General features: G+C 35.4%; 1 protein-coding gene across 2 annotated transcripts; it reads left to right on the top strand.

Moving 5' to 3' along the window:
- The first annotated feature begins 41,475 nt into the window (after positions 1–41,475).
- On the top strand, positions 41,476–121,187 carry LOC149540625 (AAA-type ATPase family protein). 2 transcript variants are annotated; one of them, XM_089801716.1, is made up of 15 exons: positions 41,476–42,009; positions 46,589–46,680; positions 71,637–71,656; positions 71,753–71,794; positions 71,892–71,933; positions 72,159–72,384; positions 72,488–72,583; positions 72,683–72,798; positions 72,891–72,971; positions 87,938–88,061; positions 88,175–88,224; positions 105,284–105,374; positions 112,089–112,124; positions 112,224–112,321; positions 120,608–121,187. In XM_089801716.1, the coding sequence occupies exons 1-15, from the start codon at positions 41,972–41,974 to the stop codon at positions 120,722–120,724; spliced, it is 1,269 nt and encodes a 422-aa protein (XP_089657842.1). In that variant the 5' UTR covers positions 41,476–41,971; the 3' UTR covers positions 120,725–121,187. The 2 variants fall into 2 exon arrangements, with proteins under 2 accessions (XP_089657842.1, XP_089657841.1); XM_089801715.1 differs by having other exon boundaries at positions 41,476–42,029.
- Positions 121,188–144,179: the final 22,992 nt, after the last annotated feature.

Here is a 144,179-nt window from a genome sequence, read left to right as displayed (position 1 = left end):
AGGAAAAGGAAGGATCAGAAAGTATATAATGATAAGTTCGTCTTTTACAATTTATCTTAAGTAGTTTAAAATCTAATCTTTTGATATTTATATTTATATTTTTCAACTATCTAATCCCAAACTACAATTCTTGTTGCAGGATTGTCGACCAATTTATAAGGAGATAGTATTGAATTGCTTTAGGACAAGCAATTTTGAGATGGGCAGACTGTAATGTCCCCATTTCCAAGATCAATTTTAATAATAGAGTTACTATAAGGAATAAAAAAATATAATTTGATTTAATTCTAATTGCATTCAATGAAGTTAAATAAATAATAATATCTATTTCTAAGACTAAATTTAATAAATAACAATTAAAAAAAAGTATTATAATCAAATTTAAATATCAAATAAAAGACAGTTTCAATTCCAACTCACTACACACAAAGTCTATAGTGAAAGAGTTTGCAAGAATCAACAAGTGAAGGTTAAATCTCAACACAAATGAAACATCTACAAGGAAGATATTAGGAGAGTTGAAAACAATAAAAAGAAGAGCATAGAGTATTAAAGAGATATCAGAATTTATTGGTAAGAGAAAATAGGGAAAAGACTCTCAAGGATTGTCATGCACAGCCATTGGAATTTTATATATAGTGAAGATGATTTTTAAAGCCAATCTAATACAAAGAGAATATAGTCACCAAATAATGAATTCATATTAATAAAACTATATCTACTCAGCCAATGAGTGAGGATATACAAACATTGGTGAACAAAAGAAATCAAAAGACTATTGAATAAAAATAGATATTATTAATTACAATAAATTATAATCAAAATCACACATGATTCATGAATAATCATATATGCATAATAATGAAATTAGAAATAATCCCCTCAAACATCGAAGAATATCCTATTAATCTCTTTCATATATATCTTTTTCAAAGCGATCAATCTAAGAATTTGGTTTATTATCAAGATTAGTTACATGTCAAATGAAGTATTGCAGAAGGTGTAAGCTCAACTACCTAACTATGTCCAAGGCATCTGCACAGTGGAAGCATACTCCGCCTACTAGGCTACCTACATACCCATAGCCACAGGATCAAGACCCTTGAACTACTCACTCTAACGAATATGTAGTTCTAGTTTCTAATTTTTTTATGTAGTTGTATTCCTATAACCACTGGTGAGCTTTACTCACCTAAGACAACTCTTCGCCATCATACACCCACTCGAGCAAATCAGGCAATTTTCTATAATTACAATACTGTAATACCCTAGTGCAAAACCTTTGTATTGTAGGTTATAGTTAATGTAAGGTTAACCTATATATGTCCTAACTCACTCCTTATACAGTTATGTTTAAAAGCTTGTGACAATAATCAATGGGTCTAAATAGACTAGTCAAGTTAATGTTGAAACATAGAGTTTGTGGTCTCTATATTTTGTTGTCGTGCCCTTGGTACAAATCAGTGGAGATCTAGGATTTCATTGTTGTGCCCTTGTGATCTTTGCATTTTGTTATTGTGCCCTTCTGATCTCCTTGCCCTTGCTCTGCGATTTCATTGTCATGTCGCGCCTTTGTGATTTTTGTGCCCTTTCTAGCTCACTACAACATTTGGGGTCAAATTACGATGGCGATGTAATTTGTAGTGTTCGGCCCAAACGTAGTAGTTCTTGCTCTATGATTTTCTTCAAGGGGAGAAGAGGTACCTATGTAAATGTTCTTTTCTTTTCCTTCTAAACATGTATCTCTTTATATTTCCCCTAGTAGCTGATCACAAGGGCACGACAATGAGATGTAGAGATAGATAGAATGATACATGCATACATCTACATATGCAATTTTATCACCTTGGAAAATTGTAATGCCTACCCCTAGTTGACTTTTCTAATGGTATTGTCATTTTCTTTTAGGCTAGTTTTCTAATTGTGTTTTATGATTAGCGGTACCTAGTTACCGGATTAGATTAAATGTATTTCATACTCAGTTTATTTATGTGATGAGCTACTTGACTTATGTATTTATTTCATATGTTCATTATTATTTCAATGATGATATATATTTTCATATAGTGATTTCAATTATTTCATGATGTTAGATAGAGGAATGATTTATATACAATTCTATGGTTGGTTACCCCATACTTGCATGTGTATAGTGTATGTGTATGTTTTCTTTATGTTTGACATTCCTAATGTGGTTGAGGGAGGCAATCATAGTCACCTGCTAGTCAGGATCTACACGATGTACCACTCCCTGCCATTGCCTATTTAGTTTAGAATATATGAGTATGTACATGCATGGATTTTATGCAGATTGCAGGTTCCAGGTATTGACTTCCCTGAATTGCTAGGATGAGTGTACCCTATCATAATATTTCAATGGTATAAGTGGGGGGATAATTCTTGAGTCTAAATCCTAAACCCTAAGCCAATTTTCATAGAAAGTTGGATAAGTATATGAGTTTTTTACCTATCTGAATTTGTCAAGTGATGTCAATTCATGACTTTGACCTTGGAGTTTGATTTTTTTTGTTTTTAGTTGAGTTGTCGTATTTAGTTTTATGGGCCTATTGTGATTTGTTATTATAATTAAATCAAATTAAAAGATGTTTTAATGATTTAATTTAATAGAAATTTTATAAAGAAAATTCAATATTTAATCATATTTAATTAATTGAGAAATTAATTAAATAAATGAATTAAATTTAAAGATTTTATTAAAGTTATAATTTTGGCGTATTTATATTTAATTTAATTTAATAATAATTATTAGGAGTTTTGTTTAAATAAAAAACTCTAAATAATATTATTAGTTAAATTAATAAATATATTATTTAAAGCATATCATGATTTAATGTGTGTGTGTGTGTGTGAGAGAGAGAGAGAGAGTGAGTGAGTGAGTGAGAGAGAGAGAGAGAGAGAGAGAGAGAGAGAGAGAGAGAGAGAGAGAGAGAGAGAGAGAGAGAGAGAGAACGTAAATTTAATAAAGTTTATTTTGATTAAATTGCATAAAGCATATGCATGAAATTAAAATATAATAAATTAATTAAAGGAAGAAAAAAAAATTATTTAATAAAGATATTTTAATTAAATTGCAAAAAGTTTGCATGAAGATGTAAAAGATAATAAAATATTAAAAGAACTGATCAGTGAGTTCCCTCGCGTGATTGCACAATCAGAGCCCCAAATTAGGGGAAAACTCTTTATCAGAGATCTAGAGCTCATTTTCTGATTACATAGGTTTTGGAGGAGCTGATTTCTGAGAGGAGGGATTTTTGAAAGGAAAGGGAATTGTTTGCGAGTTTTTTGAGTCCATTGTTTTAACATCAGATCCAAGTAGGATCTTTTGGATTTGTGCAGTAGATGCTCGTTCTTGTTTTCCTCTATCTTCTTCATGTTTGTGAATTTGTTTCCGGAATTGAATTGAATCCAAAACCTTTGTTCATGATATATTTGTTCTCCGTTTCAAGATTATCAGTATATGAGTTTAGAATCTGAAACCCTTGTTTGATAGAATCAGTTTCTGTTATTGAAATTGTCTGTGATTTTAATTTTGAAACCTTTATATTGGACGTATTGTGCTTTGTTTCTTGAGAGTATCTATGGATGAATTTTACTTTTGAAACCTTTGTTTGATTGATTGACATCAAAAATTTTATGAACTATAATTTTTGGAAATAAAACTGAAAATGTGAACCCTATTTGGAATTCAAAACTCTATAAACAATAATACTTGGAAAAGAAAACTAAAACCCTGGTTTTTATTGAATCTTTGGGTTTCACAAACAAAAATGAAAATTGAAACCTTGATTGCATATCGAACCTTTGTGTTTGGAAAACCAAGTGATCTATGAAAAAAATTGTTAAACTTCTGATGAAATGTATGATGTATCTTGAGTTGGATTTCTAGTTTAGCTTAATATCTATGACACTTGGAAATGGGAATGAAAACTTGTAAACGTATAAGTGAAAATTGAACATCTATGTTTCAAACCTAATGAATAATGATAATGACTTTTGTATGTACTGTCTATGATGTATGATTTATTGATGTTGGGTTTTAGAGTTGACTTAGCTTTGGCCAATCAAGATGTTTACTAGAGGCTTGGGGGTTTGTGTTGTGATGTCATAATGATGTTTTGATTACAATCTTTTACACCCAACCATGGTGATGTGTCATGTGTGTGCTATGATGAGTTTGATCAAATGTTTTGATAAGCTTTCCAGTTTCTTCGGTAGAACTAAGGTGAATAGTTTGACTTTCCTGATATAACGTTTGAGTCTTCAATTAGTTATCCTTGGATTGATTCCCAGTTGCTTGTATAGAAATTAGGTGATCATGTGATTTATTTTTCATGGTGTCATGTAATGACATGAATTTGATTTATGTATACTAGATTCTGGATCAATCCTATTAAGATGATTGTATTGGTGGAATTTGTGATTGTGATCAATAGTATTTAAGTGCTTTCTAGTTTCTTGTTTAAGAATTGATGTATGGTTTATAGACATTTGAGATGTTTTGCTTTTCTTAAGCTTAAGGTAGGTTTCATGTATGTCATGTTGGGAAGTGGCTTGCAATGGAGGCTGAGGCCCTAAAGAGGTTGGCGAGTAACCCATTGTAGGTTATTTTAATAAGTGATAACATTTCATTAAATGGGTTTAAAATGAATTAATAAGATATTGGTACCATAGAAAGTCATTTTTAGGTCTAGAGTATTAAAAGGCTACCATGGTAACCTTAGAGTTGACTTGTTAGTATGCCTTGTATGTACAAAAAGATATTGATGCCGCATAGAGGCACTAGGGGGTCTGAAGTATTAAAAGACTACCATGGTAACCTTAGAGTTGGCTCATGCGATGTCACTTGCCCACTTGCATAGTTTCTATGTGTCTCTGTTGCCTCTAGGATTAGTTGATACTTGTGTCTTGGTACTCTTTGAGATAGTTTTCTTTCAGGTGATTGCTTGAACCTAGGTGTTGGTTTTAACTTTTGAGTTTGTTTTCTTGTTTGGGACTTGAGTCTATCTCCTCAACACGGTGGGAGTGGACCTTTTGGGGTTTCATGAGGTTGGGTGGCAGTGCATTTTCTTATACCATTAAGATCCGACTGTTGGATGTCGTTGTTGGATGTGTTTGTGCAGATGTTCCTTTTTATTTGATCTTGTATTTATATGATGGATGGTTATACCTATTGTATTGCATTTTATTTCATAGATCTTACAAGATGATGTAATCTATTTCATGATGCATATTATTTCAGCCTTTAATACCTTGTGACCTGTACAGTGGATGATTGTGTATTCTGTTTATTGCCAAGTGGCATTCAGTATAATTGTATATTATTTAAATGGATCCATACTTGTAGTAATTCTTTAATGGGGGTGTGTTATATTTTGGTTTTAGTATTTATTAAACTTAAATGTGATTCAACGTCATGGGACCCTTAAGAATTTTAATTTACTTTATGATGGTTGTTTTGTATGTGAGTTAATGCTTCTACTATATTGTATCTGATATTGTTAAGTTATTATCTTCTTCTTTTTTTTAATGTTTGACAAACCTAGTGAAACTTTAGGTTAATTTTTTCCAAGTTCCCTAGTGGGGCATTATAAAAACTATATTTGATCTTTATTCAATCACCAAGAGATAATATAATTTGGATGTATAGATTTATGCATGCTTAGTTTGGTATGAATAGTTTCGATTGAATTCGTCTAGGAGAGTGAGTGTACTCATGATGATAATGACTCCATATATTGGGTCTTTAGAGGAGAGAGGCTTATAGAAGATTAGATGGTGGGTAGGAGGAAGATGGTTGTGTGAATGGCTAAAGTTGCAGAAAATCAGGGTGTCAGTTGCAAGTAGTTTCATTAATTTGATAAGGGAATAAGCTTTGAAAGAAGGATCATCAGAATTGGCATGTCCATCCTTATGATAGATGTCTCAATCTCATAATAGAAAATTACCTCAAATGACAAGCAAAAAATTATTAAATATATGGAAAATCAGAAGAACATTCACCTATAATATTTTTGAGGGACAAAAATAGAATAAAAATATAATTTGGTGGAAAATGCCATGAGCTATGTGGCTCCTCATTGTGGCTATTCTGCTATCTAGTAGTAGAAACTCTTCATGTTAAATATGAAGATCTTGAAATTAAAAAAGATAACTATTAGAGATCTATATTTGTGTTTTACTGATAACAAAAATACAATCTAATTTTAAGACAAATAATAGTCTTAAATGTATATGATTAAATAAAATAAAGAAGAGTACTGGCAGTAGCTATATAATTCTAGTATTACTGAGTATGTTAAACAAAATGTTCAATAAAACAAGTATGAAGTAACATAAATAGATCATTTTCTCAATACTATTATGACTTAATGTGGATGTGTCTGATCATTACCTAGACGAAATTATGCACAAGATCTTTACTCAATCACCAAGAGATAATATAATTTGTTAAGTACAGATTTCAACATACTTAATTTGGTATGAATAAATTCGATTGAATGCAAGGATAATTGCTTGTATGTATTGATTCAATTGAAGACATGAATGATTAATTTAATTTAGCACTAGTACTATGCATGTGTGTGTGTGCGCGCGTGCATGTAAAGAAGCTCACATAGTGAACTAATTTACATACATACATGCACATATGAATACAGTCATCATAATCAGTTATCCTTGAATCTGACCAAAGCTATTATATGTCAATGAGAGATACATGTTTAGAAGGAAAAGAAAAGAACATTTACATAAGTAACTCTTCTCCCCTTGAAGAAAATCACAAAGCAAGGGTAGAAAGATCACAAGGGAACTGCAACAAAATCCTAGATCTCCACTAATCTCCACCAATGTTTAGAACTCTCCACCCTCGTTTAGAGCTTTCCACCCTCTTTCACATGCAACTCTCCACAATCAATCAAGACAAAATGGGGAATGATTAATGTTGTGTTTTCTTTTCTTTTTTATTTATAATTCATAATCCACAAGCCACAAGATCTCTTTGTATACATACATACATACATACATATATATACATACACACATGCATACATACATACATACATGCATATACACATACATACACGAAAACAATAATGCACTTTCTAAGAGTTTACAATTGTTTAACAAAATTAATGTTCTAAGAGAAAATGCATCTGAAGGTATTGTGACATTGGAAACAACAATTAAATTGTTGTAGTTGTTGATTAACTAGGTTGATTAGTTCATTATTATATTATCCAATGGTAATGTTAGTTATTATTTTGACATACATGAAGACATTATTATATATACATACATACATGAAAACAATAATGCACTTTCTAAGAGTTTACAACTGTCCAACAAAATTAATGTTTTACAAGATAATGCACCTGAAGAATGGTTAGCTTAGAAGGTTAGCATGAGTGTGAAGGAGAAGGAAAAACTTTAGAAAGAGATTGCATGACAAAAACAACAGGTAGACAACATAGAGGACATTATTGGAGCCACTGAATAAATTCCAGGAAGTGTTGCAGTAGGTACTATGACATTAGAATCACTTGCAAGTATCTTTGAGAATTTACAATCCAAACATCAAATGCTTATAAGAGTGTTTCAAGGTTGGGAACCACTTCAACATCCTTTGCATGGTTTAGAGGTAACGTCATTGTGCCAGAGGCTTCTACAAGGGGATGAGCCTCATGATTATGGCATTTATACAGATGCAGAACTTGCTTCTTCAACTCCTTATAGTCAACTCTTCACTGAAGTTATTCTTCAATTCCTTGCATATGCAATTTTATCACCTTGGAAAACTGTATTTGATCTCGCTAGCTGGGAACAACTAATTGTTCATTTTATTGTACCTAATCTGATGACAACTCTACAGGAATTTGTAATCAACCCAGTGAATCAACAACTAGATCCATTTAACTGGTTATGGCTAGTTTCTTTCTAAAAATATCTGCTATGATATGTTTTTGTAAAATTTCTTGCGAACTTTGCCCATTTTTCCTAGTCTGCATTATTTTGTGGAGGATCTTGAGGTAAGTCACTTAGCACAGGTTGACTGAGGTTTATTATTTTATTATTTGGATTCTAGAATATGCATGTAGCTAGATCAATTTTTCTATTGTGCTAAGATGTAACAAGCACCTTTAAAAATATCTCTAAATATACATGTCCAAAACGAGATATAAAGAGATACATATTTCAAAGGAAAATAAATCAACATTTACATAGCCCTTGAAGAAAATCCTAGAGCTAGGGCATGTCAAAAAATCACATAGCAAGGGCACAACATGATAATGAAATCATAGAGCAAGGGCACGACATGGAAACAAAATTGCAAAGCAAGGGCATGACACCAAAATCATAGAGCAAGGGCATGGCATCAAAATCGCAAAGCAAGGGCATGGTATTGAAATTGCAGAGATGACAAGTGCATAACAACCAATTCACAAAGCAAGGGCACAAAAATTAAACATATAGAAAAGGCACAACAATGAAATCTAGGGATATCACAAGAACAAAATGTACCAAGCATAGGGGCGCAATGACATTCAGAGCTCTCCACCTTCTTTTGTTCAGAGCCCTCCACCTTCTTTCATGTGCAGTTCTCCACAATCAAAACAAATGGGGAATGATTTATGTCATGTTTTTTTTTGTTTATACTTACGTGGACGTCACCATTACAACTCTAACATCGGTATTGTGACGATGTCAGGGAAAATTGCAAAAAAAAAACATGAAAATCACCACAAACTAGACCACTGTCTCAATTTTACCCCAAATGTTGTAGTGTGGCCTTAACAAATGGCTCTTTGTTCAGTGGTGGGCCTAGTCTATGAACTTCATCCTCTATATCTACTACCCGTTATCCTCATTTCCATTACTCTTCTCACTAACTTCTTTAGTTTTCACTTCAACTTCCCCTAGCTTACTCTCAATAAGCTCCCAACTTCCCTTTCAAAAGTTGATTTTCCAACTCTCACTCTTGGGCCACTCTAGCCTACTCTAGGACTATCTTGGTTAGCTCCACATTGGTCACCATACTTGTTTCTCAAATTGAACCTAACATGTATTATACCCTTTGCCCAAATATTTTATAGGCTCTACTACTAATTTGATAGGGAAGTCTTCTCGCTGAAACCTTTTTCCACTTAGACTCCCACTTAGGCCTTCTTTCCAACCTTCCTAGGGTTCATAATTCAACCCCCAACCATTAGGAGTAAACTCTCTAACTCCTCTATTCCTCAAGATCTCTACCAAGTCAAAACTTCACTATACCTCCTTGAACTCACAATTGTAAGTTCACTCCAAAACTCTCCATGACCATGGCCAACTTCAATATGGATGGATGAGCTACTCAACCATCTAGGGCAACCAATTTTGGCATCATTTTTCTCATCTTGAAATAGTGTTTCTACCAATCTCATGAATCCCTATATTTTATAGCTAGTAGTCTTTTAGGTCTAATTAGGCCTCAAAACCAGGTTTTTCCTTAATAATTCTGAAACTTGCCAGAGGAGCTAAAAAAATAACTCTTTATCCAAATACCCTTTTGGAAGGACTCATAGATTTTTAGGGTTTTGGTCCCCTAAAGTATCTGTATACTACTATTGACAAATATCTCTATTTGATTAAGGATTGGAACTAGTTCTTATTTCTCGGCTTATATCTAGTCCAAGTGAATTCAACTAAAATTTTTGAGGCTTCTATAGGCTTCTATACACTCAAACAATACTTTGATAATCTTTGATCGCACTAGCCAATCCATCCATTCTCTCATTCTTCATCTATGACTGTGCTTGCTCCTAGTTAGGTACCTTTTGTCTCGCCTAGGGAAAGCCACTAAAAATTAAAAACTTTTCCATTTGGTGCACTACAAATTGAGTATGTACATTTTACAATGAGTGTGCTTTCATATCCCCAAGATCCATGATGGTCCCACATTGGGATTTTGAGGTAGTGCCATTATCTGGCTCCAAACCCTCACAAGGCCAGTAAATTGGCAATAGAGGGATGATTTTTATTTAATTGATCAAAAATATTTATCTAATACTAAAAGTACACAAAAAAGAAATAAAATAATACAATCTAACTATTTACAATAGAAAAGAAGTTTATTCAATCCATTAAGCGGTAGACACTCAAGTTGCAAACAATATTGTGACAAAATTGCAGGGAATTTGATATTGTTCACTATTTACAATTTTATCAATACATCAACCAACCTCCTTCTAGGGTTGGGAATAGTCATATATCCCCTCACATGACATGCCCCAATTGGTGGGTTGAACCCATAACTAATTCTTGGAGTTTTGCAATTTCTTGGTCAAATGTTGTTAATGACAACATTGCAACTTTTTACATTTTGACACTCCTCAATACTCTAATACTCTTAAATATTGAAGAATGACTATTTAGTCACTTTTAGACTTATCTAACTTCATTCCTATTCATTCAAAGCCATTTAGGGTTATTTTACATGTCATGCCCAAATTTGCAAACTTGGCAATTTCTTATCAATATTGATAACTTTTTGCCACTTCTTAGCAACTTATGTCCAAACATTGAAAAAAAACATATAATCAACACTATTATATCCAATAGACCCTCTTTAAGTCCTTATTAATCAATAATGTGGTTAGGGTCATTTATAAGCCAAAATAAGTTAGGATTTAAGCCTAAACCCTAATTGCTCCTGCATGATTCTCCCCAAAATACAAAAGAGTTTAAGTCATACTAGGTGATAGTAATTAAATGTCCATGAAAAGATATTTGAACTCATTTTATCAAACAAAAGTGGCTCTTGACTTTGGAAGGTTCTTCTGTTTAAGGAGATTCTCCATATATGTACCATGTCTAGTTTTCATCTTAATTTTGGAGTCGTGAATCTTCTCACCAGAAGCTTGCTTCTTGGATTGCATACACACCTAAATTACATCTTTATCAATTTTTGTGACATATTCTTCCTTTGCTGCAAAGTACATTTTATACTTTATCAAGTCTTGTACATTAAAAACTAGTAAAATGGCCAAATCTGTAGGTAAGTCTATTTTATAGGAATTTTGTCCATACTTAGCTAGGATTTTGAAAGGTCTTATTCTCCTCATCTGCAACTTTCTTGGGATGCCCTTTTGTAGTATAACTTTTTAAAGGTAAATTGTAACTAGATCCCCTACTACAAACTTTAGTTCTTTCTTCCTTTCATCAAATTTGGATTTGAGTTTTTTATTAGTTTCCACCAGGGTCTTCTTGACTTGGTCATGTACCTCTTTCATAGATTGAGAAAAATCCTTAACATGGCCACGCCTAACTTCCATTCTCCCAATTTCTCTAAGTTCACACACTCTTCTTGGGTGAATACAATAAACTACCATAAAAAAACTCTTTCTAGTAGACCTATTCACATTGTTACTGTAAGCAAACTCAACAACCCCTGCAAGGATGTTGCCTCTCGACATGACCTTGTACTGCGACAAGGAGTACATCTGGGGCTCTTCCTTAAGACTTTGGAAGGGACACTTCCCATTGACCCCCATAGAAATAATATAGGGGGAAATCATGCCAAATAAAGTGGGAGAAGTTAACCTCCAAGGTTGGTTGGGCTCCACATCACAACACAATACATTGTTCAACATATCATTTTACATCCCTTTACATTTTAGGCCAGTAGTAGAACCTCTACACTAACTCAAGAGTCTTATTAAGGAGAAAATGACCATAAAGGTTTCCATTTTTTATCTCTTGTATGAACGTTTTCTCTTATAGATCCTCAAGGTACACATAATTGATCACATTTGAACAACAATCCATTTTGAAATGTATAGTCTGCAAATTGACTATGGAAATGGTTATTAAACTCAACACATAACTTATAGGCCTCTAAAAAGTCTTTGTTAGCCTTATAAAGGTCCTTGAATCTTTAAACTCCAATACTCTATAGTTGTATCACTTGGATAGTGTATAGGGGGGAAATGTGAATCACAGAAACAAAACCCTAAGTTCATCACAAATTCTGCTTACACAACTCAAAGGGGGATTCAAGGAGATTGATCCTTTTGATCCCTACTCTAAGGCAACTAGCTCTAGGAATATTAGTACCAATTGAGTGATAAAGTAGCACTGATGCAAACAAAGATCTAATAGTTACAAAGTTGCAGAAAGGATAACAAAGTCCTTAGAACCCTAATTAGCAATATCTATGAAGAGAAATTAAGTAGATGTGAATCTAGAACTAAGAAATGAAAGAAGTGAAATGATATACCTTGTGAAAATCATAAAAAATTGGTTGTTAAATGACCTCTAAAAGGGTTAGTTCTTGCAATTTGGATTGAAAACTACATTACAGACAAAACCCAAAATTTGTTCGGTGAGATGTTAGGGGTGACCTCCCTAATTAGGGTCAAAATAGAGCAATTAGGGTCGACCTAGAAATAATTAGGGTTGAACTACACAAATTAGGGGAAAACTGGATCCTTAGAAGTGGGATGGGATCTTCAAGGGAAAAATATAATCTTTAGGGGTGTAGTGTGCCCCTAATGCTAGTGTATAATGTTGATTTTGAATTCACAGTTCCATCAAAAGTTGAAAAGGGTACTCGGATCTATAACCTATTTGTGAATATGAGATATACAACCTACAATAAAATGATTTGTGTTTATTTATGGGTAGTTTTCCATGGTCAAACCTAGTTTAAGAATTGGCCTTGAATTGAAATAATTGAATTCTAGAAATGTAAAGTAAACTTCTGAATTCATCTTACAATAGTAGGATCTCTCAAATTGCATGTAGTGTACTCACTTCACCAATTGATTTGGATCAAGAAGATGAAGATGAATGTATGTAGAAGATGCAACAAATTATCTTGAATGGATTGAAGGAGATCTTAAAGATGGATCCTACAATTGCTTGAATCGTTGATCTTCAATAAAGGAATTGCTTGAATGATGCTTGAAGGCTTGAGTGCTTGAACACAAGTGCTTGATATTGTGACTATATGATCATGGAATTTTTGGATGTCTTGATGTGAAAATGAAATGAGAAGGCTCATTTTAATAGAGATCTCAAAGTGGCCAATGCCTAAACTTTAAAATGAGGTGAAACCCATCTTAAAGTGCAACAATAAATGAGATTTCCTAAGGGAGTAAATTAAGGATTATTAATTTGATTTAATAAAGGTCTGCCCTAATTTAAAATAAGAGGAGACACATAATATTAATTTACATAGGAGATAAAATATTATCTAAGATATGACCAATTTTAAATATTAATTTAAATAAATGAGGACATAATATTTAAGAGAAATAAAGGTCTAACACATTTATATTAATTCTAAATTAATAAAAGGTCAATTGAGATGAAATGAATTATTCCAATGGAGGAAAATAAAAGATAAATGCAAATAAATGATGTAATTATATTAAATGGGTGCTAAACCTTCATTAAATTGGGATGCTTCCAATTTAAGATGGTACTGACAATAAGAAATATTTTGCTAAGTGCTTCAACTACCTTGTTACTCTAACCTTTTTTTATGGTTGATTGTGAATGTATAGGCTTGTAGGAATCCAATCAATTTATATGTTTGTGGCTCAACTTGTCTTGAGTGTTTACGAATCTTAAGGTCTAGTTATCAATAAAAACTACAAATTCCTTAGTCAATAAATAGTGTCTCCACTTCTTGAGAGATTGATCCAAAGCATATAACTCTAGGTAATAGGAGGAATACTTTCTCTAAGCTTCATTTAGTTTCTCACTATAAAATGCCATGTGCCTTCCTTCTTGACTAAGTACTACTCCCACTACCACGCTACTTGCATCACATTCCATAGTAAACAATCTATCAAAACTAGGTAGAAACATAATAGTTTGGGTAGCTACCTTTTGTTTCAACATTTTAAATCCTTTTTCTCCTTCCTTAGTCAACTTAATTTTTTCTTTCAGGCCACATTTTATTGTGTCTAAAATAGGAGCACAAATTTCACTAAAACCTCTTATGAATTTTCAATAGAATTGGGTTAATCAATGAAAACTCCTTACATTTGTTCATATTTTTAGAGTGGGCCAATTAAGAATTTCCTCCACCTTTCTAGGATCCATATTTAGGTTACCGTGATAGATCACAAATCCAAGGTAGATAAGCTCTTACTTTAAGAATTTACTTTTCTCCAAGTTAATAGTTATTTTCTTAGGTTCTCTTATTTTTTCCTACTAAAGATGTGACTATTGTCTAAATAAACAACAAAAAACATTCCTATATATTCCTTAAGAAATTCATCCATTAGTCTCATGAAAGTGCTAGGGGCATTTGTAAGCCCAAATGGTATAACTAGCCACTCATATAGAACTTATGTGGTTTTTAAATATGTCTTCCATTTATCCCCCTCCTTCATCCTAATTTTATGGTACCCACTCTTTAAGTCGATTTTTGAAAAGTACCTAACCCCTCCAAGACAATTCATTAGATCCTCCATTCTAGGAATAGGAAACCTATATCTCATTTTTATCCTATCAAATGCCCTACAATTAGTACACAATCTCCACTTACCTCCCTTCTCAAGTGCCAAAACAATTGGGACTACACATGGACTTATGCTTTTCCTTATCAAGCCTTGATCAAGTAGCTCTTGGACCTACCTTGCTACTTCCTTGTTTTGATAAGGAGTCATCTTGTAAGTTCCCTTGTTAGACAATGATGCCCCTAGTATGAAGTCAATCTAATGGCTTATTCCTCCTTGAGGGGGTAATGTTTCTAGTGATCCATCCCTTACTATATCTTTTAATTGGTCCAATAGTTGTTGTACTTTTGTAGACAATGGTGTTTGTTTTGACTTGTCTTCCTCATTGGATTTCACTACAATAGAAAATCCCATTTCCTTTTCCTTTTTGAGGTCATGCAAGCTCTCCTTCCCACTCATCAACAACATATTAGACTCTACTATCTTAGACTCCCCTTTATCCACAAGGGACTAGATTTTATAAGTCACTCTATCCTTTTGGAAGGTATAAGAATTCTCGTTACCATGGTGTATAACATCTCTATCAAAGTGTCATGGTTTTCCTAACAATATATTATAAACATCCATTGGTAGCATATCACTCAAAATCTTGTCATCATACCAACTAAGGAGATTCATTTACCTTTCTAAGATTGAATTCCACCTTCAACTTTATCAAATAGATTGTCCTAGCAACAAGATTGTCTCTTTCCTGCCTTTGATTGAATACCTAAATATTTACATGGGAGTGTACCTATTTGGATATTTAGGATCATCTTACAAGTATAATTTCCTATTTTCTTTCCTTTATATTAAAAAAAGAATATTGTTGACTTGGCTAGACTGATTACCTACCCAAAGATTGGCCTATAGATGGATAAGATGTTTTGAATGGTATTTTCTTCATAAATACTGGCCTCACCATAAAACATAGTATCATCTACAAATTATTGGTGAGTGGATGGATCATCATTCTTAGATAACTAAATACCCTTGAATAATTTTTTAGAACACTGAACACCAAAGCCTCTATCAAGGGCCTCTGAAATTAGAATGAAAAGAGAGTGAGGTAATGGATGGCCTTGCCTTAAGCCTCTAAAGGGGGAGAAGAAACCCTCAGGAGAGCCATTAATCATGACTAAAAATTTGGTGTAGAAATGCCTTTACATATTAAATTAATTTAATATTGGAAAAATTGAAGGCTTGCAAGCATTTGTAGATAAAACTCCAATTAACCTTATCATAAGCTTTACTTATATCTAATTTAATTAACATTCAAAATTGTCTTCTCTCTTGAAGAGAGTGTATTCCTTGTTGTGCAATGATGATTCCATCATAAATAGATATCCTTAAACAAAGCATGTTTTTTCCTCACTTATTAAAAGTGGTCAAATATTGTGTAGGTTGTTGGCTAGAGTTTTAGTTAATAGCTTAGTGTGTTATGAAGAGAATTTGTTTGATAATACTTGAAGCTTTCAATATAATTGTCCTTGCGGATCAAAACCAGAAAGGTGTGGTTAACCTCTTTAAGGAGACCCCCATCATTCCTTACACCCTCCAAGGCTTCTGAGATTTCATACCCTAAAAAGTGCCAACATTTTTTAAAGAAGCATGCTGGAAAACCATCTGATCAAGGAGATTTATCAGGATTCATTTGGAGTAAAACAATAGTAATCTCTTCTTTAGAGAATTTGCACAACATTTTATTCTGCTCTTTAGAAATCAATCTAGGGATGTTTTTGAGGAACTCAGTCCAATTAAAAAGTGTTGATTTTTCATTAAGAGTATTTTTAGAAGAAAGAGACTCCCATTGTGGCAATATCAAGTAGGCTGTCTACTAGGTTTCCTTCACCAATTTTGATTTTAGACACCTTATTTATTGATTTTTTCATTTCTGAGTTGTAAATTTTTTTTGGTATTTTTGTTCCCTTCCTTAACATAAATTTCCCTTGATTTTTGGTGCTAGAAGATTCCCTCTTTTGCCAGGATTCCAAATTCATTTTATATATTTTTTCTATAGATAAATTAATCCATCCATCCCTCTTTGTATTACCTCCAAATTCACCTTAGCTAATTCTTCCCATGTTTCCAATTTATGATAGAAAAATGTTTCCAAAATTATTTTTATTTTAATGAATTAGATGAATTTTAATAATACATTTTAGATCTTGATACATCAGTAGTAGCCCACCAATGGTCTAGTAAAGAAAGTAATGACACTTCTTTCAGCTACATATTCTCAAATTTAAAGGGTTTGTAGCAAGTGTCCCATCTAGTTCCATTCTAAGAAGGATGGGGTAATGATTAGAGCCTAAGAAGGGGAGAGTTTCAACATCCATATGGGACATTAGATTAGGAATGTTCCCAAAGGACAAGAATCTGTCAAGTGTTTTTGCAATTTGAGTAAAGCCATGCCTTCTATTGTTCAACGTAAAATAATTTTCCTTGGAGACCACTTCTAACAAGGCATAACATGTGATCCAATTCTTATTAAAGTCCAAAGATGCCTGGGATAGTTTAGATAGACCACCTCTTTTTGCATTAAAGTCTCCTCCTATAATGAAGAAAGAATGCCAATTATGAAGATGGTAGTCAATATCCATTCAAAGATATCTTTTCTTTGAACTAGGCGTAGGCCCATATAAATTGATGAGAGAAAATTCTAGGCAATGATTCAAATTACTTACATGGACTCCCATCCAATTATTTTCCATGTATAAGAGTGTAATTTTAATAGTCTAGGGATTCTGAATAATAGCTAAACCTCTAGAAGCTTCCATAGTTGGGCTTCCCATGATTTCTTTGAATCTTGACTTAGTTTAGTTTCTTGAATCATGATAATATTTGGCATGTACATATTAAGAAAACACTTTAATAAGCTCTTCTTGTTAGGGACATGCATGCCCCTAACACTGTAGGTTAGAAGGTTCATTTCTCCTTGGGAAGGAACTTCCCCTTCCCTACATCAAAAATATTAGTTAGTTTGGTTTACCCCTCTACCTCAACATCTTGAGATCTTAGCTCATTCAAGGACTTCCTTCCTCTTTTTAAATTTTTTTTGTTCAAGTTAGGGAAAGATAAAGGCTCCTCTAATTTTTCAATACCTCTAAAACTATCTTCTTCAACCACCTAGGTTAAATCATTACTAATCTTATTAATAGTATAGGTAGGATGTGGCCAATATTTGCAGACATGAAAGAGACCAGAGGTTTCACTTCAACCTCCTTATGGGCTGAGATGAGATATCCTTGCTTCCTACTGGAAATTAAAGGAGTAGTTCAAGTATTATCAGTTTGAGGAAACTCTCCACTAAAAATGATAAAACCTCCCTCTTGGGGATTGAAGGAGATTTTGATATTTAGACTAGGATAGAGAGCTCGAGGAGGCATATTACCTAAGGAAGGGCCATTCCACAATTTCCCCTTCTTCAATAAGGGATTCCTCAGGAGGATCTAGGATATTGGGGGAGTTAAGCCTGAGAGAAGGAATGCTATCTACCCTAGACATAAAAACCCCCAAATAGATCATTAAGAATAAAATTTTCTACCTTATTGCAAGAGCTACGAATGGGAGAGTGCCAAAGAAAATTAACCTCTAATTTTCCTGTATAGATTTCCAAGTGCAAATAATAAATAGATTGATTTGTGATAGCTCTTAAACATTTTAAATTGACATCTGAAAGGTTTGTTTCTATCAACATTTTAACAACTGTTGAAGACATAAAATTTTCTTTGATACCCTTGAAATCCCCCATAGAGTCTTCGATCTACCATAAAATTTTGGTTTGTAGGAGTTCAATAGGAAATTTCTTTAAAAGAATCCATTTTAATACTTTGATATTATAAGACAAATTTATAATCTTATAAACAATAAATGCTAGAATTTTTTCAATAATCATTTAAAAAATAGTTTTTTAAATAAATGATTAAAACAATATTCACTTTTTTATAATTACATAATACCTTACTTTCACATGCATGCAAGCTTACAAGTTAATCATATCAAGAAAGGGCAAAAAATAAGAGACGAATTCAAAAATTTACAAAATAATTAGAAAGATGATATAGATTTTGTTTATGAATTATAAATAAATTTTGAGTGTGATTATAAATCATATTCCCACAGGCAAAAGCCTACAACACGACGGTAACTTGTGAGCCTCTCATGTGGGAGGTCTTGGGTTCGAATCTACCTTCACTTAACATATTATAATAATTAATCTAGGCTTCGGCTGTTTATTGATAAAACGAATAAAAATAAATCATATTCCCACATTTATTTTGTGTGCATCTTTTAGGACATGCACATATAAAGAAACGAAGGAGAGTAATATTTGATTTTAAAAATAATCATCTAAAATGGTCATGATATAAAAATGATAAATAAGAATGAATGATAATATTAGGGATCATGAACATGAAAAAGCTAAAATAATTTTGTAAATTGATAGAGATAAATATTTTTGTGTAAAAGATAATAGATGGAAGATGCCTCATTTTATCTCTAAATTAGGATAATCACATGTGCATGAAAACATCAACAAGAAATTACAATTTGTGCACAAAGTGGAAACGTCAAGTTAAAACCATATAGAAACATAAAAGAAAAAGTATAAATCAACAATTTAAAGATATTAAAGTAATAATTAAATAAATTAAAATAGTGCTCCTAATGAGACATTTTTAGGATTATGGCATTTCAAATGAAATGTGACCACCAATTTTTATGAAAGCAAAAAACATATCAAGCTTAGCCCACAAAAGTGGTCTACATTTTTTGGTACGAAGAAAATTTGACAATAAACTAAATATATTTATTTTCACTATCTTCAAACAAACAATTCATTCAAAGGTCCCATAGGGGTTAGTTCAACTATGTTGCACAAGTATGTTCGAATGAACATCCCTTTCCTTGATTATTTTTAAATTTTCGCAACAAACATTCATAATCTTCATTCTTGTTTTGTGAACTTGTGGACCCCTGGGTGTTAGACTGAACCCTCTGACATCCCAGCTTGATATCAACATCTTGTGACCATTTTTTTTAATCTCTTCCAACCATATGTGATACTAGTTACACATCATTCTTGTTTTGTTTTTATTTTTATTTTGTAAATTATGGGTTTTTCTATTAAGAAGTAAAGTCCACACACAACTAGGGGGAGGGGGGTGAATCAATTGCCTCTAAATATAGTTAAAATCAAACTTACAAATTCTGAAATCCAACAATTGAAATAATGATGCATAACAATAAGAAACCATACACCATAACACAATGATTTTGTTGACTAGGGATTCCCTTGATTTGAACAAAAATCCCAATGGGGATGGAACCCACAAGATAGTCTATTAATATATACATTCCTTTTGAAAGGATGTGACCCCTTTAGGAGTCAAATATAGTGCATTTAGTACAATAATCATTGTTAGAGGACAAATCCTTGTTAGGAGACCTTAAACCCTTGTTAGAAGATTCCAACCATGTTAAAGGATAGTAGAAAATAAATAGACCCATTGCCCAAATGCTCCAAGAAGGGTGAAGAGTAAACCTTTAGGATAACATATCCAAAAGAATGAATTGATTGATCTCTAGAACTTACTTGCCAAAATAGTTCCTTTGAATCTCACCTCAATCATCCTGCAACTCAATCAATGCTTTGCTCCAATCATCCAAGATTACGTCATATTTTTGTGCATATTTTTTCCATTCTGTTGCATGCGGATTTTAAGTGCTTTTTTTTCGGATCTATTATGGGTTGTGTGGAAACAACAATAGTTTTCGTTGCAAGTTTCCTTACATTTTGTAGCATGTTATTTATGTTTTATGGAAAATCATGCATGGGTGAATACAATTGGGAGGTAATTTATTGATGTTGGGGATGCCACCTTCAAATGATGTTTAATGTGTACCTTAATCAACAAATAATATCCTTTCTATTTATAAAATCTCTAATGATCAAGTGGACAAGACTATGAGCTCATTTCTCATTTAGTTATCATAGAATAATTAGAGAGTAGAGTAACTTAATTTGTACTAGGGTGGTGTATCATGCATCTCAATTATATACCATTTCAATATATATTCTTGTTGATGAGTTTGATTCTTCAAATGATGATCACACTTTGTATTGTGGATTTTGATCTTGAGGAAAACTATGGTTGATTGAACTTGAATATTCTCTCTTTTGATATAGTTGTTGAGCCTCACATTCCATCTTCTCCTATTAAAATCCATATATTATTGCTTCTAGAATGATATATATTTTGCTATAGTTTTAGATGCTTATAATTAAGTACAACAAGATAGATATTATCTTTTAGATACTAAACCTTGAGATACTCAAGAGACATTTCATGTTTGTTCATGATGTCTCATCTCATATATGTGGGAAATACCACTGATGACATTCATTTTTGTGTTGAGGAGGACAATACTTCTTCATTTTGTTGTAAGGGAACACTCTAAGTCACTTGTTCATTTTGTACATAATCATTCTTCATTATGTTACATGAGAGTGGATAATTTGGAATGACATTTATAGAAGGTATCCTAATATTTAGAGGAGATACTTGAGTATGTGGATCTCATTCCACATTCATCTTCAATACATTTTTTATTGTTTTTTTTTTGTAGTGTGGCCTAACACGCCTGATTTAGGAGGGGAAACTTTCAACACCAACATGGAAACACAAAATCAAATTTTGGAGACTTAATACATATTGAATTTTCTCTCTTCAAATACCCTACAAGACTGGGGAGTTTACATACATACACCTTTGGTTTTGCTTCTCCTAAGGGGACCAATGTTGTTTTCCACCATCTTCTACATGCAATTTCATGAATCTTCCATTCATACATATTCTATATTGAGGGTGGTGGGGGGGGGGGACCATATTGCCTATCTTTCTCTCTTTATAGAGGGGACTTTTTCCTCACTACAAGGTTATTTTTTCCTTTTCATTCTTATCTGAGATTATATTGTATTTTTATCTCTATAGAAATGAAGGTTTTTACCATAGTTTTTCTTCTTTTCTTCATTTGTGAGAGAGTTCATTGCATTTGTAAAGATGTACTTAAGATGGCCTAATAGCTTGGACCCATCTTGATTTTTCCTTGGTTACATTTGTGTATATTCTCTCTAAGTTGCACTCGAGTTAGGATGCTAGTGTGATTGAAGTGGTGTACCTAGTAAGTTCACCATGTAGGTCCTAATCGCACACATTACTTTTCTTAAGTACTACATATGCCACTTTCTAATTTAAGTAGGTAGTTATCACTTTTCACCTTAAGTGGATGCTAAGTTATCACTGTATGTTTCATATCATAAGATTAAGGCACTTCTCATAATTTTATGCTATCCTATGCCTCACCTCAACTTATATAATCAAGGGTCCCTTATACATTATAAATTGATTCTATTTACATTCTTGATGGGAATGCAACTCATTATTGTGATATTATTTTTCTAATGTTCATGTAGTTTTCTTTAAGCCTCTAGATATTGGGTAACTATCTCCATAACCAACTTGAATGAATGAAGGAAAAACAAAATAAGAGAAAAAGAGAGACACATTAGAAAAGTGTAATTAAGATAAAAAAAGAAAAAGAAAATACGTTTAAATATACGCTTCCATATGAAAATTAACATGCATTATCATGTTGATAAAAAATCATATGCATACATACATACATAAGCTACAACACACACACATACGTGTACATACACATGTATATGTATATGTATACATGCATATGTATATACATATACATGCATACATATTATATATATATATATATCTGTATATGTATATATATGTATATACATACATATATATACATGTATACATACATAAATATGTATATACATATATACATATGTGTATACATATATACATATATACATACATGTATGTATATGTATGTATATATACATATATAGACATGTATATATACATACATATGTATATACATATACACACATATATATATATATATATACACGTGTATATATACATACATATATATATATATATATGTATATACATGTGCATACATATGTATATATGTACATATATATATATATGTATATGTATATGTATATACATATACATGTATATACATACATACATACATATATACATATACACATATATACACATGCACATATGCATATATATGTGATGTGTATATATATCCATATATGTATATGTGTGTGTGTCTGTATATATGTGTATATAGAGACATATCTATTTAAACATGATATATACATATATATGTATATATTATGTATACACACACACACACACACACACACACACACACACACACACACACACATATATATGACATAACTAGACATATTTTAACAAATATATAAACATCTATATTAACACATATTTTAACAAAATAGTATCAATAAATTAAAAGAATAATTTTATTTTTTACTTTAATAAATTTGACATCAGGAAGGCATATCCCATATAGTCATTGCAAATAATAGAAATTTAAAGATATTCATTGGGTTGGGAACTCTAAGTAAGTGCCAATTTTTATATATAAAGCAACCATACTTTTATTTATTCACATTAATAGGGTGCATTGTCCATAACATAGAAATTGATAGGGAATGCAACTCATTGTTTCATATTATTTTTCTAGTGTTCATGTAATTTTTTTAAACCTCTAGATATTGGGTGGCTATCTCCATAACCAACTTAAATGAATGAAGGAAAAAGAAAAAAGGAAAAAAGAAAGACAAATTCTAGAGAAGTGTAATTAAGATAAATAAAAACAAGAAAATATGTTTAAATACACATTTCCATATGAAATTTAACATGCATGATCATGCTGATAAAAGATTATATGCATACACACTTACATAAGCTACCATAGACACAAATATGTATATACATATACATACATATGTATATGTATATGTATACATACATATGTATATGTGTGTATATACACATACATGTAAATACATACATATACATATCTATATATCTATATATATATCCACACACACACACACACACACACACACATATATATATACATATATATACACATATACATATATATGCATATATGTATGTATATTTGTGTATATATGTGTATACACATTTACATGTATATATGTACATATATATACAATGTATATATATATACATGTACATGTACATATATGTATATGTTTATATACATATAAATAGATGTGTATACATGTATACATATATATATACATGTGTGTATATATATGTATGTATATATATAAACAAATTGACATAACTACACACATTTTAACAAATATATGAACATATATATTAACACACATTTTAACAAAATAATATCAATAAATTAAATAAAAATAAATAAAATTTCCTAATAAATTTGACATCAAGAACATGTGTGTGTGTATATAGGTATATACATACATATGTACATGTACATACACATATATTATATATATATAAATATATATGTATGTGTAATGCCCCGCCAAGGGATCCAAAGAATTAACCTAGAATTTCACTAAGTTTGGTAGCATTTTTTTTTCTTTCTAACATGAAAGTAAATACCACATATAACTTATCCACAATAACGGAAGCAATAGCAAAATCCATCTGAAAGTGAACATAACATACATAATAGATTACATTCTTTAAAGATCCCTTAACGTTGAATTTCATCCAAGTCAACTAACATACATGAATCCATCTAGTACAACATCCACATGAAATAATAATGATAAGTCCAATGTTTACACATTACATTTCAAATGCTCAATCATCCACTGTACATGCCACAGGGTATGAAAAGCTCAAAAGAATATACATATGTAGAATAATGGTACATCATCCTATTCTAATCCATGATACATCACATGATATACATGATACATCCTCATAGAAGATCAAACATAATAAACTAAGTGCACGGTTCCTCCCAACCATTAATAACATCATTAGACCATTGTGGATCCTAGCCATCCCTCCGTGCGTAACATTCCAAATCACTGAAGAGATCATCGGTATTAACATAGTAGGAATGTCACTCCTAACATATACTATATCATATGCAGAAAGTAATCTAACATGCAAATAAAAGCATAAGATAACATCATCTAACATATGCTAATCATCAATGAAAGGATACATGTCCACCATCATGAAGGGCGCATCAGACACAATGTCTCAATGAATCTCAAATGATAAGAGTGGAAAATACACTACCACCCGACTGCGTGGTACCTAAGTGGTCCACTCCCACCGTGCTGAGGAGATAATCTCAAGTCCCAAATAGTCTATCCAAAACACATAGCATAAATCTCTATAAGTCCAGGAATCCTAAAAGTATACTAACTCAAAGGTTCCAAACACAAAATTGACATCTAATCCCAGAGTCACACAATGACATGTAGGAACCTACTATGCAAGCGGAAAAGTGTCATCGCATTTATCACGTACAAGTTACCCTGGCAGTTAGCTAAACTTCGTGGGTCCATAATGATCTAATGCGGCCACTAGTATCCTCTCATACTGACAAGGCATACTATGGAATGCAAGTTCGCAACCATGCATTCTCACTACTCCCATCCTAGCCTATACAAGCACTCAAGGCATGGGCGAGAACCAAAACTCTTATCTTTTTAGGTTCATTCAGTTAGTATTAGGTGTGAATGTTATCACTTATTAATCCAACTTACAATGAGTTACCCTGGCAGCCTCTTAGGGCCCCGACCCCCATAGCAAGCCACTTCCCGACACTACATGTAGATATCCTACCCTAATGCTCATGGAATCATAAATCTCAAAATCACAAAAGATAATCCATAATAAAATCATCAAATATGCACAAAAGCATCAAATCTCCATGAGCAAGCATCCATAGAAAATTATGACCACAATAGCTCCCTATTGGCAAATTAAGTATCACTGATAATCAAAAGTATCCAATGGTTCTCAATAACCAAAATATATCTGATTCATATTGATCGAAGACTCCAAAAATGGTTGAGTCAAACATGTCACAACATGACATCATCAAGAATAAATCCACATTACAGTCTCATCGTGGTGACTAGAAAATAACCCAAGATAACTGATCGATGACAAAAAATGGTTAAGTCAAGTGTCTCATACATAAGAACCTCAACTATAACAATCAGTAATTACAACCAATACATAGAGCATTCCATCAGATAACCATGGTTGGGTTTATAAAGATCGAGATTAAAATATCATCATGACATCACAATCACATAACCCCAAGCCTCTGGTAGACGTCCTATAACTAGTCAACACTAGTCAACCCAAAACTCAAAACAATAGCATAAAGAATACACAATGCAAACACATGTTTTGGTTTTGCTAAGTTCACAAACTTGAATTTAAATGTAAAAGTCTCAGTTTACGTTTTCCAATTTAAATATCAAGTGGAGAAATTTCACATTTTACCTAACCCATGTAATGTATTGATAGATAAAAGTTTCTCCCATTAGACTCAATTTTCTAAATGTTCTAAATGTCTTTTATATACACATTTTGATGATAATGACCCCCATCATTTTCCAAATAATAATTGAAAATTCTTTTCATATTCATCTTTCAAAATTAAGAGCTTATATTGAACCTATATTGCTAAATAATATAAAATAACTTGTTATTAAAGAATTACTCTTTAAAATTCCAATCATATATTAATATATTAATTATTTATTATTAATAATGTATATATACTTATACATACATACATATATATATATATATATATATATATATATACATGTACATATATAATTATTAACTTACAAAACGATTTACATAAAAATCGAATCAATAAAACATTTTATTTGACAACACACGGCGAGTTTAATAACCGCCGATACAACATTGTTTATATATATAACCTGCGGATTGCAGGGTACACTGCGGTCGCAGGTACACTGCAGATCACAAGTACTCTGTGGTACCGCAGTCCGCATTAACATGGCCATCGGCGGGGGTGAGGAAATATGTTCCCCCCCGCCCATTCAAATTTGTCATATTTTTTTTTAAATACTACGTTTTATTAAAACGCATCCCTCCAATGTAAACTGTGATGCGACATTCGCTCGCTGCGAAATATATATGTCATTCGACTTAAATATATATATATATATATATGTATATATATACATATGTATGTATATATATATATGTATATATATATATATATGTATATGTATACATATGTATGTATATATCTATGTATATATATACATATGTATGTATATATATATGTATATATATACATATGTATGTATCTATATATATATATACATATGTATATATATACATAGATATATACATACATATGTATACATATACATATATATAAATATATATATATGTATGTGTGTGTGTGTGTGTGTGTGTGTGTGTGTGTGTGTGTGTGTAGAGAATAATCAAATATTACAACATATAGACATATATATATATATATATATATATATATATATATATATATATATATATATATATATATATATATATATATATATATATATATATATATATGTATTCAGATTTAAAAATATATACACAATATAAAAATTCCAACTCTCAGAATTTTTCTATAAGTCTTCATCTCAAAATTTTTCCAATAATTACTCTAATGGGTTTGATTATGAATCTAAACCCTAGCCCTGTGTTTTTTTCAGATCTATGCATATAAGATTTTCAAATAAATTAATTACCCATATTGAGAATGCATACAATAAAAATATGAAATTCCTCAGAAAACATATGGAAGACACAAAGAAGACAAAGAATGCAAGATGCAGAAAAAGCATAAGTAAAATCACAAGAATCTACCCGAATTCTGATGCTATTTCGCTCTTCCTTAGAAAACCCGCAGAGCAAGCTCCCTTCTTCAGAGTTTTTGAATCCTCCAATGCTCCAATTGCACTCCAAATGTTGTCCCTAAGCTTCTAGGAATGCCTGAATATAAAGAGCTCTCGGGAAACATCTAGAATGCTTCTAGAAACAGCTAAAAGGTGTCACCAACTAAGCATAGGTCTTTTCCAACCTTCTAGATGAGTCATAGGGTTATAGACACCATGTGTTTAATTGATGCACTAACCCCCGTGTTGTTGACATATGAGAAATGAAAAGGTGCGTTAACTCCCATGCAAGCTTATAACTCCAATTTACTTTTTATATAATTTCTATTTAAATATTTATAACTTTCATTTTAATTTTTATAACTTTTATTATTATTATTATTTATTACTTTATTATTAATTTTAATTTCTAATTTTCTTTTATTTAAACCTTTTTCCTCAATTAATTCTCATTTAATTAATTATAATCAAAATATCAAAGATTATGATATTTTTATATTAATTTCCTCAAATAATTAATTAATTAATTAAATCTATTTATTAAGACTTAATTAATAGAAAATTCACCATAGACCTCCGAGATAAAATATGAAAACCCATCATAGAGCAATTCACACAAAATCAGTCTAAAGGATTAAAAATCACGAATTGTGTCATCCAACACATTCGAAAGGTAAAGTATCCAGATACTTGTCCTACCTCACTAGGACAAATGGTTTAAGGGTTTGGGATTTGGACTTGAGAATTTATCTCCCTTCTCTTATCATTGAGATAGTGTAATAGGGTACGCTCATCCTGGCAATTCAAGGAAGTCGATACTTGGTACCTGCAACCTGTAGAAAAACCATGCATGTACATACAATATATATAATGCTAAGCTAAACAAGCAATGGGAGGAAGTGGTGCATCATGTAGATCTCAACTAGCAGGTGACTACGACTCCCTTCCTTAACCACATCAGAAACACCATACAATAAGAAAACACGCACACCATACACATGCAAGTATGGGGTAAGTATCCATAATAAAACACATGAGATAATAAACCATCTAACTAATCATCAACAACAACTGAAAGCAAAGAAAAGTAATGATCATCATGCATACATGAAATGTAAAGTCTAAATGATCTCATCATATACCACTGAATTCATAACATAATGTCTGATAGTCTCAAAACAATACCACTAATCCATCAACCTAAAACTAGTCTAACATAGTCTGATAATAGCAACATTATGTCCAGAAAAAGATGTGAACGAGGGTAGGCACTACATCCACCCCCCCTTGGGTTAGGCTTACTCCTGGAAGCCTACAAACAGGTAGGGATATAACTCTCGTAACCTAGCTGCATCCTCCCATGTAGCTGAAGAATCATCAGTAAGGTCCCATCTGCATCCTCCCATGTAGCTGAAGAATCATCAGTAGGGTCCCATTGGACCCTTACCTGCTCGATGGTTCGACCCCTAAGGGTGAACTCCCGCTGCTCTAGAATACGAACCGACTCCAAAACCAGCTGCCCTTCCTCTACCTGCAATGCATTCCAATCAAGAACATGTACAATATTAGGAATATACTGTCAAAGCATTGAAACGTGAAAAACATCATGAATGCGAGCTAGGCTGGGCAGTAGAGCAAGGCGGTAAGCAACTGAGTCAATCCTCTCTAGAATCTCGAATGGTCCCACAAAGTGAGGTGCTAGCTTAGAACCCTTTCCGTATCGGATCGGACTCTTTCGCGGACGCACTCTCAAGAAAACCTTATCACCCATAGCAAAATGCTTATCAGTCCTATGAGCATTAGCATACTTCTTCTACCTATCCTATGCTGTAGTCAAATGCTCACGGATACACACTACCTATTGCTCCATATCACGAAGCATCTCAGGACCCAACAGGATGCGATCCTCAAGGCTATCCCAACTCAAGGGTGTACGACAAGGACGCCCATATAATGCCTGAAATGGTGCCTTGCCAATAGAACTATGATACTCGTTGTTGTAAGTAAACTCCACTAGGTAGAGATAGTCCTCCCAATGTGTCTGCCTATCCATCACATACATTCGTAACATCTCCTCCAAAACCTGATTCACCCTCTCTGTCTGACCATCAGTCTCTGGATGATATACCGAACTGAAGTTTAACTGCGCTCCAAGCTCATGGTGCAGCGATGTCCAGAATGCAGATGTGAATACAAGATCCCTGTCAGAAATGATCTTTCTAGGAATACCATGTAATCTCACAATATCACGCATGAAGACATTAGCTACAAAAGCTGTTGTGTAGGAAGACCTGATCGGTGAAAAATGTGCCACCTTGGTCAACCGATCAACAGTGACCATGATAGCATCATGACATCGAACAGTCATAGGTAATCCTACTATGAAGTCCATGGAGATGATATCCCATTTCCAAGAAGGAATGAGATTAGGCTGCAAAAGTCCAGCCGAGTGCTGATGTTCTGCCTTAACTCTCTGACACTCAAGGCACCTAGCCACAAAATCAACAATGTCTCACTTCATCCCAGACCAAAAGAACAAACGTCTCAAATCAACGTGCATCTTCTTGACACTTGGATGTGCTGAGTAAGGTGTACGATGGGCTTCTACTAGAATCAAGATGCGAAGCTCATCCAAAAATGGCACATAAATCCTCCCCAAATGTCTTAAAAGACCATCTGATTCTCGAATGTAACCTGCAAACCTACCTTCCAAAGGTCTTCCTGAATTAATCTCTCTGCACACTTCCTGATACCAAGAATTCGTAGGAAGTGCCTGAAGAATCCGACTCCTCAAATCCACACTAAGAGTCATAGATGATACCACATGTCTCCTGCAACTCAAAGCATCCACCACCACATTCTCCTTACCCTGAATGTACTTAACCTCAAAATCATACTCGCATAGAAATTCCATCCATCGCCTCTAGCAAGCATTCAGATTAGGCTGGGTAAAAATGTACTGAAGACTATGATGATCACTATGTAGCTCAAATCTGTGCCCCAACAAGAAATGTCTCCATCTTGTCAAAGCATGAACTACTGCTGCTAACTCAAGATCATGTGTAGGATAATTTAGCTCATGATCCTTGAGCTTGCGTGATTCATACACAATCACTCGTCCATTCTGCATCAACACTGCCCCAATCCCTTCAAGAGAAGCATATGTACACACCATGAAATCACCTTCCGGATCAGGTACAGCTAAAATCGATGCACTGGTCAAAAGCTCCTTGAGCTTCTGGAAAGCTTCCTCACATTTCTCCGTCCACACGAACTTCTTTCCTTTCCTCCGAAGAGAAGTGATAGGATGTGCTATCCTAGAGAAGTTTTGGACAAATCTACGATAATAACCAGCTAAACCCATGAAACTATGGATCTTTGACACATTAGTCAGTGTAGCCCAATCTATTATCACCTGAATCTTTGCAGGATCCACTGAAATACCATCACCCGAAATAACATGCCCTAAATATTAAATCTCCGATTTGAAGAATTCACACTTAGCTGCATTAGCATAAAGCTGATTGTCTCTCAAACACTGCAATACCAACCACAGGTGTTCCTCATGCTCCTTCTGAGTCTTAGAATATATCAATATGTCACCAAGAAACACAAGTACAAACCTGTCCAGATAAGATCAGAACACACTATTCATCAAACTCATGAAAATTGACGGAGCATTAGTCAACCCAAAAGGTACCACTGTGAACTCATAATGCCCATAGCGAGTTCGAAAAGCGGTCTTGTGAATGTCAGCTTCCTTAATGCGAAGTTGGTGGTATCCTGACTTAAGGTCAATCTTGGAGAATACTGTAGCTCCCTTGATCTGATCAAATAAGTCATCAATCCTAGGCAAAGGATACCTATTCTTAATAGTCACCTTATTCAATTGTCTGTAGTCAATACAAAGGCGCAAAGAACCGTCTTTCTTCTTCACAAAGAGCACTAGAGCTCCCCATGGTGATACGCTAGGTCGAATGCTCCCTTTGGCAAGGAGTTCCTCAAGCTGAAGACATAGCTCACCCAATTCCTAAGTAGTCATGCGATAAGGAGCTTTAGAGATAGGCTCTGATCCAAGAATCAGATCAATACTAAAGTCAATGTCCCTCTTTGGAGGCATGCCTGGAACCTCACTTAGAAAGACATCTGCGTACTCCTGTAAAATCGGGTGATCTAAAGTCTTCTTCGCAGGATCTTCCTCATCAAGATCATTTACCATAATAGCAAATATCTGACATCCCTTACGGAAACATCGCTTCATTTGCATAGCAGAAATCATCCACAGAGATATAGGCCTTGGTATCCCAACTATCTTCACATCATTCCCTTGGTCATCTTGGCACATAATAATCTTCTTCCTGCAATATATACTGGCTCTATGAGATCCAAGCCAGTCCATGCCTAAAACCACATCATAGGAACCAAGGGGTATGACTCGAAGATCCACTGCAGTATCAAAGCTTCCTAAGCTAAGCCCACACTTATGAACTACAGAGTCTGTGGAGACCTTAATACCTGAGGCTAGTTCCACTTGCCAACCATGATCTTGCTTCATTGCATCCAGCTTACACTTAGAAACTATAGATGGTGAAATAAATGAATCTGTAGCTCCTGATCAAACAATACTGAAAGAGATATACCTCTAATAGCACCTGTGGTCTCAACCACTGTTCCCTGATGATCTGCCTGACGGTGATCAACTATTGCAAAAACTCTATGAGCTCTACCTGCATCACCAACTGTAGGCTCTGAAACTGTAGGCCTAGGTCCAAAAAATTGAGGTGCTCGCTGTGGACACTGAGCTGCATAATGTCCAATCTGACCACATGAAAAACATTCTGTATTTCTGCCAGATCCTCTACCCATAAGTGGTACATTTGATTGCTGACGACTGTTTCTGCTAACAAAAGACTGGCTACTTTGAGCTGGTTGATTGGGCTTATTTTGTTTATTACGTTGAGCATTGCGGTTGTTCTTGGTGTTAGAACCTTTGCCACCACCTTGAGCCTGAGAATTCGATCCCTTCTGTTGCTGCGTCTGTTGAGACTGCTGCTGATACTATTTCCCCTTAGAGAAAGGAAACCTCTTGTTACCACCTGAATTATAGTTGCCTTTAGATCCTGATGCTGCTGGCGCTCCTACAAAACCTCCTTGACCAAGGTTGACACTTTTCTCAACAAGGATAGCTCGATGTATCGCATCCTTGAGGGTTTTTGGCTCAAATACCTTGACACCCCCAATTATACGATTGTTCAAACCCCTAATAAAGTGTTGTGTCAACTGAGCTGAATTTTCATTTAACCCTGAAAAATACATGAGCTCATAAAACTTACGCTCATACTCGGTCACTGACATAGTGTACTGTTTGAGATTATGAAATTCATCAGCCCTTTGCTGTTTCCATTCCTCTAGTAGGAATCGTTCACGAAAACTCTTTAAGAATAGTTCCCACATGACACTGCTCATATCGATTCCCAGCTTCTTCTCCTCAATCGTCCACCAAGTGGCCCCAAAATTCTCTAAATTAGTGATTGCAAATCTTGCCTTAACATTGTTTTCGAACTCTTGCATGGCAAAAATCCTGTCGAGAGAAATAAGTCACTACTCGACCACATAACCAGAACCTTGCCCATTGAAAGGCTTAACCTTGGATCTTGAAAGATCCTTCATCTGAGTGGACACAATGGACCTCTGACGATCCTTTCGAGGACTTCTAGATCTGGGTCTATGCTCTTGTTCTGTCTGGTGCACTTTGGGCTACTCTTGAACAAGAGGTAGACGATCTAGAATAGTTTGCATCATCTATCTCAAACCAACCTCTTCAGACTCAGCTTGGTCCTCTCTACGGCTCTCTTCCTGTTGCCTACTAGAGTGCTCTTCCCTGCTCTCTACATGAGCCGATCCCTCATGGGCAGACTCATGGACACTGATAGCTCTACCACGATCACGGCCTCTACCACAACCTCTACCATAGCCTGTAACAGAAGACCTAGTCCCAGATACCATCCTACAACAGTACAAGGTACTAAGTTTAGTTCTATGTTGATGTTTAAGTAGAATTTCCAATTTTGAAACTAAGTGTTGAAGTATGAAAAATATACAAGTAATAGCTCAGGTTCTGTTTCAATTTACCTAGTTTCAAGTTTGAAAAGATACAGTTATTAGATCAAAGTTTCTAATTGTTCTAAAATACCCAGAGCTCCCAATGTAGAAACTCGGGCTCTGATACCAAATGTAATGCCCTGCCAAGGGATCCAAAGAATTAACCTAGAATTTTACTAAGTTTGGTAGCATTTTTTTTTTTAACATGAAAGTAAATACCACATATAACTTATTCACAATAACGGAAGCAATAGAAAAATCCATCTGAAAGTGAACATAACATACATAACAGATTACATTCTTTAAAGATTCCTTAACGCTGAATTACATCCAAGTCAACTAACATACATGAATCCATCTAGTACAACATCCACATGAAATAATAATGATAAGTCCAATGTTTATACATTACATTTCAAATGCTCAATCATCCACTGTACATGCCATAGGGTATGAAAAGCTCAAAAGAATATACATATGTAGAATAATGGTACATCATCCTATTCTAATCCACGATACATCACATGATATACATGATACATCCTCATAGAAGATCGAACATAATAAACTAAGTGCACGATTCCTCCCAACCATTAATAGCATCATTAGACCATCGTGGATCCTAGCCATCCCTCCGTGCGTAACATTCCAAATCACCGAAGAGATCATCGGTATTAACATAGTAGGAATGTCACTCCTAACATATACTATATCATATGCAGAAAGTAATCTAACATGCAAATAAAAGCATAAGATAACATCATCTAACATATGCTAATCATCAATGAAAGGATACATGTCCACCATCATGAAGGGCGCATCAGCCGCGATGTCTCAATGAATCTCAAATGATAAGAGTGAAAAATACACTACCACCCGACTGCGTGGTACCTAAGTGGTCCACTCCCACCGTGCTAAGGAGATAATCTCAAGTCCCAAATAGGCTATCCAAAACACATAGCATAAATCTTTATAAGTCCAGGAATCCTAAAAGTATACTAACTCAAAAGTTCCAAACACAAAATCGACATCTAATCCCAGAGGCACACAATGACATGTAGGAACCTACTATGCAAGCGGGAAAGTGTCATCGCATTTATCACGTACAAGTTACCCTGGCAGTTAGCTAAACTCCACATGTCCATACTGATCTCATGCGGCCACTAGTATCCTCTCATACTGACAAGGCATACTATGGAATGCAAGGTCGCAACCATGCGTTCTCACTACTCCCATCCTAGCCTACACAAGCACTCAAGGCATGGATGAGAACCAAAACTCTTATCTTTTTAGGTTCATTCAGTTAGTATTAGGTGTGAATGTTATCACTTATTAATCCAACTTACAATGAGTTACCCTGGCAGCCTCTTAGGGCCCCGACCCCCATTGTAAGCGACTTCCCGACACTACATGCAAATATCCTACCTTAAGCTCATGGAATCATAAATCTCAAAATCACAAAAGATAATCCATAATAAAATCATCAAATATGCACAAAAGCATCAAATCTCCATGAGCAAGCATCCATAGAAAATTATGACCACAACAACTCTCTATTGGCAACTGAAGTATCACTGATAATCAAAAGTATCCAATGGTTCTCAATAACAAAAATATATCTCATTCATACTGATCGAAGACTCCAAAAATGGTTGAGTCAAACATGTCACAACATGACATCATCAAGAATAAATCCACATTACAGTCCCATCATGGCGACTAGAAAATAACCCAAGATAACTGATCGATGACCAAAAATTGTTAAGTCAAGTGTCTCATACATAAGAACCTCAACTATAACAATTAGTAATTACAACCAATACATAGAGCATTCCATCACATAACCACATGTTGGGTTTATAAAGATCGATATTAAAACATCATCATGACATCATAATCACATAACCCCCAAGCCTCTGGTAGACATCCTATAATTGGTCAACACTAGTCAACCTAAAACCAAAAACAATAGCATAAAGAATACACAATGCAAACACATGTTTTGGTTTTGCTAAGTTCACAAACTTGAATTTAAATGTAAAAGTCTCAGTTTACGTTTTCCAATTTAAATATCAAGTGGAGAAATTTCACGTTTTACCTAACCCATGTAATGTATTGATAGATAAAAGTTTCTCCCATTAGACTCAATTTTCTAAATGTTCTAAATGTCTTTTATATACACATTTTGATGATAATGACCCCCATCATTTTCCAAATAATAATTGAAAATTCTTTTCATATTCATCTTTCCAAATTAAGAGCTTATATTGAACCTATATTGCTCAATAATATAAAATAACTTGTTATTAAAGAAAATCTCTTTAAAATTCCAATCATATATTAATATATTAATTATTTATTATTAATAATGTATATATACTTATATATATATATAAATACATATACATATATAATTATTAACTTACAAAATGATTTACATAAAAATCGAATCAATAAAACATTTTATTTGACAACACATGGCGAGTTTAATAACCGCCGATACAACATTGTTTATATATATAACCTGTGGATCGCAGGGGACACTGTGGTCACAAGTACACTGTGGTCGCAGGTACACTGCTGACCGCAGGTACTCTACGATACTGCAGTTCGCATTAACGTGGCCGTCAACGAGGGTGAGGAAATATGTTCCCCCCTGCCCATTCAAATTTATCATTTTTTTTTTAAATACTGCGTTTTATTAAAATGCATCCCTCCAATGTAAACTGCAATGCGACATTCGCTCGCTGCAAAATATATGTATGTATGTATACATACATATGTATGTATGTATACATACATACACATATACATATATATATATATATATATATATATATATATATATATATATATATATATATATATATATATATATATATATATATATATGTATTCAGATTTAAAAATATATACACAATATATAAATTCCAACTCTTAGAATTTTCCTATTAGTCTTGATCTCAATTTTTTTTCCAATAATTACTCTAATGGGTTTGACTATGAATCTAAACCCTAGCCCCGTGTTTTTTTCAAATCTATGCATATAAAATTCTCAAATAAATTAATTACCCATATTGAGAATGCATACAATAAAAATATGAAATTCCTCAGAAGACATGTGGAAGACACGAAGAAGACAGGGAATGCAAGATGCGAAAAAAGCATAAGCAAAATCACAAGAATCTACCCGGATTCTGATGATAATTCGCTCTTCCTCAGAAAACCCACAGAGCAAGCTCCCTTCTTCAGAGTTCTCGAATCCTCCAATACTCCAATTGCACTCCAAACGCTGTCCCTAAGCTTCTAGGAATGCCTGAATATAAAGAGCTCTTAGGAAACATCTATAATGCTTCTAGAAACAGCTAGAAGGTGTCACCAACTAAGCATGGGTCTTTTTCAACCTTCTAGATGAGTCATAGGGTTGTAGACACCATGTGTTTAATTGATGCACTAACCCCCGTGTTGTTGACATATGAGAAATGAAAAGGTGTGTTAACTCCCATGCAAGCTTATAACTCCAATTTACTTTTTATATAATTTCTATTTAAATATTTATAACTTTCATTTTAATTTTTATAAATTTTATTATTATTATTTATTTATTACTTTATTATTATTTTATTATTATTATTAATTTTAATTTCTAATTTTCTTTTATTTAAACCTTTTTCCTCAATTAATTCTTATTTAATTAATTATAATCAAAATATCAAAGATTATGATATTTTTATATTACTTTTCTCAAATAATTAATTAATTAATTAAATCTATTTATTAAGACTTAATTAATAGAAAATTCACCATAGACCTCCAAGATAAAATATGAAAACCCATCATAGAGCAATTCACACAAAATCAGTCTAAAGGGTTAAAAATCACGAATTATGTCATCCGACACATTCGGAAGGTAAAGTATTCAGATACTTGTCCTACCTCACTAGGACAAATGGTTTAAGGGTTTGGGATTTGGACTTGAGAATTTATCTCCCTTTTCTTATCATTGAGATAGTGTAATAGGGTACGCTCATCTTGGCAATTCAGGGAAGTCGATACCCAATACTTGTAACCTGCAGAAAAACCATGCATGTACATACAATATATATAATGCTAAGCTAAACAGGCAATGAGAGGAAGTGGTGCATCGTGTAGATCCCGACTAGCGGGTGACTACGACTCCCTTTCTTAACCACATCAGAAACGCCATACAATAAGAAAACAGACACACCATACACATGCAAGTATGGGGTAAGTATCCATAATAAAACACATGAGATAATAAACCATCTAACTAATCATCAACAACAACTGAAAGCAAAGCAAAGTAATGATCATCATGCATACATGAAATGTAAAGTCTAAATGATCTCATCATATACCACTGAATTCACAACATAATGTCTGATAGTCTCAAAACAATACCACTAATCCATCAACCTAAAACTAGTCTAACATAGTCTGATAATAGCAACATTATGTCTAGAAAAAGATGTGAACGAGGGTAGGCACTACAATATATATATATATATATATATATATATATATATATATATATATATATATATATATATATATATACATACATACATACATACATACATACATACATACATACATACATACATACATACATACATTATGTATATGTATGTGTGTGATATATATGTATGTATGTATGTATGTATGTATACATACATACATACATACATACATACATACATACATACATTATGTATATGTATGTATGTATGTATACATACATACATACATACATACATACATACATACATACATTATGTATATGTATGTGTGTGATATGTATGTATGTATGTACGTATGTATGTATGTATGTATGTATGTATGTATACACACACACACACACACACATTTTAACATATATATAAACATCTATATTAACACGCACATTTTAACAAAATAGTATCAATAAATTAAACAAATAATATTACTTTTTGTTAATAATTTTGGCAATAATTGAGTTGGGAACTCTAAGTGAGTGCCAAAGTTAAAAAATAAATAAAAATACTATTATTTATTCCCCCATTAATAGGGTGCATTGTCCATAACATAGAAATTGATGAGGATACACTAAACTCTTCTTACAAGATTCTATGACCCTATGCCACTTTTTATTGTGAAAGAAAATAAGTATGTATTGGACACAACCATCTCTTTCTTTCCTTTCCTTTTGTTTATTCTTTGTAGAATTATTCAACTTTCATTAACATCCCCTCTTTCATAGCCATATCTACAACTCCTAGGATAATGGTTTTTTCATCCTTAGGTGATAACACATTTGAAGCTTTTTTCTTAGCTATTAGCTCTATTTGGACCTTAGATGTTAACCCTTTCAATAATTATAATAATGTATATCATAGGCTAAAACATTTTGGCTGCCATTCTTAGTAGATAATATCCTATAACAAGATTCATTTCAAAATATTGCTTGAGAATTTTCCTCCATATTAGAAGCATAATCTTCTTTTTCTAACAAAGTAAGGTGGTGAGAAGTATCTTTCGACCACATGACCTAGGTGTCTATTTTATGTTGCCCACAATATACTGTGACATGACCCATGCTAAAACACCCATGACATCAAAAGGATCCATCATAATTCAAAATTTGTTTAAATGATTTATAGCTACAAGAGAAATATTTACCAAAAGGCTTTTACAAGTGTCATGATCAACCAAGATGTGAACATATGAGGTGTAAGTATACTTGAACGATCCCTCATCAACACCCAACATTTTTTCCAACAATTTTCTAGTTGCCTCAAAAGAAGTGTCAAACCAAAATTGGGAAGGGAGGGGGGAGGGAGTTTAAGCATGAGCATGTGTTCTTCATAATTGTAGAGAAAATCACAAAGAATTATGTTGAATCTATGACATTATCATAAATCACAACAAAATAGCAATGAGTACAAGGATGAATTTGTAGATCACTTTTCAAGATGAGGTGCAAAGGTATTAGTGATCCACTTGTGGAGTTCAAAAAGACTCAACTACAACTCTTTGAATATACTAACAAACACTTTTTAATGAAAATAGAATAATTGTTTGCTACTTCTTCATTAATTTGAACTTTGAATTCCACAACGAGAGAAAGATTTGCACACTGTAAAGGGTGAATCACTTAGAGAAGACACAAGTAAACTCTAAATCACTTTTTCCCTCGAAAGACTAAATTGTGACTACTTTTAAATGAGAGTTTCTCTAAGAGCACACTTGAGCTCCTAGTACAAACGTAAGATCTAAATCACTCATCATTGCAAAAAAAGGAAGAACCACAAAAATCCAATTCACAAGAAGTATAAACCTTATTATCTGCAAAATTCGTATAAATAACATTACAATACATTTTTTATTAATTTTTTATTCACTACATAAATACAAATAAATATATAAATATTTTTAGCACTTGCCGTAGGCATTATACTATTGTAATCAATTTCCTATAACTAGTGATTAAAAATTACGATTTCCACCAATCAAAATTAAGTATTTTTAAATATTAGTATATTATTAATATTTTTAATAAGATGCACATTTCTTACATTTATAAATTAAGAAAACTAATTTTGAGCTATCTCATTGACTTAAACAATGGGGTCTTATACACGGATTTCCAGCAATCACCATTTCTCTTCAATTGTTCAACCATCTTTTAAGGACACGTTGTCCAATATTTATACAAAGTAAAACATATAATAATGAAATTACATAAAATATAGATTTTATTTTTTTCATTTTATTTTCATAGCTAAATTCTTAAATGTAGAAAAATTATAAATCTATATGAAAATTATATAAATTTGTTCTAACAAATATTTGTTTATTTTTTTCTTCAAAGTTTCTGTAGAAGAAATTAATATCTAGAAATTATTTTCATATCTTTAAAATTTTATAAAAATCTAATTACATTTTCTAATTAATATAAATATTCTAAAATCACTTTAATATTCTATGTGATCTTTTAATTTTTTGATCTAATTCTTAATATTAATATAAAATGTATATTAGTAATATAAACTCTCTTCTATTACAAATATTTTAACCCTTTCCTCAACTACATTATTATTAATAATAATTATGTTCCTTCACTTTTTGTTGTGTCTTTTTATTAGTTTTCATAGGAGTTTTTGTATTGTAAATTAAAATGACATTCTTAAAATTTAATTCTACCTTTTATTTTTTATCACATCTACACTAATAAAATAAATTATTAAAAACTAGAGGAAAGTTGTAACATTATTATTAGAAACCATCGATATATATTTAAAAAATAAAATAAAAAATCAACACACACACATAGTTTTATGACTTTGTATCAGGCTTGGAATTTGATGGTCGTATTGGCTGTTTTTGCACATTTGAATCGTATATGATAGGTTAAAAAATTGTAAGACCGTATGAATTGATATTGATAGGCTAATTTTTTAGAGAATTTATATGACAAGTAAATTTATTACTAAACCGTCAATATTTTTTATGGATAACTTAATTATTTATTTAATATACATAATTGTGATTTCATAATATGTATAATAAAGATGTATCATAAATATATATTATTTTATATTTAAATGTAAATATCTTTTTCTTTCTATTTAAATATATTTCTATTTTGATGATTGCATATTTATATTAATTTAGAAACTTGTTGAAATAAAACATAATGAATTCTAAAAACTTGTTTATAATAATTTACCATAATATGAATTTTTATATCATTTCTTAAATCTGTTAAAATAAATACATAACTTAGAAACTTCTTTTTTTATTTGATACTTTTGATTATATTAGTAATTTATATTTATTATTTTCTAATTTATAAAATATTTAAACTTAAGATGATCTATTAAGTTATTAAAAATTTTCCAAAAAATAAATAAATAAAAAATTAGCCGTGATGAAAAAATCATATGGCCTGCTTTTTATGGATCACAACATGAAAATGATACCAGATATGTGAGATAGAATGCTTGACAACTTTTTTCTGTACGGAAAAGGCAAAACATCTTCCGGCCAATTCCCATCGTCTTCTGCCCACAAATTGACTTGCACAGGATACTGGGAGATATATGCCTGGGAAGGAATTGAAGCCTAGAATCATCGAAATTCCAGCACAAATTTCAGAAGAATCGCGGGAATGCTCACCTAAAAAAAAATGTCCGCATGGGACTCCTTGAAAGTTTATCTGCCTTGATTTCTTCCTTGTATGATGAACCCCCCGCCCCTTCACCTTCAGTGGAGACGGCCCCTCCTCTTCCCCCCCCTCCTCCAGTGAATTCAATTGAAACCTCTTCAACGAGGGTTTCTTGTAATGACGATAAAATGACAGCGAAAAAGTTGGCCCAAAAATTGAAGGGTTATTTCGATCTTGGGAAAGAGGAGATTGATAAGGCAATCTCCTGTGAAGAATGGGGTTTGCCAGATGATGCCGTCTCTCATTATTTGAATGCGCAGAGAATTTTCACAGAGGCCATGTCACAACAGGTTACATTGAACTCATCCAGGTTTTGATTATCTTAATGCCCTAATTATGTTGTTCCGAGCTAAGCTGAGAGAAAGCCATTTATTTGTCAGCTAAAGCGAAAAAACAAATTAAAATTGAAAAATTTAGAAACCAATCCACTGGAAAGCATACAGAAGATTAAATTATATAAATATTAGAACAAATGACAATTTGAAATGTGCTGGCAAAATTGGACGAAGATGTTATTTTATTGTAAAAATACAGAGATTCTTCTAACTACTATACAAATATATGATATCATCTGCTAAGTTGTGTCCGCTTAAAATAATTTAGATTTAGGTTAAACATTTAGAAATCACACGCACATATAGAAAATTCCATTGCTATTTTTTCTCCATAGTTTTAAATGCCAAATTATAGTCAATCGTGGTGGCATTGGCTGGTCCCCGGCTCCTCCTCGTGGTCCTCCGCGAGTGGTTTCTGGAAAGCGGCCTTTTCGCCTGGAATTGGTCATCTCTCCTCTGCGGCCTGATACGAAGGATGCTGATCAGGCCCCTGATGTTGTTGCTGACGGATGGACTGTTCCCAGCCAGCCTGCCAATCCCAGGGATGACTGGAGATTTCATGATCAGGATGAACCACCCCCCTCAGCTGGCACTGCTTTAGCTGCATGAGGGGTTGCTTCTTTTATGGTTTTTTTGATGAATAGTTGTTGATTCTGGCTTCGGTTGTGTGAACTCTCGTGGGGTGATCTTGTATCCCGGCCCCTTTTTTGTGAATTATAATTTTAGTATGTTATTATATGTTGTATAAAAATAGCGTAACTTAGTATATTATTATATGTTGTATAAAAATAGCGTAACTTGCTGAACGCGCAGCATTTTTTTGGTTTGATTAATTGTGGTTTCTGTTGGAATCTACCCAGAGAAAAGGTTACAGGAAAACCTCTGAGGGTATAGCAAATCAAGGAAAAAGTAAATGCCTACGCAGCTGAACATAGAGATCTAAATATGCAGAAACAACTTGCAACTCCGTTAAATTGGAGAAATAAGCAAAGCAAACTTCTCTAACTAGATTATGCACCCTGTTCAGACACATTGTTGGGGATAAAAAGGCACTCAAATCTGTAGCTGCTGTTTTAAAGCTTTTGAAAACAAAGCGGAATCTGATTTTATTGGAGAGCATCAAGAAATTACATAAAGAGAACTTTATTGAGAGGATGTGCCAAACACACGCTTAATTAATGACTCTGGATGGCTAAACAGAATCTTCAGATTCTTTCCAAACTTCTCTCCATTCAGCTGATTTATAAATAATGCGCCATGCTACCTTCATTCCACTTCAACGAAGGTGGAATTGGACGTTTTAAGTTATTATCATTCTCATCAACTTGGACTCCTCTTCCTCAGCCTTTTGTTTTTTATGTAGTCCCTCATGGACACTCCTATCTTTCCCATAGAACATCTATAATCTTCTTGAACTGGTCAAGCTGCACAGTGAATTGAAATATGCTGGACACATCTTTTTCCAACTTGATGAATAACGCTTCTTCATGTTGAAGCATCAATTCCTTTCCATTGAATATGTTTCTTACTTCTGTATTTCAGTTCTTGGTGGACATGAGATCTTGTGTTGCAAAGGAGCTAAATCACCTTTTTCTCTTGCACATCACATTAGAAGAAAGCCATAATTTACAAAGAATACAACTGTTCAGATATCAGTTGGATCTATAAGTAGCACATATATTCTATAGCTCATAGCCTAATACAATCACATGAATAAACACACTTATTTGCTGTCCCTTTAGGATTTACTTAAGAAAACAGTCCTTATTTGCTCAAAGTTCAGTTTTTTAGTGCTGCAATTATTGTAGATGATTGTATACATGAATTCAATGACAAGAACTGAACATCAAGAAATAGAGGAATAACACAAGATAATACTGCAGACAAGCGCAATGGGCTGAAAACTCTTGCACAGAAGACTATACCTTCTCTTGACACTGTCTCCATGTGAAATTACAAGCTTATGCCCTTCCCAGCCATTCACGGACACCAATCAACAGCAGCAACATAGTAACACTTATAAAACAACTCTTCAACTTGCGGAGTTAACACTCTTTATTGCACTCAACTCACCGACAGTCCTTGCCATTACCAAACCTGTTACATATACAAGAAGTACACAAAAGTCAGCAAAGACAACATGCATCAAACTAAAATGCTAAGAACCTTCGCAAACACTGAATTCCAAATGCTTCAGTGCTCTAGAACTCTGTGGTGTTTGCTGTTTGGCCCTTTACTGGACTTTTTTGAGCCTGGTCAAACCATTAAAGTCTCTTGTTCTGTTGAGGGTGTTTTGAACATCGACAAAGTCTGATAAGTTTACAACTCAAGACTAATCAAATTCCTCAGCTACATCCATTCTTATAGCTGGCTTTAAACCCTGTGTGTCTGCATTACCTCCAAAACCTTTTGTACTGGACTTGTACCTGTAATTTTTGCAACATTATTTTCTTTCCTGGATTTACCTTGTAAGGGATTCTCGGAGCTTTGACAATACTGGCATGCTCTGATGGTGAAGTTGTTGTGTTGTTCTTGCCATCAAAGTTCAAATCCCATTGGGTATGAGTTCCGCCATTTGTGGCCTCTACCATTCATAGCTCTGGGTCAAAGCATTTACCCCTTTAAAAATGGGGTACTTGGAGTTATGTTGCTGCTATTTTATCTGGATCACTGCCTAAGACATAGAGTATGTTGGTGGTTTCTCCTTAGGCTCTTGTCACTTTCTTCCCATTAATGTTGCACCATCTGTAGTTTTACTCCAAGAGCACTATATGTCTTTGATAACATTTAATGGACTATTCAGTGTACACCAAATTTTCCACAAGAAGAGTTTGCTTCACATGATAGAGCCACCTAGCGTCTATTCATCCTTCTTGTAACCCTTTTGCTTTTTGCTGGGAAAGCCACTTAAAAGTTGTGGTTGCGTTCATTGCCATTAATTTTTCAACATGATAAAAAGATGCTTTCCATTCTCATTGAAAATTTTGTGAAACCTGACAAAACTTTACTCATCAAGTGCTGTTTGAAACTTTTCTGAGATTTGACAAAAAATGAAAAACCTGCAAAGAATTTGAATGTTTTTTATAATAAATCTGCCATACATTTCATTAATTAATACCAGCTATAAAGATGTCCTGCATGTCAGGTTTGAAGAGAATTCCAAAGTTGCATTTAAAGACAAACCGAAAGTTGGATCTAGAGTCAGAGAAGATTTTTGGGGAACCATGGCACAGTCTTGGCTGACAAGTAGAAATGTAGCAGAAATATTCCAGTGAAGATTTATGAAAAATCAGTTTTTTCCCACATGTGAATGAAGATCATGCCAGGTTGCATGAATGTTTGTAATATATTTTTTAAAATCAATTTATTATAGTTTGTTGCATTAAATTAACTTTCTAAAATATGAGCCACAAGATTATGTTTTTACAGTTAACCCACTTTCTGTTTGGTGATTTTTATAGAATTAAAACTAGAAAAAAAGAGGTTCCTATTGGGCAACTTAGAATATCCTTCTTAGAGCAGTGTGTTAAGCCTTATGGATGCCCTATACACAATAAAATCAAAGCAAAATGTCATAGTGATGGTTTACTTGGTTAAAACTCGATGTTGACATAAAGTCACAAGGATGGATGCCTCGAATGACAGGTATTCAATAGTAATGGTGTGTACAATGGAAAGCCCATTTCTGTAATTCAGCAGTTACAATTTTTTTTAATATTATTAATGAGAAAAATAACTGTTAACAATATTATCTGTTGACAAGTAGTAAATATTTTCCATAGCAAGCCAACTTATGATATTGGTATTAGGATTCAATTGTGTAGTTTTCCAGTCAGACTCATTGACCCATGTTTCATGATCAGTGATTCATAAGAACTCAATGCTTTGAGAGATGAGTTTTTTTGTGAATCACTGCTGAAAAATGAACTACACAGTTGAATTTTGATGAGAGATGATTTTTTTTGAATATCTGTCCCAGTCACATGCAGTGTTTGATGACTCTTCAGGTGCTCTTTTAATGTCTGATGAAGTTTGTGCTTTACTTGTTAGATGTTGTGGGATGCATTCTTCTTGCAATCTCTTAGGATTGGGCTTACATATTTATTGTTAGCATGCCATATTTGTATTTTATTTCTCTTGGTTGTGGGCATTCTTTTGGCATTCCTTATATTGCTAAATTTTGCTGGTTGTACTTTCTAGATACAGAACTATTTTCTGCACACTAGTTGAAATCCATAAAATATCATTCTGTTGATTTTGTTAAACTCTTTATGATTGTAATGCTCAATTAGTACTACTGTTTATAACTTATAAGTAAAGTATTGATGATCTTTCATTTAATATAGGATTTTTTTAGACTACTTCATTGGTACCCTGACCTTACCCAAATTTGGAGCCTTAACATGATGTTGTTGAACAATAAAATTTTCTAATGATGACTTGTTAACATTTTTGAGGCCATCAAGATTAATCCATTAATTTATTGATACAATCTCTAAAGTAGCAAGTTCTGTTGTCATTGTTATGTTTCTAGTGGCTCTGAGGAGATCAAGAATTATCAAGAAAAGATATCGAAGTGGCAAGGAAAAGTTTCTGAGAGGTTACAAATATTGAGTCGTCGATCAGGTATACTCTTTTTGAAGTAATCACCACAGAAATGATTAAGTTTTCCCAAATTCTTAAAATAAGTCATAATTATTCAGTATCATATTCTTAGCTGAAAGTTGCAGGTCTTTATACCATAAATTTTAGAGTTAAACTTTTACATGGTCGAAGTTGTAGGTTTTATTGAACTGTTTGTTATCTTTTTGGACACTTGGTGAGAAATATTAAATTCATATCCTAGTTGTCATTGTGTTTTGGACATAAAGCTTTATTTAACTAAATTAACTCTTTTAATATTGAGATTAAAAATCTACAAATAAAGCCCAGATTGGGGACTGTATAGAAAACCATCATATGAAGAACTACTGAATGGCGGTATCAAAGTTCCTTACAAGCAATCCAAGTATCAAATCTAGTTATAGAATTGAAAAGGATGACTAGATAAAAAAGTTAATATGCTCAAACTAGACACCTATCAAAATATGAACCGTCAATTTATAAGATGCATACAAGTTATCCCAAGGAACAACAAGTAGTGAAAACTAGATAGATAGAAAAAAGAACATAAAATTTAAGGAGTTGGATAATCACCCTTGAGACCAACAATTGTCTCCAAACACTAAAGATATAGGTTCCTTTACTAGATTGTCAAGTCTCAAAACGCCTATCACATCCAAAGAGAGGAAGCTGTGATTGTATGTTATTCAACCCGGAGAGAGATTGATTCAAGAAAGCATATACATGCTTGTATTGATTGAATAAATTAGGACTTCTTCTATTGGTCACAATGAATATAAATAATGCTTATAAAAGCATAAAGATAAATGTTAAGTCTAAACGCTAGGCGAGGATTAAGTTAGATCATGCCAGGTGTCCTCATTTGATGAAGTGTGACAACATTTTGGAAACAGCAGCAAGCATCTAAGAGGAAAGAGGGGTTAATCAGTTGCTCCCAAAACACAAAACCTAGAACCCCTTAAAACCCTTAAAATAGTAAACCCTTACTCACTTCTGCTTTGTTACTGATATTCATAAATTAAAACATGTAAACATAAATCAGCAAGCAGTAAGCACCACATGACACAAAGATTTTTATTGTGGAAAGTGAAATAGGATGAAAACCACAGTGGGGCTGATACCCTTAATAAGTCTACTATCTTGTTAGAAGTATAGCTTATTACACTAGGGGGATGGCATTTGCAAATAGTTACACTGCCTAGAGCACACTAGTCAATCACCTTAGGTGCCCACCCAAGGAAGTCTCACTGACTTACAAACACAATACAAACTACATTCTGTTACATGAAATGAATTTAAATTAGCATTTCATTATGTCTGGTTCAATATACTTGAAATATATCAACCTTTAGTAGATCTAAAAAACAAACTTAAAAAAAAGGGCAATTCAATTAGCTACATGCAGACAAGCAATTCAACCTTTACTAGATCTGAAAAAAACTTCGAAAAAACCTGACATTTGTAACAAAAATGTCTCTTGTGCAACACATGAATTCAAACCCTTCATCATATTTAACAAGAACTAGGTCTAATTTCCAAACATCCATCTCCTACCACCAAAATCAACCATCAGGATTGCTACGTGCTTTCATAACATATGCCTGATCCATCTCAAACACCTCGAGATAGTATCCTTAACCCTAAAACGTTTTACTGATCTCTCATAACTCGTTTTTATGTTCTTTTAGCATGTCTGGCTGGAACAAAATCTGTCTTCAAATTCTTTGAACTTGGAGATTAATGTAAACAATGCAGACTGCTAGCACATCAGGCACAAAATCCCAGATCATCTCTCATAACTCATTTTACGTTCTTTTAGCATGTCTGCCTGGAACAAAAACATTCTTCAAATTCTTTGAACTTGGCGATTAATGTAAGCAATGTAGACAACAAGCACATCAGGCACATGATCATCCTAAGATAACATTAAAGTTCAAACAAATAAACAAATTCATCATCCTTTACGAATTTGCTAGTAATTCTTGCCATCTCAAGAGCATTGTTAACCCCTTTACCAAAATAGTTGTAACCGCCCCTTTACCAAAATACTTGTAATTGCCTTACGAATTATTAGACTCATAGATCTACTACTGGCAGAGTACTCTCCAAGTTGCAAAAACTGGTTGACCTTTTACAACTTTTATTGGCACCATAAAAATTGCCTAATTTTTGGCAAAAACTCATCAGGTTTTTGATGAAGGGTACTCCCCTTATCAACACAAGCACACACAACAAATAGAGAAATGACAACAATTTGTAAGTACAAAAAATGGGCTTCTTATTATCTCCAAAAGTATGGAATTACAAATTTTAGAAATACATTATGAAAAGCCACATGGGTGTTTTCCTTACAATATTCTGTAAGCTAGAGCCACCACCAACAACCTTGAACTGCCCGAGATTTCCCTACAGACCTTTATATATCCAATTTTCCATCGGTTGAGAAGGTTCTAGAATTTTAGCCCAAGACCTTGAGGCGAACCAATCATAAATTATTATTATTTTTCATATTTTATTACTTTAGAGTTGGCCCAAACAATTTCATTTTTGTAATTTCAGGTAGCACAACTTTTGGAGATCATAACTCGTCGACTGTTGCTTCGATTGACTATGATTACCCCTTTTTGGAAACACCTCCTATCCTATATGGCATGATGGCGTAGGTGTTATCAGCTAGGGTTTGACCCCATTTCGGAGCCTTTAAGGCCTTCAAAACTGAGTTCAAAGTTTTATATACCATTGCCAATATTGAAAATTCTCAGTAACTCCACAAATACACTTGGTATTGCAAAGAAACTTTATTGGAAGGCTGAAATATCTAAAATGAACCTCTGTGTATAAAATCAGAACATTCTGAGCTAAAATGACCAACTTACTACAAATAGTAAGCCCCCTGAAATAACAAATCTTAACTGAAATAACCTTTATTGAAAAGACAAACATAAATATTTTTTTTGGGTGATGCAAGATTGCCCTTACACCTATGATGCTCCTACATCAGACTCTTGGAGTAATTTGAGAACCGACCTTGTCACGTCGCAGGTGTTCAGAGGAAAATAAGACAATTAACCTCTTCCTTTGGTAGCCATGTTGAATCTTCAATAGGCCGTCTTTGCCATTTGACAAGAGATTCTTCATATATCATGTTTCTTGTGCTTCTACCAACACGACTATTCAGTATATCTTCAATCTCCTTTGTAGCTGAAGTAGTTGCTAGAATACTCCATTGTGCTTCTGTGACCTCATCTTCAACGCTTCCTTCATGACACTCTGTCAAATCTGAAATGTTGAATAGTACTAAAATATTCAATTCACTTGATAGTTGTACTTCATAAGCATTTTTTGAGTCATGTTTCATTAGTATTTTGCATGGACCAAATTTCTTCATCTTCAACTTACTATATGTTCCTACTGAAATTCGTTCCTTACTCAAATGAACCATGATTTCATCTCCAACCTAAAACTCCGTATGCCTCCTTTTCTTTGCATTTGCCTTAGCCTTGTACTATGTATTCATTTTAGTGATATGCCTCCTCACCTCCTCATGAATGTTTTTCTAGTACTCTGCAAAATCTTTAGCTTTAACACTATTTGTCTCATCCATGTCCAACTTCCTTAATTCATAAGCATTTTTGGGACTACTTCCACTTACTATTTGGAATGGTGATTTACCGGTGCTCCTATTGACTGAATTATTGTATGCAAATTCTGCCTATGGTAGTATGAAACTCCAACCCTTTTGCTTATCTCCAACCAAACATCACAACAAAATTCCCAAACTCTTATTCACCACTTCTATCTATACATCAGTCTGTGGATGTTGTGATGAGCTAAACTTCAAATCTAGCTTTAACTTCTTCCATAGTGTCCACCAAAAGTACCCTCCAAACTTGGTGCCTTGATCTAAAACTGTGCCCTTTAATAGACCATGTGGTCTCATCACTTATGTGAAAAACAATTCTGCCACATGAACAACATCATTAGTCTTCTTGTAGAGAATGAAACGTGCAATCTTTGAAAACTTGTTAACCACTACAAAAATTGAATCATTCCCTTGTTGAATTCTTGGTAAGCCAAGAACAAAGTCCATGCTGATATCCTCCCATAGCTTCTTTGGTATAGCTAATGGTTGATATAAGCTTGTATTCTACTTTGCTCCTTTTGCCATCTGACATATTCTGAAACTCTATATAAACTTATTGACATCTTGCTACAACTGTGGCCAATAATAATTCTCACTAACCAATGCAATGGTTTTATCATGACCAGAATGTCCAGCCAACCCACTACTATGCCTCTCCTTGATGAGATTTTATCTCATAGAACTCCTCAGAATGCACAATTGACTTTCTTTGAACAACATAACATCCTGGATGATGAAATCCAACCACCTATTACTGTCTAGACTAATAGGTTTTGTGGAAGCTTTCCAAGCTTTACCTAAATCAAGATCCTTTGGATACAAACTCTTGAATGCGTTGAACCCAACAACTTTAATCTGCATCTTTGTCAGCAAATTCTGTCTCCTACTAAGAGCATCTGCAACGCTGTTAGACTACCTGCTCTTGTGTTGCACAATACATGTATAACTTGTCAAAAACTCAACCCATTTCAAATGCCTTTGATTGTTCAAATATTGCAAAGCTTGATGATCAGTATATAAAACAAACTCCTTAGGGTGAAGGTAATGTCTCCACTTCTTCAATGCTTGAATTCTGTAAGTGCACTTTCAGTACACCATTTTAAAAACTTTTAAAGTTGCCTGCCATAAATAATTTCCCAAAAAATTGTTCCCAGTGTGCTTAACAAAGTTTCTATGAAGGATTGAATTATTTCTGGGTCCAGATATACAAATGTGGAAGCAAATAGAAGTCAAAGTTCATTTTTCCACCATGGAGAAGCATTTTTCTAATTTCCCACAATGGAGTAGTCAACTGGGGATTTTCCACCAAAGGAAAAATGAAGTGTAGTGGAAAACTCATTTTCCACTGCGACTTTCGCAGTCATTTTCTAATTTTCCGCAATGGAGTAGTCAACTTGGAATTTTCCACCGAAGGGAAAAAGCAGAGTGGAAAACTCATTTTCTGCTGCGTCTTTCGCAGTCATTTTCAGATTTTTCATTGGAGAAGCACTTTTTGAATTTTCCGCAATGGAGTAGTCAACTTGGGATTTTCCACCAAAGGGAACAAGCAGAGTGGAAAACTCATTTTCTGCTGCGCCTTTCGCAATCATTTTCAGATTTTCCATTGGAGAAGCACTTTTTGAATTTTCCACAATGGAGTAGTCAACTTGGGATTTTCCACCAAAAGGGAGAAGCGTAGTGGAAAACTCATTTTCCACTACGCCTTTCGCAGTCAAAGTTCAGTTTTCCACATGAGAGAAAAGGCAAATCTCAATCCAAAATGAAGATATATGGGGTCCAGTATCAAGATCACTCCAGAGAAATAATTTTGGAATCAATTTACATCAAAATGGTGCCCACTACATGAGAATGGAAAATTGAAGATTGGGTACGCTTTTCGCACCCAAAAATGAAATTTCCACCAAGCATCAAATCCACAATAGAGAGATGGAAAAGAACTCTTAATTGATTAAACAAAGAATAGTAATCTCATAATGATTTATTGCTTGAAGATTTGGACATCAACATGACATTAAATATGAAGTGGAAAATTTATTTTCTGCTACGCCTTTCGTAGTCAGTTTGGAGTTTTCCACAAAGGGAGAAGACAAAAGTCAAATTTCCACAAAGGATGAATTAGAGTGTTCCATGGCCAGTGACCTCATAGAAAAGAGGAAATATTGCTTGTTAATTATTTTCAAAGTTCAGCTGTTACTAGAATGTGTGAATTTCACCTACAACAAAGAAGTGGAAAACTGAGAACTTGGTATGCTTTTCAACCTTCATTTGGGTTTTTCCGCCACAAGCAATCTAGAGAATCACTTCCAAAATTTAGCAAGGAATAAATATGGTAAGCATGGAAGATAACATAGTGGCAAATTGAAGACATCTGGGTTACATAGCATGTGAAAGAAGAGTGGCTGGAAACTTTATTTTATCAATTCTGATTTTCCAACAGTCATATAGACCAGCATTCAGTAACTCATATCTTTTGACTCAGTAATTATTTTTCCGATCACTCCGGTCAGAATGAAGATAACTAAGTTTGGAAAAACATATCCAGAAATAAGCTCGATCCAACGGTGGAATAAAAAGATATGCTCCACGAAAAATGACTCATTTTTACCTGGCAGTAGTATTTATTTTTCTGTCCGCTCAACAAAGGAAAGATTTTGATATTGATTTAACATATTTAAATGTCAATTGTTAAAATATAATTTAAATATGTTAATATCTATCATTATTAACTTTAAAAGTTAATAAGAATATCAATTTTCAAAAGGAAAGGATGAGAAGTCGAAGAGACAAGAACTGAAAAGTCATCGGAGGAAACCAAATGGTTGCTGGAGAATGTATTTATTGTAAAACCTTTTCATTTGCAGGGGTTCTTTTTTTCTGCAAGAGACAGAGAGTTGGAGTAGGGGGAAGGAACATAGTTTAATTTTTTGCATTTTCATTATGCATGTTAAGAGTTTGAGTTTTTTTAATAGATTGAGCATAAGTTTTGAGCAAATAAAATCTGATTATTCTTATTTCTGATGTTCAAAGCAACAAGGGTTTTATTCTAAATCAGAGCATTTAGTTATTTTTCCTTTGATTATTATCAATCAAAGTATTGTTATTTTCAGTTTTGGGCATCATCTTCCATCTTGTGTTGAATAATGAATGGGTTGTAGATCAGAGTATTTGCAGACATTCCTATTACAAGAATTGGGATTATTTAACACTCTCTTTCATTTCATTTTCCAATGCATTTGCATACATAGCATTCACATTGCATTATCAATGTCGGGGAGTCATAGGAAGTGTGAATTCCTGGGGTTGGCTAGGTGTAGAACTGAATTCTCTGCTTGAGTTAGTTCTGTCTGGGGCTGGCTTGGTTTTCCTCTTCCATTCTCGGGTTAAGAACGTACCCAATTAGTTTAGGAACAAACAAATTCATTGAATATCATTGATAAGGGAGCTGTACCTTTCAATTCAGAGGAAATCTATCAACCTCATGATAGATTATCCAACTGTTGGTATCAAATTGTTTCTCATAGGTTTGGGCATATAAGAGTTACATTGGAAAGAACAATCTGTTTACCAACAAATTCATAAATAGAATATTTTCTCTTGACATCATTTAACTTCTCAGTGAATTAAGCAACACATCTACCTTCTTGGCTGAAAATAGCTCCTATTGCATTACCACTAGCATAAAAGTCTACTTGAAGCACCTTATTAAAATTTGTAAGTGCTAAAACAAACTTATCTGTAACTTTTTGTTTTAACAATTTAAAACTCTTATGTGCTCCTGTAGTCCACTTAAACACGTTCCAACTTCCTCTCATTGTTTCAGTCAAGAGTCCACAAACACTGTTAAAAAGTCTGATAAACTTTTTGTAAAAGTCAGCCTAACTATGATAAGATTTTACCTTCCTCTTTCTTGCTGACATCTGACTCTCATCCATTTTGTCATTCATCTACCTCTCCTCTTCATACTTGCTGACTATTTTTTCACGTCTCTCTCTCTCTTCCACTTTGGCATCAATGACAAAGGGTGTGTCATCAGTACTTGTGCTCAGCTTGACCTATCTCATCAATGCCTACTTCCTTTTCCTTCATTGCTTTTGCTGCTGGGTCAAGCTCTTCTACACTTTTATCACATCACCTCTTGAAACACTCAAAACACATTTAACAACTAAAATATTTTGTATACTTCACCAGTACTTGTGCTCAGCTTGACCTATCTCATCAATGCCTACCTTTTCCGTCATTGCTTTTGCTCCTGGGTCAAGCTCTTCTACACTTTTATCACATCACCTCTTGAAACTCTCAAACATTATAACAACTAAAATATTTTGTATACTTCACCAGTAGCTGCTGTCCAAACATTTGTGCACATTGTAGATCTTCTTCAAACACATTCAAACTTGCCATGCATATTTCTTCTTGACCCATCATGCAGTATGCTCCCCTTGATTAGCAGCCCTCATACATCAATCTTGTTTTTAAGATGTTGCTTTTAAGTGCTTTTAAGCACACTAGATTGATGCAACTTCTTGCATCTTAGTTCAAATCAGAAGGGATAATTACCTCTACCTTGCCTCTGAGATACAAAAAAGTATCCCCAGGCATCTCTCCTCTGGACTTGCTTCCATCTTCCCATCTTCTTTTGGGTTTTTCTTTTTACTATTAAGCTTCTTGCTTTGATTGTGCTGCTTCACTCTCTTGATCCTTCCTGCTGAGTTTCCATTTCTTTGCTTCTTGTTTCTGCATAAAACATGTTCAGATACATTGTGCCTTAAGCATACAACAATCATTTGACCACTGTCATCACCTTTTAACAAGGCACATGGACACTTGTTTGTTCTTTTAACAATTTCATCTAGTGTTTTCTTATTATTCCAAATGCCTGAGTTGTGGATGTCCCTTCCGTTCTTTATCCAAGGATGATCTCCTTTTCTGCAATCAGTAGCCCTGCATACATACTTTTGACAAGCAAAACACTTGACCTTGAATTTCTTAAGCTTGGGCCCTTTCTCTAAAATAGTAGTAACAATAATAACAAATACATGGAGTCAAATATAGTACGGTGCTAAGGGCTGCCATTGATTCAATGTCGAGCCTGCCATCAACGGGGACACTTCACTCAAGATTGCCAGGAGGAAACCCCTCAGCACTTGTATCGATTGCACGGTCCCAGCGACCATGAGGGTGCAAACTGTCCCAAGCCAGGAGTTAATCTATTGAACATCGAGAGGTCGATTGAAGAAGGGATACTAGCAAACTTAAAAGCACAGGCCAGGACAGCAACCTACCCAGACCCTCACATGGAGAAGGAGAGGGCACAGGAAGTGAAGGTCGACATTGAAAAAGTGATGATGGTTGAGTGAAGAGAAAGGCAAGACACTGTGAGCACTTCATCATATACAGATGTAGAACAAAATTTTATGAGGCAGGTGATGCAGATGGAAGTGCCGATAAAAATTAAAGACCTTGAAATGCTACCGCAGTTGAGGACTGTTATACTGAGCATTGCACTGGTACTGACTTGTACAACAAATCACAGGGAGGTTCTGATCAACCTTTTAACTGATCCAATATTACTAGCCTTGAACAATGGGCAACACCTTGAGGAGTTGGTGATTGGCAGCCTAGGAACTATCCTCATGGACACCATTGATGACAGAGGATCAAGAGTCAATGTGCTACTTGGGGAAACTTGGAAGAAGTTCGGTAAATTGACATTGTGGTTGCCAACTTTCAATTTGGTGGGATCTGATCAACATGACATCAAGTTGACTGGGACTTTGATGGCTTAGCAAGTAATTATTGGTACCCAACCCTTTTTCTTGTATTTTGTGGTGATCCCCCTGAAAAAGAAAGGTTACGATGCTATCCTAGGGAGAGGGTGACTTGTGGCGAAGGTAAACCACAACTAGAAGTGCAACACCCTATCATTGGAGATTGAAGGGAGAAAATTTGTGATCGACTTGAGAACCAATTGGTAAGTGAGGAGTTGGCATCCTCTTTTGAGACAGAAGTAGAGTTGACAAGAGTGGACAAAGGGAAACATAGGATGAAGCTAAATGAAGGAGTTCTAGAATTGAAAGAGTGATCCGAAGATGACAGGGATTCTATAAGCAAACTCTTCCATTGGCAAATGGAAGATCACGAGTTATTCTTCTACAACATGATGCAGACTAAGGAGGTAGAAGAGGACTTGTTTCTACAGAAGTACGGGGAGTACAAGGAAGCAGAGACCCTAGTCAATGAGACTCCTGCACACTAGTTTGGTAAGGAGAAACCTTTATAGTATTAAGAGCACACATTGAAGGTAACAGACTTGGGAGATGAGGTAAACTTGAGGAACACTCTAGTGGGAGATGATTGGAATCTAGTACTGAAGCCACAAACTTAAACTATATATGGAGTACCAGGATGTCTTCTCTTGGACCTACAAGGATCTAAAGGGAGTGTCTTTGGAGTTGTGCATACATAATATTCCACTAGTACTTGGAGCCTAGTGGGTATAGAAGAGGCAGTACCAAATGAACAAAAATTATGTTGCCAGGGTGAATGAGGAAATGGAGCAGATGCTCAAAGCAAGCATTATCTTTTAGGTCCAGACCAACAAATGGGTATCACCCATTGTGATTTCACCAAGGGAGGTAACCAAATCTGCATCTATATGGACTTTTGGTGCTTGAACACGAACACTATCAAAGATCCTTTTCCCATACCATTCACAAACAACATTCTAGAGGAAGTAGAGGGACATGAAATGTATTCCTTCATAGGTGGGTTCTTGGGGTATAGTTAGGTCTACATTGTTGAGGAAGCTAAACTAAAAACCACATTTATGGTGGAAGACAATGTCTACACGTACAAACAGATGCCCTTTAAACTGTGTAACACATTGGCGACCTTCTAGGCGATCATCCTACACATCTTTGATAAGATGTTGGTAGGAAATTTCGAAGCATTTCTCAATGACAATCCATTTATAGCAGGCAAGACACCCATCTGCTAAGCCCTACAAAAGTGTATGGAGTGATGTAGGAAAGCTTGGTTGGTGTTGAATCCCAAGCTTAGATTTATGGTGCCTCAAAGGAAGTTGTCGGGCCACATAGTCTGCAAAGCCGAGTTGAAGACAAATCCAAACAAGGTGAGGGTGATTGTTGAGATGGAATCCCTTATGGATGTCATCGAGGTAAAATCCTTAGCCATATCGGGTACTACTAGAGGTTCATCAAGAACTTTGCGCAAATCTCATATTCCCTGGATGAACTAATGCAGAAAGGCAAATTGTTCTCTTGGGAACGACACAAGCTGAAGCCTTTGAGGAGTCAAAGACAAGATTGGCGGGTGTGCCTATCTTGGTAGACCCAAATTGGGATAAGGAGTTCCACATCCATGTGAATGCCTCAAACTATGTAATTGGTGCTACGTTGGCTTGGGTGGGCAAGCATGGCCTCGACCATCCAATCTACTTTGTCTGTAGATTGTTGTCCAAAGAGGAGAAAAACTACAACACAACAGAGAGGGAGGCTCTTGAGATGGTTTACATTGTACATAAATTCAGGCATTATCGATTAGCAACTCCATTCACATTTTATGTGGATCACCAGGTGCTCATGTACTTGGTGAACAAATCGATCTTTCAAAGAAGGGTCAAAAGGTGGCAACTTTTTGTTGCAAGAGTTCACCTTCATGAACATGGTGTGGCCAGGGAAAAGCCATGTGATCATCGTAGACCAATTGTAGTAGATTAAGTCTAGAGAGTTGTTGGAGGGAGTCGATTATAATTTTTTGATTCTCACTTGTTTTAGATTGCGGTACTACTAGCTTGGTACACCACCATTAGGGGATACCTCTCAACTTCGTAGTTCCTCAAAGACATGTCGCCATGCCGAAGGAGAAAACCCATCCTGAGAAGGACATTTCAGTTGATAAATGGTTTGTTGTATAAAATTGGACATGACTAGGGGTTGAGAAGACATGTCTTGGAGGAGGTTCCAAGTGTTTTGAGGGAGGCGCTAAAAGGTACGACAAGAGGGTACATGGGAAAAGTGTTACTGGGGAGGCTTATGGTGGCCTAGGCTGTACAATGACGCTCGAGAGTGGGTTGCAGGATGTGATATGTGCCAGAGGGCGAGGAAGCTAATGAGGAGAGACTATATGCTCCTCAACTATTCACATGCTCAAGAATTGTTTGAATGTCGGATCATTGAAGGCCAACTGTATAGAAATGTTGATACATTGTAGTGGCCACAAAGTACTTAACTAAGTGGTTGGAAGCACGAAACTTACTAGATAACTCGACATTGAGCATGACCAAGTTTATCGATGAATAAATTATCACCTAGGACAACATTCCCATGCAACTAACAAGCGATTGGGGAGGGCACTTCATGAATCATGTCATCAAGTTGCTAACAACTAAGTTTACAATATTTCATTCCTTATCTAGCCCCTTCTATCCAAGAGCTGACGAACAAAGCATAAGTAACCAATAAAATATTAGTCTCGGTGATCTACAAGTCATGCAACGTTGAGTAGGAAGATTGGGAGGAGAAGCTTCCGTTAGTGTTTATGGGCCTACTGTACAACTTACAAGGTGACGACAACCTAGACATTGTTTGAGTTGATGTACGATTAGGAAGCTATCGTACTAATGAAGTTTGTGCGAAGTCTTTGAAGTAGCCATTGAAAACGAATCGGGTTATATAGAGAGTTTGAGAGAGGGGCTTGAACAAACTTGACGAACGCTGAACAATGGCTCAATGGGCAATGAAGGTAGCCCAACAGTGCTGTAAGTTGTGGCATGACAAGTATCTCAGGCATATGAGATTCACCTCGGGAAATTCAAGGTGAGATGGCTCAATCCCTATAAAGTTTGTGTAGTGGCCGAGAACGAAGCAATAAAGCTGCGGACTTTGGATGGTCAGGAAGTTCCCAAGGCCATAAATGGGTCAAAGTTAACATTGTATCACGAAAGGTGACAAAGGGATGACCCAGTTCAGAAGATGGTGACCAAGATATGTAATTAATATTTAAAAAGAAAGACAAAATGAAGAAAAAAATAAAAAAAGCAAAAGAAAAAAAGAGGGAGAACTTTGATTGTATGGCAGACTACCGTATGACAAGACATGGCTGTACGGTGATTTTTGTATGACACTAAAAAAAAGAGTGGACCCGTGTTAGAAAAAAAATGTGTGAGAAGGAAAACAAACTGTACGAGCCTAGGAATGGAAGCCTGTAGTGATGAAGGAATAAACTATATATGTTGTACAAGGATGAAGTAAAATATGGTGCCATGACATTAGAAACACCATATGGAAACCAAAATTAAAAAACATAAGTACCATACAATGACTGGAAAATTCAGATGAAATAAATGTCGGCTGATAACCGAAGTCCTAAGCAAAGAGACTTAATACATTGCTGTATTGATCATCATATCAAAAAGATGGCAGGAAGGAATGCTGAGTGACGAGAGACATAAGGGCTGTGCGGTAAGAGGAAAGACTCAAGAGGAAGTAAAAACAAGAACCGTATTGGGTAATAGAGGGCTGGAGCAATCCAGACACAAAGACAGTACAAAAGAGTGCCTGTGAGAGCTTTCCTAGAGACGGGCAATGTGACGAAAGCATTCACGCCAGTGCTATAAAGCAAAGAATTTACTTGAGGTTTTCAAAAGTTCAATGGGCTATTTGGATGCCCATATTTTGTATGAGAGGCTTCAAGGTAGCATTGCGATGAATTATTGGTACATATGACAGGTACTAGCGATAAATTGTATTTGATAACCAACACCACCAGATTACAGTCTCTTTTGCCACCTTTGAGTTTACACGGGAATTCTTGGAATTCACAGGAAGAAAATTAAGAAAGTGCAGAAGTTAACACTAGAAAACAAGAATACCCTCTTACGACTGATTGCCAAGATGACTTGAATGTATTATGTGGCAAATATATCATGTTTGTGAATGTTTGTAATTATGAACGGAATCTGATTGCATTAAAGTTTCAAATAGCAAACTACTTTTATTGGTTTCATTAACTTGCAAACATATTTCAGAAAAAAAGAAAAAGAAAAAATCAGGGTTGCCTATTACTGTGGTATCAAAGCACAATTCTTCCTGCCATCTTGTGGGTAATGAGCTTATGTGAGTATCAGTGACACAGAGAGAAGGTATCAAGAAAGGCAAAGGAAAAACAAAGAAGAATTGTGGGAACAATGGCCTTCAAACACTGAGGAGTAGAAATCAGTAAACCAATCAGAACAATTAGAAAAACCAAGAAAAATATATGGGTGATAGAGGTGAAAGGGAAACTTAAGAATCAAAAGATGATTGAACAACTCTTCTTTTGGATGCTTTGGTTAAAAGTCAAGCACAAACCAACCAATGCATGGATCAATTAATTGATTTAATTGTTCAAACGGGGGAAATCAACGTGGAGCAACAAACCAACATCACAAGGCAGCAGTAGCTAGACCCTTATGCTGGTCTTGCTGCCACGAGTACAACCACTAGTGGGAAATGAACCTAACTTGCTAGACTTATAGGATGATTTGAGACATAATTGGTATTATGCAGGACTTGATTTCCAGCATGACATAACTCTGCGTAATTACATGGATCTTAAGATGAGACACGTGTTTCAGGGGAAATGGAGAGCAACAAAATGAATTGTGCAGCAGGTAGGAAGACCCATAGTCCCTTATTCTGATGGATTGGGTATGACCACCGTCAGAGCATGGGTGCAAAAATTGGATACCTACTTCAATCTTAATCCGATGCTGGAAGAGGAGTCCATTAAATGTACTTCTATGCATTTGGATGGTGTTTGCCCATGAGTGGTGGCATCATGGCATGATCACCATGGGACATGACCAGATTACATTCTATGCAGAGTTCACTTAGAGGCTCATTGAAGGTTTGACAAAAAGGATCTAGAGCTGCATTTCAAAGAACTGTCATAGTTGAATCAGTGGGGGATAGTTGATGCATATGCTGTTGAATTTTAGCGATTTTTTGTTTTGGTGACAGATGTTTTGCAAGAAGGCCCACTGCCCTTTTAATAGATGGGTTAACTGAACCATTGAAGGGATGGGTAAAAGCATTCAACCCATCTACCCTACAAGAAGTCATCAAGAAAGCAAGAGACAAGGAGACATCCACTTCAAAGAGTAGATTATAGTCAAAGGGTTCTCACATAAAAGGGACAAAGACAAGAAAACATTTTACAAAAGAATATGATCAACCAAAGAAATCAATCACTAGAATTGATAGTGAGACACTCAATGACTTAAGAGATAAGAATCTATGTTTTACATGCAAAGAGCCTTGTATTCCAAATTATAAATGTGCAACAAAAGGGAAGGCACATCGAATATTCAGCCAAAGAAACAACATCAGAAAAATGAGACCAGCAATCTGATTTGGATGAAAAAGGGGAAGAAGAGTCAATAGAAGAGTCCGAATAAGAAGAAGAGTCTGTGGAGGAGAAGACCATAGCTCAACTTTCTTGTGCTCAAAAGGCTATTACCTTCAAAGTGAGAATGCTATACAAGGGCATCGTATAGCAGCCTTAATTGATACAGGTGCAATACATTACTTTATTGATGAGAGGTTTGTGACTAGGAGGGGACTTCAAATGGAAGAGCTTAAGCTTTCTTGCACATGCAAAATTTCAAACCTGACTATGTAGATCGGTGATTGTCAGATGCAAGGTGAATTTTATGTTATTGATATGGAGGTAGTGATGTGGTTCCTGGCATGGCATGGATGATGTCACTTGTAGAATTCTCCTTCAGCGTAGAGAGATTAGAATTAAAGTTTGAGCATCAAGGGAAGAAGGTGGTACTGAGGGGTCTGTTAGATGTTGGGCTTGGAGTGGTACCAATTAAGACGATGGAGAGGTTATTTAGGCATGATTAGGTAGAGGTTATTTAGGCATGATTAGGTAGAGTAGGCAGCAGAGTGTGTGATTATGCCCATAGTTTCAGAGGAGGAAAATAGGTCTTATCATCTAGATATTCAAGCTTTGATCATGAAATGCAGGAAGGCGTTCAATATCATTCATCTAGGTAGGCCTCCTAAGAGGCATTGAGCATGTGATTGAATTATAAGATGGAGCAAAACTTTTTATAAGCACTCCATACAGGCACCCTAAGAGATTTAAAGATGAAATTGAGATGGCTATTAAGGAGCTCTTAGAGATGGGACACAGCTGGCTAAGTAAGAGCCCTTTTGCTTCTTCTGTTGTGTTGGTGAAGAAGAAGGATAAAATTATGTGCATGTGTATTGATTACAGGGCATTGAACATGAAGACTGTTAAGAATGAGTACCCAGTTCCATGCATAGATGAACTGCATGGGGCAGTCTGTATTTCTAAAATAGACTTGAAATCTGGTTACCATCAAATCAGGGCAAGAGAACAGGACATAGACTAAACAGAATTCAGATGTTGTTTTGGCCATTATGATTTTTTTGTCATGCCTTTTGGTTTGATAAATGCAACATCTAGTTTCCAGTCTTGCATGAACTGGGTTTTTAATAAACAGTTACACAAGTTAGTGTTGATTTTCTTTGCTGATATACTTATCTACAACAGGTCATGGGAAGAGCACTTGAGACATCTGGATGAAGTTTTGAGGATTTTGGAGAGTGAGTCTTTGTTTGCAATGGAGTTCAAGTGTGAGTTTGGGATGTCTGATTTATTACACCTTCGACACATAATCAGAAGTAATGGAGTTCGTGTAGACCTTGAAAATATCAAAGTTATACTTGATTGGCCTCCTACCAACCTTACTCAGTTGGAGGGTTATTTGGCCAGTGTGGTTTTTACAGTAGGTTTGTCAAAGGTTTTTCATGCATTGCTGCCTCACTTACGGATTAGGCTACAAAAGGGAGCCTTCTCTTGGTCTGAATCAGCACAAAAGACCTTTGATCAATTTAAACAATTAATGACCACGTCCTATTTTTACCATTCCATATTTTTTAAACCATTTGAGGTGGAATGTGATGCCTCGGGTGAGGGCGATGTAGCTGTCCTAATGCAAAATAAACACCCAATTGTCTATGAAAGCAGGAAGTTAAGAGGAGCTGAAAAAGGGTATTCTTTCTAGGACAAAGAGATTCTGGCAATAATGCACGCATTTGACAAGTTCAGGCAGTTTCTAGTTGGTTGGAAGCTTGTAGTGGTTTGTAGTTAAAATAGATCTTAACGACGTCAAGTATTGTCTTAACCAAACAGATCTTAATGAGAGGCAACAAAAATGGGCAAGTAAGCTTCAAGCCTATAACTTTGACATCGAATATGTCAAGGGAAAAAAACATTGTGGTTGATGCTTTGTCAAGTAGGCTGTGTTTTTGTTTAATCTCAGAGATAACAGCAGATTAGAGGAAGAAAATGCAAGTTGAATATGCTAATAATCCACTTGCAAACAGCGTAAAAGATGGCTCTCCTCAGGATAACACGTATCACGTAATAGAGGGAATCATTCACTACAAAGGGAGAATATTATTGGTGTCTGAAAGTAAGTTTAAGGAGCAAATTTTAAAAAAAATATTTCATGGCAACCCAATGACCAGTCACCTTGGTTATTACTAGTGTTATAAGCAGATCCATGAGAGATTTTTGTGGAAATAGATGAAGAATGACATTCTCAAGTATGTTAGTGAATGTAGTATGTGCCAGCCAGCTGGTTTACTGTAGCACCTACAAATTCTTGCTCAGAAGTGGGAGAATGTCTGAATAAATTTCATTCTAGGATTTCCCAAGGGGAAGGACGGTATCTATGTGGTAGTGAACAAATTGACCAAGTTTTTTCACTTCTTTGTCATTTTAGCTGGGTAAACTGTGATACAGGTGACAGATTTATTCTTCACAGATGTATTTAGATGTCATGGAACGCCAAGACCATCATTAGTGACAAAGAAACCATGTTTATGAGCTTGGTTTTGCAAGTGTTATTTAAGTTGTGTACCACTAGTTCTTTATTAGTGCAATGGTTCTTTCTTTATCTTTGGTGAGTTAAAAGGTTTCAAAGAAAAATTTGATATATTGTCCTCATTAACCTTTTAAATGTTGCCTTTAAGTCTCTTAGAATAGTACCCCACGTCCTAGTCAGGCAATGTTGTTTTGAAAGGGGGCCAATTTATTTCTTTGACTTGAGGCAACATTATGCCTTTGAAAGTGGATGCCTAAGGTAAAGGGTGAAAATGTTTTAAAAATGCAATTTAAAAAGTGGAGGAGGCTGGGAGCCTAGGAAGGGAGATATAAGAAGATCAAAATAAAATTAAAAGAAGCCTAAAAGGGGCATGGAGTTTTGGAGGTAAAAAATGGTTTCAAACTTGTGGTGCCCTAATCCTCTCCTTTAAAAGAAGATTTTGGCTCTCATTTGATCACCTTGTTTTTGACAAAATAACGAAGTGCCGCTCGAGTGTATCTAGGAAGGGTGATCTGTTGGTTTGAAGACAAATACCCTCATCTGGGACACTAAGTTTGGTCATAAAGATCCACTCAAGCTGGTTATTGTCAAAAGATTAGAGCTTTGAAGTTTTAAGGTGTGTTTTGGCATGTGAATATGAAGATTTTCCGCATGTTTTGATGTGTGTTTTTAATCTACAGTTTGTGTGCATGGTTTTCAGTATGTTGTTGATCGTACTTCATTGTGGAGTGAGTTAAGGTGTGTTTGTGTCGTCGGCAGATTTTTTTTTTTGGTAGCCGATTGGGTTATGTTGTTGGAGATTTTGTATTTGGTAGCCGACTGGGTTATGCTGTCGGAGATTGTGTATTTGGTAGCCGACGGGTAGATTAGGATTGTTTTGTAGCCGACGGACCTCTTTTGGAAGGTTCGGCGGAAAGCATTTATACCCTGTCTGGGATCATTGTAAAGCATTTGAGGAACTATAATGTAATGTTTTGGCATATGCGAATAATTTAAAGAGTTCTACTGTTTGTGTTCCTATTGTCTGTATGCATTGATTTATTTTACCCGTACGGTAAACATTTGGTGCCGTTGGCCTATGAACCTGGAAGGTGGGAGGAATGAAGATTAATGCCAAATCAGCTTAACAAGGATCGGAATAAGGCCAAGGGAAAAGATGGAATTTGTACTGCGCAAGAATATTTAATTCTGGCATAGCAAGCCGAACGTCGAAGGAGATTCTAGAAGATTGCTGACGGAAACTGGAGCACGAAAGACTTATTGGAGGAAACGCAGCAGCGGGTGGAATTGGTGGAAGAAGTACGGGAGGAGTTTTTGAATTTGTGTTCGCCGAGGGAAGAGAATCCAGACGGAAGAGCATTGACTCGTATGGCTCGGAGTGCTGACGGAGCAAGAGCGTGGAGTAGACTCTTTGTTCGGGATATACTTCCGCCGAGGACAACTTCAGAAGACCCTTCTTCACCAAGGTTCACAGCTGTTGAGTCCGCTGGTGTGGGAGTGCAGACCGTCGGTGTGGGAGAACAGTCCGCCGGTGTGGGATTGCAGATCGCCGGTGTGGGAGAATAGTCCGCCGGTGTGGGAGAACAGTCTGCCAGTGTGGGAGACCAGTCCATTGGTGCGGGAGTGTAGACTGCCGGTGTGGGAGTGAACAGCGCCAGTGTTGTAGGACCGAGCAACGCCTGTTTACAAAAACCAATCATGATGGCGAGACCAAAAGAGAAACTGCCGAAGTTCGATGGCGATGGTACGGCCGATCCCATTCGACACTGCAAAACATGTGAAACGATCTGGAGGGCAAATGGCATAATTGATGAAGATGACTGAGGCAATTTTTGGCCACCCTAGGGGGCGTGGTAATTGACTGGTTTACCAGTATAGATCCGCAGAAGCTGTATAGTTGGAATAACATTAAAAAGGAGTTTTTGGCCGAATTTCAATTGTTTCGTGACGATAATGAAATTGTAGCAGAGATCTTCAATACTAAGCAAGGGAAGAACGAAATTGTCCGCGTTTATGCTAGAAAATTAAAAGATTTGATAAACGAAATGGAAAATAAGCCGATGGATGGACTTCAAAAAAGGTGGTTTGTGGAAGGTCTACGCCCAAATTTGCGGGAAAAAATGAAAATTGTGCCGTCGTCGTCATACACGAAAGCCTATAACAGAGCATTGAACCTCGAAAGTGAGCAGAAGACAAAGAAGAAGAAGAAGACTAGCTCATTTGATTTTGATGATGATGAGCCTTCCGAAGAAGATAGCAGTGACGATGAAGGCAGTAGCAAGAAGGTTCGCGCCCTACAGAAAGAAATGATCCGCATGATGGAGGAGTTTAAAAATATGCAGAAGGAGACAAAGGGCAGTGAGTTGTGGTGCACAGAGTGTAAGAATGACGGTCATACTAAAGGATCCTTTCCAAAGAACCAATTCTGTGACATTTGTTAGATCATGGGCCATTCGACAAAGGAATGCCCCTTTAACATGAAAACCAGAGGATCTCCGTAGGTGCTTCTTACGCAGGAGGCTTCCCTGTCGGGCAGTAGCGGGAACACCAATAATGCAGGTGCCACATCTGGAGGATACAGAAATAATAGATGCGGGCAAAATAACAACAATGCGAACGATAATAATAATAATGGCAATCGAAGTCGAATCCAGTATGATGCAAATGGATGGCCTTTTGTTCAATGCCGAACATGTAATTTGTGGGGTCATTTTGCATGGGATTGTACAACGAAAAACACACCGAAATTGTTATGCAGATGGTGCGGACTCGGCGACTATGAGGATGCCAAGTGTCCAAAATTTGGAGTAAACTTGATCATTGTCAGGACGGATGAAGAAGAGGTTTTGGCAATTACGCGGAGGCAAGCAAAAGAGTACCCGGACCCGGCGGAAGAAAAGAGGAAATTTGGGGAAGCGCGGGTGGAGATTGAAAAGGCATCACAAGTGGAAACATCCCAGTTGAAGGACACCACCGACACTGCGGTGAGGAATGCCGCTGAACAAAGCATTGTATGACATATCTTACAAACGGAGGTACCGATCAAGATAAGTGACCTTCTCACAATGCCCTAGTTACGGATGACCATTTTGAATCATACACTGTTTTCAAAAGCAACGGAGGACATAGGAAGGGACAGTAGTGAAGTGACGACAACAGATCGAATGCTTCTGGCACTCACAACGGGAAGGCATCCGGCGGTCGTCGAGATGGGGATTTTGGAAAATGTTCTGACAGACACAATTGTCGACGGAGGGTCCGTCGTGAATGTGTTACCAGAGGATACCTAGAAGAAGTTGGGAAAGCCGATGTTGTGTCCACCTACATTCTAGTTGCTCACGGCAGACCAGCACGGGATCAAGCCATTGGGAATCTTGAGGGCACAACCGGTAACTATTGGAACGCAGCCATTTTTATTGGACTTCGTGCTCATTCCATTGAGAAGAAAAGGATATGATGCTATTTTGGGACGGAATTGGTTGGTGCAAGCAAAAGTAAAACATGATTGGAAACGAAATACCCTATCAATGGAGTGCGGAGGCAAAAGATTCATAATGGACTTGCACACACAAATGGTAGGTGAGGAGGTAGCATTGTCAGATTCAGAAGGTGAAGGCGAAAGTGACGACGAAGGAAAGAGAATGGAACCGAACAAAGGAGTATTGACACTAGAAGGAGGATCAAACAACGACGACCTAGACTCGGTGAATGGCCTTCTCCACGGGCAGATAGAAGACTACGAATTGTTTCTGAGTTGTAATATGTTAAGGGTAGATGAAGGTGAGAAAACAGAGGAAAATGAATGTCCGAAAGAATACAGAGAAGCGGAAGAAGGAAAGGTGGTTACGGCTAAAGTTGAGGAGAAGAACATACAATCCAAACTCATAAAAAAAAAAGATCCCACTGTCCGATACATGGTGAACGGACCGCATAGAAAGAAAAGAATGCATCGCACCATAAAATTAGTTGAAGGGTACCGACAACAAGGAAATAATCTAGATGCGCGACGACCGCAGGCACAGTGGGTGATGGAGGTGACACAGAACAGACGTAAGGTGTGGCATGACAAGCATCTCAACCTCAACAGGTTTTAGCCGGGGCAGTTGGTACTCAAGTACGACGGTCGAAATGAAATCAAATCAGGAAAGTTTAAGGTCACATGGATCGGACCATACTGGATCCGGGAGGTCTGCGACAATAGAACAATAAAATTGTGGACCTTGGACGGGCAAGAAGTGCCTCAGGCAGTCAACAAATCACAATTGAGGATATACTATGCAAGGAAGAGCTTGTCGTCGTTGCGGAATGACCAAGCCTGACAATCTCCCTCGTCGTAGCAGGTTGGTGAGGTCGGGAGTAAAAATTGAGCAGTTGTATTTTTTTTGATTTGGAAAAAAAGAAGAAGAAAGAAGCAAGCCCGTGGACACCCTGCCTCGCAGAATGTGTTTCGCAGACAGACTGTCCCGCAGAGGTCCTTCCCCATGTGTCTTTACCCGTGGAGTTCTTCCTTTCTGTGGAGCTTTTCCTTTCCGTGGAGCATGTTTTCATATTTCCGCGAATGCTTTTTTGATCCGCACGCGGTGCTATTTCTTGCTATCTTCATTTCTGCATGTGCTTTCCGCGGACACTTCTATGTCTTCCATAGACCATGCTCGCGTGTTGCTTCTTCCCGCAGATGGTGTTCGGGTTCTTGTGCAAGTCTTAACCTAGTTGTGAGGCTCGAAAGCTCCTCCAGCTCTCGGTAGTGCCATCTAGACAGATGTTCAAGGTCTATTCACAGTGCTTCAAGGCATGGTTAATGGTGTTCACAAATTGTAATCCTGCACGTGGTGGATCTATCCGCTTCAATGTCTCTGCTAGTATCTTCTTTGTGACTCCCACTGCTAGGGCAATCATAAACTTGTTATTCTCCTCGACAGAAGGAATGTCGGAGGGAAAAATTGGCTCACACGTATTGCTCACTCAAAAGTCCACAAGTGTTTTAGAAGAAATTTGACTGGGAGGCGTGATTGTTTCAGCTTTCTTCTTTTGTCTTCAGAGGACTAATTTGGCAAAAGATCTTTGATTTTCAGAGTTTTGTTTCTCATTTCCAAAGGAGAAATTTCAAAGGAAAGGCTTTGATTGTTTGAATTTTGTTTGTTATTTCCGGTGGAGGTATTTCCAAAGAAAGGCTTGTTTGTGTATTGTTTCTCATTGCCGGAGGAGACGTTCTAGCGAAAGATTGTTGGAGTTCTGTTTCTCATTTGTGGAGGAGAGATTGTTTGAGTTTTGTATCTTGTTTTCGGCAGAAAAACGTGTAGAAGATGGGTGTGAGGGGTTTTCTTTAAAAAAAGAAAAAAAGACAACGGATTCAAATAGTTCAGAATGAGTAACGGATAATGCTAAAGGGAAGGGGAAGCACCAATGGTTGCCAGAAAAAGTGTGGGATCAAAAGAAAATGACAGAAATAATGTGTTCCATGCATTTTTTTGTGTGTTTCGGAGTTTTAATTTGGTCTTGGCGGCTAGGACCCCGCGGGGGTGTTGCCCATCGACCCCGCTAGGGGCGTCGCCCGCTGGACCCCCAGTCATTGCGGGTATCATTCGTCGGAAGTATGACCAGTTGATGGAGACTTGGAGCTGCTGCAGGCGTGGAGTGTCTGTGTACCAGAGTGGAGTAGGTGTTTGGCGTAAGGCTATCTTGGTGGATGCATAGAGAGCTCAGGAGGAGCTGATCATCCAGTTGAGGGCAATAGATCAACACTTGGCTCAGTGTACTTAGGAATTGGAAGCGGAGAAAGCGGCACAAGTGGCTTTCAGGGTTAGATGTCAGATTGGCTAAGGTGACAGTGTTAAAGACCAGTTAGTCAGTTAATGTATTTTGGTTGTTAATTTGTCTTAGATATTTTGTAATAGTCGTCAGGAGACGACTTTTCTTTTTGGGCGGGATGATGTCGTCGGCAGATTTTGTATTTGGTAGTCGACTGGGTTATGCCGTCGGAGATTTTGTATTTGGTAGTCGATTGGGTTATGCCATCGGAGATTGTGTATTTGGTAGCCGACAGGTAGATTAGGATTTTTTTTGTAGCCGACGGACCTCTTCTGGAAGGTTCGGCGGAAAGTATTTATAATTTTATACCCTGTCTGGGATCATTGTAAAGCATTTGAGGAAGCATAATATAATGTTTTGGCATATGCGAATAATTTAAGGAGTTCTACTATTTGTGTTCCTATTGTCTGTATGCGTTGATTTATTTTACCCTTACGGTATATAGTTTGAACTTTGGCTTTGATTTCAGTTTGCTAGAGTCTATTAACAGATTTCAGGAAGTGATTATTTAAGGTGGCTGAAGCACTTTTTCATCATAACTCCTAGAGAGGTTTAAATCTGCTTCTGGATATTTTCAAAATGAATTCCTTGGTTTCAGGGTGCTGAGGATTTGGACATGGCATGAGGGTTTTGCTAAGCATTGATTTTTCTAGCTCTAAATCGGTCTTAGGAGGTAGCACCCAGCTTGCTAGTGCTGAATCTGCTTTTCTAAACGTTGGAAAAGGGTTGGCATTGAAGTTTGATATTGCTGATTGCCAACAGAGATTTCTGGAGTAGATTTGGAGCTGTTGGACACATTATACCACCTCAGAGCAATCATTCCTGTCATACTGGAGCACCTAGGTGGTGCTGTGTTAATATCCAAATATTATCTTTCACACCTAGGTGGTGCTGTGTTAACTTCTGAGTGTTAATCTTTCATGCCTGGAATTCTATAGCAGGTCTGCAATATGTTTTAATCTGATATGTAATATCTTTGAATGAGTTTATTGATGATTGAACCTGGACTAGTTTTTGGCTTATTGCTCATGTATTATGTGGCAAATATATCATGTTTGTGAATGTTTGTCATTATGAATGAAATCTGATTGCATCAATCAGCAAACTACTTTAATTGGTTATTGCAAACAGTATCTGTTGTTCTGCTCCTAGCAAAATGCATGGCTGTGTTCTAGCTTTGCTAAATGGTCATGAGAGTTGGGTAACTTAAATGACGTGGTATATGTATCATTATTAGTGAGACCACAGAAGAGATGTTCTTTCAAGGAAAGGAAACATAACAATTGCAATTGCCTCTATCTTCAGTTTTATAAAAATTATCAATCTAATTGGTGAACCATATTCACTCTTTGAAATTCCAATTTGCAATTTTCCTTTAGAAGCCTTTTACCATTTTTCTTAATTTATTTATTCTGTGTAATATGTAGCTTATAATTTTCATGGTGTGTATGTGCCTATGTGGTGATCAGTCTCTACTTTAAGAAATGCTTTTTTGTGTTTACATTAATTGTAAGTCAGATATCTTTTCCTCAAACTTGACACACGTTATGTTTCTTGTGTTTTTTCCAACTGCTATTTCAGAAGTGACTTCTTCAAAACAGGTACTGATTTCGGATTCTTCTGAATGGGGAATAACAGTCTTTCACTTTTATTGGAAATGATTTTATGAACCTGACTAAAATTCCATTTTTTCACAGAAAGTTTCAAGACCCCAGCAATCTCGAACTCCAGCTAAACCGGTAACACATTCTTGGTTTTTATAATTGTACTGTGGGGATCTGACAATTTACTTGGAACTTTTTTTGAAGCTGAACTGGAAATCATTTTATTTTGCAGAATGTTTTGAGGCCTCAGCAATCACAAAAAATGGCTAGAGCGGTAACACATTGATTTCGGCTTGCACCTTTTGGTCTACTTGGAATCATTTTCTGAATCTGAACCAGAATTTCCTTTATTTTACAGAATGTTTCAAAGTCTTCATAATCTCAAAAACTAACCAGAATTATAGTCCATTGACCTTTGCTATCCTTGTACTGCTTAGATTTGTTAATTTACTTGAAACTGTTTAATGAATTTGAAAAAAAGATTCTTTCCATTTTGCAGAACATTTCAAGTCCTGTTAAATCTCAGATACCGGTTAGATCACAGTCATTTTCCCAGAAATTGTCTGGTGCCAAGAAAAATATTTCTCAAACAAGTACCCCGACAAATATTAGCAGCAGTTCTCAATCCCATGGAACCAATGTTAAAGGGGTAGATCCAAAACTCTTGGAAATAATAGAAAGCGTGATTGTTGATAGAAGTCCAGCAGTTAAATGGGATGATGTTGGTAAGAGAGTAACGATATGACTTAAATTTTTATAGTTTTGTCAGTACTTCTATACTAATTTTTTTGAGGCCAGTTCTGATATTTTGTCATTTTTCTTGTTCAGCTGGACTTGCAAAAGCAAAACAAGCTTTGATGGAAATGGTTATTTTACCTACCAAAAGAAGTGATCTTTTCACCGGTCTTAGAAAACCAGCTCGAGGTGCATTTCTATTAAAATTTCTTGGATATTGGATCTATAAAAATGATTTACATATCTTGTGGCCAATAATCACTTTTGAATTCTTGCTATTCTTTACAGGATTACTTCTTTTTGGACCACCTGGTAATGGTAAAACATTGCTGGCTAAAGCTGTCGCGTCAGAAGCTCAAGCTACATTTTTTAGCATAGCAGCATCCTCTTTAACATCAAAATGGGTACATGATCCTGCTTCGATCCCTTGAATTTTATGTGGTTTATGTGGTAGTAATTGCTTTTTTTGATCAAGGTGATTTTTAATGTGACCCAGGTTGGAGAGGGTGAGAAACTCATGAGGGCTCTTTTTGCTGTTGCAGTTGCAAGGCAGCCTTCAGTGATTTTCATGGATGAGGTAACATGTTTTACTATTACAAGTTCAAAGAGTTTTTTATTGTGGCGGAGCAACATTGATTACTGAATTTAATGTTATAAATTGGTTATGTAATCTCCATGTATGAGAATGATTGAGTTGAAACCTTTTAACTCACCAGATCTAAAGAAGATTTATGAGCATATGTGAGCAGATTTGTGGAAGGTATTTAAGAAGATTTTATGAGATATGAAAAGTGCATAGCAATTTACTAAGATATATTTGAAGATCATGCAAGGAAGGTAAATTCAAAAAGAAGAGCGGTACAAAAGATCTAATTGACAATCAGCCGTTGAAGCAACATTCAAGGTGGAACTTTGTTATGGAAGTTGGGGCTTCTTAATGGAGAGATTGGTGTCTCTCACTAAATTGGTGCTTTGCAGGGGGATTGGTGTATACAAAGTTGTAAGAAAAGTATTTAATAAATCAATATTTTGTTGTGGTTTCTCCCACAAGGTTTTCCCTTGTAAACTTGGTTTTCTTGCCTTGCATAATTTTGTATCTTATGTTGTTATTCTGCAATTGATATGCTTATGCTATTAAGTTTGAAAAGGTAAATATTTTTGTTACGGTGATTCACTCACCATTCAACCCCCTCGCAGTATAAATTTGTGCTCATCAATTAATATTAGAGTCAATTCTTTGTCAATTCCTTCAAAGATAGCTTAACTGCTTGAAGATAGATTTTGGAAGCACACATGGAAAGAAGAAAAGGAAATGGGGAACAAAGTGTTGATCAACAAGCACCAATGCAACTTATGAGGTGACAAATGCAACATACTTGAACCCATTATGACCCCTTAGAACCATCAAGTTCGAAAGAGAAAACTGTGCTGAGCGTAAAAGAAAACAAAAGATGAGTTAAAAGAATATGATGAGAATGTTGATAAAAACCTAGAAGAAAATGATGATGAAGATTTTGAGGAATAACTCTATAGTCTATTGTGCTATTGTTGAGATAAGGAGGTTTAGAAAGAGGAACCAGAAGCTTGAGGTACCTCTTGAAAGAGGACAATAGCTAACGTGGGAAAAAGATTCAAGAAGACATGAGAAACCATTTGAAAATGAAGAAAGAAGATCGTGAAAGGTTAGAATCTGAGTTTGTCTCTGTAAGGAAGGAATTAGAGAACACAACCATCAAGTTTACCACACCTCTTAAGTTTGGAAAAAGCACCAGATTCCTAGATGACATTGTTTATGGCTGAAGTTCTCTATGTTTTCTAAATAGGATTTGGTTAAAAGGAAAAGCTGAAGTCCAGTGAGGAATTGTTGGAATAGTCTTCAAAGAAGACAAATGAAGGTAAGACAGAATTCTGCTAATGTTCTAAAATATCCCATGAAACGAGAAAACAACAAGCAGAGCAAAGAGCCACACAATTCAAGCACTCGTCCATGGGACAAATTCAAAAGATCTCATCCCCCAAGACACACTCATATAAACAAGTTCAAGGGTATATTCTATAGCTACTGCTACTCATGTGATGATTTTGGACATAAGGCAAGATATTGCAGTGTAAATGTGAGATATAATTATGGATGGTAAAGTAATTCTTATGGATAGACAAGTAAAAGCTACAATATATATGTTCCTCTAGTGAATTATAAAGTATGTGCCTAAATGCAACAACTATGGACATATAGCACAACATTGTAGAAGTCATTTTATCAGTGTAACATGGGGACTTGCACCCCCTTCCCAAACCTTTAAGTACCCGTCCCTGAGGCGTCCCCGCACCAGGTATTTGAGTACCCAAGTACCACCACCTCCGCCATTTCACAACCATGACGCTACCGGGATGGGTACTTGAATTTCTATTTGAATTTTGATTTTTGAATGTTACTATTGGGTATGTAATATGTTACCTTGTTGAATGTTCAATGGTTCTAGTTCATGTTGTAATTTTGCTATACTCAAGTATTTTAATTTAGTATGTTCTATTGAAACATCATTTCACAACTAGCATTTCAAGTTCTATATGTATACTATACAACACCCCTCCCTGTCCCTTCCCTTGTCTTGTCCCTTGGCCGTACCCAAACCGTCTTGAAAATGAGACCCATTTTCCCCCATCCCGAAAGCTCGTCTTGTGTCCCCCTATCTCGACATACCCTAGTACTGGGGTTACATTGCATTTTATAGAACCTTCAAGGCAAAAGAAGAAGATAAATATACTTCACAAGCATAAGAAGTAACCTAAAAAATTTGGGAGAGGAAGCTAAAGAAAGAGAGAGAAATCCATGTAAGTGTCAACTTCATTATACACACAAGAGATATCTCCTAGTTTTTAATGACAAGCACAATTTCATGGGGAGCTAAGTATGAAATTATTTTTCAGCCCCATGGAGAAGATAAAAGATGAAGTATGAGAAACTTGAAGAGAAGAATTGACTTGTCCAATGGATTCGTATCAAGGGAAATTTATGATTGGTATCTACATAATTTTTGAAAATGTTCAAGATCCTAGATGGTGAAAGATTGTGTACATTTAACTTATGCACATGAAGCTGGCATTTACAAGTGTCTCCATGAGATTGAAGATTTGGGAGAATAGGGAAATGATGCTATCAATGTTGGGAAGAAGTTTTCATGCAAGGGATGGCCAATGGCAGAAAAATAATCATTCAGTTCTGGCAATCAGAAAACTTGAGAAGGGTAGAAGACTCCCGCAAGCAAATAAAATAGGGACGATCTTCATTTAGTAGCGATGGATGAGAAGGAAGATTTGAAGATGCATACAAGAATAATGGGATTGCTAAACAAATCCCGAGCTGGTTAAATTCAAGGAGATGATACAAATTCTCGTGGACAACCATAGAGGAGGCATGCCACCAACAAAACATAAAAACCAAGGGTGGGGAGCTAGAGAAAGACGAATATAAGAGCAAGGGGGAACGTTAGAGAATATCCAACAGGGGAATATGTATATCTCTATTACATTGGATGCAAGCATTAAAGAGTGTGATTAGATGTTTCGTACAATCCATTTGGAGATATATGTTTCATGAACTTTTCAATTTCATATCTAGTTTGCACATAATTTGACTAGAAATGGGACATGACACCACTTGCATGAGAGGAAGAGTTTGAGAAAATCTAATTAGTCATAGTAGAGCCCCAACTGTTTTGTAGGAACAAGAGAGTTTGCTTTGAGTGGCTTGGGTGTGCACTGTCGCAAAAGGGGTAGTCAAAGCATCATAATGAAAACTACGAAGTTCTTATTAGCATCTCCGTATTCCATGAAGGTTTTATGTGGGCCATCTACTCGGTGAATGCGGTGAAGAGACTATCTAACTTTTTGAAAGTTCCAAAGCCTCTGATTTTTGTTTAGATATAGGGAGAATTGCCCTAAAAAATCCTAATCTAGATCAAGTGCTTCATGCAAACCTTGTCTATATTCAGCTTGAACAAAATCAATCAGGACATGTAAAACCAGACATAATTTTGATCTGCGACATAAAATGAAAGGGAAAGGAAGTAATCTGATAGTTTCTTAACTTCTCATGTCCATGGTTAAACTATCGAATGCCATGTCTTGGTCATTTGCATTAGGAAGGAAAGTGGCTCTATGGTAGTCGAATTAGAAAATCCTAGATAGAATAGAGAAGGATGAGACAAAACTGTTGAAAAAAATCCCATTGCAAATGAAATATATTGTGACCTTTTCTTAATGAGACAATGGTTTACTTCATGTTACATCTAATGGCAACTCTCATTCACATATTAAGAAATGTTGAGAAAGGTAATGAAGAGTACATTGCGAGACAAGAAGGAATAACAAGAAGTTAGAATTGTGCATTGCCATCCCAAATTATTTTTAGTCATTCCTACCAACCTGTACACTTTGTTACCTTGAAAATATAATTAACCCAATCTTGGTTAGCCAAAAATTGGCTATTGAATTTGCCACATGAAAGTTGTGTTGAGTATAGAGAATACCAAGAGAATCCAAACCATCTTTGCTTGTTGGAAGAATTTTATTAATCTTTTAATTTGGGTAAAATTGCTTCATGATTGTTTTATGTCTTGATCATCAAATCACTATCAATACATGTCTTTTAAGAATTTCTTAGAGAAGCCATTTGAAGGGTTAGGATAAATGCTTTGCTTCAATTTTTTATTTTCACTGTGGCATAAGCTAGACTTAGGAAGGTGTTCCTAGAGATATTCTTCACAAGGTAATCTAAGCATAATGATAGAACAATACAAAAACATCCAACAACTATATCAAATATGTGATGGGCCCCGAAACTTGTCAGTTAGCCTATTTCATATTAATTTCTTATATGACCTCTTCCATAGCTAATAATAGCATTTTTTATACATGTGCTCAAAGATAAAAACAATGTGAATGCTCCATCAATGGATTTCCCTAAGCCAACCACATGTGTAATAGAATGATGGCTAATTCACAAGTTCCTCTAATGGTTTAGCAATTTTAGCTTGCATGACATGTGACATTAGTTATATCCTTTATCCTCATGTGAATAGGTCAGAAATTGTTCAGCGATTCAGAGCAAATCCTATTGCACTTGATACTATGTATCGCAGAGGATGCTCAAAGGGCTTGCAAGATGCATAGGCATTTGAAACGTAGAAGAAATGAAGACCTGTCATTATGAAATTATGGAAAGATGACACAACGATATATGCTATTGTGTAATTTTTTCACTAAGTTTGGTTTGACAATCTTAAGTCTATCGATTTTTTAATGATTTGATAGCTTCAGTTGGATGGATGACGACTCATAGTGTTGATTGAATAATAATTATTATAAACAATATAGAGAAGACCTTTAAGCAACTTACTTGTGATATTATCAAAGGTTATGAATAAGTCAAGGAATCCCTGTAGAAGACAAAGACGTAAATCAAGTGCTTAACAAATGTCAATGCCGCTTCTGTATAACAGAGGTTTGCACTGATGTTTGACACGAAAAAGAAAGGAGCCCTATAAAAGATGGGTATAGTCTATAAAGATACCAAGAGGAAGATGAAGAACACAAATCTGAACAACATTATGGAAGCAGACATTAGAAGACAGTATCATACAGTCCAGACCACATCATCATTGGAAATCACCGCACTTGGACAGTTTGACAGAAAAGGTTACAAATGCTATGGCTTTGAAGATGAATTTATATATATATATGTGTGTGTGTGTGTGTGTGTGTTCCGTATACCTTTACACAACGTTTTCTAGTTAGCTGTGATGGAGAATCCAAAGACATGTGGCAAATTAAGATATCCCATCTAGCCATGTCTCTACGTCTTCAAAAAAGATTGTGCAATAAAGATAAATTGATCATTATCGATGATTTCAATTAAACTAAAGTTCACCTGATTACAAGACAATTAAAGTATCTTCCCCAAATTAATCAGTGTGATGCAAGTTTAAGAAAGAATTTAAAATTCACTTAATGAAGAAGTATGATCATAATTGGAGAGAAAATGCTATTTAGAAGAGAGGTGACTTTTGAAATGTCATAGCTTCAAAATATAGATATGATATAAATAATGAATGTTTCACTTGCAACTAAAGGAGGAAAAAACAAGAAGCAAGCACTAAAAAGAGCAGATCTAGGAAAAAGAAGGAATAGATATTTTTAAAGTTTTGATATATTGAATATTGTAACCGAAACACATACTTTTTTATTCATTTTCCAAATTTAATGCAAGAGCCCTATTTTCTTATTCATCTTGAAAATTAAAGTTCAAATATTTTGTTCAGATTTGTTGCCTGTGATTATTGATTTTAAATTAATTGCTGCTAATGGTGAAGAAGTTGATTTCAATACAAGTCTTTGATTTTCAGAATTTGCATTCAAAATGTTGTCTATGTAGATTTTGTCTAATTGGTTTCCCAAAGAAATTAAATTCAATTAGACTAGGGGTTGTGTTGCCAATTGAAGCTTTAGTCTATAAAGGAGTGGATGGTATAGCACTGTCTCTCAGGGTTGTACATAAGGATTTGGAGAGAGTTTGACTCTATTTGCCCAAGGCTGGATAAGGGACTGGTCTGCAGTCTATTTTGTGAAAGTGAGTTAATGTTTGAAGTCTTGAAGTTCGATATTATGTCATATTCATAGCTCATAAACACTATTCCTTTCATTTAAATAATGTTCATTTCATAGATAAAAATACCAAAGCATTCATATAATTTCATTTTGAATAAGTTTTAAAGATTTTGCCAACTTAGAATTCACGAAGTCTAAATTTGCTATAGAAAAGCTTTAAACCAGGTCACAAGGGTTCAAGGAAGCTTTACTTGCCCAATTTTAGTGAAGCCTAAAGTGCAGGGGAATAAAATTAGGAGGTTATTTCCATTCATTGGCCAAAACTGATTGTGTAATCCTATTGGAGAATTGGCAAAGCTCTTGGATGTCCAATCTGTGGTTTTGGGAACCAACACATGCCATCAAATGCGTTAAGTGGAAAGCCACAACTAGTTTCATCAATTTCCTTCAATTATTTTGCTTTCATTGAGACATTTAATAACACACATAACTTTGATTGAAAACCTTCCTATTATTTATATGTGATTTTGTGACTTGAAAATATTTGAGACCATAGAATGTTCCAAGGCACTTGCAATTGAGAAGGTAATAGAAATTGTAGAATGATCAACCCCAATTTCATATTGTTTTTTTGTATTATAGCATTTGGTTGCAAGTATTCTACATGTGTTGTTAGGGTTTATGGGGGTTGCATACAAGTCAAAGCATTCAATAGTAGTGCATTCCACCACAATGACATCTTCCTTGGATTTTTTGTTGAGCATCCTAGGGTAGTGAAAACATTTGTCTTGCACTTAGGGAAGTAGCCTCATACTTGATCTGGGACGATAGTGTCTAGGGTTTGCATTAATGACATTCAAAATTTCCATATCCATTTTCATCATCACGCGACTTTAGATAAAGATTGATGCCTCTAAGCCATCTAGTGGTGTTTTGGTAGGATTTTGGGGTTGTGTGATTCCATTGTAGTCAAATCTATGCATTAATGGCATCCTAAAGAGTGTAGGGAGTGAGATGGAATTTAGTTTGAATGGAAAGGGTCTAGGTGTTTTAATGTCAGATAAAAAAGTGAGCACTAGAGGGGATAAGGATACAAGATAAACCAAGAAACAAAGGTTGGCAGACTTGAGAAGGTGGATATTGGTATATTGAGGATTGGGACTCTAGGAGAAAGTTTGCTAGTTAGAGGAAAGTTTGAATGTTTGCGAGCAACTACAAAGGGAAGGGGGAATCAATGTTTTCACATACTTGATTACCTTGGTGTTAAGGTAAATGGAATTTGGGAAATCCGCTTTTGGTGGCACATGGGGGAACGAGATACCTTGAAAGGCATACGTGAGAGGGGAAATCATAAAAGTTTGTAGGAGGTAAACAAGTGGAAGCATCAAGACATAAGGTGTTACGGGATGAAGGAAAAGTAGGTAGGTAAGAGAAACCTTGGAAGTTCTAAATTGGTACTTAGGGTTTTGACTAGTTAGAGGAAAATGCATGTTGGTGCAAGAAATCCCAAGAACCTGAGATTAGGAGAAGTGGGGGTTTGAAGGTCAAGATTAAGGCTTGGGATCTTGAAATGAAGGGGAAGTAGGAATTTGGGGATATAATCATATAACGGAAAAGTTAGTAATGTACAAAAAAAAAATTGAAAATTTGTTTGAGAGTGGTACTCAAAGATCTTCATACTTGCTGAATTTTCGATTTTTTTTTGGCAATTTAGGTACATACAAAGACATGAGGTCAACAATGTTGATTACCAAGTGCATATTAATCGAGGGAACCCATTGAAGGAGTCTTTTGGTAGAATATCAATGATGGGCAAGAAAGGGAGAATTTTTCAAGTTCTTTGGGAGCTTTTATATTTGCTTGAGTTTGGACAACTTTAGAGATTTATCCAGACCATTAGGTAGAATTTAGTGTTTGAATGATGAGGGCTTGGAGATTTATTCGCTTGAGTTTTGACAAAGTTAGGATCTGGTCATATTTTGGGCAGTAGACTAATACCTACTTGTATCAAAATGAACTTAATCAATTGAATTCTACTTTCTGTAGAGAGCCTTTTTCCTTTTTAGGAGTTGAGTTTTTCTTTGAAAACCGCCACTAAGTTTTCCAGGGAAAGCTTTGCCAGTATTGATCTACAACACCAAGTACTTCCTTGAAAGGGGTTGAGATGGAAACAAAGAATTTGGCAAATTATTCCTTAGAGGGTAGGACGCATATTAGCAAAGAAAGTCTTGGATATTGTTTTTTTGAAAAGTTATCCAAGTCCCAGACTACATTGCTCATGAATTTCCTTGAATTCTTTGGCAACTCTTTAAAATTTTCTTTTCCAAATATAGAAAAGTGTCATATCAGCAATATGTTGTGTGAAGGCATTGATATCATTAGTTGCCTTGATTCCCTTGACGATTTCATTCTATTTTGAAGGAAGAAAAGATCTACTTAAAGCTTCAACTGTCGTGATGAGAAGGTAGAGGTTGAGATGGTCTCCCTAAAAAATATTGTAGGGGGCTCTAAGAAAATTGCAAGGACTACCATTGACGAGGATAGGGTATTTGGGGCCTACGATTCATTAAAATTTTCCTTTTCTTTTTTCAAAGGAAAATCCAAATTTGCCTAGACTGAGTGTCAGAATCTCTAGTCAATGTTGTTATAGGCCTTGCTCATAGCTAATTTCATTAGTGTCTTGTTGGTGATTGAGTGCATACTTTCATGTGATATAATGATGCCCCCTGTGATGACCTCCTTAGGAAGGAAATTCCCTTGCTCAAGGGAGATGATATAGGGCAAAACAAGCTTAACTGTTGAACCATTGCCTTGGACATGGTCTAGTAATGTAGTTGCAAATGGAAATGAGCCTGAAATCTGTAAATCAATCGGAGACATCTAATATAGGGACTAGTATGAGGATCTTTTTGGATTCTTGGGAGGCTTCAACTACCTCCTTATTACAATAGTAGATAAGCTTCTCTTATTAGTTAATGGTTATCTATTTGTAATCTATTGTAAATATTAGAGTTTTTCGAATATTAGTTAGTTTGTAGTCATCTGTTAGCTTTCTTTAGCTTTCTTTTAGCTAGAATAGAATGTTTCTTTTCTTTATGATCGTTTTCTAAGGAAACATCGTTTTATTCTTTTCTATATTGACCTCTCAGTCTCTTTTAATATCAAGCAAATATTTACCAATTACTTCATAATATGGTATCAGAGCCAATTCTTTGAATATTTTCAAAAAATATTATAATTTCTTGTTTGAAATTATTAGAGCATTATCTTTTGAAATTATTTTTTGTGATATCTGCTTCTTATGGCTATATTTCTGCAAGTATCGTTTGTTTTTTCTGCACATTTCTGCCATTTTTTGTGGTAGGGCCGTTTTTGTTCAAAACCTTAATTTTCCGTACTTGTTCAATTTTTTTTTTGTAAATTCTTGGTGGGTTTTTCGAGATCTCAATTGGGTTGTCTATTTTTCTGGGTGCCTCAAATTGTGCGCCTCAAATTTTGAGCTAGCAGATCTAGAAATTGACAACATATTCTTTCTGGGTTTTTTGAGCTCTCTTTTGGGTAGCCCTTAAAATTTTCTCAGTCTTTCATTTTTTGCCTCGAAGTACGTGCCTTAACAAATTTTCACACTTTTCATTGAAAAGCATGCTATGGCATCTTTGACAATATTCAGCTTGAGAGCAATTCAAAATTCAATGGTTGGAATTATGGTATTTGGAAGCAGTGGGTAATAGCAATTTTTGAGTACTAGAACACTAATCAGATTGTTTTGGGTCTTACACAGCGTCCGACTGACCCTAGTACTTATTAGGATACATGGGATTTGAATAATCGGGGTGATGCTTCTCAAATTATCCATAGTTGATGATCAACTCTCTCAGATTCCATCTAATAAGACAACTGTCGAGATATTGTCGCATCTCAAAAATCTTCATGAGACTTCTGACAAAAGCATTGCTTTCTTCTTGAAGAACACTTTGTTTTCTATTACCATGGATGAGCGAACATTGCTCCAGGCTCACCTGAATAGGATTCAAGAAATCCGTGATTAGTTGCTTGTCATTGGTCGCAAGATATCTGTACACTCTCAGGAGTCTAGTGTTGATATGAAATTCACAGATCTTTGTACACAATTACTTTAGGAAGATCGGTGGAAACAATAGTTTGGTAGTAGTTCCAACTCCACCTCCTTAGAGCAAGCCTTCTGCTAAATCCTTTTAGAAGGATAAAGGCAAGTCTCAACAATCTTCTTAACAGAAATCCTTTGCTCCAGATTCAGAAGCCTCTTGGAAGAACAGTCAATGCAACCATTGCCACAAGTTTGGTCACATAAAGGTTGAATGTTAGAAATGCTCTGCCCAATCTAAGCAATCAGGTTCACAGCCCAAAGCGAACAATGTAGAGCATATTGAGTAGATGAAATCCGCCTTTTACGCCTTCAAGGATAAAAGATTCGCAGATCATGTGAAGTCGTTTGCTTAGTACATTGATTCAGGTCCCTCTCGTCATTTCACCCACCTCAGGGACTGGTTCATTGACTACCAACCTTATTCAGATTCTATTATTTTTGGTGGTGGAGAAGAGTACATCATTGTCGGAAAAGGCAACATTCAGATTTAGTCTACTGGGAGGAATCTCATTTTCCTTGATGTGTACTATGTTCCAGGGATGGAACTAAATCTACTCTCAGTTAGTTGCTGCGACAATCTCCACAGTTGGATGCCACCTTCAGTTCACATTAGTGCACCATCATTGATAGGGCGACTCAATCTATTGTTGGAGTGGGTCTTGAGGATCATGGTCTTTTTCGACTTACTTATTTTGGTGATTCTCGGGACTTAGCTATGGCTACTCTGTGGTCTTCTGTTAGCACACTTTGGCATTAGCGGTATGGGCACTTAAATGTGCATTATCTCTCTCGGCTTGCTCGGGAAGAGCTTGTCCTTGGTTTGCTAGAGATTCAGACTCAACAACTTGGAGTTCGTGATGCATGCCAGGCTAGGAAGCAATATCACACACCTTTTACCAGTGGCGATTCATGGCGAGCTTTTTAGATGCTTGAACTTGTTCATGTCGACATCTGTGGCCCTATGGCCATGCTTGTTCTTGGGTCCAAGTATTTTTTGTTGTTCGTTGATGATTTAAGTAGAAATATGTGGGTATATTTTTCTTAAAAAGAAATCATATGCATTTCTTGTCTTTCAAAAGTTTAAACCTTTAGTTGAAAAAGAGTCTGGGAAATCTATTATTACTCTTAGGTCAGACAATGGGGGGAATTTTGTTCTAATGAATTCTCTAGCTTCTTGGATACTCATGGCATCAAATGCCAGTTAACCACACCCCACACACCACAACAGAACAATGTAGTTGAATGTTAGAACATAACAATCATCGAGATGGCTCGCTCCATGCTTGAACACTGACATGTTCCGAAGAAATTCTAGGCAGAAGTAGTTAACACCGCAATTTAGCCTGCATTTACATCTAGATGCCTGTATGGAGTAGGGTAGACATGATTCTCCTCTCGTTGATGATACCACATATAAGCAACTAGTAGGCAGCCTCATCTACCTCTCTGCTACCAGGCCTAATATCATCTTCCCAGTCAACTACATCTCACACTTTATGACAGCTCCCAAGGCTGATCATTGGATGGCAGCAAAACGTGTGTTTTGTTATGTGAAGGGCACTTTAGATTATGGATTTCTTTACTCTCAGAGTTCTAATCCTAGAGTCAATGGGTTCACTTATTCAAATTGCACAGGCTCTATTGATTATAAAAACTCAACTTTTGGATGTGTTCAGTTTGGGATCTGGTGCCATTACATGGACCGCTGAGAAATAATAGGTAGTTTCTCTCTCCTCCACAAAGATTGAATATTGAGAGATAGTTAAGGCAGGTTATGAAGCTATTTGGGTTCATCGGATCTCACCCACGGGACTGACCATTTTTTATTGTTGATAACGAAAGCGTTATCAAATTAGCACGGAATCTAGTCTTCCATGAACGAACCAAGCATGTGGATGTTCATTGTCACTACATACGACGGTTGAAGACAAGGCAATAGACTTGCAGTATGTTCCTACCACGGTTCAGAATGCAGACATTCTCACCAAGCCTCTTGGTCTTGATAAGTTTGTTAAATTCAGAGGACAACTTGGTGTTGTGGATAGATTAACCATTAAGAGAGGGCAATACGATAATAGATAAGCTTCTATTATTAGTTAATAATTATCTATTTGTAATCTATTGTAAATATTAGAATGTTTCTAATATTAGTTAGTCTGTAGTTATCTGTTAGCTTTCTTTAGCTTTCTTAAGGAAACATTGTTTTATTCTTTTTTATATATTGACCTCTTAGTCTCTGTTAATATCAAGCAAATATTTACCAATTACTATATAATAATATCCTGTACCTCTTTACCCACAATGTGCCAAAAATGTTGAAAGGCGGGCACTGAGAAACCATCCGCATCTAGAGTATTATCCCGTTGCATTTGAAACATAGCCTATTTTACTTCCTCATCCATGGAAGGGTCCATGGGCATTGGATTTAGATTAGATAAATCATAAGATTATTGGCTGGGTTATTTAAAAAAATTCAAATCAAGATTTCTAGTTAGAGGCTTCATGAGAACACAAATGTACCTTCTAGTTGTATCTCAGAGGCAAATTCCAAAAGTCTATTGTCAGGAGACCGAATGGAGGAGACCCTGTTATGCTTTCTCTTGCTTTAGATGAGTTGTACTTTATTTCCTTCCCCGCTTAACTAAAACTCTCTAGATTTTGATTTCTACAAATTTCTGCGCTTTGGTGTAGTTCCTTTAGTTAGGTTAAAAACAATTTCTCCAGTGTAGAAACTTTTAGGTCTGAAATCATCATTTTTGAAGATCTTTTTCTCTATCTGGATCCCTGAGCCACATAATTTGAATTTCAATTGGCATCCAGTAGGGGGGAATGTCCCATTATGTCATGGGCAGAGTTTTGCTTGAGAAGGTGAACTAAATGAAGTAAATGATCCAGCCCCCCGATTTTATAATAATACTGATCGAATTCATGATATCTATGAAACTTAAAAAATCTACCGGGATGTAGATTGCTGCATAATTCCTCACTTCTCTGAAGCTTTGAGGTAGAATCACATTAAAATATTCATCAAGAATGACTAGGTTGGAAGGCAGATTCTTCCCAAAGTTTGCAGTTTGGAAAGACACCAATCAGTCCATATAGATTGAAAAGAAAGAAAGAGATCCTAAATCAGACCTTTTTACTTTAACTCATTGCCAGGTGCCCCCTAAAACTACCAAAGAACTATGAAGGGTGACTGTAAAATAGAAGCTCTAACAATATTTACAAAATCACATTTCCAGATTTTCCAGAGTGCTTGAACCATCAAATTAGCCTCATTTTAAAGCTTAGTTTCCTGTAAGAAAAGATTGCCCATTTTTCATTCCAAAGTCTTGCCTGACAAAGCATCTGATAGGGGAATTTATGCCCTTATCTTTCCACTATGCTAGAAAATATCGACTTTCCCTTTTGGATTGGAGTTCCACCTCTTAAGATTTTCCTAGATATTTAGCCAGTAATAGTCAACTCCCTTCGAAACAATTCTCCTGAGTCATGAACAATTTGATCTGAAAGCTCCTTTTTGTTTAAACTACAATTTGATTTCAATTTGGAGCGATCTGATTGGAAGATTTTTAAAATTTTGGCATAGTGGATTTCCCCATATTCTTCTTTGTTTTCCAGGTCCTTGCATGCATGGAGATGAATCTAGAGTAGGTGGTAAGACGGTCTTATCTACCAAAGGGGATTGTGTAGGTGTCTAATTCACATTTGTGTTGTTGGGGGATGTTGGATGCTACTCTTCTGGCCTCCTATCAGTTTGTTGTAGGTCTTTTGACAAAGAGTTAAAAATTCTAGTTAACCTTGTCAACTTTGGGAATATATACTAAGAGAGGATTAATTTCACTATCTTTAGATTGAAGAGTGCTGATGGAAGAGTCCTCTTCACTGCATCATTTTATTAATTTTAACATCTTGTTTTGACCTTTCCTGCCAAATAAGATTGGATTTTAGGATTTGTCACACAAGCCAAAAGCAAGCGTCTCGGTTGATGCATATGTACTGACCTTCTTGATTTTTCCATAGTTGATAACAGTCTAAATTCATAGTCACATCTCACAGGTCTTGCTGGATTGATGCCTGTATTTTAACATTCGAATAAGTCAAAATGCATGAATGACACATAAGTAAAGATCTCAGGGACAATCCCCCCCCCTCTAATTAGTGGCTGCTATGGGGTATTTTCACAACCTTTTCTTCCAATTATTTCTGCAGTGCATTCAGATGCAAATTTATCCTGTGGAAATTAAATAATGCCTGTATTTTAACTAATTTGAAGAGAGTTATGGGAAAAAATGATGCATTATTGATAACACCAATCAGTTACAAGAGAAAAGTAGTTTAGTAAGTAGAATCCTAGGCTCTTCATAGTTACTAAATACTTGAATTTTAAGAAAGAAAATATTCAAGAACAATAAAATTCAATTTTGAATATTTTTGGCTGTATCAATGAAATTAAAGGAATTTTTTTGTTGAATGTTTGCGCTTAAATTATTGCCTTTTCGTTTCATTAAAATTTTTGTTCAAAGATCTCTTACCCATACATCTTAAATAGAATTTGTTTGGATTTGAGGTGTCAAAATGATTGAACTGAAAATTTGAGATGCCCACGGCTGAATTTAGACAAACCTTTTAGAACTCAAAAAAATTGTTGTAATAGTTGATAAAATTGATCATTATTGCTAAGAACAATTTGCTTAATTAATGATGAAGTTTATTATCTTTCTGGATTCATTAGGAGCTGAATCTGAATTGAGTCAATATAAAGCTGCATTTCTTGTAATGCTCATCATATGCATTTGTCAGTGCAGATAGACAGTATAATGTCAACAAGGTCAGCAAATGAGCATGAAGCTAGCAGAAGGCTGAAGTCAGAGTTTCTTATTCAGTTTGATGGGGTGATGTCAAATTCAGATGATCGTGTCATTGTCATGGGTGAGCTCTTCATTTTCTTCTCTTGCTTGTAAATATAAATTAGACTTTGTTTATGGTTTGAAAAGGTACTTTCAAGCAACTGATGCTATTTTCTGATTGGCAATACAATGCAGGTGCAACAAATAGGCCACAAGAATTAGATAATGCCGTTCTTCGTAGATTGGTGAGTTTGACTATTAAAAATAGCTATAGTTACATAGGCTTAAAGGTAGAGAGGCCGTAAAGACACTGTCAGATAATGTTGCTTGTTTTTGAAAGAAATGTATCATATATTACTTCGGTGAACTCCAAATTTAGATCAGATTCCCATAAGGGTACATCAGGGTACATAAGGGATTGCTAGGAAAATTCCTTCTCTGCATTGCCAGGAAAGAGTGTCTAGGTCTTGGAACCAAGTTCAAAAGGATCAATATGTGACATCCATTTATCTTCAGTTTTAAGTTGCATAGTTATATCCTACCAGAATGTCTACAATATTTTTAGGCTGATAGGATAAGTGTCCTCATGGAATCTTTCCTTATACCTTGTTCTTCAGAGAAAGCTCATATTATATAGCCAAGTTGCATGCCATATTGTTTTGCAGATGCTAACGATCATCCAAGAGTATTCCAAAAAATAACATCTGCAAGATAGAGGGCAATGAAAAGAAAATAAGCTTCAATGCATGGACAAATATAGAATTTTTTTACTGTAGGACATCTTGGAATGACATGTGTTACTTATCTTTTCAACATGTCATACATAAAGAATATTAAATGCCAACCCTGGACAAGTTTGTCATATTTTCTAAGATTTGATATAGAACTAAGCATCTCAATACCTTTAGTGTAAAAGAATGCGCTGGTTTCTCATATGCAGTGGCACTGTCTTTGTCATCTCACTTCTGAGTACATGAATTCCCTTCCTGTTTGTTCACTCTGGAGGGTATGGATGAGGCATGACTCAGTTAACCATACAAGTCTTTGGTCTAATTAAATTATTATCATTATTTGAATGCTCCATTTGTGCCCCTCAATTAGGGTCCTGGCACGTAAAGTTGTAATTTGAATGTTGAACCAGCAACACTCTGAAATAATCCTTTTAAGTTATTTGATCACTGGATTTATCTTTTGCAATAAGCGTTTGAGCTATGCTTAGCTTACGCCAATAATTTCATTGCTGTAATTTACAATCCATAGATATCTCCAATGAAAAAACACCTTATTTTGCCAATCTCTTACTTGTATGAAGGCAGGAGTAAATGTTTTTCTCAAGGATCATGAAAGGTTTAGATAGGTCTTGAAGCAACAGTCTATATATTGTGTTCCTCGATCCACTTGTGGAAAAATAAAATTGTGCTTGCCAGGTGACCTGTATCCTCTTAAGAGGTGCTAATTCATCTGCCACAAAGTCTTTGGCATTGTAAATAACATCATAAAGATGCAACTGACCTTCAATTCCTTGAGTCTGACATGTTTCGGGGACTTGATGGTAGAGTAGCATTTTCCAAGGGGCTTTCTCTATGACAGTTCAAATAAACGAACTACTTGCAAGTGCTGTTCCTTGAGTCTTAACATGTCCCTTTGCTTTCTAGGAAGAATTCACATATACCAGGTCAGAAAACAAACTCCTTTATCTCTCCATGTTTTCTTTGAAAGAAAATTCTTATTCCTTTCTGATGATTAAAAATCTTTTTGTGAAGAGGAGAGTCAAGGGTGGTAGAACAAAGTGATTTGGCAATTGGATTTTGTCAAGAGGTAAATTGAGACTATGCTAAAATTGCAATTTCTTCTCAGATTTAGTCATTATACATTTCATTGATCATGTATGGAAACGATCATACCCAAAAGGCCAACAACTTCCCCTGTATTTAAGTCTTCCATCTCTAGTTGACATAACTTGGGTTTTTTTAGGGCCAATCAGCAATACCTCTATTTTTTACTTGTTAACCATTGCTAGAGATCATGGTTTAGAAAAGAAGCTTCATTTGTTAGGGCAATCTGTGTCTTAATGGTCACCTGGTCCATGCCATTTGTACAATAATTCCATTGTCTTGATTGTTTTAGAGCATTCTCTTGCAAATTGTTTTCATTGGCTACATTGTTGACACTATATGACAGGATGTCCTTTGGAGTCTAATTCTATTTGATTTCTTCCTCATTGATTTTAATAACCACTTGGCGATGCATTCTATGGCTTAGATGGAGTGTACTCTCCCCATATGAAGATTACTTGTGTACTTATGGTCTTCAAATTCTATGGGCACTCCTTTATTGAATGACCCATAACATGACAGATTTCACAAAACATCTTTCGAGGACAACTATCTTTCATGCCCTGTACTTTTGCACTTAGATGCCATAGTTTGTTACTTTGTTTGTTGGTCTCTTTTACCACTTTCAATTATTTCATCATTTAGAGGATGCCCCTTCAGAGTGCTTGTACCATTCTTGATTTATTGTTATTGTTGTCATCAGATCTTCCATCTTCTTCTATTTTTCTTTTACTACACCAGCACATATTGTCTTCACTTTTTATTTCCATCACCCGATTGTAGGTCTCAGAATAGGGTGCTAGTTGTATCACCTTCAATTTTCATTCTTAATGATTGAAGTAAACCTTTCAATGAATCATTACTTTTCTAGATTGTCAGCAGGCTTTGTTTCAAATTTAACCAGCTATTCTTTAAGTCTTTGATTATAAGCTCGTACTGTTTCGTGCTTAACTTGTTTTGTATCAGAAATTTATGCTTTTGTTTTATTATTAGCACAAAGCAATTTAAACACTTATTCAAAAATCTTCTTTAATTTCTCCCATGTTTTTGAACCTTTGTGAATTTCTATATACATATTGTAAGAATTTGTCTCAAGCTCTAATACCATATAAGAATTGCCCAAGGCAAAGAGTGAAAATGGCAAGCTCTGGAAGCTCAATTGATAGCCCAAGAGAGACAAAATGATATGATTCTCAAATGACTTGATTTATTGATGATCAAATGGATACTCAACTACAATGCATATAGATGTTCTTGAATATATAGGGAATGCAAGGCAACTAGGAGTAATGCAAGTAATAAGCACAACTTAATAACATGTCCACAAAAGGTGGATTAATCTCCATTGTGCATGAAAGTATGTACAACAATGAGAGGATAAGAATACAAAGGCGTGTCACACAAAGAGAGGTGTGAGGCATCATGTGCTCAAATAAAGTGCAATTTCCTATGTGTCTACATGACAAATAATATGAAAACGCACTATCTTAAGTAAACTTAAGTAAAGTGTAATTAGTAATATTTAATTACACCAACACTCCCCCTTAAGGGCAACTTAGGGGAATGTACTTAAGCTTACAAAGCTAGATAAAAATGCATGATGGGTCCTGGCTACTAGGCCATGTTAGGTACCTATGTACAATATGCAATCGCAAAAGATATGCAATATAATCTCTCATAAAGCGGAGAAAGAGGGAAAACATCATGAGAAAAATCCTCCCCCAACTAGAGGTCTACATGACAACTAATATGGAAATGCATTATCCTAAGTAAACTTACGTAAAGTGTAATTAGTAACCCCCTGCCCCCCCCCTTAAGTGTAACTTAGGGGAATGCACTTAAGCTTACAAAGTTAGAAAAATTGCATGATGGGTTCTGACCACTAGGCCATGTTAGGTACCCATCTACAATATGCAAGTGCAAAAGATATGCAATGTAATCTCTCATAAAACGAAGAAAGAGGGAACACCTTATTAGAAAAACCTTCCCCCAAAAAGAGAGATGAAAAGGAAAGCAAGATGCATAGATGGATGGAGTAATCAAGACCCCCATTATGACATACATCATAGGTATACAATAGAGAATCCCCATATAGGAGAAAAGAAGTGAAAGAGAGACCAAGTAGCCCCCCTTCAATGTAGAGTGTACTCCTGAGGTAGATGCTTTAGGATCGATGTAGAAATTGCTCCATGAGTGTAGAACAACATTCCTCCCCTTAGAAAGAAACAAAACCAAAGGTGCATCAATGAAGCCTCCCACATCTATAGGAAGAAACCTCAAAATAAATGGAATCTTTGAAACATGCTCAAGTGTCCCCATTTCAAAATACTGAAAGGCGCCTCATCCATATTTACATGTACTATGCCACTCTACTCAAAAATACAAATCAGGATCTACTGAGGATGAATATAGAACATGTGTCAAAGAGTTAGGTGTCTCCTCAAAAGATAAGGTGACCTCCCTCAAAAGAACGATCAAGTAGAGAATGAAGATGAGGGTTAGCATGCTCTGTCGAAACAACTGAAGAAGGAACATCTTCACCAAAGAGAAGATGAATGTCATCAATAATATCTCCCATAACTGCAATGTAGGATTCCACAAACAAACTTGCAATGTTTGTCAAGTGGTCATGCCGTGGAACTGAGTCTAGAAGATAGTGAATAGCTTGCTGCACTGAATCACTAGAATTCATGGTTTTGTGAATACAAGCATCATCGAGAGAAACAATAGATGCAATCTCAATAGGAATAGAAGAAATGGATGGCTCAAGAACTTGATCATATGTGAAAATACCCAAGTTCAAGTAGACAAAGTACTCAAAGTTTGAATCAACATCAGAAGTGTGCTCAACATTTGTTGAAGAATTGCTATTATCATCATGAGCAAAGTCTGCAAAGTAGTATAGCCCAGATGCATGATCAATCACCCTTGCAGCAAGAATCTCTCATGTCCAAGTCTTTGATAAAAACTGAATTAGGTGTGAATTCCACAGTCCTCCTTGTGTCCCCATGAGTGAGTTGATAGATGGAAAAAAGATTGTGACTTAGGTGAGGTACACTCAACACATCTTTGAAGTATCCCTCCCCCTTATCAATAAATCCTTTCCCAATCACATTCATGTAAGTGTGATTGCCCATCAAAATAGGTGGAGTATGAGAAGGATCAAATGATGAAAACATAGACTGTGAAGATGCCATATGAGGTGATACCATGTAAGAATTTGCCTCAAGCTCTGATACCATTTAATAATTTGCCTAAGGCAAAGAATGAAAATGCCAAGATCTAGAAGCTCAATTGATAGCACAAGAGAGACAAAATGATATGATCCTCAAAATGACTTGATTCATTGATGATCAAATGGATAATCAGCTACAATACATGTAGATGTGCTTGAATATATTGGCAGTGCAAGACAACTAGGAGTTATGCAAGTGATAAGCCCAACAACTTAAGCACATGCCCACCAAAGGCGGATTATCCTCCATTGTGCATGAAAGTATGTGCAATAATGAGAGTATAAGAATACAAAGGTGTATCACACAAAGAGAGGTTTGAGACAACATGTGCTAAAAAAAGTGCAAACTCCTATGTGTCTACATCACAACTAATATGACAATGCATTATCCCAAATAAATTTAAGTAAAGTGTAATTAGTAATATTTAATTATACCAACACTTATCAATAGCTACATCTCTGAAGGTGGCTAGAAAGATCTTTGCCAAATTGCTTTATCATCTTGCCCATGTTCTGTCTAGATTTTCTCACAAGTCTTACGGTGCTTGCCAAGATCCTCAAATCCATCGTTTGTAAACTTGGGAAACTATTGCGTCTCTCCGTTAGGGTTTACCATGGTACTTATTCAGATGCAAATCTAGTGCCCAGAATCTGCTTGCTCAAGAGTTTTAATTTTGGATGTTCGAGTGCTTTGCTTGCACTCCCAGCCATGTAGGAATTGTCAACTCTTCCCTTATCTTGAGCCTTTCACACATTTGTCTCACATTAAGATTTTCTTTATATAGGCTGTTCAATATATAAGGTATTGTCTTCATCAAGCAACCAGAATTGGCAGTTTGCTGCTCGTTAAGATCAGACAATTAATTACAGATTTATCTGTTGTGAGCTTTGCATAGTAACATGGGGACACGTCCCCCCCCCTTTTTGCCTGACGTCTCAGAGACTTCAACACACCGGAGACTTGGGGACTCCATCTCCCCGTCCCCAGCGGCACCACCAGATTCCACCACCTCCACGGAGGATGGGGAACATTCTGATATTCACTACTTGCAGATTCGACTAGTAATGTTTAATTTTCGATGTTCCAATTCAATGCAATGCTCAAGTATTCACTCTTTTACATCTTTATATCCGATATTGCTATACATATTTTCATAACTAGCATTTTTAAGTACCATATGCATAGATATATTTACCCCTCGTCCCTTGCCGCTGTCCCCCCACTGTCCCCCCGCCGTCCCCGAATTAAGACCCCTCTGTCCCCCCGTCCCAGAAACTTGTCCCCCCGTTCCACCATCCCCCCGTCCCCCAGGCCGGTGTAACTATGGAGCTTTGTGAATCAGTACTGCAGTCATCTATTAAATAGATAAAGGTTGCTTCAGAATTCTTATACATAGCTATTTTGTTATGAATAATCTGCCATCAATTGAAAGAAACATTATAGATTTTGTTATATAGATGCTCTTCAGATGGGTGTGGATGCTATTTGGGTTCTCTCTAAATGCTCTTGGATGCATCCCATGCGCATTTATAGGCACTAGAAGAGCTTCCCGTGTGCATCGGTGCAGCACCCAAACACATCATTAAGCGCCTGCACCAGCATCTGAGGATTTCTTGAATGCACCGGTATCTAAGTTTTTGATAAATTAAATACATGAATAACCAATAAAGATGTCAATGCATGCCTAACATAGGAGTAAAATGTCTTTATCCGCGCACGAAATTAATATTGAAGAAGATTAGAGATGATCAACCAGGGATTGCATTTATTCTGATTGGATCATACTGCTTTTCTTGACGATACACAATATATTTAAAGGGCTTGAGGTTGCCAAGAGGAACATAAAATTCAAGCATAGTTAGATAAGCAATATTATTGAACATAACAATAGACATTGTACATTGACTATAGTATGTGTGTGTGTAAGAAGAGAGTGGGAGAGATAGAGAGATAGATTAGGGGTAGGGCTTCATGGTGCATTGCATGATTCATAGGGCTATTTGGAGGGAGAGAGGGAGAGATATCTTCACCTGTTTATGAATTCAGAAAGTTTAAAGTTTGAGTTGCGATGATTAGAGATAAGGATTCATGGGGGGAACTAGAATGGATTACAGCCGATTCATAGATCGTTGGATTTATAATGCTGATGACCCACGATTATGAATCACTAGATCAACTCACACACCACTCTCCCCAAAATACAATGCAACAAAGAATTAAAAAAAAAGGAGAGTATATACATGGAAATGATACAAGTGACACAATATTTTTCTTAAGAAAATTCAAGATGTCATGTCCCCTTCTCAATTTTAGTTCCAAGCAACTGAATTAGTCTATCTCCACATTCGGATAGATTAATAACGATTTCAAGCAGGATGCTCTCCAGTCACAATGAGGAATTTAATTTAATTTATTTCAGAACTTTATTAAAAGGTGCAGAGCTAAGTCACTTTAATGTTTTAAAGTTATTTACTTTATAAATAGCTTTAAGTGACTACAGGACGGAAATGACATTTAATCCCACATTCCTTGTACCTTGTACTTTTCCCTCATTCCAAGGCTACATATTCACGGATTTGCATTGGGATTAACACACAAAAAAATTTATGAACTAAATATTCTGCATCCTGGTTGCTTTAATGTGACTGGACTGAGACATTGAGGACGAAACCCCTCAAGTCTGGAAAAAACATAAGGAGCTGGACGATACCCCAAGCTTCCTTTAAATTTCAGTACAAGACATTGGGCAGAAATCGGCAATAAGAAGGTTGGATGAATCAAATATGGAAACAGGTATGTAGCAATGGTTGATCTTGGCAGTCTGGTTATCTACTGGATTGTAATCTTCATACAGTAAAGACGTCACTAGCTGTTTAGCATCAGTTTAGAATCAGACGAATAAAGGGAACTGGAAGGTGCAGTAGAAGGGTTCACATGAATCTCTTGGTAGTAGACTTTGTTTGTGAGCACAGTCAGGTTTAAGCTCAGTCTGACGTTCTTGGTGAGGGTAATCTTCTACGTGGAAAGATATCACTGAAGGAGGTCGGGTTCTGGTCCCCTAGTTTGCAACTGTCGCAGGACTGGGTAATGGTATATGTTTAGGCTGCCGGCGGATGTTTAGATACTGTGCGTCCAAGATTGAATATGAGACTTTCCTAGTCGGACCGGGTCGTCAGAACGTGAGCAGTAATCACCAGTAATAGACGTGGGATGGTAGTCAAGCTTCTACTCCAGTTGGGTTTATGGCACCTTGGGAGAGTAATGCTGGTGCCAACATACTGAGTCGTTCACTTCCAGCGGTTCCATATTTAATAAGAGTCACAGGGAAGACGGGATTTTGCAACGCCTCAAATATATATACAGTCAGCAGTTAACAACCTCTTTCATGCAGTTGGGTTACTGGATAGACATGTTTACCTAGACTACTCCTGGACGAATACAGCGACAGGGAGTGTTACCAACACATGTATAACCACGACATGTTAAGTTATTGCTAGCACTCACAGGAATATAAGGTATTAACTATCAGTGTATTAAGCTCTGCGTAGGTTGAATTTGTATTTATGTTATCATCTCTTAAGACTTCGACTGGGCTCCATACTGTATTGCATTTATAATAAATATCCCATATCAGTATTAGTGCATTAACAGTACCAGAATTTGAATCTCATATTTTCCATGGGAAGGGCAGTAAATGAATACTAGACAACTATTTGACGAAATATCTATCCCTGTTATTCCATAACTGGACTGGATTTTTAAATACATTGAAAGGTATAGCAAATTTTGGGAGTTACTACAGGAACTTGTGAACTGTTTGTTATAATTACCTCACAAAATTTACACAGCATTTGCCAGATTTCAGGGTCAGAACGTTATAGAGTTTATCAGAACTGCTGTAGGTAATAGCTCAGTATATTACACAAGATGGGTGGGTAACTCAAGAAAGGGAATGCTTTGAATATCCCACTAATTGGTGTCCATGATGAGAATTTCAATGACAGAACAATGGTCTTTTTGGAGTGCTAGAATTATTAATCATACTCCCTGTGTCTCATCTCTTTCCACAAAATATAGAACCTTGAACACCTGACATCTGCTACTAGAATCACTTCCTGTGCCAGAAGACCCTTAAGTTGTTTTAAAGGTCTCCTTTTATCTCTCTTCTGGCTACTCAAACAAACAGTTGCTATATATGTGGATGGTTAGATATTTACAACTGCCCAATTCCCCAAGAATCCATTTAGTAGCCATCCTCAGAAACTCTTGGTCACCAATGAAATTTTTGTGTTATTGGCTACCCAACTCTTTCCAAAAGTCAAAACCTCATTTCTGTCATCTTGTTTCTAACAACAATGTATCACACCCTATAAACAGTTCACTTGCTGAAGGAAAAGCTTAACAATCTTTTCCAAAGTCAACTGCTTCCCATGTAGTTCAGGAACATTTTTTTACTTGAGCAACAATTTGTGCGCGACAAAAGTCTTCTTTCTCACTTCATCAACTGTCTTAAACTAAAGTTGCCATTCACATGACATTGTCAGCCAAACACACCCTAGAGCACTTCATCAGCCAACCACATATCATCATTCATATTCAACCTTACGTCATTAGCAGTTAAAAGCACTTTATGAGCTACAATATACGACGATATTGATGCTTCAACTTCTATATAAAAAATGATACCTCTGGGAGCACCATGATAAGTTCCAAACCATCACTAAGAGTCCCTGTAAGCTATCCTTTAATCACAGATTCACTGTATATTCTTTCTATCAACAAGCAAATATTGGAAGTATTCTGTGGCTGAACTATATGCTGCTCCAACATGTGCAAACTTGGGAGCTTATCCGATCCAAACCCCCGAGCTCGGTTCTGGATCAATGACTGGAGGTTGCAGGACAACTCCCAGTCTTTAAGTTTGCTACAAGCTTTGGAGACTATATCAATGTTTAAGATGCAAACTTGGTTTAATATGTTTTTAATAAGACCAATACCGACTCAATACTAGTGTAATTGGTAAATATTGCCAATTCAGAAGCTCAAAGAGGTAAAATCCCATCCGCAGAGCAGTTCTTTAGTAAAGCCCAAGGCAATTAAAGATCAATAGTGATGTTTTGTGAGGTAAAATTCCATTAAAGGAATAGTTGAGGTGAGATCTAGTTCTTCCTAGAGAAACAGATTGACAAGGATGTATCCTACCAATCAGTGTTGTGGACATTCCCACCATTGATTGGAGGTAATTCTAATTAATAGTATATCCCAATTCAGATGCAGTGTTCCACAGGATGCATCCCACAGAAAAAGCCTCACATTGCCTGTATGGGGATGTGTTGTGAGTTTTTTGCGACTACATGGAGAATCAAAGAGTTAATATTCCAAGATGAAATATCGAATTTCCAACTCTATTAAGGATGCTTATATGCTAAAAATGTATGTCAATTGTGTGATCAAATGAGACAACCTCAAGGTTCCTTTTTATTGTGGATTTTCACTATATATAATGATGTGATATGTTAAGTATCACAAAGGGACTTGTATTGTTCAATTAATGGATATCAACTTCAATTCAGCTTCTTCCAACCAACAAACTGCAACGGATAAGGGTTTAGAGAATCTAATCTAATGTAAGAATGAAAGACAATGTTGATGATGGAGTGAGTCTCTAACCAGTCCTTGCTTCACCATGTCAATTGGGCATAAGAGGGTGCTACCTTCTATGGATGTCAGAATGGTTTTCATGTTGTCAATACTCATTTAAATACACTATGAAGGTGCAATTTAAATGAACATCTCCAATAGAAGTTAAACACTTGCAATTTAGGCCTAGACTAACTTTGCACCATTACTTACAATCAACAAGTACCAAAAGGTATGGAAACTAGCTCCACCACTAATCACCATCCATCAATATCTTCCATTCATCTACTTATGTAAAATTTCTGCAAATTCTATGACGGAATATAGACTAGATTTGATCTTCTTCTTCTCCTTGTTTTTGTTGAGAATAACTTCAAAGTATTGTCTTCAGTTGAATTAGAAATATAATTCAGAATTCTGTCTTTTAATTCTGCAATTCGAATTTGGGCAGTATTGACTAAGGAGCAGACTTGTATTGTTTCTTGTGTGCTCTTAGACTTCCAACCTTACCCTCTATAATTAAAGAAATCAAGGGACATGTCCTGAGAAAGGACATGTCTCTTCCAAAATCCATTTATGTCTAACCTCTAGAAGTCGGTGACTTTCCAAGAAATAAATGAGTTTAACACAAACATAGACTAAGGAGATTAAATTAGCATTAAACTATTGCACAAGGATAGATGCCGATGTCTTAAGGAGAACAAGGCAAGGATTTAAATCAATATTTATTCATGCCATATCAGATCAAATCGATCTGTATCAGATTAGTATGGTTACAAGCTACAGAATTTAACAACTTATACTTCTACTTAACATGAAATGAAATCTAATATAAGTGAGGAAATGTTGAAACCATGCAATACTCCAAATGTCACAATATTCACCATGAGAACCAATAATGAAGGAATAACTTTGGTAGTATTATGGCAACAATTCCTCTAAGTCTCTATTAGCTAATTCAATCTAATTTTTGATCTAATCTCCTGATCCCATGGGTTCCAAATGAGGAGGCCTTGGCCTTTTATAGTTGTTCAATTACAATGAAGGGCTAAGATTTAGCCAACAAAGCCCTAATCTACCAAACAGCTACAAGCATTAAATGCTTTCCCAGTTACATTAAAGCACTTCCATGTGGGCTAATTAGAAAATTGCATTACTCTCATGGACCAATAAGAAAATAGATTTTGTGAAAGCTCGTAGAAGGAAACTAGTAGGAGAAGCTACTCTTGTAATGAACTAATAAGAAAATGCCACTTGTATTTATCGCAAGTCATCCTTGAGAATATTCTATTCTTTATTCTTTTCTCTCTTGGCAAATTCAATTAATCTAGATATGATATGGTGAAGCTCCTCCATTAGGACACTTGATGTGATTGGACTGGTTGAAGTTGAATGTGCACCACCTCAGCATGTTTTCCTTATAGACTTGATAAATGCCCCTTGATGATGAAGAAATATCTCTTGATACTCAACATTATCAAGCCTTGGATCCATTTTGGATGCCCAAGTTATTTCCTCTTCATAAATTTCTTCTACTCTTGGAAATCTTCTCATTGCCTTGGCTTTTTCTCAAATTCTTCGTTTCTCCTTGATGTCTTGATCTTGCACTTTTCATTATTGACAGGCCTTCGAACTTGTACTTGAGTTTGCACTTTGTCTTGGAACACCCTTGCTTATGTTTAAACTTGTAGCTTGCTGGTGGATGAAGTCTTCACATTATACTTTGCTTGAAATTCTTGTCAGTCTTTCCATGTTCTTGAGCATCTCCATCCTTAAATCTTGAGCCATCTTGCCTCTCTTGAATCCTTGAAGTGGAAGCCCCTCTTCATCATTGATCTTACCATAATCCTTCTTGTCTTCGAGCGTCTTCGACCCACATGCATCATCCTCCATTAAATATTGAATTTGAAGTTTCTTCTAGAGATTAAAAATTTCTTGTCAAGAAATGAAATTAAAAAATGCGATATTTCTACCTTCCTTAAGAACAACTGAAATAACTTGCCCAAGAAAATGTGAGCTTTCTCCTTCCATCTTAAATTCTGATTACAGCCTTTTATCCCCTAATGCAAATGTGGAACCAGATGACAATGCATGGATGTAAATTTCACCATTAACTTATATTAACAACCCATCAAGTTTGAATTGCGCAAGAGATGATGACACCCTTGTCAATAACTTACCTTACAAGCTGCTGTCTAGATCTGGGCTTCCTTCCAGTCTCAAATGAGTTTCAAGTGACTGGGATCAGCATGACAGTTACTGGTAATCCGTGCAATTAGTCTCTTTAGCATGTAATTTGCATGAAATTTGGAGAAAACTGTTTTCTATCAGCCTCTATGCTTATTTCTTCCACCAAAATGATGAAAAAAAAACTCTTCACTTTGCCTTCCTGGTCGAATTTGCTCTGTAATGACTAGTGAACAAGTTTTTGAAATGACTTGTTTAAGTTTTCTCGTTTGAAAAAACACCCAAGCTTATATTGTTTGCTCCTCGAATCAATTTTTCTCCTTTTGGCTATAAAATTGAATTCAAACCATCAAGAATTAATGGGCACATTGATAATCAATGCCCTTGCATTTAATATCCAACTCTGATTAAATTCTATTTTCCATTTGATTTCAAAATTTAAATGTTCTTTATTTAGCCCAAACAACCTTTGTTATGCATAGGTTAATGCAATTTCTTATTAAATTCGAGTCCTCATGGTTAAATTAGAGGTCTTGCATTGAAGTTTGGGGCCATTTTTAGTCTAGGCCCATATATTTGAATTTAGAGTTAACAGTCCAAATCTGAGGCTCAAGTCATTGAATTTTACCACATGTTTGAATTAGGGGCTACACATTTGATTTTAAAGACTGTGCATTTGAGATTTGGGGCTGTATCCTTGCAATTATTGCAATACAGGTTTGTGATTTGGGGCCAAACCTCTTAATTTTCAGTCCCACGTTAGAGACTTAGGACCATATGTTGGGATAATGAGGCTACATGCCGAGTTTTAGGGCTTGATTTAGGTCTGATCTCATTTGAAATTAAGCTAGAATGCCAGTTTGGGTTTGGGTTTGTTAGTACGAAAACATGTATATATTTATATGGCTGCTTGTACTGAGTTCATGCCAAGATTTGGATTCACTATATTGAGTTTGAGCCCACACGCCATCATTATAGGTTCACATGTTTCAGATTTAGGGCCTTATCATTGATATCAAGGCCACACAGTACCTATTATGGGCCTACATACTGGACTTAGGTCCCATCTCAGAGCATTGGATTCACACGTTACAAATATAAGGCTGTCTTAATTGGGTTTGAAGGGGCATATGTTTGACCATGAGGCAGAAAGTTCAAACTTTGAAATGGGGCCACACACTGAGTTTTAGAGCCCATACGTTGGAGGTTTGGGGCCCATGATTGGTTGAAAATCCTCTCCACTTCAAATTGCTTCTTGATTTCATAATCTCCATGCTCAAATTGATTTCTTTGGCTTCATTGCCCAATAAATGTCATTTCATTTCATTGCCATTTAAGACTGTGGATTCCCACTTCTTTATTTGTCTAGTTGCCACTTAAGGTGTGGATTCCACTTTCTTATTTAGCATTTGGAAACACACTTGAATAAAATTTTGACCTTCAATTTCCCTTGTGGAAATTTAACTTGACTAATTTTGCCAGATTAAGTTATACATTGGTTTTGAAATTTGGAAGTTCATCACTTAAGGAAGTCGATCCCACTTCTTTATTTGTCAAGTTGCCACTTAAGGTGGTGGATTCCACTTTCTTATTTGACATCTGGAACCACACTTAAAGAGTTAAATAACATTTCGATCTTCGTTTTCCCTAATGACAATTTATCTTAGACAATTTTGCAAGACAATGTTATACATTGGTTTTGATTTTTGGAAGTTCGCCACTTAAGGAATTGGATTCCACTCCCTTACCTAGCAGGGTGCCACTTAAGTTGGTGGATTCCACTTGTCTTTTTGGTAGGGTGAACCAACTTTCCTATGTAATCAAGCTTTGAACAGAGCCTTGATGTTGCTTCAATAACACTGATTACCTCAATTCAACATGATCATTGCTCTCTTGCTCTTATACATAGCCAATTTTGCCATTTCTCAGTTCTTCAATATTTCAGTTTCAAGAGAATTGCAAAATTTTGAGCTATTGCTTATCTACTTTACCAACTAAACCTATCAACAGAAAAAAGAAAAAAGACGGGATCCTCATTTGCAATGGGGTGTGCAAAAGCTCACAACAGAATGTTACCGAGACTTGGGGACTTGGGGGAAAACTTGCCCAACAAAACCACCGCCACTTCCACCTCCACTAGGGGTGCCATGGGGTTGTTTGCTATATGGCACAGGCCATAGATATTGATAAAGAGCTTTAACTTTGTGAGCACTAGTTTGCCTTTCATTAGACACTCATAGAGATGAAATATTGCATATTTTCCTTGAAGATTTCAATTCACTTCAATTTGAAGATTATAGGTTTCATTTTATAAACCTATTCTAAGCTTGCTAGATTTAAAACTAACCCATTCTTTAGCTATAGGGTTAGTGGTTTTTTTGATTTAGTTGCTAGATTTAAAGTATATTATTTGGTTATAGGGTTGTTGAAATATAACAACTCTGGTGTAGGATACAAAAACTCAAGATTGTGGGAAGGTGCTGGGGGAGCAAAAATAAGTTATATATCCTAAAAACTAGGGTCATAACAATGCCATACCATGTTACAGTGCTAAATCCAATAAGTCTGCTTAACTGAATATTTCAAATTGGAATCTAAACCTGAAACTTGAAAATTCACAAATGTTATCTAGGATGAAGGATAGAAGGGAACCGGGCATAGAAAATAAAGGAAGTTTGATGTCTTGGAGAAATGGCATGGGCATGTATGGAAACCAAAAAATTTGCAATTCAAGTGTAAATCACCCTTGATGAAGGCGTATAGATGTCTATTTTGAAGGATGACTGCCATTATAAAAGAAAATAAGCTGTTGAGCAAACCAACTTATCTAGAAAACACTAGTGTTACTCAGAAACACGTTTCCACCTTAAATGCACCCATTTTGGAAATGCAAATGGTTTCAGGGACGGGGGGATAGCCGGAAACATGTCCAAGCTGTCCCCATGAAGCCAATTTTTTTGAGAATTGTCATGGAAATTAAGAGATGGTCAATGGAAATTTAGGAAACTGTTGACTTTATCCAAGACTGCTGGGGATGGACTAGCAGGCCCCTAATCATCCTGAGGATTTATTGCCATTTGTGGCTGTGGTAAGGAAAAGGTGAGATTATTTAATACAATATGTGCAATTTGTTTTAATTTTGTGTCGTCCTCATACCTCAAGGCAACCCTAAATAGTAAAATATGTTATTACTAATATCAAATCTCAAGCATATGATCAGAAATATCAAATTGTATATTCCTTGCAAGTTGCATATGGATTGGGCCAAGCGAACAGAGTTATGCCTTAGTGAATAATCATTTTCTCTTGCTGCTGTTAGAATGTGACCAGAGTTATTTGTGAATTCTGGAAGTCTTTGGTGAAGATTTGCACATTGAGAGTGTAAATCTGAGCAATATTTAATATTCTCAGACCAATTCTTAGGGGCAGCAACAGACTATCTTTGTTTTCATTTTGACTTGAATTTTGAGACTTTGAAATTATATGGTACATTAATGCAATGATAAAATAATCGTGATATAGGATAGATACATTAAATATAAGTCTTTAACTTTTCATTTTGTTGAAACTTGTAGCCTCGGCACATTTTGATATATGATGTGATACTTTTCATTGTTTCAGTGAATTATATCTATGAATTTATGAAATTGAAATTTGAACTCTCATTTGATTCGTTTGATGCTATCCTATGTTGTTATTCTATGATGATTTGATTTGATTCATTTGATACTATGTTCTATGATGATTCGATGAATGACCATTGTTTTTAGATTTATAAATGTTACTATGTTGCTGTGATGAATGGTAGAATGTTATACAATTCATGAATATAGTCGAATTCCAGATTTCCCTATATATAGAGCTGTCCCCTGCTGTCCCTTTCCCTAGAAAAGAAAAGATCCTCTGAACATGTTTCCCTGTCCCCCCATCCCCAAAACTCGGGGTAACAAGGAAAACATCTAATTCATTTTGTAAATAAATCCCTTATATCACTCCTAGAACAAGATCTCCAGTCTAGGCTGCCAACTTGACAAAAAGGGTGCAATTAGAACCCAATAACATATCAGTAATCCAAGGAGGGAGGGTAAGGAATTATCAGACAGTTATGATATTGATTGGGAGGAATTTGAGCTGTCCACCTTGCTATTCTACCTAGGCAGTCTGTTTCAAAGCTTTATATTTTGTCTCGTTTCTCCTGTCTATTTTCTTTCTTTTTCAGGTATCGAGATGCTGTTTACAAAGCTATCGTATGCTCCTAAACTTTATGTGGAGAATTAAAATGCTGTTGCTTCTGAAGATTCTTTCTGCAAGTTACAAAATTAACACTTTCTTTTATATCTTGGTAGTAGATGTAATTTTTATTTCAATATGGTTTATCCTAACATGGTGTTGATTTTTCTAATCAGGTTAAGAGAATATATGTTCCTTTGCCTGATGCAGATGTTAGGCGAGTAATACTAAAGCATCAGCTTAAGGGCCAGGCATTCTCTCTGCCAGGTATGCTGTGGGGATTTACATACTATACACTGCAAAAGAGTGAACCAAACTTGATGAACTTCACATATGGTGTTTGGCCTTATGCCCTGGAGTGATCAATGCCGATTGAATAATTAGCTTTCACATTTATTGCTCTTAAATAGCTTAAGATACACAATGCTTAATGTCAATCACAGTTATTTTATTTCTTAAACCTATAAATGGCTCAAATATTCCACTAAATCTATGATGATACCAAAGCTTACTGGATAAAGGGCATTTGAGCTAATAATTGAGGCTTAGATATTTCTAATCAATATTTATGGTGTGTACCATAGTTGGCAGTGGATGTGGCAACCCATTTTATAGAACTCAAGAAAACTGCAAATTTATTTTAATCAGATGCTGCTGTTATGGGCGCATGATCTTTATTATGATTCATTATGTTAAATCTGTAATATCCCTTGCAAACAATTTAGATCAGGTCTGAAAACACCTTAACAACTTGAAGAAATGCTTTGCCAAACTGTTGGAAATTTAAACCCACAACAAGATTTCATGGAGGTGGTTTATAATGAATAATACAGATTTGCAACATGGAAATATATTATTATCTGTCATAAATTGTTGCAAAAATAAAATTACATCACTGCAACATATTACAAAAGGAAGCAAAATGAAACCCGAAAACACAGACTGAACTTTACCTGACTTGCCAGACTACACTCCTTACTCCACACAAGGGTTAATTATAATAGAATTACACAAAATACAAGGAAAAGCAGCAGACCCACATCCACAATGTTTCCATTAAAAATTGCACCAAACAGAGCATTAGAACCCCAAATTACCACTACAATCCCTTGCTTACTAGCCAAACTTTAAAATTGTTGAAATTGTCGAATTGTCAAGCACAACGGTAACCTCTAGATGAGATTACTCTCAGAAACCCTCACCCTCTCGACCTTAGATCACCTTAAGGTGCCTAATACTACTGTCCTTAGCCAACATGGTAATCTTCAAAGTTCAAGCTCTCATTATTCAGTCGCTATCTCCACAGGTTTATCAGCCTTTGAAGAAGCACACCAAAGCTTTATCAAATATACAATAATCTGAGATGGAGCCACAATCATGTATATATGAAATCCATTTCAAAATTAAAATTAGGTGCACAAATCCCACTAACTAAAAATGGAGGAAATTTGCATGTGAAGGAAATAATCATATTTGGAAACTGTCTTGGCAACAAATGACTTATTATAACCATCACAATAATTGAAAATGCCATTCCCACCAAAGCATGATTTTGAATTTAATATATTTTCCCCAAATATGTAATTTGTGTTGGGACACTATAAATATTAAATAAACAATATATTTGAATGTGTCTGGAAGCCTCCAATTTACTATATTTGGACAATGGAAACTTACCATATGAAGTGTAATTTTTAGAAAAAGGGACATGTCAGAGTCGCCTAGATCTACTTTTACTAGTTAGGCATGATATTTGCATGCAAGAATTGTAGGTAAATGGTCTTCTAAAACATGTGGTAAAGTGTTGTGGTTTACAAAGTGCACATATTTCAACTGAGATGAACAGGCAATGTTATGTTATTGACTGGGACAATTCTGTGGGTAGATGTCCTTGGTGGCATTGTTTAAATCATTTCCTCATTAATTTTGCAAGAGTTTACCATTTCTACCATTATAGGCCTTCAGATTAAGAGGCTCACATCTAAAATATTGCTATTATTCTTGACTGCTCAAAATATGACTCATTTGCTTTCAAAATCTATTCTTAAAATGGAGCAAAGATGGATGACTGGTTAGTGCTCCCTTGGCTTGTGAGCACTTGCCAAAAATTCTGACTAGCAAGTAATCGCAGGAAAAACTTTCTGACAAGTTTCAGGTAAAAATCATGGCACTTTATTTTTTTTTCTAGTTACAGGAAACTACCATGTACAAACTCGCCCAGCATTTGGTATAAAAGGAGCCAAATGTTTACTAGATGTTGAAAATGGATCTCGGTCACAATTGAAGAATTTTCAGCTTTTGTGAAGGGACTTAGAGCACAATTTGAATTCCAGTTGATGGAAACAGATTTAGGGCATGCTTTGAGGATTTTTCCATTTTTTAATTTGTTAGTTAGCTTCTCCAAATTTTTCCTTGATATAGATTTATGCATGTTCACGTTTCAAATTTTGAAAAAGGAATATGCTAGGGGTGTGTTGTGGGGTTTTCACACCATTGCCCCGTTGCAAATGGGGACCTCCTTTTTTTGCTTTGGCAGTAGTGGTCATTGTCTTAGGTGGTTTTAGTTGGGAGTATTTTCAAGTCTCCAAGTCCGAGGGCGAGTTTGAGCAATTTTGGCTTGCCGGGAAGTAATATTTGTTCGGGATTTGTGTGCGGGTTTTGATGTCCTTTTGGGGTATTTTCATAGCCTAAGTCCTACTGGAAGGGTAGAGTTTTAGTCTAAGTGAGAAAGGTTTACATGCTTGGGAGATGGGAGAAGGACCATGAGCAAATTTGGAAAGTGGTGGAAATCCTCTTAAATCCTCTAAATCCAGGATTTCCACCAGCTATAATTTATCCCCAAAAATCTCAAGATTTTGCCTTAGGACAAAGGGATGTGGGGCAAATTTGATTGTAAGAGATCCTTACTAAGGTAAAAAATTGATCGTGCAATATGCTAAAATGATGAAGATAAGGAAAAATGGCAATTTTCTTAAGGATAATTGTTGCAGTCATATGCGGTCGAAATCCTCTGACCAGAGAATTCCCACCATGGAAATCCTCTCAGGATTTTTACCCTTCTCCTCATAAACTCAAAATCAATGCAAAATCATGCTAAGGCATATAAACTTGAAAATAAGTGAAAGAATTAGCATAAGGGCGTGAAATGATAAGTTTTAGGAGTCTAAGTGGCAATCATATTTGGTGGAAATCCTCTCTTTGAAGAGAATTCCTGCCACGTTAAATCTCCCAAGCCCAAAACTCCACCATCCTCTAAAGCATTTAAAATCTGGTCTGAGGCATGAAATCAACAGCATGAGTAAAAATAGAACAAGAAATTGTCAAGGAATGTTGAAATGGGATAAGTTTTGAGGAAATCATGTTTGGTGGGAATCCTCTGGCCAAATGATTCCCACTACCTTAATCTTTTCAAGCCAAAATTTCTCCCTTTTCAGTTTGCACCAAAATGAATGTCAAGTAAGTGTTAGAGGTAAAGAATGTTGAGTTGAGGTGAAATTGAATGACAATGATGAAAGGCAGAGAAGGGCTAAATCATGTTTGGTGGAAATCCGTTGTCCAAAGGATTCCCACGGTGGAAATCCTCTCTCCAGAGGATTCCCACTGCCTTAATCGTCTTGAACCAAAAATTCCCCTTATTTTACTTTATGCCGAGATTGCTTCCAAGCAAGTGTTTGGGTAAAGGAAGGTGAGTTCAAGTGGAATTGATGAGAAATGATGAAGTTTTGGAAGGATGGAAGGAAATGAAGTGCTAAATAAATCTGGTGGTAATACTTTGAACAGAGGATTCCCATAGTGGAAATCCTCTGAGCTCAAGATTTCTACCAATGGAATCCTCCAACGTCAAGAATTCGATCACTCCATTTTTTGATTCTAAACAAGAGTTGAAGATGAGGGATGCCACTTAATGGCAATGGGAGAAAAGTTCAAAATAATTATGGAAAAAGGAAAAATCATATTTGGTGAAAATTGTTTGACCAGAAGATTCTCACGTAATCCTCCTGACTTAGAATTTCCCCTTCTACCTTTAGCCTTATTTTCTTCATGTAAAACGAAAAACAAATCAAATGTGCAAATTGAAGAGTTTTGAGAGAAATGAACTTTAACGCTAAGTGACTAGAATTGGGATGAATTTAAATCATGCTTGGTGGAAATCTTTGACCATAGGATTCCCATATTGGAAATTCTCTTTCCTCAAGATTTCCACCCAAGAACTTTTTCTTCCAAGCCTCTAGAAAGATTGGAGACATTAATCATTGCAAGAAGATAGAAAGGCTTAATCTTGAATAACAAAAATCTATTTTGTTCATTATTGATATGATTTATTGTTAGAGTTTTTTCATGAACTTAATGAAGCCTTCATGTTTGTTTTGATTTGCAAGGCGAAAGATGGAGATGATGTCAAAGCTGAGCTTGAGACTTCAAGAGGAGAACCAAGTAAATGCTACAAGAAGATGACTTAAGCATGAGAACTCAAGTGAGAAGGAAAGATTCATGTTCAAGGTATCAACCCACAAATTCAGAGTGAAATCAAGAGGAGATTCAAGAAAGCACAAAAGATCCAGCCACATGAGGACACATTCAAGGAGAATCAAGAAAGATCAAGTTCATGGGTTCATGAAGATGCAAGTGGTTCAAGTCAATACCATGAGGAAATTTCAAGGGATGGAGAAAATCTCAAACGTTGAGAGATACTTTCTAACAATCGAGCAAGAAATATTTGCAATTTTAACAAACCCCTTCTACAAGCCAAGACTCCAAGCACATGATACGGATGATGAGGTGGCAATTGTTTTTCTCCTCCAATTAGAAAATTCCAATCCCCAACATAGTGAATCAAATCATGCCAAGTGTCCCATTTTCACTTTGACTATCAAAAGCATTGTAATTTTCTTATTGGCCCATGAATTGGCACATTCTTGTAATTGGTTGTAAATTAGGAACCCCAATTGGGGTTTGTGGGAAGAAATCTTGGCCCTTGATCTTCAATCGATCTTGGCCCTTTGTTGTAATGAAAATACTATAAAAGGTCAAGGCCTTCTCATTTGTAATTCATTAGCTTAGATTGGAGGTAGTAGAGAGCTAGGAGATTAGAGTAGGCTAGCTAAGAGAGAGACTTGATGAAGTTGTTGCTATAATGCTTGTCAAAGTAATTGATAACTCATTGTTGGTTCTTCATGGTGGATTACTTCATATTTCTTTGTAGTATTGCTTGGCTTCCTCAATCTCCACTTTAAGTAGATTTCTTTTCATGTTGAAGTAGTTTAGTTGAATGAAAGTCATGGATGTTTACTTGCTTGACTTGAACAAATCTGGGCCACTAGCCTCTTGCTAATAGTAGGAGTGCCTTGTGCGGTATGCTGATGATTGAATGCACATAACTTCAATTGATCTTGAATCTTTAATTTGCATCCATTTGATGGGATTGGAGAGGAGATATTGATTTGGAAACCATTCAAGTGTTCCTTAGAAATTTGCACTAGGTGGGTGGAGCCGCTAGTGAGATTACATCTAGTGGAGTCCAAGTCATCCATGATTCCTTGCATTTGTAGTTAGGAGCAGAAGCTAACCAATTTAAGTTTGGGTTGTAGTGAATTTTTTTGAAGATCAAAACTATATTTTCATTGCATGTTGTAAAGCCAAATCTGTAAGAGAAAGAGTTGATATCCATTGAACAAATAGTGTACTTCCTTTGTGATAATCAGCACATCACATCATAAAACTGAGTGAAGTCAACATTTAAGAAGGAACTTGAAGTCATTTCATGACCTTACTTTGCAAGCTTAGCATGAGAGATGACCTTATATCAAGAGAGGATTGAGTGTTTGATGTTTCTCCTTGATACTTAAGTATTTGATTCTGTATATTGCAGTGGAACAAAACTCACATCAACAGGGTGCTGGCCTTCGACTCTGCTGGGGGTGCAGTCCCCAAACCACCACCTGTCACCACCCTGCTGTAGTCTTGCTGCCATCCCCAAATCTAGGCCTTCGGTTCCGAGATCATTCTCCCATTCTCCTCTTTCCACTCTGAGACTGGAACATAGATTCATATTCACAATGAGAAGAACTACATGGAGATCAATACTTTTTTTTTTTGTTATTTGCCTTCTGCTAGCCTTTTTTTTTTTCAGTTTTTGAAAGAAAATGGCATCATCAAGTAGGCGACTTGGCAAGTCCAAAGACTTATATGAAGGAAATCAGTAATCTGTGTTTTTGGAGAATATTATTAGGAAATTAATAATTTCTTAATTGTTAGATAAATTTGCTAAGTTATTGCTAAATTATTCACGAGTCTTGATTTATAATTTTTTTTGTTCAGCTGAGTAATTCTGTTTTCCAAGATTTCAAATTATGGTTCATACAGTCCACAGTTTTTGATCAATAATCACACCCAATGTTATTTTATGATTATCACACCGTTGGATATTCAAATAAGATGATACAAATTCCAATAATGTTGACAATTGTGAGTATCGGGAAGGTTGGGGAACATATGGAAGTAATTGGTGCAAAGCAATTTATGGTTGGCCTCAGAGCATGTGTGGTGCCATTCATGTCCTGTTTCAATTAGAAATCTCAATTCGAATAGCAGATCATTCTGGGAAAGTGATAAGAACGGTCACCTCTTTTTGAAGTTCCTCATCTGTCAGTTAAAATTGGCTGCATCGGCTTTAGGGAATATATAGTTCTACATTGACCCTACATTTGTCAATAGTGATAGATGTGCATAGTTATATACCCTAGATTTTTTGGTAGATGAGAAAGATTGTAAATCATAGCCATGTAGGACCTTACATAGTTGATGGTGCTGATTAATGATCACATTAGTTCCTTGTATAATACACTGAAAGTCTGGATGGTTTTACATAATAAAGAGATATTGTAAACAAACTTAAAACTTTATAGTGTCTATTGATTCTTTTTTTCTGGCTGTTTTCTTTTTTGAGTTTCCATGACGCTTTATTTGTTGAAATTTTTGCAGCTGCTGAGTTGGAAAGACTTGTTAAGGACACTGATGGTATGGTCATCCTTTCTTGTGTACTCAAATTACCCATGATATCTATATTATATTGTTTTTTGGTGACTGCTACTTTATTTCCTTGGGCAATGTGTGCAGGCTACTCTGGAAGTGATCTGCAAGCATTGTGTGAAGAAGCTGCAATGATACCGATTAGAGAGCTGGGTTCGCGTATTAGCACAATAAAGGCAGATCAGGTAAATGGATTAAGAATGTTAATTGATTGAGTAAAATAGTATTTTTACCTGTAAATTGTAAGTTATGCTAAGGTCTTCATTTTCAATTGGCTTAGAATATTGTTATCACATCGTTCAAATTCATGTGTGATATTAATAACTTTTGCAATTTTCAAAACAAAGAGGCTACTTCTCTCTATTTATGCTTCTAATTTATATATGCCTATACAAATAGATATTTGCTGAATGCTTAGTGATCATAATCAGATTTACCTAACAATTATTTGGCAAAGATGGAAAAAATCTAGAATATGACTCCTTTTCTCAATTAATATTGTCACAAACAAATATTTAAGATGTTTGCTATAGATGGTTTTGGATATCTCTTCAGGTGTGAAGACAAAAAATTGATTATATTGTTACTATGCTTTTCATCTCTCTCATGAATTATTCAGCAGGATGATTAAGTTCAATATTGTGAGCTTAATGCACTTTCTTGGAGGAACTTTATGTTGAGTAACGAAGTATGATGAAGGTGGAGGACCCACCGTATGGTGGAAGTGGAGTCTGACCGTACAGTGGAGGTGAACTCACTGTACAGAAAATTTTCCCTACCTACCTGCATCATATGGACTATGGTGTACTGAGTGATGGTGACATCGTACGAATCACAAAGTCCATCGTGTGGTGTGAGACATATTTGCATACGGTGAAATATATTTATGAGATTAATCGGTGGTGTTGCATGTATGTTGAAGGTGGTGTGCAAAGAGTCATCTCGGTACGGTGAAGTAGTACGACAAGTTCGTACGATTGACTAAGGCCCAAAGGGAGTGTCTGAGGCCTTGCTACCAAAGGGAGTTTCGGAGGCTGAAGAAAGTGATCCGATGCTGAAGGGATTGACAATTGGTGGAGTGACCATCAGAATGATGAGTGATTGTTGGGATTGCCAAGGCTGTCAGTAATCGTTTTTGTTCTGTGACAATTAATGCACCAGATTCCATAACAAATTGTAGAGTGTATAAATGTCTGTGGGATTCGTTAGGCTGAATGGGCTGAGTCGCTATGAAAGTTGGGTTGATTGTAATACAATTTGAGCTTGTAAGCTTGTCCAGAAACCAAAGTTTGTTTTATGTAAATTGTTTACTGTAATACAAAGTTACTTAGGGATTTTTGGGTGGTGGGTTCTTCCTGAAGGGGTTTCCCATGTTAAATTTGGTCTATGTTTATCTTGTGTGTATTTGTTTTTCAATGTTCTTGTTTTTCATGTGCATCTCAATGTTGATGAAGTAGCTATGAAATTTTTCTTGTTTCCCTTGTAAATTGACATTAGCAAGGCATTTCCGGATGTAGCTTTCCTAACAAGTGGTATTAGAGCCTAGGTTATCCTTGTCAAGTAGGGTTGTTTTCTATGTCAATTTGGTTCCAATGAGAGTTTAGAAAGTGTTTATTTGGTAATTGAGATGGAAGGTACAAGGAGAATAGAGATTGAAAAGTTCAGTGGCACAAACTTTGAGTTGTGGAAAGTTGAAGATATATTGGTTGATTGTGATCTATGGTTTGCTGTGTTTGCTAACAAACCTTCGGGCATGAAGCAAGAAGATTGGGATCTCGCAGATCGAAAGGGCAGGGGACTATTAAGGCTATGTCTTGTGGATTGTGTTATCTTGAATGTTCATGAGGAGAAAACTGCACATTCTTTGTGGAAGAAGTTGGGAGATATTTATCAGGGAAAATCCTTGGTAAACAATCTCTTCTTGAGAAAGAAGTACTCTTTGAAGATGGACGGAGGAATGGCTGTGGCATATCATTTAAACGCGTTTAATATGGTGATTGCACAACTGCGATCTGTTGGTGTGTTTGTTAGTGAAGAAGAGCATTGCATGCTACTGCTATGCTCATTGCTTGATTCATGGGATCATCTTGTGATGGCCATTGGAAGTACTACCAACCAATCAAAAATGGATGAAGTGGTTGTTACACTTCTGTTAGAGGAGATGCGGAGGAAATCTTCTGAGGTGGCTAAGGAGACTCTCATTGTTCAAGGCAGAGTGAAGGACAAAAGCAAGAACATGAAGCTTGAATGTTCTGGGAAGAAGCCCAAAGCGAAGTGTTGGAACTGTGGGTAGACTAGTATATCTGAAAGGATTGCAAAGAGAAGAAGAAGAAGAAGAAAATGGAGAGTTCCATTCCGAGTCTTCTCAGAATGATGATGAAGATGCAAGCAGTGCTGCTTTGGCTAATCGGTCATTTGATGATGATTGGTTAGAGTAATTCATTCTTTGTGTGGAAGATGTTTGTCACGATGCCATGTGTGACTCGGCACCACCATACAATGGGCATTGTTGGCAGTGACGTAATGTCATGTGCAACTTGACACCATGGTTTAGTGGGAGTTGTTGGCAACTATGTAGATCATCATTGGTATTGCAGATCTTGAAGGCATGAGATTCTAATTTAGAAAAAGGATCTTTTACATTTGCTGAAGTACTGTATGGATATGTTAATCTTCATGTAATTGAAGATGTTGACATCTTGAGGGCTTCAACGAAGTCTTTGATAAGGGTGTGGTTTATGTCTTCATTTAACATGTTATGATATGTTTAAATGGAGCATGTAATCTCTTTGGTTCAGATTGTTTAGATCATGTTGTCATGTTTATGTTCCTGAGACCATGGTTGGAACTTTGACATGTTGATCTTGGTTTCATTTCTTTGTATTGAGTATATTGATCATTTGCTGGATACTTTGTGATATTGCAATGTTGCATTTGGAGTTGGCATTGACTGATCAGTTATACGTGCTCATGAATACTTAGAGAGGATGGTGACATTCTCTCTTGTGATCCTGAGAATTGTGTATTATACTTCTTCTGTAATATTTCCATTTAGGAATGCTGTTTTTACATCCATCTGATGTACTTTCCATCCCTTCGATGCTGCAATTACTAGGATTGGTCTTACGGAGGTATATCTGGCAATAGAAGCAAAGGTTTCTTCATAATCAATCCCTTCTTTCTGAGAAAATCCTCTAGCTACAAATCTAGCTTTATACTTCTCAATGCTACCATCAGCAGCATGCTTTATTTTAAATATCCACTTGGAAGAAACAACAAATTTTCCTTTAGGTCTTGGAACAATTTCCCAAACATCATTCTTCATTATAGATTGGTATTCTTTTGTCATAACTTCATTCCAGGCTGTATGTTTAATAGCATCTAAAGGATTGTTTGGTTTTGTTTTCGACAAATCATTCGTGTTTGCTGTATAACTAGAAAATCTTATAGGTCTTTTGCTTTCTCTGACTGTTCCAGAAGATGCAACAAAGTCTTGTGCTTCCTCTACTGTTTTGATGGCCCAAAGTGGTATTTTTTTTGAATTTTGAATTTCAAGATTTAGATTTTGAATTTCGTCTTCAATTTCTTCTAAGTTCTCCCTCTGAGACTCAGACTCAGTATTTCTTTCAGAACTGGATAAAGAAGAAGGTTCTTCGAAACTTAGGGCTCTTTTGAATGCTAGATCTTCTTCAAAAGTTACATCCCTACTAAGTTCAATAGTTTTTTGTGCAGGTATGAAAATCCTACATGCCTTAGATGTTTCACTATACCCTACAAAAATACTTTTCCTCCTAGAGGGTTTTAGCTTGGTTTTTTTTTCTTTTGGAATATGGATATATATGTGGCACCCAAAAATCCGGAGATGACTTATATTGGGTTTAACCTTAGTAAAGACTTCTTTTAGAGTTTTTTCTTTAAGGTAGGAGTGAGGGCTTCTGTTTTAAATATAAACAATAGTACAAGAGGCTTCTGCCCAAAGATAATATTCTAGATTTTGATCAAATATCATAGCTCTAGTAGCTTCTATAATTATTCCATTCTTTCTTTTTGCTACCCCATTTTGTTTTGGATTATAAGAAATGGTGTACTTCCTCTTAATTCCTATTTCTTTACAAAACCTTTTAAACAAATCTGAGGTGTATTCCCCTCCATTATCAGTTCTAAGAGTTTTAATTTTATGTTCTAATGAGTTTTTAGTTAATATTTTAAATCCTTTAAATCTCTTTAGGATTTCTTCTGATTCTTTGCACTTTAAGAAGTAAATCCATGTTTTCCTAGAGAAGTTATCTATGAACAAAATATAATACCAGAATCGTCCAAGAGAAGGAACAAACATAGGTCCACATCGATCTGAATGAATTAATTCTAAAACATTATTTGTTTTTCTAGTGCTATTATGAAATGAACTTCTGCTGTTCTTACGCAGTGCACACCCTTTGCATATTCTTGAGTGGTCTTTATTGAGTTTAAGTAAACTAGTAACCATCTTCTCCATAGTTGATAAGGTTTTGAAGTTTAGATGCCCTAATCTTCTGTGCCAAATTTCATTTATGTCTTCAGCTTCATGAATTAAGGCTTGAATAGGTCGACCAGATTCTGAATTCAATTCATACAAATATCCTTTCCTCTAACCAATCAACTTTGCTTTCTTTATTGAGGAGTTCTTTGCCCAAGTTATTACTTTGCCGTCCACAAATGCAACATTATGCCTATCATCTTCAAGTGTTGTAATTGAGATTAGATTTCTTTTAATTCTTGATACTTAGAGTACACCTTTGAGAAGAAGAGAATTTCCAGATTTTAGTTTCAAGGTGCAATTTTCAATTCCTTCAACAGGATGTGTTGAATTATCACCAGTGGTAACTTCGCCATTGACCTTTTTTGAAATAGAATCTAGTGCTTCTTTATATCCTGTTATATGTCTAGAAGATCCACTATGAATTACCCATGCTTTATTTGAGATTTCATTTGATAGTGACGAATATAATACACGATTCTCAGGATCATAATTATCTTCTTCCCTAGTAACATTTGTACAGTTCGCTTCTTGTTTATAATTTTCAGGACAATTAGATTTGAAGTGTCCAAACTTTTCACATCTGAAACATTTTATCTTGGATAGATCTTTCTTGGGTTTTCCATTCTTTTGATTTCCTTTTTTCTTCTTGAAATGCTTCTTCTTGCCCTTATAAGAGTTTGTATTAAGAACATGAAGTTGTTCATCTTCTGTTTTCAGTTTCCTCCCTTAATTTTCTAGATTCTTCTTGAAGATAATCTCCCTTAAATCTGTTGAAGTCAGGAAGTTTATCTTTGGCACTTATTCCTTGTGCAAAAGTTTCCCACGAATCTGGTAATCCATCTATAGCCATTAGTGCTAATTCTGTGTCACTAATAATGGTTCCTATACTTGAGAGTTCATCTCTAATGCCGACAACTCTTAGGAAATAAGAATTCATCGATTCTCCTTGTTTTATTTGTATGTGATTTAGTTGCCTTTTCAGTGCAAGAACTCTAGTTGCATTGTTGACCTCATATGCATTTCGTAATGCATTCATCATCTCAAATGCTGTCTGATGTTTTGTTAACATAGGTTCAATATCATTCTTTACTCCATGTAATATGATCTGAATAGCTCTTCTATTTCCTTTACTCCAGATAGATTTATGAGGTTCAACTGGAGGTTGTTTGGATGCTGAATCAACAAATTTGTTTTACATCATTTTCTTCAAGAATCATCATGATTCTGAATTTCCAGGCATCAAAGTGTTCTTTCCCATCAACCCTGTCCTCGGGTCTGATTGTGTATGCCATTGAAGATAGGAGATAGTTGCTAGATATATATAAAGTCTGATTACTGAATTTTGCAGAGCCTAGGTTCAACTACTAGAGCTCTGATACCATGTAAAGTTTCTGCAAATTCTTTGACTGAATGTAGACTAGATTCTATCTTCTTTATCTCCTTGTGACTTGCTGTGAATAACTTCAAATTATTGCCTTCAATTGAATTAGAAATCTAATTCAGAATTCTGTCTTTTTCTTCTGCAAATCGTAGGTGGGCAGAATTGACTAAGGAGCAGACTATTTGTATTTTGTGTGTCCTGAGACTTCAACAATACCCACTATAAGTAGAGAGACCTAGGGACATGTCCCTTCAGGAGATACGTTCCTTCCAAAACAATCCTTAGCCAATCTAGATGTCAGCGATTTTTCTAAGGAAATAATAAGTTTAAAATATCTTAACACAAACTGAATTTAGTCAACTCCAAACTCATCCTAAGTGAAGACGCCGATATCTTTAAGAGAATGGTGTTAAGACATTTGGATTACTTAAGTTATGTAAGAACAGATCAGACCGATCTGTAATCAGATCAGTAAGATTATAAGTTACAAATTTAACAAAATCTTTCTTGTTTCCCCTGTAAATTGACATTAGGAAGGCGTTTCCACATGTAGCTTTCCTAACACTGCATATCTGTGACAAATCTGTCTATTAAAATACCTCTTAACAGAATTCATTCCAGATAAGGTCATAAGTTGTACTTTCCATAGAAATTTTCAGAAGCGGTAGATTCTTGGCTTTACCAGCTTATTAGTAAGCACATTATTACCAGCTTATTATATTTTAAGCACAAACTGTAGGCAGTGCTGATGCACAATGCATAGCTACTCTTTGTATCAAACTATTTGTTTGCAACTAAAGATTACTGTAATTTGAGAGGGGAGCATGAGAGACATGCCTCTGGTCAGGCTGCTTCTCTCACGAGTGTGATTGGAGATGGTACAATACACATCCATATGGTAGAAACAAGATGCATTGTAAAACAGTCTATTGCCTAAAAATGCCATAAAACTGGAAAATACTTATAAATACACAGAAAATTTAATGAGATCTATGACAAATTAAGATTTTATATCATCCTTTGTGAATTGGGAGAATATTGGTTTCTGGTAACTGGGAGATGAATTTCCAATTCTGAGAGCAATATGGTGAGTTGGTTACATCAAATGTCACGTGATATGTGTTGGTTGGACTACAGATGGTTTTGTTGAAGCAAAATATATGTGACCAGTTTCTGATAATGTATCCCAAGTGTGAAAAATGCCATCGGAAGCTTTCATGTTCATATCCCTAAATATTTTCCTATATATATTACTGACCTAACCCAATCCACAGGATGCTAAACCTTGATATACCTTCAAACCTTTTAAAACACATCCATTTTATATCGGCAGAAATTGCGTGTGTTGATCCGTTGTCTATTGCAAAGACTACACAAGATTGGTTTGAAGTGTGTTAATCTGTAGTCTATTGCAAGATGCGACAGGTAAACTCCACAATGAGTTGGGCTTAACACTCGGAAGGAGAGTGCCTCTGTAATGATGCAAATTGGTGTAAACTAACCAATAGTTTTTGTGTTTCATTAGTTGGGGTGAGTGAACAAGCCTCTCTGCTAAGCAATATTGTATTGTGCTAAGACAAAGAAACTGCCAAATTTCATTGGAAAATTCTTTATGACGAATTTAATAAAAGATGGAAATAACATCAAAAATTATGTGCAGGTAATTTGTTTTTAAATTTAATCAAAAACCCTAAATAAGTATTTCTAATAATACATAAAAATGTCTTCTAGGGTTTCAGCATTTGGGTTTCTACTATTTTTTTTCTGACTGAATATAAATAAGCTTTGTTGTAAAATGTGCTCCCTGTTTATTAATATCTGTATCATATATTATAACCTTAATTTACTGTAGTCTCCAATAATCTTGGTGTTTGCTGCAGCATATGTGAAAAGAGGACAACCATAGCAAAGAACCAGTACCGTATGTTTTCCTTGGTCCGTCAATTTTCTTCCCAAATGTTGCCCTCCAAAAGCTAATGCAAACTCGTAAAAGTTTTTGCCTCGTAAAATTCTAGATATTAAGGTTTTGCACGAGGTCTTATTCTGTTTTTTAACAAATTTTGAAGCACGAGACTTCTTTTTGGATTTGTTATTTTGGGACGGAGCACACTCCTTCAGACCCATAAAATATCTCTCGTTCTGTTTTCCACATAGAACCATGGTCTAATAAACTGAGCCTTAAGTTAGTGTCCTGGATCCATATCTAGACATTCACTTATTTGATATATCAGCCCATGTTTAATGGAAGAATGGGCACGAGATGGGCAATCCATTAGTTTGGTACAATACCTGGGAAGTTTTGATGTTTACTAAGAGAGTGTTTGCTTAAAATTATTTTGGTTTCAACATGTAAATTTACACCTTTTCTTAATTGTGCTGAAATGCAAGGATTTTGATTGGTTATCATGTTATTTATATATTCTTGTGTTCTGCTTCTTATACTCGATCTTTTTTAATTCTATGACATTCTGTAATTATTTAGTAGGCAAGAAAATATTGCCTGTAATGTTCTTTAATTAATTGGGAAATATCGGTTTCAATTTTATGGAGTTAAAATTCATCTTTATCCAGGTCCGTCCATTGACGTATGCTGATTTCAAAGAAGCATTGAGGGTTATACGACCAAGTGTAGCAAAGAATAAATTGGAAGAATATGAAACTTGGAATGAAGAGTTTGGCTCAAGATGATAATGGGGGAAACCTGAGATCTACAATTACAATTCAAATTGATGAGGACTGTTGCCCATGCGTGCTTTATTCTATTGAATGATCATAATATGCCCTTTCTCAGGATGAGGATATCTATGTGATGATATGCTTATTCAGGATGCTTTCATGGTTGTCAAAGCTTATTGGCTTTATCAGTCAAAATCGTAATGAATCTACTGCGAGCTTTAGCTCTATGACGATTTTGGTATTGTATCCTTTTGACTGTTATTTCAGTGCATCCCTATGCAAAATCAACTTGGTTCTGTTCTTTTTTCATGTATATGAAGCAGTGGATTGTACATATTTTGTACTGAATACAGCAGAGCCTGTCATTGATTCCCCATTGGACAGACTAGTTAAAAGTACAGATTGGATGTTTTTTAGAAACAGTCAAGTTATATTTTGCTATGTAAATTCTATTAAGACAGTAGGCTTACTGAAACTATACTCTTCTAAGCTATAATTGTTGACTGATTGTAAACCGCAATATTCCTTCTTTTGTTTGCCTGTCTTTTTCCCTCCTCGTTCCCAACCTACCGGTTGTCAACTTGACCCTTCCCCTTTCCTTCATCCACTCGTTAGTCACGCTTTCTCTCGACCACGTAACTTTCCCCTCTTCTACCTCTCCTAATTTGTCCCCCTCCCTTTACCTTGCTTCCCCTCTCTCTTCTTTGCACCTCTTGGAAATTATATTTTTTCTCTAATTTAAATGTCTCCCATTTTTTTTAACCAACTCGAATCTTAATGCTAAGACTATTCTAATAAATCAAGTTAAGCTATTTTATTGCACGTTACGAATAATACAATTTGAAAAAAATATTATGTTATGTCAAGATGATTTAACTACTATTAGAATATTTTTAGTATCCTAGATTCTTCCTATATTTAACTCGTTATTCTAGAATCTTAGTTAATGATTATTTAAGCGTTTCAATGTTTTAGTTAATATTAGAATATTTTTAGTATCCTAGATTCTTCCTATATTTAACTCGTTATTCTAGAATCTTAGTTAATGATTATTTAAGCGTTTCAATGTTTTAGTTAATACAATTCCATTTTCTATAGTTTCATGGTATCAAAATGAGTTGGGATTTCATATGACAATGTCATAAGTAAAATACAAACCTTTTTTGATGTGGAATTTATTTCTAGAAATTTATTTTTTATTTTTAAAATAAAAGTAGTTAAGAGGTATTTTATTAAAATTTTGTAGTTTGTTTTCAATTTTTTTTTGCTCAAATTCACAAGCCTAGTCATGGGTTTTGATCACACGATTTCATGGTTTGAGTAGAAGTCTTTGGTTTTCGAAGGTTGTATGTACTTGCATGTTCTTCCATGCTTTTATATGCTACTTAACATTCAAAAATTGTGTTTTGGTTCATGAAAGTTTCTCTAATGAATTTCATAAATCTTTTCCAAAAAACAAATATTTGATGGATTTTCATAACTTTTTTCACTTAAAAATTCAAGTGGGTTTAATAATTTTTCTTAAAAAATTATTTGTTGGGTTTATATAGATTTTCTTCAAAAATTATCTCTTGGGTTTTACTAATTTTCCTCAAACTATTTGGTGGATTTTCATATATATATATATATATAAAATAAAACCTCTAGTGGGATTTCCCGCCACCCTCCCCCCACAAAAAAAAAAAAAAAAACAAAGTTTCTTATTCTCAAGTTAGTGTCTTTGATTCTATTCTAAGTTTTGATTGATTTTTCGCCTAAAAATCATGTTTTTTTTAATCGATTCTCCACCTTAAAAATCATGTTTGATTTTGATTGATTTTTCACCTCCAAAAGTGTGTTTGGTTTAAGTGGATTTTCACCTCAAAAATTATTTGGTTTTGGTCAAATTTCTTCTCAAAAATTATTTTTGGTTTCTGTAAATCACAAAGTTTGTGTGAGATTTTCCATCAAGGATTTTTGTTTTAGATGTTTTATCATTTTTTTGAAAAATTCAAATCATGGTAATGTTATAGTCTGTTTTCGGCCATCCTACTCATTCCTCAAAAGTTTGAGGGTTTGTCAAATTTTTCTCAAAATCATGGCAATAGTTTTAATATGTCTGTCTTTAGGGAAGTATAGTTCTATTATCTAATATTAGGTTGAATGTTTTTTTGAGTGATTTCTAGTTAGACATTTTGCAGATACTGCGAGGCTGATGACAAACTCATCTTAGTGGTAAAGTCATTGGCAGACTTTGGTCTCTTTTTGTAGATTAGTCTAAAGAAGAGGACATCATGTTTTTTTTTTCCTAGCTACTCGTGGTCATTAACTTTCTGTAGATCTAAAGAGGGTCTTAAGATCAACAAAATGTTAAGAACTATTTATGTCTATGATACATGTACAATCTTCTACAGGGTAGTTGATAGAATGATCATTAAGGGAGGGCATTAAAATATTTTTATTATCTTAGGTTTTTGCTATATTTAGCTCGTTTTTTAACATTCTTAATAAATGGCTATTTAGGCTTTATTTTTAGTTATCTTAATCTGATCTATTTTTAGACGTGATTGAAACAACTTTACTTTCTAATTATGTTCTTTTTATGTCATTTGTGAACTCTTTATATTAAATGTATTGGTTAATATGACCATTCCATTTAAGAAAGTTTCAACTACAATGGAAGAAAGAGGGGTTGTGATGGGAATGAGTGGATAACAAGCACCCCTTAATAAAAAATATGACAAACCATTTAAATGTGAAATTTTTAATTAATCAATTGCTCCAAGATGTCTGATCGATTTTAGAAGTGCTCTCATTAGATTTGACAACTTTTAACTCATAATCTTCATCAACAGTGCATTGCTTCTCTTTGAGATCCATGTCTTCAAGAAGTGTTAGTTATCATTCTATCCTTTCTAGAATCGCTAGAAGTTGTTCATGAATTTGTCGTCTTCTGCCTTGGCATATGGCCAATACTTAAAACTACCTCCACATCAGACCTCTTGACATTAGCTTGATCTATGTCCATAAGCTCCCATAATTTTTCTTCAAACATGTCCGAAGTCTATGTAATTTATAGGGAAATGGAATGGAAAATGAGAGAGACTAAATAAACTCTTTGTTTCTAACTTGAAAACAATCTTAGTTTGAAGCCAACAAAAAAATAGTTCTCACTCGCTTATGATATAACCACAAAAGATTTCTTGTGAAGGGTTATTTTCATTGTACTAGCTCATGGATCAACAAAAAAAAAAAAAACCAACCCAAATTCATTTTGCCAAAAAAGAAGATACGGTTAACAATCTCTGGGGTTTTGCACATTGACCTCACATTGTTAATTTGTTCAATAGGGGAGAGGATACGGTACTTGAACACCCTAACTTCACACTTATCAAAATCCTATGTGGAAATTTCAAATCACTACCAATTTTTACAACAACTTATTTGGTGAGTTGTCTACTTATAACGAAGGTTTCAAGTCCACAACACCCATTATGATGTCACATCAGCATTTTTTTTGCCAAGTTGTCCAAAACAACCCAAATAAAAAGTGAGACCAGTGGTCGTACATAAAGGGTACTCATACTTGCACAGCTGATGTGGCATCACATCATTGGTTATTTTTTTAGCTAAGGGTACATTTTATTCAATTTTGGGTAGTCATCATTATACTAACAATTTTATAGTCACAAGTATTGGTACAATGTCAAAAAATTGGGCATTAAGTCATTAAGTGTAGGTATCAAGTCAACAACTCCTATCACAACTATTGGAACTTGTTAAGTATTGGGTCCTCTCTCCTATGACTTGAATTGATAGACAATTTTTTCAAAAGAAGCAACCTCGTAAGTCAAGCCATCCTAGATAATAAACCACAAGTGCTTAAATATTGTTGACCAATGCCAATAATACAATGCATTAAGTTTCTCAACAACATAAATAGAGTTTGGAGTATTGTAAATCTTCTTGGGATTCACCAAATAGAGGGTAGTGTCATCACATCTTTTGAGATTGTTATTCACATGAAATTGCACTTGGTTGACCTCGGACTATCATTTTAATGAGTCCATGGAATTAACCTCACAGTGTGGGACCTAAGGTCAGATCTTTAAAGAAGGGAAGATTCCTCTTTTTTCTAGACTTGAATGTTGATTTAACTCAACATTAAACAATCTTATAATCAACCCTACTCTATAAACTTGTAGGAGAAAAGGAAGAGAGAATACAAAAGAATACATGGGTAGTTATGCACCAAGGTTATGATATGTTTCTTCCTGCATAATATTGCACAAATAATCAACTAAGCTGCTAAGGAAATATGCATAACTCTTTATTTCACCATCTTAATATAAGTAAACATGAAGGCGAACTTTCAAGGACTATATGACACAAGGGGGCATAAATAACCCACAATCAACACTTGCAATAGATTAGCACTTGTTATCCTTAATGAAGATGATAAACCATATACATACATAGAGGTAACAAGGTAACAATGTAAGTTGATCTTGATTCGCTCCTAATTTGTTGACAATGTGCCACCTAATCACCACTCTGTCCCTTGTGGTGACAATCTTTCTAATAGGGTTTTATCACCTGTCCTTTATTGTGTCGAGGGATCTTAGCAATAGTATCACTTGGAATTTTTTTAGATGCTATAGGAAAAATTATTTTGTAGCCTCCATTCTCCTCCCCACGTCGTGGGTGAGCTATCTACCAACTATTGAGGTAGGCTATTGGCATTGTTGTTAGTGTGTTTTTAATAGCTTTTACTTGTAGTAGCCAACACCTTTGTTAATATGATGTTGATCTCATTGACTCCTATATGTTGTGGTTATGTAAGGTGCAACACCCTTTCTTTGTTGACCAATTAATATAAGAATAAATTTTATGCATTAGACATGAAAACCTTGATAGAGATGATAAAATGTATATATGCATAGAGGCAACTTTTTACACACTATAAATGAAATATAGGTATAAAATGTTGGATTTCATTAGTAAAGAGACATAGGTTAAGTTGCAATTCTATACATGCATAAAATGCATGAGTACTTATAGAGAACAGAGGGAAGAATCCGTGCCTTTAATATATTTGTTTGGTGCCAAAGGAAGATAGGGCATGCATTTAGGGAAAGAAATCTTATTTTCTTGCATACCCAATCATATGTGGATATGCACTTCAAATTTTGAATTGGAGGCGTGAGACAACATTCTTGACATTGTAGTCATGCCCCAATATTGATGATTCCATGGAAGACATGTAGAAATGACCATGACATCTATTGCAAAGAAACAAAAACATGGATGATACTCTTAACAAAAGGGAGTTTGCAATATAATAAATAAACATGGACATTATATCTTCACTCGGAGATCTTGATAAGTTTATTTAATATATTTCTTGTAACTTAATGGATAAAGATTTGGTAGTTGTGTGGATCACTACAATATTAATGATGATTTCTAGGTCAAAAAGTTGAAGCATATTAATTTTTGTCCATGTGTCCTTGATGACTGTATATTTTGTTGGAACCAAAAGGGAGAAAAAGGGGATAGAGAACTAGGAAGGAATGTGTAATTTTGTCCAATTGTCTCTAGGGGATCCCAAGGCCAAAATGAAGAAATGAGGGTTGGTGAACTAGAAAGGACCATGGTTTTCAAGGGATCCAAATTGTTAATGTTTTGTAGCTTTGGTCAGATTATTCTAATTGATGAAATCAAATGCTTAATTGACCTATCAACCTTAAGCATTTAATATCTATCCCCCACTAGATAATATTTGACTATACACAATATTATATTATGATTATGTAAACGTCATAACATAATATTATATGTTATTATTATATATATCATTGTTGTTTTTAGAATTCATTAAAAATTGTGATCAAACTTGTAAATGTTTATGACTGACATGATAGTAGTTATCAATACTGATTACTATGATAGTTGTTACTGTTAATGATAACAACTGTCATACATAATGATAATAATCAAATATTACAAAGTTGATAATGTTATTGACTGTCATACATTACAAGTCGATAAAAATACAATCCCAAAGTTGATAATGATATTAACTCTCATATATTGGAAACAACAATAGGATTCTACATCGATGACTCCCATGAAGGCTCCCACTCCTACTCTTGCCCACGTTGCTCACACTGGGTTTCAAACTATCAATTCTCCCACCCATTGTCCTTAGACTGCTGCTAGGGGTGCTCATCGTCCTTAGGTTACGACTGTGGATGTTCTCCATCCTCTTGCTATGGCTCAGATAGCTGTTGCAGTTCTTGCTTCTGTTGCTCCAACTACTCCTACTATGGATGCTCACCATTTTCGTGATGTTTACCTTGGGTATCGGGTCACTATGGGGAGATTTGCAATTTCTTATGCAGATGTGGCTTCTTTTGAGGCAAGTATTGGTGGTCCTGTTGTGAAGAAGGAGATCTGTTTGACTATACTTGTTTCTGCAAGTAACCTGCTTGTGCTTCATCTTGATTCAGAAACTATTGATGAGATTTCCAAATATGTGGAGGATTACTTGTCTACTGTTGCTATTTTTTCATTTAAGGGGTTTTTGGCCCTCTCTTTTGAATTTGCATGCTTGGATTTCCAAATATTGGGAATCAATCATTTTAGATTTAGTTCAGATTTACCTTGGGGCAAGGGGTTTTATTATTGTGAAATTTGCAAATACTAAAGACAAAAATTCCATCCTATGTCATGGTTTCTCTTGGGAGGAGAGGTTCCCCTTAATGGCCAAACCTTGGTATTGGGATTTTGATATGACTACTAAGTCCTTTAATAAGATTGCTCTTTGGGTAAGGCTGTCGAATCTTCCCATTCACTTTTTCCTGGATTTAGTTTTGGAGGCTATGAGGGAGGCCCTTGTGGACTTCTTGTTGGTTGATTCAGATTCTTCTAGTGTGTATAGGACGATGTATGTTCATATTCTTTTGGAGATTGATGTCTCCATGGGGCTCCTTGACAAGACTAAGTTGGCTTCTCCAAATGGTTCTTGGATTTAGCTTCTTGATTATGAAGGTATTCCCTTCAGATATAGGAAATGTCATAAGACCGACCATCTCACTGTGCGATGCTCCTTTGACAAGGTTAGATTGAAGAAATCACCTTCTTAATGGTTGGGGGTTTTGGATGATCACTATACAGTTCAGAAAGTATCCACCGATGTGGATGTGATGGATAGCTCTTCTTAGAATGATCTTTCTTTGGCTGAGGATTCTGTTGTTGTCTCTGATGATTCATATACTATCCCTATGGTGACTTTGCCTCAGAATATTGCTGATGTCCCTTCTTCTACTACTGAATTCGATGATTCGAATGATGCTCCTTTGGCGGCTTTGATTCAGAATATTGTTGCTGTCCCTTCTTTTGCTGTTGACTCTGTCTAGAACACTGCGGTTGGTGCTGATTCAACTATTTTATCTCCTATTGCTAGGGTTTTGGGGGTTAGTAGTGGGCCTACCCCTTTTCTAGCCCTGGGGATTGGCGGAAGGCTACTGGGAAGGTGGAGGATGGATGGACATCGGTAAAAAAAAAAGTCAAATCCTCCAAACATTCATTTGATATGTCTATACATTCTCAAAAGATTGGACCAAAATGTAAATCTTGATGGTCTATGGCTTTTTGGGCTGTTAGCCCTCTTGTTGGGAACTTTGGTGTGTTCCTCTAGTTTTTCGGGTGTTGTTCCACTGTTGTATTAAGATCCTTTATTGTTATATCTTTCTTGTCCCTTTGTACAAGGTTTTGGGTCCTTTCAAAACTTGTTTTTACTTAATCAAAACTATCATATATTAGAAATCGATAGTAATACAAATCAATATTATACAAGCTCAAAGCCAATTACTTTGTATTACATGATATTAAGATTAGTCTCACAAAGAGACACATCTCTTCGCGAGACATATGATCTCACAAAGAGACGTGCCTCTTCATGAGACCTTGAATGATATTTATATGACATCAAAATCATTTTTGGAAATATAGTGATCAACATACATTCAATCTTCAATACAAATCAAGCTTGAGTTTATGATTTAGGGGATAAAATTTAGTCAAAATTGAAATATCCCAATGCTCCAAGAATCGACATTATTACAAAGTGTTTAATATTCTAACTCCAACACAACTTGAATAGAAAAGATCGGAGATGACAAATTTATGGCTAGTCAAACTTTGGTCAAACTAGGTACAAAAGATGATAACAAGGGTAAAATTTGACTATCTCAAAAGTGTTCAACTATGGGTTTCAAATAAAAGAGCTTATCGTGAGCTTTTCAATGGTGTTCATTTCATTGAAAACAAAGATCATATGTGAAAGTTATCATCGTTTGAAGTTAGGGGAAAAAGATAAAAATTGGTGGCATTAGCATGATATTGGTATGGTGATGTGACACCTTAAAAAATATTATTTGAATTGGTTGGTGAAAGGATTCTCATGGGTTTCAAACCCATGACCCACATCAAACATGCCACCCACACTTGCCACTACACCACACAATAACCTTTGCTAAGTTAAGGAGAGATGTTAAATTTGAATTAATAGAAAAATGTCGAGTGGAGTAGATGGAGGCCGATGGGGGTTGAGCCCTTGATCATGGGGCCTCCTAAAAATAAGGCCCACCATTGCACCATTAAGCACTTGAGAATAAATGGTTAGATTATTTCTATTTGAATAATGGTTCTTTCACCAACCTTATTTAAATAAGTTTATGTCATTAAAAACCACCCTTAATTTTGAAAAAAAATCATAACCACAAAATAGTGAAGGAATGAATACGAAGATAAAATTGGCTAAAGGGGGTTATTTTTTTAAGTAGTGGTTATAGCCCTTTTTGGCTAATTTTATGTATTTACGAAAGGGATTGTAGGCCTTTGTAAGGCATCTAGGTGACAAGAAGGAAATTATGATCTTGATGAGGGGTGCTCCCCTTAATACCTTAAACATGTAACAGAAACAAAGAAATAACAATAATTTGCGAGAACAAAATGTGGGCTTCTTATTATCACCACAGATGCAAAATTACAAAATTCTGAATTACAATATGCTAACCCACATGGGTGCCTTCATTACAGTAATTTGCAAGATAAAGCTGCGAACTATCATCCAAAGCTGTCTTAGACAATGTACAAGCATTTTTTAAATAGGAAATATTATGCTACCTGGGAAGGTTCTAGACACTCAAACTTAATACCTAGGGCTGACAAACCTTAACAATACATATAGAGTTGGCCAAATATATTTTTGAAATTTAGTTTGAAAGTTTTCGGCACCCCAACTTTGGAAGACCATAACTTTTGAATTGTTGCTCCAGTTGGCTATTATAACCACTTTTCAGAGTCCTCAACTTCTAATCTACAGGCTCAGATCAACACAATTTCCCACCCATTGTATTTTTGGGCCTCATCTGAGTACATTTAGGTCTTTAATGGTGAGCCTGAACTTTTTATACAAAAAATGTACACCAAAAATCCACAATAAACCCATGAATACTCATGATATGACATTGAGCCTCAATTGGTAGGCTGATATGTCCAAGATGAACACCCACATATGAAATTAGGGCATTTTGAGCTCGTATGACTGACTTACTAAGAAGTAAGTTTCCATTGATAAAAAATCTACATTAAGACAACCATTATTCAAACAACTGAAGTGAAATATTTTTGGTTGATGCAAGATTACTCTTACACCTTGGATGCTCCTACATCATATCTTGAAGACTTGATGGTTATTCCTCCACATTGGAGAATAATGTTACCATTGTGCTTGAAGGAAAAATCTTGTAACACTTTTCATTGATTTTGGAGCAAATCAGATTGGTCCCCCTATTGGAGCAGGACCTAGAGATGTAGCCTAACCCATGGATGAACTTCATTATCAATTGTCTTTTGACTTCTACCTCTTTATTCTATTTCTTTCAAATCATTAGGTTATTATGTTTTGTTCAGTTAAGCATTCTATTACATTAATTCACCTATTGAAAGACTTGAATTAACTTTATGTAATTATGTTAAATGCTAACAATATCTAAGATTCAACAAGGTGAAGGAAAGCTTGAGGAATAGAATCATGAGATCAGGAAACGAATGAATAATTCACCCTCATAAATGGAAGACAAAGGTGGTAGACAAGATTCTATAGATGAGTATCCAGAAGACTCTTCATAATATGTGGACAATGGTAGAAGGTTTAGTACAAGAAAGAGAAGAAAACATGCAAAGATGTTCAACTCGTAAGGGCAAAGGGAAAAAGAAAGGAGGTGATCATGATCCTCCAAACACACCTCCCTCTTCTCTTTCTCCTACCCACTCTTAGTCTTCTAATATTTTCAAGGGTGGACATAAGCCTCAAATCAAATTGGATGTAAAGTTTGACTTGCCAAAGTATTGCGCGGAGTTAAATGCTGGGAAATTAGATGATTGGATTCAACAAGTTGAAGTCTACTATAGAGTTTAAAACTTGTAGATGATGTTGATAGAATTCAGTTAGCCACTCTTCGGTTAGGAGGTATAGCTTTAACCTGGTGGGAGAGTAGGACTCAGGATGAAATTTCACAACATGGTAGGTTCCAATTTGTCTTGGTCAGAATATGTTAGTGCTCTAAAGAAGCAATTCTACTCCCTAGGCCATATGCAACAATGAATTATGAACTAGCAATATTTTAGGCAAGGGAAAAGTCAATTTGTCCAGGAGTACACCCATGCATTTTGCAAAAAGACTATTTCATTAAATATCCCATTGTACACCTAGGATACTTTACTCAAGTACACAGGTGGTCTTCATTCTTACCTTAGACATTCCATCTTGGTTTTAAATCCATGTAATCTAGATGAAGTATGCGTACAAGTGACACACTGAGAGTCAAGGGGTAATGGTACTTTCACTGATAAGGTTGATAAGAAGCCATCTAAGTTTGAAGGTAAATCCAAAGACAAAGAGAAGGAAAAAAAGACAGCTAGAATGAAAAAAGAGGGTGAAAAATCCACATGCTCACATTGTAAGAAAGAAGGGCATGATGATTCTAAGTGCTAGAAGCTACACCCAAAAAAGAGGCCAAAGAAACATGGTGGAAACAAATGCAAAAAAAAGACTGCTACTATAACTCAATAGGATCTTGGATTCGACTCCAGAGATGAGACAAAGATTGTTGCTACGGGATCCAAGGTAAAGGAAAAGGTACATCTCTTTATCTAGCTACAAGTTCTTCAAATATAAGTGCAAGTACAAGTAAAGAATCTTCTCCTAAGAATGATAAGAAAAGGAATGAATTATTTCATATTTAGGTTATTATCAAACATACTAAAATTGATACTTTGTTTGATATGAGTTCACAAGTTATTTTGATATCTGAAGAAGTTGTTAAAAAATTGACTACAGTACCTCATCCAAAACCATATCATCTTGGATGGGGCTACAATGATGTAAAATTACAAGTAACTAAGCAATGCAACTAAGTCATGATAAGCATTACATCGATCACCTGCTAGCAGACTTGACACAACATATAAATCAAGAAAATAGAAAAGAAAATATTCACCACAAGGTAATAGACATGCACAAATCATGAATGACAAGAAGAGGTAATAAATAGAGCTTTCATTAATGGAAGGCAAAAGTTGCAGAGCATAATGCTGTTGAAAAATACAAGAGAGGAACCCCAAAAATATATTTACAACTACCTTTTTATAGAGTTTAGGCATAACTCTGATGTTTACATTTAGTTCAAACCCCAATCACCATGGAGTTGGATTGTAGAGGAGAGAAATAATTGAGAATCCAAAGAAATCTAATAATGAAGAGCAATTGCCCATAGGAAATGTCAGGATGAGACAAAATAAGTGCACCCAGCCATAAGAGATCAAATCACTAAAATTTGATCATTTCATACATTGAAGAGGCATGGAGTGCAATGGCATCATACCAATTAAGGATTGAGAAGTCACCAGACATTGAAGAACAGGCCTTGGTGGTGTGCCATGGAAAAATAAAACTGCCAAGAGGGATAACATGTAGAGTTGTTCGTGGGGGGTAATATGATTTTCCTAAAATTTGAATGTTGGCCATTGATGAAGGTTGTCACTTTGAAATAGACAACCCAGATGTGGTAGGAATCTCCCCAATGAAGGGTTAAGTCACAATTGTCGACAAAAGTCTTCTCTATCCAGCAGATGATTGAGATGTGGTGAGGAGACCCCAAGACGTGCTAGACCCAACATATGAGATGTAATTCTAGGCCTTAGAGCCACACGAAGACTCCATAACATGAAGAAGCTTTGGAATGGAAATGCATGGCATCATTACATTGGAAGACACATCGAGCCAACCACCCGCACAAAAAGCATAGACACGACATAAATAACACGAGAAGTGGGACCTTCTACCACATGGTAGAATTTTGGACTTTGGAGCCTTGAGGAAGCACTGCACCATGAGGTATTGCCGAAATGGTGATGTGTGGAAACATCTCATGCTTTTAGGGAGATGGGAAGATAACTAGAGAGAACACGAGAGCCATTAGATCTTGTAGCAAAGAATTGTGCCCCCTAAAAATCTCATAGATCAGTTATTAATGCTAGGCTGATTGGGGTAAAAATGGCCAACATTCTTGGTGAATCAGAGGGGATGCTTGCTTTCTAAGCATGAACTAGTGACCTTAAGAAATTCATTGGGCATAGAGTCAACAAAGAGAATGACATGTGATCGCACCTGCAACTTCACAAAATTCTGCAACTAGCAAATAACAAAAACTCTGGGGAGGTTCAAAATGCTCAGGAAAATTGTGCACTTGCACTTCTTGGAAAGTTGGAAACTCCTACTTTACTATGTATGGATATTTACAACAAAATGATAAAATAAAGACATTGACCATCTTGTTGAAGTATCTTCCCTTCCTCACAAATTGATTTCTTCTCCCATGCATATGGGCAACTGAAAATTACAACAAACATAACAAACATGTTGTTGTATGAAAAACCTTCCTAATGCTGAAAAAGAAGAAGTTGTTCTCCAACACTAGGACACCCTTATCCTGAGAAAAACATGCTTTCTCTTCCTTGTGGTCTTCTCCCTCATGCTTTAGAATGAGCATGACCAAGGTAACATACATTATTGCAGAGCTAGATGCCTGATGGGGCATCCTCTTGATGGTGCTAGGTCTAGGCGATCAACCTTGACCATGCTGATGTACTCTGCAATAGTAGCATCCAACTGATTTGGAAGTGGTTCCTCTTCTTGTAAAGAAAAAATCTCCACCTAGTCATCTTCATTGTGTTCATGAGCTATCTTAAAAGGAGCTATTGGTATGGTGTGGCTCTCCACTTGTTTTTGACGTAGAACATGCTCTTCATATATAGGAGATGATGATTCAACATCTATGGAAGAGAAGATAGCATCAAACTCATCCAAAAGATCATCCTCATCATCAATCTCCTCCATTATAACTGCAATAACATGGAAAGGTTGAGGGGAAGCCTCATGTATGTTAGCATGTTCCTCTTCAAGGATAGAAGTATCCTTGAAATCCTCCTTTCCATCCTCCATATCATGAAGGATAGTCTGTTGTAACAAATGTTCCTCATATGGGGAAGATGACTTGTTAGATAGACACGAGGCATCAATCTCATAGAAATCAATCTCCCCCATCCACTATGATGTTCCCATGTCACAATGGTCCCTATGATGGCTCGAAGAAGAAATAAATTCTTCTTCTTGGATTGTATTCTCTATTGTGACATTGTATGTGGGCTAGGGAGTAGTCTCATGCATGTTAATGTGTTCCTTCTCGAGGACAAGAATGTCCTTTTGATGCTCATCCTCCTCAATCTCCTACTGTAACACATGTTCTTCAATTAGTGGATGCTCTTTTTCTATATTTGACATGGGAAAGTTTGGGGCACACCATCATTGACATGTGGAGGTGTCTGAAGTGTAGATTGAGGTTTAAGGTAGCTTGGAATAGAAATATAGGAAGGGTTGCTTTATTTGAAGCTAGAAAATTTCCTCCTTGGAGGCTCTTGCACTTCAGCTCTCTGCATTTGGACAAGCTTTTGTCTTGGCTCCCCATTTTTCTTCTATAATAGTTCTTCCTCTACCTACAACTAGAATAGAGCCTCTTGAGCCTCTCTGAAAACATTTGTAGTCTCAGATACCACCCGACATGCATAAGGACCAGATATCCACATCTCCCTGTCACTACACATCACATCAATCCAAGAACTTGTGAGGAGCATCATGAAAGCAAAGCTCCCACTATATGAAAAATCATAAGGATTATGTATTTCTTCAAAAGTCCTTCCCAAGTTAGAAAAGCCAAGGATAAAACCATCTACATAGTTGCAAAAGTCTTCTAACTTGGCCTTGGGATCATTATAAGGTTTGCTGAGAAACTGAGTAGGCTGATCATTTTATATTGCAAGGCAGATCCTAAGGAGGAATCAACATATGGGCTTAATTTTTTATTCCTCTCTTGTTGCTCATGGAACTCTTGGATTGAAATGTACTTGGAGGGAGAAATCTCAACATACTCATGGCCAAAAATAATATGAAGGTTTGGGGTAAAATTGGCCTCTTCATCATATGGGGAAAAGTGGGAGACATCTCTATGAAGGGAATCCATGGTAAAGCATTCAAACAAGTACCTTCATAGAAATCCTGAGGAAACATAAAATCTGAAAATCATACCAACATTTGGTCTGTTGAAACTAATAGATGCATAGAGCCACCATGGTGTTATATGAATGCCTCCAAAGGCTCATGGCATTGATAAAAGTACAAATAATGAACAATAAGAAGAGGTAAGAAATAGAGATTTCATTAATGGAAGGAAAACATTGCAGAGCATAATGCTACTACAAAATACAAGAAGAGAGGAACCCAAAAAACATATTTACAACTTCTTTTTTATAGAGTTCAAGCATAAATCAGATGTTTACATTGAGTTCAAAATCCAACCACCATGGAGTTGGATTGTAGAGGAGAGAAATAACTAAAAATCATAAGAAATCTAATTATGAAGTGCAATTGCTTGCAATAAATGACAGGATGAGACAAAATAAGTGCAACCAGTTGCAAGAGATCAAATCACTGAAATTTGATCATTTTATGTATCGAAGAGGCATGGAGTATAATGGCATCATGCCAACCAAGGCTCAAGAAGTCATTGGGCATTGAAGAACAGGTCCTCGTGGCATGCCATGGACAAACAAAACTACCAGGAAGGATAACATGTAGAGTTGACCACAGGGGAAATCTAATTTTCCTAAAATTTGAATCTTGGCCATTGATAAAGGTTTTCTCTTTGAAACAGATGACCCAAATGTGTTGGGAATCTCCCCAACAAAGTGTTAAGTTGCAACCGTCGATGAAAGTCTTCTCTATCTAGCAGATGATTAAGATGTGGCAAGGAAACCTTGATATGTGCTAGATCCAATAGATGAGATGCAATTCTAGGCCTTAGAGCCTCAAGAGACTCTGCAACATGGAGAAGCCCTAGAATGGAAAAGCATGGCATCATCATGTTAGATGACACATTGATCCAACCACCCATACAAAAAGCATAGACATGACATAGATAATGCAAGAAGTGGGAACCTCTACCATGTGATGAAATTCTAAACTTTAGAGCCTTGAAGAAGCACTACAGTGTGAGGTAACACCATAATGGATGCATGGAAACATGTGCTTTTAGGGAGATGGGTAGATAGCTTGAGAGAACACAATAGCCATCAGATCTCATAGAAAAGAATTAAGCCCGCTAAAGATCTCTTAGATTAGTTATCAATGCTTTCCAACATTCAAAGTTGAGGGAAAATGATAAATACTGGTGACATTAGCATGATGTCAGTATGGTGATGTCACACCTAAGTTTTTTTTGTTTGAATCATTTGGTAAAAGGATTCTTATGGGTTTCAAGCCCATGACACATCAAATAAGCCACCCCAACTTGCCGCTAAACCACATAATGGCCTTTGCTAATTTTAGGAGGGACATTAAATTTAAACTAATAAAAAACTACCAAGTGGAGTAGATGGAGGCTAGTGGGGGTTGTACCCTTAACCATGGGCCTCCTAAAAATAAGGCCCACCATTGCACCATTGAGCACTTAAGAGTAAATTGTAGGATTATTTGGATTTGAACAATGGTTGTTCTGCCAACCTTATTTAGATAAGGTTATGTCATTTAAAAACACCCTTAATTTTGAAAAAAAAATTATAACCACAAAATGATAAAGGGATGAATATGAAGATAAAATTGGTCAAAGGGGTTATTTTTGTAATTAGTGGTTATAACCAAATTTTGGCTTATTTTATGTACTTAAGAAGGGTTTGTAGGACTTTAAGGCATTTAGGTCATGAGAAGGAAATCATGATCTTGAAGACTTGATGATTATTCTTGCACATTGGAGAATAATGTTTCCATTGTGCTTGAAGGGAAGATCTTGTAAAACTTGTAATTAACTTTGGAGCTAATCAGATCAGTCTCCCTATTGGAGCAACACTTAGAGACGTAGTTTGACCTATGAACAAATTCCATTATCAATTATGTTTTGATTTCTATCTCTTTATTCTATTTCTTTTAGATCATTACCTTATGCTTTATTCATTTAAACATTCTAATTATGTTAATTTTCTTAGTTAAATATTTGAATTAACTTTATGTAATTATGTTAAGCATTCCTCTGTAATCATCCTAGATCCTAATCAGATCAGTTTAATAGCAAGTAGTCTTATTGATATTGATATCAATATTGATAAAGAGAGATTCAATATTGACATACATATTTTAGTGATTGTGAGATACAACAAAAAAAATTCATATATTGGAACTATGTAAAGTTTAATTATGTCTACATTGATTATATATATATATATATACAAACACACCTACACAATTTGAAATTAAGATTAAAACAGTGCACAAATCTAATCAAAACTTTAACATGGTATTAGAGCCTATAAGGAAGATTCGATCTGAATTGGTACAAAAGGCAATCCAAATATCACTTGTATTATTTTTTAAATTCACATTTCAATCTTCAAAAAGGAAAATGGAGTTAGATTCGAGGATCATCTTGTAAAAGGCTTTATTTTTTTCTCATGGAAATTTAGAATCATGCTCACTTTAAGAGAGCACAAATTATAAACATTTATAGAGAATGAGATGGCTACGCCTAAAGATGATGGATACAAATGCCAATGGATAAAAAACAATAACAAGGCCATCAAATTACTAGTAGATGTAGTTAAAGATCATATACTTCCAATTATTTCTAAATTGGTTACTACATAGACAATTTTCTTGACATTAGAAAGTATGTATGAGATTAAAAACACAAGCATGACACTATTACTTAAACAAAAGCTTCATCATTTGAAGATTAATAAAGGAAAATCAATCACATAATACTTTATGAGGATTTCAAAATCAAGGGATCAAATTTATACCAGTGGGAATTTATTAAAATATGAAGTTAACTATGTTGGCCTTGAATGATTTGCCAATTTCATAGGAAGCATTTATACAAGGAATAAGTGTATGCTTGAAACTCCCTAAATTTTATCTATTGAAGAAAATTACATTCAAGAAGAATAAGGACTAATCAAAAGAGGGATTGGTCAAAACTCTACAAATGAAGACATTCATTTGCTAAACACTCATTGCCACAAGAAGGGTAGTAAAGGGAAGGAACTTCAAGAGGAGGACAAAAATGTAAAAGAAAAAGGCTCATGTAAGAAAAGAAGGGATCTTCCCAAGGTACAATGATTCAAATGTGATTAGTATGGATATTATTCTATGAAGTTCCTAGATAGGCAAAAACCAAAACCCCAAGGATCTCTTGTTGAAGTTGATAAGGCAAGGCTAGAAAATGATATTTAGAAAATTTTGTTCTACTTAGCCTTATCAAGTTTAGTATCATCCAAACCTAACATCTTGGTGATTTATAGTGGGGCATTACATCACATTAAATGATTCAAATAATGCCTAGATAGTTTAGTGGAAGAATCAAAGGAAGTGACTTTTGGGGATGATTCCAAATACCTCATGAAAAGAATAAGGATTTGCACCATAAACCTCAAATTAGATATCTCTCTTCAATTCACATGTGTATTATTCATACCTAGGATTAAGAGGAACCTAGTATCTATTTCAAAACTTGAAAACAAGGGATATGGAATCAACTTTGTGGAGGGTAAAGTCTTTACATGGCCTAAGAACTCAAAAATAGAAAAGGATCACTCTATTGGAGGAAGGAATGGATGCCTGTACAAAATTTGTACTTCTCCGTCTCATGCCCTAATACATGAATCAACTAATACTTGTGAGATTTAGCACAAAAGACTAGGACTTCTCCATTTTTCATGGTTTACCTTTAATGGAGAAATTGATGATAGGTTCCCCAAAGCTCAAACTAGACCATGAAGGAACTTGCAAAGGGTGTGCTTTACGAAAGAACACTAAAAGTACTTTTTCACAATAGTGAAAGAAAATATAAAAATGTACCAAAACTTATTCATTTTGATTTATGTGGATCTGTGTCTATAGCCCCTATAGGAGGAATTTGTATTACATTATCTTTGTAGAATATTACTCTAGGAAAAAATGGATATAGTTTTTAAAGTGTAAAGAGTCTTAAGAAATCCTTATGACGTTTGAAAAATTAAGCAAAATTAAAGGCTCTAGTAGAAAATATATCTATGAAAACAATAAAAATTCCAAGGACTAATAATTGGTGATGGATGGAGGGTGAATATACTTTAGAAAACTATATATATATTTTTTAATAATGCCGAGATTACTAGAGAGTTCATATTACTCTAAAACCCTAACAAAATGAGGTTGCAAAAAAAAAGAATATAAGTATTGTTGAGGCTTCTAGAGATATGATGTATGACCAAACCTAGAGACTTTTTTTTGCATTGAAGCCTTTAGTATTTCTATATACACCAAGAATAGATGTCCCCATTCCCTCCTAGATAAAAAACCTCTAAAGAAGTATTACTGGAGTTAAACTTGACATAAGTCACTTGAGAATATTTTTTTCCCTCTAGTCTACATTCATGAACCCAAAGATAAAAGATCCAAATTAGAACTCTAAGGTAGAATGGAATATTTTTAGGTTATAGTGAAACAATTAAAGCCTATAGGATCTTCATACTTGGTTAGAATTCAATTGAATTAAGTAGGAATGTTACCTTTGAGGAAGATGTTTCCTTTAGAAAACAATAAAGAATTCACGAGTCAAAAAATCAAGAACCAATTCAAAACATGGAAGAGGATCATGGTCTTGAGATTTAGAGGGAAACTCTTGAAGAAATAGAAAATGAAGGTCAAATTGAATCCATAGATCTTGCCAATGCACATCTAAACATTTCTATAAATTAGAAGAGGCCTCTTTGGGAAAGGAAGATGATTAAAGAAGAAAAAAATATGTTGCACTAGAAGGAACCTTTAGAGAAAGAAGAAGATCTCATAAATATTCTAGTTATGCTACCTTAATTAGTGATATCATAAGAACTAAACCTTCTCATGTTGAGGAAGCTGCCAAAATTCAAGCTTGGAAAAATGCTACAACATAGAGTATCAATCCATTATTTAGAATAATGTTTGGGATATTGTACCCACACCTAAGGGATGTTACTAGTTTCTTCAAAATGACTCTAAAAAATCAAGCATACTGTAGATGGAAGTATTGAGAAATAGAAAGCATGATTTATAGATAGAGTTTTCTCTCAAAAGGAATGGACTAACTATGAAGAAACATTTGTCTTAGTTGCAAGATAAACTTTGATTAGAGCTATCATTTTAATTGCTATATCTAAAGGATGAAAGATTCATTAGATGGATGTGATGACTAACTTCCCAAATGGACTAATAGAAGAGGAGGCATAGATGGAGAAAATTGAAGGATTCTATATACATATTAACGATTCTCACATGTGAAAATTGAAGAAGATATTATACGGGTTTAAGCAAGCTTCTCAAGCTTGGTATAAAAGGATAAATAAATATATTTTGGGCTTAAACTTGTCACAAAATGACATGCAAATCCAAATTTTTTCTTCAAGGTAATTAATAGTGAGATGTTGATTCTTATCCTATATGTTGATGACTTGTTGATTAAAAGAGAGGATCACCTAATCATCAAATATAAGCAATATCTAGCATTAGAGTTTGACATGAAGGACTTGGGTCCTTTACATTACTTTCTTTGTTTAGAATTGTGACATCAAGCTGATGACATTATTTTAAATCAAGGAAAGTACACTATTAGCATTCTAAAAATGTTTAGAATGATTGAGTGTAAATCCATGACTACACCAATGAAAACAAATTGTACAAGTTAAAGGAAGCAACACGAGACTTAGAAAGTGCACATCCCACTTTATAAATAGATTATTGGGCCCTTGATGAATTTGGTCAACACAAGACCATACATTATTTTATTCAATGAATACACTAGTCAATTCATGTGTGAATCAAAGTTAATACATTTGGTTGCAAAAAAATCATATTTTGAGATACGTGTGTGGCACAATTAGGCATGGTCTTAAATACACTAATGTAGACCTATATCTTTATATACACACTGATTCAAATTGGTTTGGTTGTTTAATAGACATAAAAATACCATAAGGGTGTTGCTTTAGTTTAGGATTAGCTATTATCTCTTGGATTAGTAGGAAATAATCCTCAATTGCACAAAGTTCTACTGAAGCTGATTACATTGCAACCTTTATAGGAGTGAAAGAAGCATTATGAATAGTAAAAGTCCTTGTGGGATTGTTTATGAGATCTATGGATCCTACTATTATACATTGTTTATACTTGTATTACTAAATAATAATTTTTAAACTCTTTTATTTTTTATATGTATAACTTCATGACTTTGTAGATCCTATGAACATCCTTTCAAAAGGTGATGACTTTTTAAAGATGAACACTTGTATTTGGTGAATATTGTAAAGTGACGACATTGCAATAATTATGTCTTCCATCATGATGGATATCCTGATATATGATATTTGTGGAGATATCATGATGAACTATATGTCATTAGAAATTATGGTGGATATCATGAGACTTGATATCACCGGATACACCATAATATTTTTGAGATAATCATGATGAATATTATGTGACCTAATATCTATGGAGATGATATAATTTTATATCTCTGTGATAGGCATCACGTGAAGTGATGGAACTACACATATCATATGAATCTATCATTGAGAGTAATGAAAAATATCACGTAACTTGATATTATTATAGGATAGAATCAATTCTCCCTAGCTAAGAGGGAATTTTGATATTTTGTAGTTCTGGTCAATTTACTCTAACTAATGAAATCAAATGCTCGATTGATCTATTGGCCTTAAGCATTCGATATAATTTCATCCACTAGATAATATATTATACATATAATATTATATTATGAATATGAAAATATCATAATATAATATTAAATGTTATTATTGTTATAGATGACATTGCTATTTTTTGAATTCATTGAATTTTTTTTATCAAACTTGTAATTGTTTATGATTGATATGATACTAGTTATCATCACCACTAATTATGATAGTTTTATATTAAGGTAAAAATAGGTTTTGAGGGGACCTGAATCCCCTTACAACTAAGAAAAAAATATATACAATAAAAGCTCCACAAGTTTTATAAGGACCTGGAACCTAAAGTTCACAAACCCATCAAAATAATAGGTCCTAGGACCTAAAACATACAAATTAATGAGAAAAGTTTAAAAATAGATTTTACAAGGACTTAGAACCTAAAAAATTATTAGAAAAACAAAAGCTAAACCAGGACCAACAACCCAACTGGCAATGAAAGTCCACAACTAAACTAATTCTTTGATCATCTTAGTTAATTCCTCTTGTGGCTTCACAATGTATGCCCTATTTCTTGTAGAAATGGTGATCCCCTAATGAAATTTTTCTATACCAAGCTCCTAGTGCAAAGCTTAGGTCATTCTAGACCATCCTAAGGGTCTTGGACAAACCCCAGTACCTGACTGGAGAGATCTAGGCATAAAAAATGGAGGAAAAATGTGCTTTTTGTCCCTATGTGCTTCAAAGTGTGAACTAGCACACTTGTGCACATGCCCATATGCACATTTGTGCTTAGTGCACACTGCATCCTACTCCAGGGATGTGCACATGTGCACATGTTTGCACCTTTGGAGGGTACACACTTGCGAAGGTGCTTACCAATGGGGGTGTGCACTGGGTCTAAGGTTTATATAAGACCCCAAACCCCCTTACCTCTTCTCACTTTGCATAACCTCAACCCCAGACGCTACACCTCCATAGAGCTTCTGACTGCACTTTCCCCACTCTTTGCATCTTACACACATAATAACCAAGGAAAGGTCAAAACTCACAAGAGGTGTGCACTTCCACATAAAACAAAAAACCTAAAAATCCTCAAAAAATACATTAACAAAATAATGAACTTCAAGCCTAATGAAGGTGCACACATGCACACTTTCCCATTCTCAATGAAGACAGTTCAAAAAATGTACATGGCACAAACCTTTATGAAGGTGCACACATGCACACGTCAATGAGGTGTGTATGTGCACACCTACATTATTTTAGAGGAAACATAAAAAACAAAGTTTGCCCCAGTTAGCACTGGGCACTACACATGTACATAGCTACACACATGCATATGTGTAAACCTCACCAAGGTGCACAAGTGAACAACTGTACCAAAAAGCTATTCAAAGGCCAAAAATAGCATACTTGCACACTTGTAAGGGTGTGCTAGGTGTGCTAAAGAGCATAAACAAGCATTTTGGAAGGATGGGCTACTTTTTGAGTGTTTTGGCCAATTTTGACTTATTTTAGAGTTAGTTAGAGTCTATGTTAGGTCAAGTCTTAACCTTTAAACTAATGTTTCCTTTCTAATGCAAGCCAAATGGCATCATCATCCTCTTCCATGGTAGAGAAAATGGCCCCAAAATTGGTTGCATTCAAGTATAAAGGGACACCCAAAAGGAAAAGATTCTAAGATGGACATTCAGGGATCAAAGATATGGAACTCTGACACATTGATTGGAATACATTCCTCACAATCTACAATAGGCCTAATGAGATGTCTCCTATGGTATCAATGCTTATCTAGTCTTGCCTTGTGAATGCAACATCCCATGCAACATTAGTTCAATCCTTAGGACTGGTATTGACCCTTGTGGAACACTATGTCACTAAAGAGATGGTCATTAAGAACATCACAAGAGAGATAGTCCTAAACCACTAACCCCAAAACATTGAGAAAGTCTTTCATCTCCCAAGGGTGGATGAATATTTGCAAATTTTATATAATGAGTCTGAAAGATGGTAGAGGGAGAATGAGAAAGCTACAAAGGAAATAGTTCAATCCTCCTTCGTGATTAATAGAACACAAGTGGGCCATAGAGTGGGAAAAGTTGAT

This window comes from Cupressus sempervirens, chromosome 9, assembly GCF_028749045.1.
Source record: "Cupressus sempervirens isolate cs-2001-9-10 chromosome 9, ASM2874904v1, whole genome shotgun sequence".
Classification (NCBI taxonomy): Eukaryota; Viridiplantae; Streptophyta; class Pinopsida; order Cupressales; family Cupressaceae; genus Cupressus; species Cupressus sempervirens.
Note: the sequence above shows the minus strand (reverse complement) of the source record. Positions and strands in the feature narration are given on the sequence as shown.

Excerpts from the sequence above, each read along its gene's own strand:
- LOC149540625 (XM_089801715.1), top strand. The coding sequence starts at position 41,689 with ATGGGACTCCTTGAAAGTTTATCTGCCTTGATTTCTTCCTTGTATGAT. Across the intron at positions 72,385-72,487 it reads AGTTAAATGGGATGATGTTG|CTGGACTTGCAAAAGCAAAA; the intron begins GTAAGAGAGTAA and ends TTTCTTGTTCAG. Across the intron at positions 72,584-72,682 it reads TCTTAGAAAACCAGCTCGAG|GATTACTTCTTTTTGGACCA; the intron begins GTGCATTTCTAT and ends TATTCTTTACAG.